This window comes from Rhizophagus irregularis, chromosome 22, assembly GCF_026210795.1.
Source record: "Rhizophagus irregularis chromosome 22, complete sequence".
In the NCBI taxonomy this organism is placed as follows: Eukaryota; Fungi; Glomeromycota; class Glomeromycetes; order Glomerales; family Glomeraceae; genus Rhizophagus; species Rhizophagus irregularis.
In genome coordinates, this window is record NC_089450.1 from 1,168,248 (window position 1) to 1,287,999 (window position 119,752).

Below are 119,752 nucleotides of genomic sequence, written 5' to 3' on the forward strand. Positions count from 1 at the left end.
AAATATTATATGTAAACAAATTTAAAATAACAGTATTTAGAACTTTAGATTGCACTATTAGAAAACTTATCAGTTAAATAGTATTTTGCTATTTGGTTTTTTCATAAAAGAAAAAAACAAAAGAGAATTTTTAAATTAATAGAAATTAAATTAAATATATTTGTTAAATATACTTATATATAATTTAAATAATATTATTAATTAATAATATAAAAGTAATAGCATAAATTATATTATTTAATTTTATGAAAAAATGTATTTGTAACAGCCTGTTACATATCTTATTTGTAACATCCTTTTTTATTTTTTTTTAATAATAAATTTAATATGTGTTTCACAAATAAAATTTTTATATGCAAAATTTAATTTGGAAAACTTTTATTTAATGTATTTAAGACAGTTTCATAGACAAAATTTTAAGTTATAAGCAGTTTCTTGAAATTTTTTAAAAAATTCTTTTGTCTTAGTTACACAACTGATCTTTTGTTTTTGTTTACATTACGCCTAATCTTAAATTTTAATTGGATAAAATTGGGGTTGTTACAAATAAGACGTGTAACAGGCTGTTACAATTAGATTTATCCTAATTTTATTAACTAATACTTTTTATAAAATATTTAATATTAAAATTAATATTATAGTATTAATTTCTATTAATTATTGCAGTATTTTTAATAGTCAAGTTATAACTTAATTATTAGCATATGGGCAGATTTGGCTCAACAAAAAATCACTCTGTGAGACATCACTCCATTGTTGTCATATCACATAACATATGCATTTGATTGGTTACTAAAAAGCTGTTTTATTACTTAAATTAGAAATAGGATTAAAAATACTATTAAAATAGGAAATTCGAAAATTTGTCCAAAAAATGTAAACTGAAACGTGACGCTATGAAGTTTTCTATTTAATACGCGTTTTCACATAATGAAATACATATGTTGCCTTTGTTCTACTAATCCTCCAAGAACTTTTTCATCAAAAAGTTCACTTTCTTTCCATGAAAACAATATCCACCCAAATAATAAAATAATACCTCACTCACGTCGCCTAACTTCTCCATCTTTATATGATATTTGCCAATTTAAAAACTCTTTTATTATGCAGTTAAAAGCACGTTTGCAATTCCATAGAAGTGAACCTAGAGCTAAAACTCTAAAAATGGAACCCTTTTCTGAAGGACTTTTTATTATTTTGTTTTATAATAAATCAACTTTTCAATATTCTCCAGCTCAAAGAAAATATATTTGCAAATTTAAGGGTACTTAAGGTTATGAACAACTGGGAATTCTTTTTGGTAATAAAGACTGGGGTAGTAAAAGGAGACGTACAGGAACATGCGCATATGTATTAATGCAAAATGCGCAATAAACTTATAATGTTACCTTTATTTGGAAGGAACGTATATATAAAGATTCTGACACACAATTGCGTTGTGGTTCAATGCGTTTTGAATTTAATGTTGATGTAAGAGACTATGTAGAAGGTAATATTAAAACTTAATTTTACTTTTATATCCTAATGGTTCAATATATATTTGGTTACATTTTTTTTAAGCATACAAAGCCTAACTAATTATATGAATTTTAACTTAGAATATCCAGAGAAATTGGTGAAAAAGTTTGATAATGCAACGAAAAGTATAGTATAATAAATAGTCAAATGTAAAAATTATCATAATAGAATAATAGAAGTAATAAAAATAAAATTTAAATTTTATATTTATATTTTATTTTTTTACTTTTTTTTGAAGATCAATTCATATAGAAATTTGTGTATTTGAATTACATTTCATATTATATATACAACAAATACATTAATCTAATATACTATCGTCCCTCCACTATAAAGGTTGTGAATATGATCTGTTCGTCCTTCTTATCCCCCTTTCAATTATACATTGTCACCTTTTCCCTCTATATTATACTATTGTTTGCTATAAATCCTATATTATTTCTTCTTGTGTACTATCCAATCTTTCCTGCCGCCCAGCCTGATGTGTTGATTAGGAGTAACAACAATCTTTCTCTATCTAATGCTAAAGAACTTTGTTCTTGTTATGTAAGTATTTTCCATTCGCCTACATTTGTCATTTATCTCACAGTCTATTAACAATATTGGTTCATCATTAGGTTATTGTGAAAACTTCTTTTGGAGATCCCTTTTTGCGCTTCCCATATTTTGATGGTGGAGTATCTATATGACCAAATTGAGACATAAATTTTCAACAAACTTGTAGATGAGGAATGCAGCAATATACTGTATGTTGATAACGAAGTTTTGATGGTGTTTATACTTAAAGTTGTCAAAGTGGGAGTTGCGAAATAGGCTCCTAAATAATTTGGGGGAGGTGTTAAAATTAATATTTTAGTCTTGTATATACAATAGATTAGTGAGTAAATACACTATTTTTTTTGTTTTTGTAAAAATGTCCTGTAATTTTGTAACATTCTTTAGTGTTATTTATAGTGTTATTTTTGTAACCACTCGTATTTGTACATATTATGCTGAATTTTTTTCTTTTGAACAATTATTGTTTAATAATTATTGTTTCAATGATATCAATAAATAAAACAATAAAATATAAAAGTATTACACGTAGTTAAAAAAATCAAAATATTAAGAAAAATGCATTATTTTTTATTAAAAAAATCTGTTTTTGATGATATGCATTTTTATGTTAAAAATACAAACGTAAAAAAATGGATCGGCCAGGTAATTTAATGGATTATTTATCTATTAATCCATTAGATCAACCGGCCGAAAATGATTTGCGAAAATTGATTAAATATTATTTTATCTGGTATTCTCATAACAAAATAAATTTATTTAAAAAATATATACATAAAGCTGTTATCATTAAAAAAAAATAATTAAGTTTTAATTTCAATTGATTTTCTTGTATACCTAATTGGTGTATCTTGCATTTGATAATACAATTGCCGGTTTTCATAATATAAAATATCATGAACTACAGGTTTTTTTGATTTACCCCCACCCATTCTAGTTCCTCCAAAGAATAATCGCACCTAAATGATTATTAAAATTAATTATATATAATTTTTATTAATCATTTGACAAATTTACCTGTTGGTGATTTTTTTTTTCGATACTTGATGTTGAAAAATATCGTAATACCATTCCTTTTTGATTCAAATATCGCATAAATTGGGAAACATGTTGAGCGAACACATGCATGTATGGGGAGACATCTGTGCGCAAATACATTCCCTGTTGCTGATTAGCACTATTCATAGTACCAATAGTAGGACGACAAAAATTATGAATCCACTATTTTGCGTCAGCTTCAAACTGATCAATTTCCAAATCTGTTATTGATTTTTGGCGAATTATTTTGTAAAGCCGATAAAATTCACGCCAAAGCTGTTCAATTTCTTGTCCTCTTGTAGATTGTCGTCCAAAAAGATGTGCCACTTGAAATTCTTTCAGTATTTTTTTCTTGTCAGGACCCATAAGAGATGTCCACTCCCATTTTCCATTTTTTGTAGTAGGCAGATAGAATTCAAAATGAATGTGAAGTCTTTTCATCTCTGTAATTATCATTGGCTGCACATTATTTGCAAAATCTTTATGCTTCATAAGTTCATAAAATAAACATTGAAAGAGTACATCAGAAATTCGTAACATGAGATGCAACTCATCAGGGATCCAATTATTTTGATCAAGTGCTTGAAAAAGCATTGTGTTTTTGCATCCTATAATAATTTTCAATTATTGTTAAAATCATTAAATATATAATGAAAAAAAATCATATAACTATTTATTAAAAAATAACAAAAATACATTTTATATACCACGTGTATTTCTTGAATTTACCCATACTAAATCCATGTTATATCGTTAATCTTTATGGCAATCACAATATAAACAGAAATAATTGGATGTCGGTGCATTAATTCCTAAGGCTAAGGCTACAAATTTCCAATCACCTGAAAAAAAAAATTCAACTGGCCAAATTGTATTATTTGAAGCCTTATATCCATTTGTTTTTAATTGTTCAAGTTCTTGTAAAAATATGGCTGATACTGTAGATAAGGAATCATAAGATTCTTTTCCTATATATAAGCAAATGCTGTAATAAAAAAACTTTAAATTAATAATTAATTTATAAATCATAAATCATAAATTAAAAAATATGTTAATATTACCTGTATTGATGTGTAGGATTCAAAACCATTTCACCTTCATTAAGAATGCACATAGTAAGTATAACATGTTTTTGCTTGCGCCCCACATTTCTTCCATCTCCACTTATTCTTATATTAATTTTATTACCAATTTTTAATACAGGAGATGTTGAAGTGGCCAAGATTGGAACTATAATATCTAATAGAGATGTAATAGAACGGTAAGCACCATTTCCCACTTCTTCATCATCAAATTCTACTTCACTGATATTTTGCTGACTATCATCTCCATAATTATTAATAGCAGTACTACAAATATTAAATGATTTAATGGGGACAAGTATTTTCATTGATTTTGTAATTTCATTTCGGCGTTTTTCAATTACATGTTCTCTTGTTAAATTAGGAATAGCTTGTGCTAATCTGCGATACCCATCACGTGAAATTAATGTTTCATCACATGCACGAACAATTGAATCTAAATGTTTAATGTCATCATCAGCTGCATTATTAAAATCAAAATGTAATTCAACAATTTCACCATTAATCCTAAGTATTATTGATTCAACAGTTGCAATAATTTCTTCAGATGTAGATAGTGTTCCGAACGGATCGAATCAGATCGGATTTGAGATGAATCCGATCTGATCCGAATTCGGATCAAAAAAAGTTGGATTTGATCTGATCCAAATTCGGATCAAAAATAATTGGATCCGATCCGATCTGAATCCGAAATGAGCTTGATTCGATTCGGTCTGAATCCAATTCGGATAAAACCGATCCGGTCCGAATCCGATCTGAATCAGAAGTTAAAAAAACGTTTCGCAACGTTTTTTTAAAGATTTATTTAATAAAAAACGTTGCGAAACGTTTTTTATTTCAATTTAAACGAAAAAAAACCGTTGCGAAACGGTTTTTTAACGAATTTAATAAAAACTGTTGCGAAACGGTTTATTTAATTAAAAAGAACCGTTTTGCAACAGTTTTTTAAATTGTTTTAGTATAAACCGTTGCGAAACGGTTTATTTAATTAAAAAGAACCATTGCGAAATGGTTTATTTAATTAAAAAGAACCGTTTTGCAACGGTTTTTTAAAATATTTTAGTATAAACCGTTGCGAAATGGTTTATTTAATTAAAAAGAACTGTTTCGCAACGGTTTATTTAACTAAAAAGAACCGCTTTTGCAACGGCTTTATTTAACTAAAAAGAACCGTTTTGCAACTGGTTTATTTAACTAAAAAGAACCGTTTGCAACGGTTTATTTAACTAAAAAGAACCGTTTTGCAACGGTTTATTTAACTAAAAAGAACCGTTTTGCAACGGTTTATTTAACTAAAAAGAACCGTTTTGCAACGGTTTATTTAACTAAAAAGAACCATTTTGCAACGGTTTATTTAACTAAAAAGAACCGTTTGCAACGGTTTATTTAACTAAAAAGAACCGTTTCGCAACGGTTTATTTAACTAAAAAGAACCATTTCGCAACGGTTTATTTAACTAAAAAGAACCGTTTCGCAACGGTTTATTTAATTAAAAAGAACCGTTTCGCAATGGTTTTTTAAATTGTTTTAATAAAACCGTTGCAAAACGGTTTATTTAACTAAAAAGAACCATTTCGCAACGGTTTTTTAAAATATTTTAATATAAACCGTTGCGAAACGGTTTATTTAACCAAAAAGAACCGTTTTGCAACGGTTTTTTAGATGATTTTAATAAAAACCGTTGCGAAACGGTTTATTTAATTAAAAAGAACCGTTTCGCAACGGTTTTTTAATGATTTTAATGTAAACCGTTGCGAAACGGTTTATTTAACTAAAAAAAAACCGTTTCGCAACGGTTTTTTTAACAATTTTAATATAAACCGTTGCGAAACGGTTTATTTAATTAAAAAGAACCGTTTCACAACAGTTTTTTTAACAATTTTAATATAAACCGTTGCGAAATGGTTTATTTAATTAAAAAGAACCATTTCGCAACGGTTTATTTAACTAAAAAGAACCATTTCGCAATGGTTTATTTAACTAAAAAGAACTGTTTCGCAACGGTTTATTTAACTAAAAAGAACCATTTCGCAACGGTTTATTTAACTAAAAAGAACCGTTTCGCAACGGTTTATTTAACAAAAGAACCGTTTCGCAAGCGGTTTATTTAACTAAAAGAACCGTTTCGCAACGGTTTATTTAACTTAAAAAGAACCGTTTCGCAACGGTTTATTTAACTAAAAAGAACCGTTTCGCAACGGTTTATTTAATTAAAAAGAACCGTTTCGCAACGGTTTATTTAACTAAAAAGAACCGTTTCGCAACGGTTTATTTAACTAAAAGAACCGTTTCGCAACGGTTTATTTAACTAAAAAGAACCGTTTCGCAACGGTTTATTTAACTAAAAAGAACCATTTCGCAACGGTTTATTTAACTAAAAAGAACCATTTCGCAACGGTTTATTTAACTAAAAAGAACCGTTTCGCAACGGTTTATTTAACTAAAAAGAACCGTTTCGCAACGGTTTATTTAACTAAAAAGAACCGTTTTGCAACGGTTTTTTTAACGATTTTAATATAAACCGTTGCGAAATGGTTTATTTAATTAAAAAGAACCGTTTCGCAACGGTTTTTAAAGTGTTTTAATATAAACCGTTGCGAAACGGTTTATTTAATTAAAAAGAACCATTTTGCAACAGTTTTTTAAATTATTTTAATATAAACTGTTGCAAAACGGTTTATTTAACTAAAAAGAACCGTTTCGCAACGGTTTTTTAAATTATTTTAATATAAACCGTTGCGAAACGGTTTATTTAACTAAAAAGAACCGTTGCGAAATGGTTTATTTAACTAAAAAGAACCGTTGCGAAATGGTTTATTTAACTAAAAAGAACCGTTTCGCAACGGTTTTTTAAATTATTTTAATATAAACTGTTGCGAAACGGTTTATTTAACTAAAAATAACCGTTTCGCAACGGTTTTTAATTGTCTTAATAAAAAACGTTGCGAGAAACGTTTTTTATTTTCTAAGATTCTGTTCCGATCCGGATCTGATCTGAATCCGTTCGTATCTGATTTGATCCGATTCGATTTGAATGAATAACTGATCCGATCCGATTCGATCTGAAACGGATCAAATTTTTTTGATTCAGATCAGATCACGGATCATAAAAAAGCTGATCTGATCTGATCCGTTTCAGATCAGATCTGCGGATACGAATCAGATCGGATTTTTTTCAGAACACTAGATGTAGATGTAAATCTATTTTCTTTAAGAATTTTCATAGCTTGTGCTGCAATATCTTTTCCAACCATTGAAATTCGCTTATTTTTTTGTGATCTTGATGTAAGTTCATTAAAGGGTCGTTTGCGATTAGCTGGTGTAATAGGTGATTGTTGGGCAATTGTTTCACAAAGTTGTTGCAGAAAACTTATGTCAAACCCAAAAAGTATTGTACCAGAAATACGTGAAGTAGGCTTATTGCATATTTCCTATAAATATAAAATAGCGTTACTACTTGGAAAAACATAATTCATATTTTGCGCTCTTGTTAAAAAAAAAAGAAAAATATAATTCTATTGTAAAAATTGTCAAACTTACGTTTAGAAATAAGGAACTTGCAGCCCCAGCTGATGATAAACTGTATCTTGATTCTTTTTGACCATTTTCATCCATCCGTTCAATGGTATATTTAACTAAGGTTGCTTGCCGAAACTAGAGGGTTTCGGCAGAATGGCGTACGTGAAACTGCCGAAACTAGTTTCGCGAAATCATCAAGAAATGCCGAAACTGCGAAACCTATCAAAATCGCGAAACTGCCGTAACTTGCCGAAACTGTTTCGGCGTTTTGGCAATACTTTCTATATGATTTAATTAGAGTTTCGGCATTTAAACAATTTATAAGAATAAAGATTAAAGACAATATGATTTTTTGTATGTAAATATTTATTTTATAATATTTAATATTAAACTAATAAAATACACGATTAAAAATATAATAAAAATTAAAATTTAATAATATCTTTATCTTCTATGTGGGGACCTCCGCTTCTACCTCTTCTTCTATCTCTACTTCTGTCCCGTCTTCTATCTCTACTTCTATCTCGTCTTCTATCTCTACTTCTATCTCGTCTTCTATCTCTACTTCTTGATCTACTTCGATCGGGACCTAGATCGCGACCTTCTTCTTTCCTTTCGCAATCTATATTCATATCGACGTCGATCATGCGCAGCATGCTGCCGTCGATACTCTCGTCTAAACAGATCTAAAATCCAATAAAAATATTAATGAATTGAATGAATTGCCTAAATAAAATTAATTTAAAATAATAATTAATAATAATTACCGGTTTGTAACCAGAATTCATCGTTCATATCAGCAAAACACGCTCTATCGAAACTATTTGGGCTTATAATAGGAATGTCGTCATCATTATTATTTATTATCCTACTGAGGTTTTCATAACCTCGTTTGAGGGCATTCCATTTTGTTTGGCATTGCCTGGGTGTCGCTGCAAATCCCGTTGCAACGAACACCCTATTTGCTATTATTGTCCATGCATTTACATGATGACGGTTTGCAATTCTTTCGAATTGCTGATGTAAGTTTCTCCGCTCTGCGATTAATTGCCTAGCTGCGTTAATCGTCCATTGGAATACTGGTGGTGGCGGTGGGACAAAAGGTACTAATGCTGCCATTTTTTATTTTTATGATTTTTTCGTAACTTGAAATTTGAAAATTAAATACAATTTGAAAATTAAAATACAATTTGGTTTTGAATTGCGAAAAAAAAATTCAAATTTCATAATATTTATAATAATTTTAAAATTCGTTATAATGTTTAAAACATGAACTGATGAACATAATAACATTCTACATAATTAAAGTATTTGTAACAAAATAAACACAGTTTTGATTCTAATGTAATAAATTTAATTAACGCAGTTCTAAATTTTTTTTGTAACGCAGTTCTTAAAATTTATTGATCTAATGTAATAAATTTAATTAACGAAGTCCTTAAAACTTATTGATTCTAATATAATATGCTTATCCTTATTCCTTAATTAAATTGCACTATTTTTAAAATATAATATGCTTATCCTTATTCCTTAATTAAATTGCACTATTTTTAAAATATAATATGCTTATCCTTATTCCTTAATTAAATTGCAATGTTTTAAAATATAATATAAAATTACAATTGCCTGCATTGCCTGCATAATTATATGTTAACTGGACTTTGATCGCGAATATTTTGCCCTGCATAATTACATCATTTATTTCCTAAATAGTATCATTATTTAAATCACATGATATTAGAATTAATTCTCATTGGATTAACTATTGTAATTATTTCTCATTATTATTATTCCTCATTATCATCATAATTATCGTCATTATTATCACCGTCATCCATACCTAATACATCATCTATATCATAATCATAGTCACCTTCTCCGGGTCTCTTGTTATTACCACTATCATCAACTTCATCATCTTCCGCATTATTTTCATCTGAATCATCCAATATATCTCTTGGAATATCGCCGATTTCACTAGTAATTGAATCATGCGATAAATTAACAAATTGATCAATCCATAGACTTTCGATTACTACACGGCAATTGTTTTCGGGTATTGTTTCGCCGCTTGTAGTTAATCTCTGAGTAGAAGCTTGCTCCTCATTATATTCCTCATCGTCATCTTCTGCAAAAGCTTCTGCAATACGTATATTGATCTCATCATCACTAAGACGAGTATTCTTTTTTTGATCAATTCCATAAAATCCAAGTTCAGTTTTTGAATTGGATTTCCAATACAAAATTAATTTGCACATGGATTCTAGTTTATCCACATTAAGATTTAAGCGACGTTTATGAAATAGCCATCCTAAAGTCAAAAATCCACGTTCGCAAGTTGCTGAGTTAGGACATATTGCAAATAGATAACTTGCAATTCTTGGCAGGACATCTGGTTCTGGTTCGGTATTAATATATTTCCACCAATTCACGGGATTATCTTTAGCAAAACCGATATCTAGGTCAAATGGCTCTTGCTCATTAATATATTTCTGTATTTGATCACATAAAGTTTCAGCTTCGTAACGGTCGAAACCTAAATTTTTCCCGATTGAAGCTGCACATTTGATAATTCTCATGAGGGCGCATTTTTTAAGTGGCGCGTTTCTAAATCTAGGATCCATAAAAAAACAAGCAATATACTTATCATCATCGAATTCATCAAATCTTTCATTTATTACTTTGATACAATGACTTCGGAATGCAGGATTTAATGATTTGGGTAACTTTTTTAATGTAGCTGCAAGTCTTGCCAAGCTCAGGAAACAATCTGCAAGTGTAGCTCTTCTCGATTCTAATGAAAGTACTGCTTTTCTTAGAGGATCCAGAACAAAACCCAAGAACTCGTAAATTTGAAAAAAAATTTCTCGATTGAATAATCGGTTTTATTTTATCATTTGTTAGCACTTTATCGTGATCGCTGGCCATTTCTTCTAGTGCTGATTCCAAATTTATTACTGAATTTACGGATTCACTAGCAGTAGTCCAGCGTGTCTTGCAATATAATTTTAATCCTCCTCCACTAATTCCTTTTTCTTTAATTATTTGAGCAAGTTTTGCATTAGCCTGATGAGAACTTCTAAAAAAGGTTGTCAAAATATTAACACGTTTTAATAAACGTTCCCCAAACAGCTTCTTCCTTGACGATGTCGCATGCAATTAAATTGATAGAATGTGCAACGCATCGCACATTCTCAATCTTTGGATGATTCTCATGTATAATTTTTCATGCATTACGAACATTGGCCGCATTATCGGAAACTACAGCACATATTCGATCTTCTCCAATACCTTCTATAACCTTTTCAATTACCGTAACTAGATATTCTGCAGTGTGCGAATTTTCAGACAAATCAGAAAGTTGATAAAGATATTCTTTACGCGACGGAGTCATTACAATGAAGTTCCAAATTGAACGATGTGTACCAGACGTCCAACCATCAAAGGCTAAATTATAAATTAATATTATATAGTAAGTAAGATTAAATAAAAATGACGTATGATAGCCTATTTAATTTAACAAACCTAACGTTAAATTCATTTCCTTTTCAAGCTCAGAATTAACTTTGAAGTTCACTTGAGCTAATTCACGTTCAAGTAGTTGATTTACTAATACTTCCCTTGTTGGTGTATTGTACCCGGCATTAAGCTCTTTTATAAAATTGATGAAAAAGGGATGTTCCACTACTCTAAACGCAATTCCGCACGCAATAAAAAATTTAACTAATGCACGATTAATTCGTGTACATCTTTGTTCGTTAAGCTCTGTTGAATCATGGTAATCATCCATCGTTACTTTCGACCTTCAGAGTATTTTCTTTTTTTGGATGACTTGGACTTATCTTGCCGTTCCATTACTTTAGTCATATACCTTCTAACAACTGCTGCTGGCGCATCTGGACAATGGTTTGAAAGATGCTCTTCGAGCTTTGAAACTTCACCGCGTGACCATGTATTCTTACAGTACTTGCAGGAGGCGGCAAATTTGCCAGAACCAACAGCTTCTCCTTTATTAATATCTTCCCAAATGCTATTAGGTGGCCGACCTCCTCTATTTTTCATTTTAATGGGTGAATCTTCTATGTGATCAGTCATTTGAAACAGTTTATTATTAATATTATTATCAAGAAAACGGAAGAAAGTAAAAGAAACTTTAGTTCAGTGTTAAAGGAGATGACGGAATTGGGTTTATTAAATGCATGTTACGCATTTTCCTTTAATGAATATAAGCCCCTTAAAAAAAAACTGTAAAAACGTGTAATATCATAATATTAATATGGGAGTTAGAAATGAAAATTCTAACACTAGATAAAGCTTAAAAGAACTAAGACGACGGTAAAATATTGAAGTTTAATCTTTTATCTGTAGATTATTTGATCATCTAAATTATATTATTAATTGGTGTAACTTGGCGTAACTATATGCAAATCTTATGATCAACTATGCCGAAACTACGGAGAAACCTATTATAGAGGTTTCGGCATATTTCAGCAGTTTCGCAATTTTGACAGGTTTCGCAGTTTCGGCGTTTCGGCGTTTCGGCACTATATAAGAGGTTTCACCTTTCGGCATTAGGCCAAACAGGTTTCGGCAAGCAACCTTAGTAACATTAATAGTAAGGTTGCTTGTCTAAACCTCTTCAAAATTCTATGATTAGTTTCATCAAAATTTTACTATAGTTTCAGCAGAGTTTTGGCAGTTTCGGCATTTATAATAAGTTTCGGCAGTTTCGCCTTTCTCTAAAGTTTCGCCAGTTTTTTAATATAACTTTAACATATGGGCCGATCCTTGGAATTTAATTTTTTTACACAAAAATAATTTTATTAAAGCAAATATAAATTATCATTTATATAAGAATAATAAATTTATACCAGATAATGCAAAAAAAACTAATTAATTATATAATTTTTAATTTTTTTTTAATATAAGATATCATTAAAATTTAAAAGATTAAATATAACTCTCATGACAAAATCATTGATAATTCTTCGTAGAAATAAGCTATACAAATAAATTTACATTCATTTGAAAGAGAAAATCGAGATCTATCTAATGAATCTAAAATCAAGTGAATTGAATCACTAGTTGTTCAGTAATCACGTTCAGTATATTATTGAATTTTATCTAAATTTGATCATTAATTACTTCACATATAGTGATTCAATTTGAATGATCTTTGCTCCCTAAGGTGTTGCCAACTTTTATCTTTAAAATAAATTTAAAATAATTCGTTTAATATATGTAGATGTTTAGGAATCATCAATTATATTATTAATATAAAATTTTATAAATTTGATAAAATCTGATATAAAAAAATTTATTAAATACCTGTAGATGCAAGCTACACGAATGAAATTATATTCATTTGAAAGAGAAAATTGAGGTCTATCTAATAAGCCTAAAATCGAATGAATTGAATCACTGGATTGTGAATAATTACGTCTAATATATTTATTTTTAATTTTTAAATTTGATTTGACTTTGATCGTTAATTACGCCTCATCCAGTGATCCAATTTTCCTGATCTTTGATTCTTACGATAGAGCAAATTCTCAGCTTTCAAATGAATGTAAAATGATGACGTTAGCATATCTCCAGGAATAATAATGCACGATTTTGTCACCTGCATAAAGTCCGATCTGAAAATTTTATTTCTTACCAAAAAATGCTTTCATAAGAGAATCCCAAATTCTTTTACTTTATTTAAAAGATTTTATTTGCCATTTAAGGATTTTAGTAGAATAAATCTAATAAAATAATTTTAAAAGATAAAAAACAAATATATAATTAGTTATTTTGAAAAAAAAGAATATCTTATTATTCATTTTACAACTATTTTACATCATAATTATTTTTTATTTGCATGTATTTTTTACAAAGAAAAAACAATAAATTAATGCTAAAAATTATGAAAAAATATGTCTTATCTATGTATATAAAATATTAAGTTTTTTCTTTTACTTACCACTTAAAAATAACTGCTATATTTGCTTATAAACTTTTTTGTCATATTTAATAAAAGTGAATAGAAAAATGATGGAAAAGTGATGGGAGTGATGGGGAAAAAGAAGTGGTTATTACCGTTATTTTTGAATAAATCTGAGTTACGTAAATATGTAACACATATTTAATTTAGATTTGTGTAATGTTAATCTTACTAAAATATTAAATTTTTATAAAAATCTTAATTTAGACTAATTCCAAAAATCGGCACATATGATATAGTTTTGGCAGAATTTCGCTTTTCGGCAAAATGCCATTTTGCCTAAACCCCTAGGTTTCGGTAAGTAACTTTAATTAATAGTAAAAAATTAATAAAATTTTCACTGCAAAAACTTTTTCTGAGCAGTCATCAGTGTTCTGAAACAGAACACGCACATGATTTCTTTATATAAATACTTAAATTCATGTAAAATAATTAATATATTAAAACTGCTATTCTGATATAGAAAAACTTTATTAAATATTTTATTAATATATACAGGCATTAAACAATAAATTAAAATTAGTTTTATATAGTGTTCCGCAAACGATTTGGTCAAATCAAATCGATTCAGATTTGATTCGTAATTTGATTTGATTCGATTCGAAAATTTTGATTTGCAAATTGGATTCAAATTTCAAATCCAGATTTGAGCTTCGAATCTGAATTAAAAATATAAGATTCGATTCGATTTCAAATCAAATTCGAATCAGCCTAAACTAATTCGATCAAATCCAAATCAAATTCAAATCAAATTCAAATCAATTTGATTTGACCGAATCAAATAAATTTGACCAGTTTGATTTGACCGAATCAAATAAATTTGACCAATTTGATTTGACTGAATCAAATAAATTTGACTTCAAATGATCGGATTTGGTCAGATGACTCAGATCAAATCACAATAAAATTAGATCATCTAGTGATCTACATCACTATTCACTACATATGATAAATTGATAATCTCTTTTTTTCACTTTCGTTTTGCCGTTTTGCCACTTTGAATTTTTCCGAAATTAGACTTAAAATTAAAATTAATTAATTTACCGAAATTTTACTAATTAAATGATATTTTTAAAAACATGGATTTAGAGGATATGAATATTAATAAAGACATTGAAGTTGATGATGGTGCGTCTAATAAATCAATAATTTCGGAAGAAAGAGAAGGTGTTAGTAAAGTAAAGTGACATATGGAAGTATTTTACGAAGGATGTAAACTATAAACAAAATAAAAAGGTGAAGTGTAATTTATGTGGAGTTACTTATATATGTACTGGAGGCAGTACATCGAATTTGAATAAACATATAAAAAAAAACATTCCAGCTCCGAAAAATTACAAGAAATGTCTATTAAAGATATTCTTAAGGCTATACCAAAGGTAAATATATAGAATTATAATTTATTTAAGTAATTGTTATATTTATTTCTATTACATATAAATGGTTGCTTTTTGGAAAAAAAAAGAATTATATTCTTTTTTCAGTATATAGACGTTTTGAGATAGTTTTCAATTTGTTATCTTTCATTTGTAAAATACGAATAATGTATATATATACAGTCAACTCTCTTTATAGTCACACATTTGGGACAGTCCATATTTGGTGATTATAAAGAGATGTGACTATATAAAAAATTTCTTATATTAGTATATCATAATTCCGGCCAAAAATTAACATAATTTTAGCTAAAATTATACTCAAAACTTTATTGTATCGTAACTCCGCCAATATTAATCGTAGAGAGATGATCTTACCTCCATTCGATTCGTCTTGATGAGACGGTTCTAATGGTATAAAATACATCGAAATCCAATCACTAGATTAATTTCCGAAATTAAAAAAATATTAATGGTTTTTGTGTAATAACTCTGCCAATATTGATCCTAGAGAGACGATCTTACCGCCATTCGATTCGTATTGATGAGACGGTTCTAATGGTATAAAATACATCGAAATCCAATCACTAGATTAATTTCCGAAATTAAAAAATATTAATGGTTTTTGTGTAATAACTCTGCCAATATTGATCCTAGAGAGACAATCTTACTACCATTCGATTCGTCTTAATGCGACGAATCTAATGGTATAAAATACATCGAAATCCAATCACTAGATTAATTTCCGAAATTAAAAAAATATTAATGGTTTTTGTGTAATAACTCTGCCAATATTGATCCTAGAGAGACAATCTTACCACCATTCGATTCGTCTTGATGAGGCGATTCCAACGAGCTATTAATCGTCTTTTTACAATCACTAGGTACTGAGAAATTTAGCAAAATGTTAAATGGCGCAGTAAACGTAAATCAAGAAATATAATAATGCCGATGCTTAACATTTTGTTGAATAACTCATCAGCCAGTGATCGCAAAAGGATAAAACTACCACCATTCGATTCATCTCAGTGAGACGATTCTAACAAGCTATGATACATCTTTGTACGATTATTAGATGCCAAGTTATTTAATATATTCTTTATATAACTGTGATTATAAACGGTTCTTTTTAATATAAGATTTTTGAGGATAGGTGTGATAGTGACTATAGATAGATTGTGACTATATAGGATAGTTTTTAATAATAAAGTGTTTTGAACATTCAACTGGTGTGACTATATAGTAGAATGTGACTATAACGGGAGTGACTATAGAGGGAGTTGACTGTATATTGAAACCACATCTTTCACATTCTGCATATCTCCTGTAAAGTTCTTGAGGTTTACTATGAATCTGATCTAGTGGATAAAATGCCAGCTATTTTCAGTCATTATAATTCCAAAAATTGCCAATGAATTAAAATCTGTTTGATCAAGTTTAAATTTCTGAAAGTATGTGTTAAATGTTAGATTCATTCTAGATATAATAAATATAAATAATTAACAGCATTACCTCTTTTATGCTATATAATTGCATGATGGCTTGGACTATACCCTTAAGTATATTTTCCATCTTGATTTTATTGACCAACACTGCAATATTATTAAATTTCACCAAATAATCTACAGAACCATATCTATGAGTACCATTTAAATTATTTTTACAAATAATTGTACTAATTTATTGGTAGATATTTGAATGTACTTAAACTGCTGTTTTCATAAATATGGAAATGTATTCATATGATGTTGCTTCATTAACATTTATTGCATATTTGAATGCGTTCAAAATTTGTTGGATAGTACCAACAAAAAATTTCTGTTCATCATTAGAAAGTGAAGTTTATCTAAGTTAAACGTTTGCAGTTCATTGAGTTATGCAAATTCTTGATGTAAAACTTTCAAAAATACTTCTTTAATTTCCTAATCACCATAAGGTTTTTTGCCTACCATAAGTTGGAGAAGTTAGAATTAGAAGACATTCATGCCACTTCACATATTATTAAATCAGGATAAAAAATCATACCCTTAACTAAGACTTTAAATTTGAAAAGAACATATTTTTTCCCAACAATTTCTGTAATATCACTATATATAAAGTCGAAATTAAAGCCCAAAAGTAGAAATATTTCGACTTGGAAAGGTCAAAAGTCGAAATTAAAGTCGAAATGGTCGAAATTACATCATAGTCATGTGATTTTTATAATTATAATTTAATATAAAATTTTAAACGTGAATAACTCCGTCAATATTGATGCTACAGATATGAAATACATATCATTGGAATCCTCTCAATGAGCTGAATCCAACCGCGTAAAGATCATAAAAATCGAATCACTGGATGCGGAGTTCGTTAACTTTGAATTTTAAAATTATTGTTTACTATAAAAATTATAAGACTATTTAATACCAAATTTTAAACGTGAATAACTCCGTCAATATTAATGCTGTAAATATGAAATACATATCATTGGAATCCTCTCAGTGAGCTGAATCCAACCGTGTAAAGATCATAAAAATCGAATTACTGGATGCGGAGTTAGTTAACTTTGAATTTTAATATTATTGTTTACTATAAAATCATATGACTATGATGTAATTTCGACTATTTTGACTTTTGGAGGGGCTCAAGTCGAAATCATTTCGACCATTTCGACCATTTCAGAGGTCATAATTAACTAATTTTGGTTTCATATATAAATATCACTGAGTTGAAATTCATTTTCAATTTTCTCACTTTGTTTATTTTCAGAGATTTTGAAATATAGGTCACACGCTTGTAAATCTTCGAATTTAAATAGTTTCTTGAAATTTTTAATAACATCCTTTCATAGTAAACTTCAAATTCTGCTGGAGTGTAGCATTTTGTATTTCACTCTTGTATTTTTAAGTTTATAAGTTGCAACAACTGCAGAAAACGTAACCTCTCTAAAAAATATTTCTTTTTCTAAAACTTCTTTTTTTAAAACATTTCTTTCCCTAAAACTTCTTTTTTTCATTACAGAATTATCTCTAAATGATGATTTCAATAAATTGTTATACTTCTAGGAAACTTATGAAGGAAAAAAAACCTAAGCTGAAGTTGAATTAAAGCTAAAGTCAAAACTAAAGCTCTAATCGGTCTGATCTTAATCCAGCAATCCAAACCACAAATTTGAATTGGTTAGGTCTGATTTAAACTCCAAAAATATTGTTTCAGGATTTAATGATTTGATTTTGATAATATTTTTTTAATTGATAGTTTTCATTATTCTGATTAAAATAAAAAAATCATTAAAATTGAATCACTAAATCAAAAGTTATTTGCAAAAATGTTTTAATTAATCAGAGTTATATTATAATTTGTGTAAAATACTACTAATGCAAACTTTACTAATATAACTACTATAATAAAGTTATATCAATAATATTATCTATTAGAAATTTTAATAAAGTTATATCAATAACATTACTCATATAGAAATTTTATAATTATTTATATAATATTGAATTATGTTATGAGTTATAATCTTTTATTGACTTAATAAATAACATAATTAAAAAAAAAAATCTGCACCTTTATTGAAAACTATATATATTAAACTATTTTTTGATATTTTTTTAAGATTCAAATAACAATTCAATGTAAATTTGAATTTCTTTATTTTCTAGTAGTTCTTTAAGTTTATTGTCAATAATAATTTCTTTATCTAGATAAAGGATTTTTTAAAGGTTAAATTCCATTTTATTTAAAGATACTAATTTTCTTTTTTTATAATTAAAAAAAAAATTTATTTAATTGATTTATACTTTTTGATTAAATTCTAATTATAATTCATGTGATTATTAATATAAAATATAAAATCTTTAAGATAAAAATATTTATTTCTTTTTTTATTTTGTTTTATTTTTTTTATTAATTTATTATAATATAGTCTTGTCATATTATAATTATGATATTAAATTTATAAAAATAAAACAAAATATATATAAGAACTAAGCATTATAAGATATGACTACTTTTCTGAAAAAAAAGTTAACCTGTTATCTAAATGATTATATTATTATTATTACAAAAATGATACAACTACAAATTTTTTTTTTTTATATTTTAAAATATTTTTTTTTATTTAAAATATAAAATCTACAAAAAATTTGAATAATTATATTAGAAATTTAAAAACTTTTATACATTATAAAATATTATTAAGCATTTTTAAAAATCTAGTAATTTATTATAAACTAGTGTATAGTCTTATAATTACCTTGATACTTGATAGTATAAATATATATTATAATAATTATTTGAACAAGTTTCTTAAAGTTACTTATTTTTTTAAACTTCTTTAAATATAATTACTAATAGTATATATATTATTCAATAAAATTTAATAGCATTCTAAAAATATTTTGTAAGTTTAAACAAATTTACATAATAGATAATAGATGAATATTTAGTAATCTAATTTTAATGAATATTTTTTTTATTTGTAATTTTTATTACAATTTAAAAAAATTCATCAAAATTAAATTACTAAATGCCTAAAAAATGGGTTTGAGTTTAGTAAAAAAGGATAATTTTAGCTAAAAATTCATTATAACTTATATATTAGATATTCAGGATTCTATAAATATAGAAATATAATCAATTTTTTTCATATAAGTATATTTATATTAGTTTAAGTAAACTTATTAAAAAAAACTTCATTTTATTTATACTGATTAGTATTTTTTTATACCAATTTTTTTTAATTTTAAAAAGATAAGAAAAAAAAGTCAAATTTATTTAATCACTATACTTTGATATTAATAAATAAAAAAACAAAAAATTTGAAAATTAATTTTTTTTATGAATTTTATTTTAACTTATAAAATTAAGTTAAATAAAAAGGGTTGGTTTAAAAAATTATTTTTATTTTTATTTTTTTTGCTGCAGCACATTCAATAGTTTATTAAAAAAATTATTACATTAACACAACATATATAATGATACAATATAAAACTAATTTAACTTAGTAACTATTAAACCACTTATCATTTTATAAGAGAACTCCTATGTGTGTATTATCAGGTGGATTTGGAATTATGAAAGCAAGTTCAGTGTGAAACTACCCTTTCTTAAAGGAGAACCCCTTCTCTTTGTCTACATTTTAGAAAAATTCAATAAGACTTACTGTAATACAACAAGAAAAAAAAAAGGATTTAAATAAAAAATTTAGGGTAAAAAAAGGGTTAATATATTTATAAACTAGATAGTGAGTATACCAACATTCTAAAAACTCCTATTTAGCCTAGACTTCCATTAGTTGGCCAGTGGTTTAAGTAATACCCTAATTTCAACTAAAATTGTAAATTTGTCATTACTGTCAAAGCCTTTTTTTAATTGAAGTAGATTGCATTATATAAAAATTTTTATTTATATATATAAATTGTAAAATATAATATAAAATAAATTTTTTTAATTTACCAAATTTTTTTAAAAATGTCAAATATTACTTATTAATAATTTTCATTAATCTAATTTTTTAAATTTTTTAAATTTTAGAAATAATTAATTACATATTATTAAACAGTTATTTATATGTAAATTTACAAAAAGAAGAGATTTGTCTAAGGTTGAAAAGGATGTTTTTCAGATAATTTTCTAAGAAAAACACAAAATTTGTTTTTCACTTTATTAAAAAGTTTTTTTTAACAAATATTTCAAAATTTTGTTAAAGTTAACATCAAATTAATATTTGTTAATGTATTTATTATTTAAAATTTTGCAATCAGTATTTTTTTTTTCTGGCCAAAATTATAAACTGGCAATTTAAACTCTGGCCAAATTGTAATTTTTGGCTATTTAATCAATCACCAGTGGTGATATAACCACTGGTGAAATTTCCAATTTTTTTTAATGATAATAAAAAATAGTTTGTACAATAAAATTTGTATATTATTTAAAAAGTATATTATATATTTCTTCCTATAATTCTATAATTATTTTTCTTTAAAAAAAAATAAATAAATTAATAATAGTAATCAAAAATTATTTGATCAGTTTATTTAATAAAACTTTATAAATCATTATGTATTAATATAATGTAAGTGAATACAATAACCAAATTCCAATGTTTTATAATTTTCAGAACTTTTTTACACTTTATTTGATCCTGGATTTTTTTTATAACTAGGGAATGGGAACCATTAAAATGTCCAAAGCATCGCTTCACATATTACAAGGAACTACATCTCGGTAAAATAAATAAAATAAATGACACAATCATGCAAATATTAGAATTAAATATTGTTCTTATTTAACAGATTATGAGATGAAATCCACCGCCATTACCAATGAAGCTACTGTGTGTATTATCACATGTACATGTTGAAATCTTGATCTGATACAATGACATTACTCTTAAAGAAATAGCAGAATCATTAGACACCTTTGTATACATGGCTGTTTTGTGCTATTGCACGTTTGGAACATCTTGAATTTGGCCAATGTATGATTAGAGATTCAACTATCAGGGAAATTACTGTACTTGTTTATGTCTATACCTTCGCTTGTTGAACTGTAGTAAGAAATAGAAAAACTGGGTTGAAGTATTGACAATAAAAGAATTTAACACGTCAATCCAAAAAGACTTATAGAAGGTTCACGAGAATTTTAAGAATATGTGAAAAGTTTGAGAATAAATTATTCTGTGAAATTACTCATACTGATGTCTATACTAAATGGGTTTGATTAATAATTATAATTGTTATAAATTGATAAATTGAACATGCAAATTAACATCCAATTGTCCGTATTGCAAAATGACATGTATCCAATAGAAGGATGCGACATCTTATTAACAGATGTTGAATTCGATAATCATTCATGAAGTTATTTCGGAAAGGTTAAAAATAAAATATCTGTCAGATTCATATCCTACTATAGAGTTGAAGGAAGTGAGTGGTATTATATTTGGACCTTACCACAGAATTTTTGTATCGCTTCCTGTCATTTTATCTGGTGAGAAGGTTTAATGAATCGTTTAAGATGACTGCAATCAACTCAATCTCCAAAGTATTAGTGAACAATAAGCCTGTTAATGTAGCGACTTCTCATTTTAAAAACGGTTGACGCGAAATTAATTTTTGATTTTTATATTAATTACAACATTCTTCTGATTAATTTGATGAAATGATTATGAAACAAAATATATTATAGAAAAATATTTGGATTTATTATTTTTATAGAAGAACTTTTTTTCTTTTCGTTTTGTAATGCATTTACCATTTTTTTTATTACATTAACCCGATTTACCCCATAGTTGAGTCGGAAACATGATTTTCTATAATGTTTATTATTCCATGACCTATCAATTTTTCCTGAAATTTCCACATGCAATCTATTGTTGGGAATTCAGATTATTTTTAGTTTTGTGTGCAACCTCTAATGACATTTTTCGCGTTATTTAATATTTCCTTCCAATCCTTTCAATAGGATTATTCGACACGGTTTTAATCATATGCGATGATGTCACTTTACCGGCAGTGATGTGCAAATAGTATAAAAATTTGGAAGTTTCCAATCCGAATGGTTTATTAGAAAATTATGCTTTCAATCTTTCCGATAGTGCTTCCAATAGTGCTTCCAATCTTCCAATGGTTTACCGGTTATTGATACATACTTAATTAGAATCTATATTCAATTTTTTAATGAGTCTATAAAAAAAGAAATTATAGGACGATCTTCTCGAAAAGCTATTGAATCGATTATTAACGTTAAGAGCACTAATTTCAGGCCAAATTTGGATATCTTGAACTTTTTTTGGAATTGGCTGAGAAAATTTTTTTTAAAGCATTTACAATCAAGGTGGAAGTAATAACTCGAATAGTAACAAGTAAAAAAGGTACGACTTAACGAGTGAGAAACAAGTAATACAAATAGTACACATCGTAATAATAATAGTTTAAGTAATCGTACGATAAGCAATAAACAATATAGAGAAAAACAATGAAATTTTAACTTTGCGTGATTTGATTATGTTAATCTGCAAGATAAATAATATTTGGCTAACGTACTCCTTTTTTTTTTCAAATTACACACAAACTTTATATTAAACTTTGTGTAAGATCCCCTTATTTTACCGAAATTTTCCGATTTCTTTCCCCAAAAGATTGGAAAATAAAAAAGCCAAATTAACAAAATTAATTTACGTAACATATGAGAGACGAAATCTTTTGTATACCATTAAAAAATGAATTTATTAAAAATAGGATAAATAAAATTTTCGAAAAAAAAACATGACAAAATAACGAACCTTATTCGTTATTTACCAATTAATTTTTCTGATGGATGCAAGGATCTTCTTACATGCAGATAAATTTTGAATACTCATTACGTTTGCATTTGTTTAGAAATACAAAAAAATACCATAAAATATAAAATATGAAACACTCTTTTTAATTTAAATCAATGCATTCAATGCATTCAATGAATTCAGTGTATTTATTGTATTCAGTTTGTATTCAAGTGTAATAAATAATAAAAGCCTCAATAAAATAAATAAATAAATAAACAGGTTTTGATGAAATATTTTTTCCATATTTGATAAATGAAAGGCGTTCGTACTTGTAAACTCTAGATCTAAAAATGAGGACTTACAATCATAATCTTCATGTAATTCTATTTACAAAAATTTTTTATTTTTTCCTGAAAAAATATAATAATAATAATAATAATAATAATAATAATAGTAATAATAAATTTATATACAAATATATATAACAAAATGATAAAAAGTAATTAATCATGCAGTTTGTTATATGATTTATTTGGAGCGGTTGGACCAACACTAGTATCACAAGATTTCGGTTTAATTTGTTTCATTACATCCTGAATAGCGCGATAAATTTCTAATTTTAAAAAGTTTTAAATTAAAAATTAAATTTGAAATATTTGAAATGATCATCCTTCCAATTAAAAGTTAAAACTCACTCTGCTTTGATATTTTAGGTTCACTAGCTTTGTTACTCTTATTTTTAAATTCTTCACCATAATCTTCAATATTACTTTGTACTTTGATATTTTTAATATGATTTTTTACATAATCAAAAGTAGATTTGGTCAACAGATTTTTTACTTTTGATTTTGATTTCGAAGAAGATGAGGAGCCGATCAAGACTAAATCCGGTTTAACCGATTCGCATATCTTTAATAATTCTTCACGTACATTTCCTCTAGAAATTATGATATTACTAGTAACCTAATAAAAATATTATAAGATTATAAAGTTATTAAAGTTATTAAAATACGTAATTATCATTGTCTTTTACTTACATTTTTTACTTTTAATTCGGAAGCTACATTTTTTAAAGTATTTTTAGCATGTTCTTGTTCATTTTTAAGATATTCCTGATATTCATCATGATTTGATGTAGTATTATAAGTATTTGCATATCCTACTAAACCAAATGTCCAGACATCAATTACGGGATAATACAATCTTTGTGCGTGTAAAACCGAAAAAATATACACATGATCTAAATTTGGTCTAATAACATTTGTAACGGCCCATTCCAACAATTCTTGTGATTTTGTTATACAATCTGGATCATATGCTAAGAGAATTGTACGACGACGATAATCACATTTGGCGATTTCTTTTTCTAATGATGACATGTTTATTACTTTTTACTAAAAAAGGTATATATATATATTAAAAAAAGAATATTATGTGCAAAATTTTAAAATGAAAAATGTAAATTTTAAACGAAAAATGAAATATATATTTATATATATATTTATATATATATAGATAGAAAGAAAAGAAAGAAAAAAGAAATTAAAAAGAAATTAAGAAAAAAGAAAAAAAAAGAAAAAAAAATTAACCTCTTATATAAATGAAAAAAAAACGTAAATACGCCAGGAAAATGCAATAAAGTTATTGATTTGTTTAAAAGTGGAAATATTCAAATGATCTTGAAACAAAAAAAAAACGTTATTTTTAGAATTCCAGTTATTACAGTTGCAAAAAAATAAACCAATTTCTTTTTTTAACATTTCCATAATCCTAAAAATGTAAACTAATTACCAAAAAGACATTGGAATCATTGTTAAATCACAAGAAAGATTAAAAAAATTTTTTTCAATAAAAATTCTAATGCTCAATGATGTATTTTATATTTGTAATCCAATTAGATATTTATGGGTCTAGACGGTAGATATTTGTACTATTTTTGGTAATCATTAACATGACACCTGATTAATGAACTTACTTATTTGGAATATTTTATTTCGGAAATTTTTTTTCGGTAAAGTTTCACCACTTAACCATTAAAGTTCCAGAATTAAATCTTAATGCTATACGATAACCATTTTTATTCCTTAATTGTACGCCATAATAAAGCACAACACAAATTTGTACATCTTATTGTTTTCCCCAAATTGTCTAATTGTCCTCGTCTTTTTTTTCTTTTTTTTCTTTTTTCTTTTTTCTTTTACTTTCCCTTTTTTCAAAATAAAAAAAAATCATTATATATTATACATATATATATATTATATATATATATTTTTATTTTTTTTTTATATATATTTTCCCTATTATATATACTATTTATTGTATACAATATTATATAAAATGCATATTTATAATCCTTTATCCAATCATTACATTCTTGTTCAAGTTTTTGGATTTATAGAAAATCAACGAGATATTTTTCATTGTACATTAGTTAATACTCAATGGAATCTTTCAGCTACACCTTTCTTATACAGAGCACCAAAATTAACTTTCACTAATATAAATTCATTAACATTCTTACAAACTATAAAGAATGCTAAAGAAAAACAAACATTTTTACCATATAATGAAATGGTACGTGAATGGAATTTTAAGGATCCTAATAGTGTTGATTGTATAGCAGATTGTTGTCCTAATATTGAAAAAATTAGTTGTAATAATGAATCTTTCATTTTATATGATAATAATCATGTAAACTCTACTTTATTAAAGAATTGGATTAAATTAAAATCTATTAAATTATATCGTCGTTGTGGTTCTGATCTAATTTTGGAAGCTATAAAGATTAATTGTAATCGTTTAGAAGAATTAATATTATGGAATTGTACTGTTACTGATATTGGTTTAATACAAATTTTTAAATCTTGTAAAGGTTTAAAATTATTAAAATTAAATCAATGTCATGAAATTACTGATCAATCTTTATTATCAATGTCAGAAATTTGTCATTCTATAATTAATTTGGATTTAAGAGATTGTAATAAATTAAGTGATGATGGTATTTTGGCTTTATCAAATTCTATTTTTTCAAAAAATTTATCTATTCTTCATTTAGAAGCTTTAAATATTAAAGAAGATTCTTTATTAATTTTGGCTGAAAATATTACAAATTTACAAGAATTACATTTAAGAAGATTTGAAACTGTTACTGATGAAATTGTTACTGCTTTTGCTATTGGTAGTAGACATTATTTAAAAAGATTAAATTTACATTTATGTCCAAGAATTAGTTGGAGTATGAAAGAATCAATAGAAATTAGAGAATTATCTTTATTAATGCAAAATATTAGTTTACAATTATTAAATTCTATATGTGAGACTTGCCAATTTTTAGAAAAATTTACTTTAGATATAGCTTCTTATTCTTCTTCTTATTCTAATGAGGTAAGTTTTCCATTTTTTTTTTTTTTTGATATTCTCTCTCTCTCATTTCGCTAATTATTTTTTCTATATTCTCTCTCACATACATGCTCCATACGTGCTCATATATGCTCTCTCACATACGTGCTCCATAAATGCTATCTCACATACATGTTCCATACATGCTCACATACATGCTCTCTCATTTCCTCCCTCATATACATGCTCTTTCTCTCTTTCATACCCTCCCTCTTTTTAGGAAATTATAAGTACTCTTTCACAGCTTAAAAATCTTAAATCATTGGCCATATTTTGTGGTATAAAATTTTCGAAATTTGAAATCTATGAGTTAAAAAGGAGATGTAAAAAATTAGTACAAATCAATTGTTAAAAAAAAAAAGTATATATATAAATATATATATAATTCAATAATCTTTACAAAATATATATATATGAGTATTGTATAATTAGTTATTATAGATAATTTTACAATAACAGGGTATAAATTACAATAAATATAATCAATTACATTAAAATAATACAAATAAAAAATTATAATCAATTGCAATTACAATAAACAGATAAATGTTATAAATATAATAAATGAAATAATGTAACAATTACAATTATATTTATAATTATAAATATAATAAATGTGATAAATGTAATAAATTTTTTTTTTCTAATCCCCCAAACTTTAAAAAAGACGAGTGGGGACTGGGCGAGACAAAAAAAAAAAAAAGGTCACAGGATCCTGAGACAATTTCTATTTTTAAAAATGATTTTTTTGACGTATATTTATTAATCATCTGGTATATCATTTAACTGCATAGATAATCTTTTTGGCTGAAAAAGTGCAGGGTAGCAATGTTACTCCAATATTTTAGTGCAAATTGTTTGTGATAGCTTCAATATCTCAATATCTCATTCTTTCATTCTTACATCGTTCTCTCACGCTTCATTTACCAAATTCGTTAGTATTTGCGTGAGAAACAAATCATTGATTCTCTGCGCCACATCTTCAATTAAATGTAGAGTTTTATTTATCTGTTATTGTTTATTGTGTTTATTGTTAAAATTTAAATTTTTTTTTATTTACCAAAACAAATATTAGATTGATTGAAGTGATTTTTTTTGGAAAAAATAACTGCTTATTGAGGCTGAACATATTTTACTTTATTATTGTATATTTATTATATTTATTATAAAAAAAATAATATAATTTTTTTATAAATTTGATCCAAAAAAAAAAAATGAAAAAAAAAATTTTTTTTTGAAATAAATTTTTTTTCCCGATTTTTAAAATGTCTCCGCCAACAGCTCAAATAAATGCATCTCAACCCGTTAATTCATTTGAAGAAATATGTGAAGAAATAGACACATTATTACTTTCTCGTTACCCTTCTAAAACCGTAGATGATGATTCTTCATCCACGTCTTCCTTCCCTTCTTCTACTCCTTCTGACTCAACAGCCTCATCATTTCGCGATTATACTTCACCAATTACTCCTGAGAGAGTGGTAAAATTTTATAAAGAACAACATGAGAAACAAACCGTAGCATGCGTTATTGAAAAACAAAACCGGTTTTCTTCATTAAATCACGCGAAAATGGGCGTTTGGAATGCCCTAGAATTGTTAAATACTTTGGTCGATAATTCTGATCCTGATACTGAATTATCGCAGATAGAACATTGTTTACAAACCTCCGAAGCTCTAAGAAGAGATGGTCAACCTAGATGGTTCATTTTAACTGGTATGTTGAAACTTGAAGCTTTTTTAATGAATGACGAAATAATTGATTCATGCGCAGTTGTAAAAGTTTTTCTCTCTCTTCTTTTATTATAGAAATTATCACGTGACTTACACGTATTGATTTTTTTTTCTTTTTTTTCTTCCCCTCCCCCTTTCCCTTCTAGGATTAATTCATGATCTAGGTAAACTCTTGTATTTTTATGGAGCGGAAGGTCAATGGGACGTCGTTGGAGGTATTTACGCTTCTCTAGTTAATTTATTATGAGAGATGAAATCTTATAACCTTGTAAACCCCTTCCTTTTTCTGTATTAAAGATACATTTCCCGTTGGATGTGCATTCTCTCAATCCATAATTTTTCCCGAATTTTTTCAAAATAATCCGGATTATAACAATCCTAAATATAATACCTTGTACGGTATTTACGAACCAAACTGTGGATTAGATAATGTATTAATGTCCTACGGTCATGATGAATATATGTATCAAGTTATAAAGGTAAATTTTAATTAATTGCGGGATTTCTTATCATTTTTATTTGTTTCATACTAAAATAATTTTTTTTAATAGGATTATTTACCACCTGAAGCCGGTTATATAATTAGATATCATTCATTTTATGCTCAACATCGTGAAAACGCTTACTGTCATTTAATGAATGATTATGATCACGAAATGATGAAATGGGTTAAAATTTTTAATCCATTCGATTTATATTCCAAAAGTGATCAACCACCAAATATACAAGATTTAAAACCTTATTATATTGAATTAATTAATGAATATTTTCCTGAAGAAATTTGTTGGTGAAGAATAAGAAGGATGATTTTAAAAAAAAGAAGAAAGTGAAAACTTCGAAAACCACTTCCTTTTAATTATTTTAGAATTCTACTTCTTTATAATAATAATAGATTTATTATTATTTATGATTTGTATTATTTGTATTTTTTAAAAAATTTTTTACTTGAAATAGAAATATTTCATTTTATTGATTTTTGTATAATAATAATATTACAATATTAAATAAATGGCGCAATTGCTGTTGTTTGTTTATTGAAAATTAATTACGCAATACTTTTTTTTTGCCAATCTTCATGTGAAATTGTTTACCTAAATTCGTATGCCATTTTCGTCCCGATTCTTCAAAAAATTCTCTCTTAATCCAAATTACTCACATAGTTTAAGTTTTATAAATTATTTGACAACTTATTAATTTAAAAATTTTTAAATTACAAAAAACTAAAAATTCAAAAGTACATTACCTTTTACACACTTGGCTCATTAATTAATTGTCCAAAGATCCCAAAAGAGTACACACATTATAGATATTCGGATTACAATCTAAGTAAGTCTGGATATGTTCGTGGAGGTCCAATGTCGGCAATTCCGTTACGGTAAGGATATGAAGTAGATAATAATTTTTATATAAAAAACTTTTAACAAAGATTTGGCCTTCATTTCAAGGTAATCCACACATTATAGATATCCGGATTGCAATCTAAGAAAGTCTGGATATGACTCCACTTGTACGTAGAGGCCCAGTGCCGGCAATTTCGTTATGGTAAGGATATGAAATGGATAATAATTTTTATATAAAGAAACATTTAACAAGTTTATACTCTTCCTATCTCATCCAAGAGTTATTCCATCTCTTGGAGTCAAGACGGTTATGAAAATAACCGTCAAGTTAATTTAATATCAATAGCAATACTCAACTGGAAACAGTATTATGATCTTGAGATATTTTTAATGCACCTTCTTGACCTGATAGTAGTGAGGTGATCATGTAAAATTATGGAAAGAAATGAATGATGGTATGTACTGGGCTCATGCAAGTACTAATTAAGATTGGTTTTCAACTAACCGACAAGACAATTGGAGATTTAATAAAGATGCTTGAATCACAAATTAAAATCGTTGGAGAGTCATTATTAAATTCTTTTTATAAAGTCGAGATCGATAATCTCCAAGAAAATAATGCTTACTTGCGAGACGTCAGCCAATTGCAGTCATACAATGAAATACTTAGCCAAAGAAAACGACAGCTTACGTCCCAGAGATTGTTGAATCAAAATTAATTGAAATGAGAAAAGTCGAAAAGAAGACAAGAAAAAGACAATGAGGATCATGAAAAATTTCTTATTATTTTTAAAATCACTATCTTGTTTTTTTTTTGTATATATTACAAATTATTTAATAATAATAAATAAATTAAAATTTTTGTATAATTTTTTTTTTGACATTTATATAACTTATTTATAAGGAGATGAATGTGTGAAATCACTTTTACCTATCAAACGTATGATACCTTTAATTAATTTACAAATTAGGATACTATACAATTGATGTTACTATATGGTTACCTTGAAACTAGTTTTATTTGTTTATTCAGAAAAAGTAAGGAGTGAAGTTTATTTTTAAATTGAAATCTGGGATAACTCGTGGAGGTGCAGCCTTTTGTTTTTTTTTCTCTCACGCATTTTTACCTAACACAGCCCCTGATTTGTCATTATCCAGAAAGCGAACAAGTCTTACGCGCTTAAAATTTCTGTAACTTTTTTTGGACTTTTTTTTTCTGTAATGAGACTAAATGATCAATCAAAAATAAAGGGGGGGGAGATTACTAAATAAAGATAGACTCCGTCAAAAATTAATAATTATCACATGATATGTCTTCTTCAAACCGCAGTATTAAATACTAACACTAACACCTGATTTTTATGATTTTGATAGTTACTTTCTTTAAACGAAAGTCTCTTTAGAGAATTACTAATATGTAATTTCTGATTTATTTAAAATATCGAGGAAAACGCAATGTCCAACATTTTCATTTCCTAATCCAGGAAATTGTTGTATTAATGATTATGAATTTTAAAATACTTTAAAATAGTATTGAAACTCAAATATTATATATTATTGGATGATTAAACTAAGCGACACCATAGTACCGCTTCAAAAAAGAACGTCCGCATTATTGTGACCTTGGCCGGCCGGCATTATATACAAAATTGGAAGCATATTTCCTTTATTTTTTATCACGCGTTATAATAACGCGTCTTATGTATATTATTTAATGAACAAAGTTCAATCAATCAATTTTACAAAAAATTTCGGCAGTCCATGTTTGTTTGTGCCAATTACGACATATGGAGCTTATGCCGTAATGCTACAAAATCCATCTTTCTATAATTGTAATTTGGCAATTCCGAAAGCTTCCTGTAACTTTTTACATGTTTTATGATATAAATCGCTTATAATATGATTACATCATATACACGCATATATTTTTGTATTAATGAGAATAATTTTTCTTTATTTCACTTTATTACCTTATTCCCGAACAAGTAATTTATGATAAAGAATAATTATGACGAAAATGATGAAATGTAATACCTTAAAAACAATTACAGTATAAACATAGGCACTATAATAGGAGGTAACTGAGAAGTTCATGTTTCGACTCAATATATAGTATCCGATTATAGTCACATTACTTTATGCTATTTTATATTTCAATATTTCAATGAACTTTAAAGGCCTAAAAAAAAAAAGCTTAATAACCAAATTAATGTTATATAGCGAGAAATCCTTTAAAAAATAATTTTTAAACACATTTGAATATTTTTATTTCAATATGCCATTAAAATTAGTGATTTTCGTCACGTTTAAAAGGCTGAGCAGTGATTTATTTAGATTCATATTAGATTTTCGAAAAAAGAGTTGGTGGCTTTTTTTAAGGGAAAAATCAATTCTTTGTTTTACTAAATATAACGTTTTGTGTAATCCGTGATGGGAACACAATGACTTTTTAATTAAATTAATTTTCCAATTTTTGATATCTCTTCCTTTAATTCTCTTTTTTTTAAAAAAAATTCTTTTGTAATACAAAAATTCATTCTCTTTTAAGTGAATTTAGTAATATTTGATTATGTCAACAAATTGGGAAGATTTATTATGGAGGCCTATTCATAAAGCAAAAGCAAAAATGGATTATCACAGTCAACATCCTATGGATTTACATTTTGATGCTGGTGAAATTATCGAAGTCCTCGGAATTGGTAAATGATATTATTTATTTATTTATATTTTATGATCGTTTAATATCGATTAATTTGAATTTTTTTTTTAAAAAATTTAGAAAATGAAGATTGGTGGAATGGGAGTATACAAAATACACAAAAATTGGGAACTTTTAAATTTGGTTCTTTTCCAAAAATATTTGTGGAGGTTGTGGAAGCTGTGGAATCATCATTTGAATCAAAGAACGATTATCAACAAAAAAAAATTATTAATTCAAAACCAAATTTGCCTCCTAGAAAAAAACCATTAGTAACTTCAAATAATAACAAACCTTCCTATGATGATGATGATAATAAAACAGATGTTTTGAACAAATTATTAAACAAAATCCCAGAATTAACCAAGCCTAAGCTATCTAGTTCAAACAATTCCAATTCTTCACGTGAGAATAGTCTGAAAATTTCTGCTATGTTTGATCTTGAAACTTATGAACAGTTCGAATCTCGACCAGATCCTGTCAGGTATTTAATATTTTTTTAAAAAAAAAAAATTCGCAGAATTTAACAATAGTAATAATAATTTCTTTTGCGGAAAAAGTCGATGTGAACCAGTTGTTGTTGCAAAAGATTTTGAGGGTTTCTTTGACGCATCAGGTATATTCTTTAGCTTCTTTCATTCGTCAATAATAGTTAAATATTTGGTGCTTTTTTTTTAGTTGTCGATTTTACAATTATTGACGAATACGCACGAGAAACTCCAATATCAGAGACAGAAACAATAGGAAAATTATCTTATTATCTTACATCTGTGTGGGATCATCCTTTGTATAAATTACGAGCAATATTTACATGGGTGACAGATAACATATCTTATGACTGTGAATCATTTTTTTCAGGTATCGTATTTCTTAAAATTGAATGAAAATGTTCTTTTCGAACATATTGGCCGAGATTTATATATCTGTATTAGGACAATACCGAAATGCCGCTAATGGAGCAAAGGATGTATTAAAGAAAAGATCGGCTGTATGTGCTGGTTATTCAGAATTATTTTATGAATTATCAAAAGCTGCTAGATTAGATGTATGGAAGATAAATGGAAATGCCAAAGGTACTACAACTATATTCAATCTTATTATACATTTATTTATATAAATAATTTTTTTTTTTTTTAGGTGCTGGATATACAGCAGGGGCTGATATCTCAGGATCAGAATATGGACATGCATGGAATGGTGTATTATATGAAGGAGAATATTTATTGATAGATAGTACGTGGGGTGCCGGACATCTTCATAATGGACAATTTATTAAGTCTTTTAATCCATTTTACTTCATGTGCTCTCCTATGAAAATGATATATCGTCATTTACCTACGGATCCTAAACATCAATATTTAAAACCAATAATTTCATCTGAGGAGTTCTTGAATTTACCTTGTTTTAGAGAACTATGTTTCAAAAATGGAATTAATTTAACAAGATGGTCAGGTCATATAGCTGAAACATCAAAAGATAAAATATCTTTGGAATTTGAACATACAGCACTTGAAGAGACGGGTTATTATGGTGCTAATTTGGATTGGAAAGGACAAAGTAAATTGGCTGTTGTAGTACAAAGATTGACACATCCAGGTCCCAACGGAGGAATATTATATAGAATATTATGTAATATTCCTAGTAATGGAGACGGACATCTCAGCGTTTATTATTATCCTCGAGGAGGAGGGGAGGTATATAATAAAGCCTGTCTTAATTTTATTCCGTATTTTATGTATTTAATATTTCTAATATAAACCTTCTTTATAGGGACCGCAGCTAATAACTCAAAAAATAATAAATCATGGAACAGGTTCAAATTACAAACAATTTGTAAACACATACGGTATCCCATTTATAGTTTCAATTGTAAATCCCTTGGAAGCAACACTTGAACATAATACGAAAGTTAGGTTTGAAATTAATGTATTTGGAGAACATCCTACTCCAAAATTATTAGTATTTGATCAATCATTTAAAAAGAAACAATTTTTGGAAATAGTTGATCGAAATGATGAACAAGATTATGTTACTTTTGTCGGAGATGTTGTATTAAGTTATAAAGGAAAATGGCATTTGGGTTATGAAAGTAAAGATAATTATTTTAGTTATATTGCTGAATATGATGTTGATTAATAATTATAATATTTCATATTAGTTTTTTTTATTACTTGGGAATAATATGAACAAATATTAGAATAATTTTGCATGTATTTTATTAATTCGTTTTCTTTCTTTTTTTTTTATAATATAATTTGTCTTCATAAAGAAAGTAACTTCAATATTTATTTCTGTTTCAAGTTTTGGAATATCTTACCATTAAATATTATGAATAAAAAAAAAGGCTATTGATTAGATTTTTATAATATAAATTTTTTATATATAACTGAAAAAAAACAAGATTTTGGTTATTTTATCTGTTTTACATATGATAAGTAAAATAAAAATTAAAATAAAATTCCAATAAAATTTTAAACCTATTATTATTTATAAATAATACTAATTCATAAAAAGTAATGGAATATATTAATTTAGTGATATACTAATTTTTAATATATTATATTAAAAAGTTTAAACTAGGTAGGGCACTGTCAGATATTACCTAATATCACTTTAATATAAGAACTTACCCCCCCCCAGGTAAGGTATATTATATATATAATTCCTTATATAATATTGTATGTAACCTAAGATCTTTAGTTACCCCCTCCCCCTAAAATATTAGGTAATATCTGACAGCACCCTTATAGTAAATTAGTAATCTAGGTACCACTCTATAATCTGATTACTACTTTATAACTTAGGATCTATAATTACTTACCACTCTTTGTTTACCAATTACCAGTATTATATTTTGTTAATTATCTTATTTGTAATTAAGCCTTTTATACTATTTATATTTTTATATTAATATATTTTTTATTATTACTCTATAATTTAACTACCATCCACTTTTTAATAATCTAATTACCCCTATTTTCTTTTTATTTTCTTTTGGCTTAAATGTTAAATTTGATGTTAAAAATATTGGCTTTTAATACATATTTGAACTTTAATTAAAATACTAATAATAATATTTACCTTCTAGTCATATTTTATTACCACTCATCAGCTTCAGTTTTCAGTTTTAAAATAATTAAAAAAATTGTATCAGATAGTGCAATAAATCTGAAATTAATTTTGGCCAACTCTATAGCATAATTTTTAGAATATATAATTTGAAAATTCAACTTAATATTATAGTAATATTGAAAAAGTATTTAAATACTAATTAGAGACTGAAAAAATTTCTAATTTACCAGTTTTAAATCACTTCTTAAATATTAAGTTATTATATTCCAAATTTAACTAAAAATTATGGAATAATATTAGTCAAAATTATCATTAATTTCTATACTTTAAGTTTTAAATACTTCATTATTTTTTTATAACTTTTGAGAGGTTAATAAAATATCCAAAAAATGTCTTAATAAATAACTGTAAAGCTGTTTCAATTTAATTATTTGTTTAACATATTTCTCTTCCTTCTATTTATTCAAAAATCTGGATTTTATTAAACATATAATAATAAATATGTTAAAATACTCCTTTTAAATTTAAATTACAATTTTTCAGAATTTCCAGAATTTTCCTAAAAGTTATATTATATTTGTTTATTTATTGTAAATTCCTTTTTTCTTTCAAACTCTTTATAAATTCTAAATATTAAATAAACAATCAAATTAAAACAGCCTAAAAATCTTAAAATTAAATGCCAAATCACATTAGATAATAATACTTTTATTAATACAATTTACAAATAAATTTTAAATACTAAAATAAAAATACATTTTATGACATAACTGTTAATATTGAAACTAGAAATATGATTTTACTATCATTAAAATCCTTTTATTGAAATGAATCTAATGATATAAATTTTATTAAAATTAAATCACTGGTTATATTAAAAATAGAGATATATAAAATACAAAATTTTAAAAATACTTTTATAATACATAATTTTTGAAAAATTTTAATATAAATTCTAAGCAAATTTAAATGTAAATAGTAAGTTGTATCAGTATTATTTGGAATTCTTTATTTATAATTTTCATATAGATTTTTTTGAATATTTTTCTTATTTTTCTATTTTTAATATTTAGCTATTTATTTATCAACATAAAATCTTCTACCACTATAAAAAAAAATTATTAATAATATTTTTAAAAGGTTTAAGCTAATTAATTGTATTCCTTTATATTTATTATAATTCTAAAAAAAAATAAAATTTTAGAAAAACTTTCTGATTTTTTTAAGTTTTTTAAGAATCCTAGACATTACATATATAACTCACATTTGAGTTTTAGCAAATTTAATCAAAATTAAGTTAAGTTCATAATTTTAGATAAAGCAAATTAATTGAAAATTAATTAATAGTCATAATTATGAGTTTTAGCCAATTGTGTTGATTTTATAAAGTCATATTTTATATTTGAGCAAATTTGGTACTTTTTTTTAAAATTTAACTTATCCTTTTTTTTTAACTTTTATAGATAGTATTTTTAAAAATAATAGTTTCTATATTTTGGCTAAAATTAAGTATAATTCTGGTTAAAATCAAGCATAATGCAAATCAAAAACTGTTTAATTAGTTTTGAAACATTTTATTTTTTAATAATTATTTATATTTAATTTATTATTTTTATTAATTATTATTTTATCTATAATTTACATATTTTTAATTATAAATTATAAAAATTAACAGTTTAATTTATATTAATTATTTATTTTTTATTGATAATAAAAAAAAGATTGTTAATTTCAGTAAATTGACAATTAAATTTACCGATCTACAAATAATTTTAATAAACTGAAATTATATTTTATTAAGCAAATTTAAACCTAGTATATTATTTAGAATTTACTATTACTCATATTTTGAGTTTTAGCAAATTAGTAATAATTTGATTTTAGCAAATTAGATTTATTTTAGTAGGAGCAAAAAGTGCTAAATTCATGCAAATCAGTTATGAGTTATATATGTGATGTCTGGGATCCTGTTTTTTACTTCAAATAACTAGGGATAATCATTACTGTTAGCCAGAATTATCAATTTTTACTGGTGCTATATTTTTTAATGCTGGTTGATCATCATAATTTTAGTCACCAGTGATCATTACCTCTGGTAATAGTTAGAAAAATTCTTTTTTTAATATTTATTTAATTATTTTATTATTTTATTATCTTATTATTTATATTCATATAGATCAGTTTTACAAAATTATAAAATTTCATTTTTTATATATTTTAAAATTTTACACTTCATTATAAATTACTCTTTTATTTAGTTTTTATTTTTATTTACAAATTTTTTTAATATTTAAGGGGCGTGCCAGAAATTAGCTGATTTGAAAGGGAGTGGGGGAGTCAAGCTTCAGATCAGGTCTATATATATCACGTAACATTTATATATTTAAATATAAACTAGTATAAGTAATTTACCGTATATCGTGGGCCATAAGATACTATGCGTAAGTCTGCCCCTTGAAAAATTTCATAGAATTGTATAGTACCCGGGGGATATTTTACAATTATCTCATGATCTAGTAATCAGATTTGAGCCATCTTTTTTTTGTTTGATAGCTTTCATTAAGCTCTTCAAAATAAAAAAAAATCGTTCAAATTGGACTGGTAGATCATGAGATATTCGCAAAAAATGGAATTTTTAGGCTTTTTTTAGTACCCAGGGGTACAGGGTCAAACCCCCAATTTTTGCAAGATACCCGGTGTAAACGGCCGAATATCAAGCATGAGAAGATGATAAAACGCCACCGCCAAATGTAATTATCAAGTATTAAGAACGAACAAATTAATCGTGGATTGGTGTGGATGGATAAATAATTAGCCGAAAAGGATAAACATTTAAGAAGAGTAATGATCTGCATGATGTAATATTTATTGAATGATTGACAAAGAACCAATAGGATAAATAGAGTCGATCATTTGCGGCTTAGCGATCTTTAACAATGAGAACGATAAGAAAGAATAATTATAAGCCACAAAAGATAGATTATAAGCAAAACACATAAAGTGGATTAAAAGAATATATAAAATAATGTCGGAAAGATTGGAGAACACAAAATAATATAAAGGATAATATGAAAAGATGGCATAAAGATGGAATATAAAAGATAACATATTAAAAAGAATATATATAAAAGATAACACAAAGCCACAAAAGATGAATTATATCTTTACGACATAATATTTGAAAGATTATTTAAAGAAAAGGTAGCACAGCCATAAAAGATGGGTTATAAATTATTTCTTTGCGATGTAATATTTGAATAATAGAAAAGATAACATATAAAATAATATAAAAGATAGCATATTAAAAGATAGCGTATTTAAAATATAGATAGTATATTAGAAAGATAGTTCAAAGATAATATGTAAAGAACATAAAAGATAGTATATAGATAGAATAGAAAATAGCATAAGAATTGTATATATAGAGAACGGAATTCAAAGTAATTCCATAGTTCTCATCCACAGAACTCAATAAAAATATAAGTTTCATTTAAATTATTTGTTAATGAAGTTTAATGTTAATTAAAGGTAATAGGTTCGCCCTAAACTTTAATTAATGTTCGCTTAATTAATTTTAATTGAATAAAATGGAAATTTCAAGATGAATTAAATATATGTTTTTGGAAAGTAATAACTCGTAGTGAGAGCTATCGAAGTTTGAAATTAAAGGTAAAAGTGGATATAATTTGGGGAAAATTTAGAGAAGTTAAATTTTATTTTATATCGTTCGACGTTTTATATTACTAACGCTATTTATGTTGTGAACCAAGAATGTTGTTGTATATTGTTTGTTGAGTTTGTTGTTTGTTAATTATGTTTTGATCACGTGTTTGTTCGTTTGATTGCTCGTTCGTTCGTTCGTTCGTTTGTTTATTCGCTCATTCGTTCATTCGACTACGAACGCTCCCCGTTCGATGCGCAACTCAGAATACGACAGGTGGAATCGGATCTCATATGGTGCATGCCGCAAGAAAGGAAATGATCATCATCACATGATTATTATTATAATGAATATGAAAATTTAATTTCGTTAGTAAGTCACTGATAGGTATTATTAATCAATATTTTATTTTAGAATTTATTTTTAGATTTCAGGTTTTGACGAGTTCAAAAGGAACCAATAAATCAACAAGGATTTAATCGAGTTAAAAACTTGAAAAGGTGAAAGATTGAAGTTTGAAGTTGTGCAAGTAATCACTTAATCGATAGAAAGCACAAGAATATTTCTTTCGGGAATAAAGTACCTGAGAAATTTCATAAGGAGATGTGGAAGTGAAAGATGGATTTTGAAATAAAGATTAATAATGGGAGAACACCAATGTATTATCCGGGGTTCATCTGTGTGGTATGGGTTACCTCTGAGTTTGGATTTTGGATAAATGCTCGAGATTGGAAAATTTTTATTCTTCGACATTAAAGATTATAACGTATGGGTTACGTCAAATCTGGATACCCAGCTCAATAACACGTGAATTGCTTTGGGGACGGGGAATGAAAATTGTAAAGACACCTACTTTATCAAAACATTGGATGGATAAAATGGGACAAACCTGTAAACTATCATGCTTTGACCGAAGGGAAAAAGATAGAGATAAGCCCAGTATAGGTCCACCAATTTAAGAAAGTTGGTTTAGATGAGTTTTATGGATAGCTGATGACTTTTGAAACTGGATTTCAGAAGATTAGATTCACCCGTTAAGAGACGAGTCGGCCAACGAAGGAGGAAAAGACGGATATGTTGTATTGTTACAGGTCCTAGGCTACATTTCAGATGAGGGTTCCTGGTGTAGTGTCCTAGTTCACGCTTTCATTACAATGTTCCGTTAAAAGAAGGAAAAAATAGAAGGATATTTACACGTTAACGAGCCGTATAATGAACATTACGTGCAGTATTTAATAATAGAGTAAAATCCGAAAAGAAGGACATTTATTTAAAAGAAGAACATTTATTTGAAAAAGAATATTTATTTGAAAAAGAACATTTATTTGAAAAGAAAGACATTTATCTGAAAAGAACGACATTTTGTGTGTTATAGATTAATTTATATAATATAGAATATATAGTAAGAAGGATTTATGTGGACGATAAGAAAGATTGGAAATTCGCAAACCTTAAAACTCCAAAATTTTCATAAAGTTTGTGATATGTGAAATTATGGATCTTGGTGACAAAAAGATGTGACAAAAAGATGTGACAAAAAGAGGTGATAAGTGAAACTATGAATCACGGTGACGAAAAGATGTGACATGTGAAATTAGGGAAATCGGTGATAAAAGATAAATTTTATGGCGCAGTAAAAAACCTCCGCAGCCTGAGGAGATCGTGGACTTAGAAAAATTTTTGAAATTTCGAGGCGCAGCAAAAAATTAATAGTAAAATATGACGTAGTAAATATATAGAACCGAAAGATGGAATCTAAGATTGAAAGAAGTAATCTATTTAAAGATGAAAGAATGTTTAGAAGATCAAAAATAGAAATGATAAGAGTGAAATATATATATATAGAGAGAGGAATCCGATTGAGATTCTGGATGGATATTCGTAGTAATTTAACTAAAGCATATAATGGAATGGTACCATCAATGGGAAAGCGAATATGTAACACATAAAGAGGAACACGAATTAGGAACGGAAGAATTGGATGAATGTTTAAATTGTGAATTATGTTATCCAATAGTAAATGAACCAATAGTATTCAAGAAATTTTGGGACGCGTTATTTAAATTTGAAGATGCAATAATAATATACAATGACGTAACGATTAAGGAGTATTAGATTTATTAAGTATGAATAATTCAGAAAGGGAAGATACAATGCATAAAGGGAAATGTAGAGACATAATGGATAGAATAACGGAATCAATAAGATATAGAATACAACCAAAAATGAAAGAAAGGGGATTACGAACAATTATATTAGTAATTGTAAGAGACTGTATTGAAAGAAATCTGGGGAATGAAGTATTTGATAGATTAATTGGAAATCCTGAATTAATAGAACACAAATATATTTTGGAAGATTGGGATGTTGAAAGAAGGTTTGAGAAATTTTGGCAATGGTATAGAATCACATCAAAAGAAATTGGACCATTACGAGTAAAGACAGGAGCAATAGAGACGTTTAGGGAGTTACTATATGAAGAAGAAGGAATAGCTATGAATGAGGAGAAAGTAAAGGAACTAATGTCCAAAATAGAATATGAGAACATACATATAGAAAATGTTCACGAATATCACAAGAATATGATGCAAAAGATAATAAGAATATTTATAGACTTTAGGGGATTTACAAAAGAACCAGAAGATTCAGAAAGTGAAGATAGTCCAGCAAGTTACGAATTGGAAAATGATTCCGAGGAAGAATTAGAGATAATAATAGGAGATAAATCATGGAAATTTAGTGAATTAAGAAGAAGGTCAAATGTTATGGATGAAGATCAACTGAGGTACATTTGGAAAATAGGAATAAAGTTGATGATAGAAATGGATATATTGGTAACGAGAATATTTATGGATAAAATTCAAGAGATAGAGGAATTGGATGAAAGGGAAAAAGAATTGAGGATAAAAGAATGGTTAGAAAAAGAAACAATAAGATGTGAAAAATGTGGTAATAGAAGGTTCGAAATGGACGAAGCGGATAGCGAATGCGGGGAATGTGTTAAAGAAGCGCAGAAGAATGAACAAGATGAGCTAATAGAATTGAGAAACAACTTAGAAAAATTGGGATATGATGAAATAGATGTGTCAGAAATTCAAAGAATGAAGAGTTTTGGGGTAAATAATCGAATAATAGTAACTAAAGAATTTGTGGAAGAATATATGGAAATGATAGATTTGGAAGATAAAGAATTAAGAAAAGAAATTCATAAGTGGTTAAACCAGAATACAACTTGGTGCGAAAGATGCGAAATAAGATGGATGAATGATATGTTTAGATTAGGATGGATGGATGATATGTCTAGAGTAAGAGGAATGGTATGCAAAGATTGTGAAGAAGAAAATATCGATGAAATTGATGATCGGGTAAAAAGATTACAGAAGATTTTTGAAGATATTGGAACAATAATAACTGAAGAAGAATTGTTGAGATTAACTAGTATGGGATATACAGATGGAGAAATTTTAGATAAAGAATTCATTGAAATCTTTCAAGAAAATAAAGATGAGTCGGAAAAAGAATTGAAGAAAAAATTAGATAAGTTGTTGAAAGAACAAGCGGGAATAATAGATAGTGAAGAAAGTGGCGAAAGAAGCGATAATGAAGAATCAGAAGAAGATAATACAGATGATTCAGAAAAGATTGGAGAAATACTAAGTCCGGATGAAAGATGGGATGAAGATATTGAAAATTTTAACGAAGAAGAGTTTGAAGATGAAGTTGAAAATGTTATAAATAGAGGGGATAGCGACTTAAGTCAAAATTCAGATACGAATAGTTCATTAAATATTAAAAATTCTGACAACGAAAGTGAATTATCTGATTACAATTTACAAGATTTATTTCAAGAGAATATATTGAATATGGCAACTGAGAATCAAGTAAAGAGAGTGTTAGAGAACGCTTTAGGCTATCCGGCTAATACTTTGAACGCAAAGCAGTAGGAGCAGGAGGAAGTTTGATAGATAGGATCGAAAATGCAGGAAATGAAGCAGGAGGAACAATTAGTATACCACTCTTTTATGGAAGAGAAGATGAAGATGTTACTGATTGGGTTAGACAATTCGAGGTAGCATTTGCAGCAGTCGGAAAAGCAGCGGGAGCTAATGGCGTAAGACAAGCGGTATACGCAGCAGCACATTTAAGAGGAGCAGCAGCGCAATGGTATAATGAAATGAAAGAAGTAAATGCAGGTCACTTAGTGAATTGGGCAGATGCAGATAATGATAATGATTTAAAGCATAGAATAAAAAGAAGATTTACCAGAGAGGATGTTAGAAGAAAGAAAATGCTAGAATTAAGAAAAAGCTCGACAAGGAACAAATGAAAGTGTTGAAGAATATACAAGAAGATTTAGACAAATATTAAGAATAGCAACTAGAGGACATGCATTAGCAGATGAATATCAAGTAGATTTTTACATCGAAGGATTAGAACCAACAATAGGATATCAAGTTAGAAGACAGAATCCAGCGAACTTAAATGGGGCGATAGAAATAGCAGTAAGAGAAGAAGGTGCAAAAGACGAATTTTTAAGAAAAGCAATAGGAACACCAATTAGTACGAAAATAGATATCGGAAAAGATGACAATAGACAAAATATGTTCGCAAAATCATTGAACGAAAATTATGAGGACGAATTAGCTGAAATGTTTAAAGAGAAGGCGAAAATTAGTAAATTAGAAAGAATGGTAGCAAATATGGAGAGAAGATTAAACAACGATAATAGGGATAGGTATCAACCAAATATGGGAAGGAGATTAAATAATGGTAATAGGAATAGTTATCAATCAAACCAGAATAGGGTACCAACGTGTTTCGGATGTAATAGAATGGGGCATTACAAGAATAATTGTCCCGAAGGAAGGAATGCGAGAGTAAATATGATGGACGAATATGATGATCAAGAAGAATATTATTATGATGAATATGGATACGAGGATCCAGCAATATAAGAAGTATATTATGCCAAGGCTATTACGATGATTATGAAGATAGAGAATTAAATTATCATAATGAGTTATACGCAAAGGATGACGCAGTAAAAGGAAGAAGACAATCAAGAAGGACGAGTCCAATAGTGGGATATAAAAATAATAATGAAGAGGGAAATTTACAGGAAGAATTAAGAGAAGCAGGAAATAGAATGGATGATAGAGAAATACCAACTGGTATGACAGCACCAAATTATATACCTGAACGAACTGAACAAAATGGGGATAGACCAATAGGACCAAAAGGAATGAGATGGAGTAATAAAAGGCAAGCTTATTATGACCCAACGGAAGGACTAAGAAAATGGAGAGAAGCAGGAGGACCAATGAAGCCCAGGGAGTATGGACCAAGATTAACTGACGGAATACCACCTTATGATATTGTAGGGGATGTGAAAAATTGTAGAGCGAATATAACATATGGACAATTAATAAATGGGAATCCTAAGTATCATAAACAATTGAGAGAAGCAACATATAGACCAAGAAGTATAAACGAAAAAAATTGACTACACTCGGTGGGAACTATGAAAAATGAAGAGAAGAAAACTACAGCAATGAGAACAGAATTAGAAGTTGAAGATCAATTAGTGAGCGTAATAATAGATACCGGAGCAGCAGTAAGTGTGATAACAGATAAATTAAGAAGAAGATTGAATATACCTATATTTGGAAAAAGTAAATTTAGATGTACAATAGCAAATGGGCAAAAGATAGCAGCGTTAGGAAAAGCAAATATAACTTTAAGATACAAAGATGAATTAGAGATACTAAAAGAAGTTGAAGTAATAGATTCAGAAGAAGAGGATCTAATTTTGGGAAATGATATATGGAAGCTGTATAATGCAAGAATAAATTTCGAAGATCATAGCCTTAAGGATAGAAAAACAGGGAGAAATAATAACGATCCCAGTAGGATATGAAAGAGAAGCAATATATGAAAGCGAAGAGAGTGAGGACGATGAAGAATATGAAAGTAACGATGAGGGAGAGGTATTCAAAATGCACCAGAATTTTAAATAGAGAGTCTTGGCTCTGAGAGAGAGACGGAAAAGATGCTCGAACCAAGTGAAAAATTTATGCAAAAATTAAGTATAGGGAAAGTAGAAGAACCAATTTGGGAAAATATGGTAAAATTATTATTAGAATACCAAGATATTTTGGAGTATGACAAAGAAATAGAAGGGAGAACAAAAGCGGCGCAACATGAGATAAAAATAAAAGATGGAGTAGAACCGATAAAACAAAGAAGATACAAGGAAACAGACGAAAAGGCAAAATTTATAAGCGAAGAAGTAGATAAATTATTAAGACAAGGAAGGATAAGAAAATCAAAAAGTCCGTGGAGTTCACCGGTTACATTAGCAGGAAAGAAAATGGGAAAATATAGATTCTGTATTGATTACAGAAAGTTAAACAAGATAACTATAATGGATAGTTTTCCTTTACCAAGAATGGATGAATTGTTAGACAAATATAGAAAAGCAAAATGGTTTTCAAGCATAGATTTAGCAGCAGGATTTAATCAAGTAGAAATGAAAGAAGAAGACAAAGAAAAAACAGCATTTGTATGTTCAAAGGGATTATTTGAGTATAATGTAATGCCATTCGGTTTAACGAACGCACCAGCAACATTTCAAAGATTAATGGATGAAATATTAGAAGAATACATAAATGATTTTGTGGTAGTATATATTGACGATATTATGATATATTCAGGAAATTTGAAAGACCATATGGAACATGTGGAAAAAGTATTAAAGAAGTTACAGGAGAATAATTTGATAATAAAATTAAAGAAATGTAGATTTTTGGAAAGAAATATAGAATTTTTAGGACATATAGTAGGAAATGATGGATTAAGGCCAGACGATAAAAAGATAGAAAAGATAAGAGAAATGAAGGCACCAACAACAGTGAAAGAAGTAAGATCATTTTTGGGACTTTGTTCATATTACAGAAAATTTGTGAAAAACTTTTCAAAGATAGCAAGACCAATAAGTGATTTGAGAAAGAAGGAGTACCTTTCATTTGGGGAAGAGAACAACGAGAAGCATTTGAAAGATTGAAAGAAAAATTAATACAATATCCGATATTACGACATCCAGATTGGAAGAAAGAATTTTTATTAATAACAGATGCATCAGGAAAAGGATTAGGTGCAGTATTAAGTCAAAAAGATGAAAAAGGAAAAGAAGTAGTGATAGCATACGCAAGTAGAAGTTTATTGCCAGCAGAAGAAAATTATCCGATAACAGAATTGGAATGTTTAGGAATAGTTTGGGGAATTCAACATTTTCATAAATATTTGATCGATAGAAAGTTTAAAGTAATAACAGATCACAGTGCATTGAAAGGATTAATGAATGCAAAGATACCAAAAGGAAAAAGAGCAAGATGGGTAATGGAATTACAACAATATAATTTTGAAGTAATACATAGATCAGGAAAAGAAAACACGAACGCTGACGCGTTAAGTAGGTTATTAAAGATAGTAGAAGACCAACCAGAAATAGTAATAATTGACGGAGTGGATGGATTAGGAAAAACAAGTATAGTACAAAATTTAATTAAAGAATGGGAAAAACAAGGATTGAAAGTAAGATTCAACACTTATAAAAGAAGGAGAAAAGATAAAGATGAATTTCACGAATCAAAGATGGAGACGGAATGGAAATTTAGAAAAGAAGTAGTGGAACAAATAAACAGAAGAATGTTAGAATATGATGAAGATACAGATATAATAATTTTAGACAAATCACCATATTGTGAATATTATTATCAAAAGACGAAAAGTTTTGACAGAGGATTAATTACTCCACATGGAAATCACGAGATGGAAAAAGAAATATTCAGATTGAAAGAAACAATAGATAAATCAATAGCGATATTTTTAGAAAAAGATGGCAATGTATGTTGGGAAAATTACATTGGAAGAGAAACAAAGAAAACGGAAAAATCATCATATCCAACATTAAAGAAGGATGAATATTTGGACATGGTTAAAATGTTTGAAGAAAATCAGAGTGTGTACAAAGATACCAAAAGATACAGTCGAGTAAAAGTTAAAAATGACAATAGTAGTTGGAGAAAAGTATTTAAAGAGGTGGAGAAATGGAGAAGAACACAGAACTAAAAATACAGAACACATAACGAAAATAACGAATTTAAGAAGCAAAATCAATTAAAGAGATATTATGGAAGAAGATAATTACAAGAGAATAATTGACAATATCGAAAAGGAGAATAAATATGAATTGAAAGAGGGAATTCTATATAGAGTAAAAGGACAAAACAAATTTAGAGTAATCAGGGATTATGAATATGAAGGATTGATGTACGTGATGCATGATAATGAATTATCAGGGACATTTTGGGATAGAAGCAACATTAGATAGAATAAAAGAAAATTATTGGTGGAAAAATATGAAAGAAGATGTAGAAGAATATGTAAGAACGTGCTGGAATTGTCAAATGAGAGGAAAACCAAGAGGAAAGAACGAATTAACGCCAATAAAAATAAATGAACCATTTGAGATGATTGGGATAGATATAGTTGGACCATTAAAAGAGACAGAAAAGGGAAATAAGTACATTGTAGTAGCAATGGATTATTTTACAAAATGGCCCGAAGCCGCACCACTAAAAGAAGCTACAGCAAAAGAAGTAGTAGAATTTATTTGGAGGGACATAATTTGTAGACATGGATGTCAAAGAAAATAATTAGCGATAGAGGGCTCACTTTAACAATAAAATGATGGAAGAATTAGTAGAAAGGTGTGGAATAAACCATAGATTAAGTACACCATATAGGCCACAAACAAATGGTCTGGTCGAAAGATTCAATAAAACTTTATGCGAAGGATTAGCCAAATTAGGAGAAGAAAATTGGGATAAACATATACCATCTGTATTATTTGCATATAGGACAAAGAAGCAATCATCAACAAGAATTAAACCTTTTTATGCAACATACGGAAGAAGAGCAAAACTACCATTAGATAAAGACGAAAATAAAATAACATTAACTGATAGAATAAAAATATTAATTGAAGAGCTACCGGTAATAAGAAGGAAAATAAAAGAAAATGTGAAAGAAGCTCAAGAGAAACAAAAACAACAACATGACAAAAGAGGAATTAGAAAACCTAAATTTGAAATAGGAGAAAAAGTATTATTATATGAAGCATGGAGAGAGAAACAATGGTCTGGAAAATTACAGAGCAAATGGAAAGGACCATATTTAATTCACGAAGAATTTGGAAATGGAGCATACAAACTTAAAGAATTGGATGGAAGAATACTAAAAACACCACAAAATGGAGAATGGTTAAAGAAATTTTATGATCGAAGGGGATTTACACCAAAAATAGTAATTAAAGGAAAAGAGGTATTCGATAAGACCCGAGTTCGATTCGATTAAAATTATTATAAATGAGACCCGAGTTCGATTCTTTTAAAGTTATTTGTGAGGTCACAAATAGCGAAGAGGGGGATAATGTAAACGGCCGAATATCAAGCATGAGAAGATGATAAAACGCCACCGCCAAATGTAATTATCAAGTATTAAGAACGAACAAATTAATCGTGGATTGGTGTGGATGGATAAATAATTAGCCGAAAAGGATAAACATTTAAGAAGAGTAATGATCTGCATGATGTAATATTTATTGAATGATTGACAAAGAACCAATAGGATAAATAGAGTCGATCATTTGCGGCTTAGCGATCTTTAACAATGAGAACGATAAGAAAGAATAATTATAAGCCACAAAAGATAGATTATAAGCAAAACACATAAAGTGGATTAAAAGAATATATAAAATAATGTCGGAAAGATTGGAGAACACAAAATAATATAAAGGATAATATGAAAAGATGGCATAAAGATGGAATATAAAAGATAACATATTAAAAAGAATATATATAAAAGATAACACAGCCACAAAAGATGAATTATATCTTTACGACATAATATTTGAAAAATTATTTAAAGAAAAGGTAGCACAGCCATAAAAGATGGGTTATAAATTATTTCTTTGCGATGTAATATTTGAATAATAGAAAAGATAACATATAAAATAATATAAAAGATAGCATATTAAAAGATAGCGTATTTAAAATATAGATAGTATATTAGAAAGATAGTTCAAAGATAATATGTAAAGAACATAAAAGATAGTATATAGATAGAATAGAAAATAGCATAAGAATTGTATATATAGAGAACGGAATTGAAAGTAATTGTAGTTATATCATGAAGCTCAATAAAAATATAAGTTTCATTTAAATTATTTGTTAATGAAGTTTAATGTTAATTAAAGGTAATAGGTTCGCCCTAAACTTTAATTAATGTTCGCTTAATTAATTTTAATTGAATAAAATGGAAATTTCAAGATGAATTAAATATATGTTTTTGGAAAGTAATAACTCGTAGCGAGAGCTATCGAAGTTTGAAATTAAAGGTAAAAGTGGATATAATTTGGGGAAAATTTAGAGAAGTTAAATTTTATTTTATATCGTTCGACGTTTTATATTACTAACGCTATTTATGTTGTGAACCAAGAATGTTGTTGTATATTGTTTGTTGAGTTTGTTGTTTGTTAATTATGTTTTGATCACGTGTTTGTTCGTTTGATTGCTCGTTCGTTCGTTCGTTCGTTTGTTTGTTCGCTCATTCGTTCATTCGACCATGAGAATGCCCGTTCGATGTGGCAACCTTGTAAATTGATGACAGGGGGAATCGGGGATCTCAGGTACTATAGTCCGCTATATACGGTAATTATTTTATATATAATTACTATAATGCAATTATCTTGACTTCTAGTGATTTAAACTTTTTTTTAATTTATAGCTCTCATTTAGCTCTACAAACTACAAATCTAGCTTTAAAAAAACAAAAAAAAGTTTGTTTAAATTAAATCACTAGAAGCCAAGATAATTGTATTTATATTATATATAATAATTATTATAATGCAATTATCTTGACTTCTAGTGATCCAATTTTAATAAACTTTTTTTTGTTTCATAGCTCTCATTTAATTCTACAAATATAGCTTTACAAAACAAAAAAAAGTTTGTTCAAATTGAATCACTAGAAGCCAAGATAATTGTATTTATAATTTATATTATAATATAATTATTATAATGCAATTATTTTAACTTCTAGTGATCTAATTTTAATAAACTTTTTTTTAATTTATAGCACTCATTTAGCTTTAAAAGTCTAGCTTTACAAAAAAAAAAAAGTTTGTTCAAATTGAATTACTAGAAGCTAAAATAATTATATAATACTAATTATTATATATAATATTTAATATTTTTAAAATAGTAATTCCCGTGATCACCAGACATTAAAGATAGGGCCTTTATGGCTAAGATGACCTGTTACTAAACAAAGTCTACCTACAGAGTCAAACGATCACTCGACAGTGCACACGTGAAGTACTACCGATATGATGAGTGGTTTGTAGTTTAATTATATTAGAGTAGTTATTAGGAAATTTTACTTTGTATATATTTTTTATTTTTTTTACTTTAATAAAACTGCAAATGCGCTGTGGAAAAAAAAAAAAAAATATTTAATAGTAATAATTTTTTTAGCCAATCAGATTCCAATCAGGTGGGGTAAGGGTTAAGGCTACTAATTGAGAGAAATCAGCTGATTTCTGGCATGCCCCTAATTAATAATTTTTATTATAGTGAATTCTGTAATCACTGGATATTGAATATAGAACCTTTATGATTAAAACAAACTATTACTAAATAAAGTTTACCTATAGAGTTAAATAATTACTTAACAGTGCACATGTGAGGTAGAGATTAGAATTGATTATCATTACTAGAATCAATTTTAAGATTGATTAATTGTTGATTAATTGTTAATTAAAATTATATTATCGTTAATACGTTGACCTATTAAAATTTATTAAGATCAATATAAAAATTTTCTTTTTAAAAATTTTGTACAATATAACTTGAATTTCATTAGATATCAAAATTTTTTTTTTGGATTTTTGTTAATATCACATGACAACAACCTAACTTTTTATTAACAGACTTTACAAAAATATCATAAAATGGCCGGTATTAAGAAATTAAGAAATTAACTATATGACAAATAATATGTAACAAATAGGTTTTCGTCAACTGAAATAAACTAATACTTGCAGAATAAATCTTATTAGCAATACTACACCACAATAAGTAAATTCAATTTTTATTTAATAATCAATTTAAAATCAATTCTTATCGATTTTGATAAATTCGATTATTATAAAATCGATTTTAATCCCTAATGTTAATATAATGAGTAGTTTGTAATTTAATTATATTAGAGTAGTTATTAGGAAATTTTATTTAGTATATATTTTCTTAATTTTTTTTTACTTTAATAAACTGCAAATGTGCTGCAGAAAAAAAAAAAATAATTTTTATTATATATTTTTAAATGAATTTTATAGTTATCACCTATTGAGTTAAATGATTATTTGACAATATATATGTATAATATGTAATATAACTTAATATTAAAATAGTTTCATAGATAATTATTTTCATCAATTATTTTTATTTTTATAAAATTACAAATGCACTATAAAAGAAAAAAAAATTATATATTTTAATTATTATTTTAAATTCTTGTTAATATTTTAAAATTTCATATATTACTTTATTATTTATTAATTTCTTTTATATTTGAAATTTTATTTCTTCTTTTACTTTTATAATATAATTTTTTTTTAAACTATTATTTTTTAAACTTTTCAAATTCTTCAATTCTCTATTTATTAATGATTTTTTTATTACTATCTTTTAAACTATATTATAGGCAAATTTGCTTACAATTTTTTAAATTAAGATAAATAATACTATAAAAATTCTTTAATTTTAACTAAATAGTAATACAATTTTGCAGCCAAATTAATTTACATTTTGGCTATAAATTGTATAAGTTAGATATATATGTGACTGATTATTAAAATTGGATAAAAAATTAATTGCAAAAAAATAAGATTAGAATTTTTATATTTTATATAATAAAATCTAAACTTTTCTTATCATATTTTTTCTTTATTTTAAATATTTATTATAACTTTATTTTTATTATAAAAATACATTACAATAATATAAAATCAAAATCTTACTTTTAAATATTAAAAATCATATTAATAAAAGTTCAAATTCTATATATTTTATTTAGCTGCAATTAATTATTAATAAAATCATCAAAATTAAGTGCAAAGTATTTTAAAATTTGTGATTATCTTAAAATACAACTTTTGACCAATGGATAATTTTTGTTCTAATATACAATTAATAAATAATAATAATTACTGCACAATTTATTAATGAATTTTATAAGATTATTTGGCAACTATGTTGCAATTTAGTTGCAGAATGAAAACATACAAAAGGAATTAAAAAGCAAGACTTAAAGAAAAAAATATTAGTATAACAATGTATTGTATATAAGAGAATTTCAATTTAGTGAGTAGAAGGTGATATATATGATCTGAAAGAAAGAAAAATTTTCAAGCATAATGAATAGTGGTCAGTTGCTTTAGAAAAAATAAGACAATATATAAATCAATTTGTTAAAAAAAGAAATAGAATAATTTGGAAGGTATATAATAATATAAATACAAATATAATACTTTCTTTTATTTAGAGGATAGTGAAAGCATTTACTAAAACTATGTGATTATAATAATCCTATATAATCTGATAGCTCTATGGGAAGATATAGGTGAATTTCATAGAATGATGGTAAAACATGGGAGCAATCTTATGAATGGGAAACCAGTTTGAAGTTTTAAACAAATTAATTATACATATAACAGAATTTTCTGTATTTTATATAATTAATAAACTCACAAATTGCACTACCTTGCAAAAAAAAAAAATAATTACTGCACAATATATAATTTAAACTATTTTAAAAAAAATTTATTAAAATTGCTTTATTTTTTATAAAATTAGATGAAAGCTAAATTTTTAGTAAAATTGCAAGCAAATTTGCCTGCAATTGCTTACGATTTAAGGAATTATATATTTTTTTCATTAACTTATTTATTCAGTAAATTTTACATTCTATTATTCTTTAATATTTTATTTAATTATTTCAAAAATTAGAAAAGTTTTTTGATAAAAAGCCTTAGAACAAGTTAAATTAAATATAAAAATAATTTTTATATTAAAATATTTTTACAGAATATATATAGAGATAATTGAAAAAAATATAAAAAATACTGAATTTCTCTCTCTTACTGATGCAGTTTCATAAAAAATAAGGCAGAATTTTAAACATCTTTCATATAATTTACATTAGAATTTGCATAAAATTTATATATTAATTTTAGCCAAGAGTATTTTTAAAATTTCTTATTTCATATACCCTATTTTTAAACAATTCACAGTAATTGGATTTAAATGAATTTAGATTCATTGAATTTATTTAATAAAATGAATCCAATGGTAGTAAAATCACATTTTAGTATTAATTATTACTAAAAATGCATTTTATTATACATTATCTTTGAGTTATTTAAGAGATATTCAGGATCCTGATAGGATTATTTAATAATAAAAAGCCAGTATATCTATAATTAGCCTATAAGAAATGATTATTTTTGATTTTTGAAATGTTTGTAAAATTCTTAAATAATAATATTAAAATTTGTGCTTCTTTCTTTAAACAGTATATTACAGAATATGATACAGTCAACTCTCTTTATAGTCACACATTTGGGACAGTCCATATTTGGTGATTATAAAGAGATGTGACTATATAAAAAATTTCTTATATTTGTATATCATAATTCCGGCCAAAAATTAACATAATTTCAGCCAGAATTATACTTAAAACTTTATTGTATTGTAACTTCGCCAATATTAATCGTATAGAGATGATCTTACCGCCATTCGATTCGTCTTGATGAGATGGTTCTAATGGTATAAAATACGTCGAAATCTAATTACTAGATTAATTTCCAAAATTAAAAAAATATTAATGGTTTTTGTGTAATAACTCTGTCAATATTGATCCTAGAAAGACGATCTTACTACCATTCGATTCATCTTGATGAGACGAATCTAATGGTATAAGATACATCGAAATCCAATCACTAGATCAATTTCTGAAATTAAAAAATATCAAATGGTTTTTAAGTAATAACTCCGTCAATATTGATCACAGAGAGATGAGCTTACCACCATTCGATTCGTCTCGATGAGGCGATTCCAACGAGCTATAAATCGTCTTTTTACAATCACTAGGTACTGAGAAGAGAAATCTAGCAAAATGTTAAATGGCGCAGTAAACGTAAATCAAGAAATATTATAATGCCGATGTTTAACATTTTGTTGAATAACTCGTCAGCCAGTGATCAGAAAAGGATAAAACACTCCTTCTTCATCCTGTCTTTGGCTCACTCGAGGATTGTTGCCTGCGCATTTAACGGCATTTTTGAATCAACACTTTCCTCTCTCTGTTATTTACAAGATTATTTCTCCCCTTCTTAATGATTTCCAAGTCGAATTATATGGTGAAATTTGGCTGTGTCGGAATGTTCTTTTCCATGCTTGGGAGGAGTCGCAGGGTATCTCGGCTGCTTCCAAATTACGTGGCCCATCTACAAATTCCTTCCCTAATTATACTTCTCCACAACAACTTCTAACTTTTCGCGTCGTTCTCGGGATTCCTGGATTTCTTGGATATCCTCTTCTATCAAGTCGGGGTGGATCTGGATCTCGCACTTGGATTTTCTGCGCCGCTTAACAGTTCAACCTCTTAGGATTTCTTTCTGGTAACGGACTGGATTTTTGGATGTTGGATAGTCGACTCACACCGTCTTCGGTAAAGTTGTTGGGGTGATGCGATTCTGTAATAGTTCAGTTTTTCTTTGCTTTAATTTTATTTTAGTTTAGATTTCTTTACTTGTATGAGTCGTGAAGCTACTCTTTTTATTTTTTATTAGTTTATTTTCTTATTTTTGTAATATTGTTCGATCACTTTTCGAAGTCCAAAGTCTAAATAAAAGATAAAGTCATAAGACTGTTTGCACAGAAAAGGATAAAACAGGGGTTGGTCACCCTATCTTGGTGGTTAGTCACTGAGACCCTCATTAAGCCTGAGTATGGTGAGGTCGCAGGTTCGATTCCCATGACCACGGAAATAAAAAAGCAAAATTTTACTGCGGACGGCTACAACCAATAGCGTGAAGTACAGGATTAGTGTAGTTGAATTTGCGTCATAGTGAATTAGTGTGTACGGTTAGGCCGCGCATTTCCTAAATTCGGGTATGTGTCCTTCTAACGTTCCTATGAAGCCATTGGCATGTGCGCAGTCTTAATACGAAAGCCACTACTATACCTCTTGGGACTTCCTGTCGGAGGTGGTCATTCTACGATACCATTCAGTCGATGGTGGCTAGATGGTCGTCCTAGATGGTAAAGCTGAGGGTGCAATGTCTTAGTGGTAGTTAGACCTTCTGTTAGGTCTTAGACCAACCAAGGTGTTCGTGCGCGAACAGGTAGCATAGGTATGGGGTTCGGATTCCCTCTCTTGGGTCCCTGGTTGGTGATCCCCGCTGGTGGTTGATACGTATAAGGGGGTGATCGGACGAATCTGACTTACTTCCTTGTCTGAGTGGTCACTACAAAGTATACCACTTGGGGTAAACAACTGTACTATCGGTCGCTAGGTAATCGCGGGAAATGTAGTGGCGTTTGGTGAGCTTAGTACATAAAATGGTAGTATGGAAGGAAGTCTTAGATGGTTGATGTTACCTGTCGAAAGTCTCATGAAAGTAGATGCTCTCTAAAGGTCGTTAAATAAATTGAGTATCGTATCGATGCAATGGGTATAGGATGAGTAGGCGGCGTGTCACCTGCAATCGATCGGCTAAAATGGCCCAGATGGGGGATGTATAGTGGTGCTGTTACTGAGGAATTAAGTGCGGTATAATGGTTGCATTGAAGATGATAGGGACACGACCGAGATTAGTCTCATAAGAGGCAATGGGTGGTCAGCCGTAAACACTTGCAAAGAAAAGGATAAAACATAGGGTTGGTCACTATCTCGGTTATTAGTCGCAGACGCCATTTTAGCAGTATGGTGAGGTCGCAGGTTCGATTCCATGTACGGGAAATAAAAAGAATTTTACTGCGGACGTTACAACCAATAGCGCTGAAGTACAGGATTAGCGTAATGATCGGACTGCATCGGTGAATTACGCGTACAAGTTAGGCTGCACATTTCAACTAAGTCGCACGTGCCCTTCTAACGTTCCCTACGGTGCCATTGGCACGCGCGCAGTTCTGTCCTTGAGGTCACTACTATACTGGGGGGACTTCCTGTCTGGGTGGTCACTCCACGATACCACTTCGGGGATCGCAACGGCTGGATGGTCGTCCTAGATGGTAAAAAGCCTGAGGGCAGCAATGTCTAGCAGAGGGCAGACCTTCGTGTGCCAGTCCAAGTGTTCATGCACGGGGAACAGGTAGCATGGTTATGGGGTTCGATTCCCCACTTCGGTCCCTAGTTATGATCTCTCTGGTTGATACCTACCATAATGCGATCCCTGACAGAAGCCTGCTACTTCCTGTCCGAAAGTGGTCACTACGTAAGTATACCATCAGCAAACAACTGTACTTATCGGTGCCTAGTAATCGCGGATGTAAAAAGGGGCCTTTGAGTGAGACTCCGTACCTACGCGGTATGGCAAGATCAGATGGTTGACGTTACCTGTCGAAAGTCCTCCATTTGAAAGTAGGTCTCTCTAAAGGTCGTAAAATAAATTGAGTACCAGTATCGTACAATGGATTAAGGATGAGTAGGCGGTGTGCATGCAGATCAGCGCTAAAATGGCTCGATGGGGGATATGTACATGGTGCTGTTACCGAGGAATTAAGTACTCGGTTTAATGGTTGCCTATTGAAGATGATAGGACACAGACCCGAGATTAGTCTTATAAGAGGCAATGGGTGGTCTGGCCGTAAACAATAGCAAAAGAAAAGGATAAAACTGTACCTAGCTTCAGATCAGCCTAAATGGCCCGATGGGGGATGTCTTCTATAATGGTGCTGTTACCTGAGGGAATTAAGTACTCGGTTTAATGGTTGTCCATTGAAGATGATAGGACGCAGACCCGAGATTAGTCTCATAAGAGGCAATGGGTGGTCTGGCCGTAAACACTTGCAAAAGAAAAGGATAAAACTACCACCATTCGATTCGTCTCAGTGAGACGATTCTAACAAGCTATGATACATCTTTGTACGATTATTAGATGCCAAGTTATTTAATATATTCTTTATATAACTGTGATTATAAACAGTTCTTTTTAATATAAGATTTTTGAGGATAGATGTGATAGTGACTATAGATAGATTGTGACTATATAGGATAGATTTTAATAATAAAGTGTTTTGAACATTCAACTAGTGTGACTATATAGTAGAATGTGACTATAACGGGAGTGACTATAGAGGGAGTTAACTGTATTTTAAAACTAATAAAAAAAATAAAACTCATAAAAGGAATTAGTAATAGAAAATACAGCTGATATAAGTTTCATACTAAATTAGAAAATTGCTAATCTATTAAATGATAATTTTAATTCACTAGATATAGTAATTTTTGATATCACATTGTACTAATCACAATTAGTAAAAGTATAAAACTTTTCACAAAGAATAAATCTACTTTTATTAATACCAAATCAATAAATAAGTATATATAAGAAGAATATAAATGCCATATTTTATTACATTAATATTAATAGTTCAATGCAACAGAAACTTGTAAATAAATGTACTGAAATTAAGATTTAAAAATATCAGGTGGGTCTGCTATGTTAAATAGTACTGACTGAGATTAAGTTAATTCTGGAATTAGAATTGTATCAGTTTGTGAATAAATAAGTATGACTGGTTTATGATTAATTTCATTATATATAATATTATGAAATTTATAATAAAGTTAGTATATAATGATAAAATTAATTATAGATGGTTTTGATTTAAGTAAAAAGTTCATTATGAGCCAAAATCAGGTTATCCTAAATCATTATATCAAGTTATAACTGTAATCATAATTATTTATAGAAATTACTATAATATCAATAATTTTTATAATGCAGCTATGAAATTGATTTATATTATGATTCTATGCCATAAAGCTTTTTAATATACTTATTTTGACTAATAATGACAGTAATAAAATTATACAAATTCATAGTAAAATAAAATCATATATACATTAAAAAAAAAATTAATTATTATAAATATTATATTATTTGAAATTACATTAATATTTGCTAAAATTGCAAAATTGTACAATATATTGTTTCGCATCATTCCTAATGGCTGAACTGTGGATGGTTGTACAAAATATTAAAAATTATTATGGAATTAAAAACTGCTATCATATTATTACACAAAAAAAAAATTAGGATATCTTGGAATTGCAAATCCTACACGGTTTTGTTCTTGATCAAACACGGCCTAAATAAAAAATATAAATATTATTATTAATATGCTAATTATTGATTAAATAATTTTAAAAACAACTTACATAAACGTTTTTTAGAAAGACGCCACCAAGTATCCATACCTATAAAATCAAAGATTTAATTTAGTAATAAGTAAAAAATAATTTTTTTAGTGATTATTTTTATATTTACATTCTCATCAGTTGAGGCTATTCCAGAATAACACCAGTCATTTGACTTGGGGTTAACACGTTCTCTTATCAAGTCTGCAGTATCAACAAAGAAGGGAACTTTATTAACTCTAATGGATAATTTGTTACTTTTAGATAAATTACAAGGAACTTGCCAAGTCTTTGTTTTAGAATCAAGTTTTCCTTTTAATTTATCATGAATGCTCTTTACGACTTTAGTACCCAGCACCATTAATGTAGATCCAGTATCAACTATAACGTCGTTTTTGCTTGCTAATACACTATTATTTAATTCTACTGAATCAATTGAAATTTGCCAAAATAGTTTTTTGGTCACAGGCGTATAAGTAATTGCTCCTGTAAATAATGACGGATCAATTCCACCAAATAAATACTCGCCACCAAAGAGGGATGAACCTAAACGAGCTGGTCTTAATAGTACCGAAAATATTTTTTTTGGTATCAATTTTTGGTTTACCATATTCGTAAATGGTGTTGTACTTCCCGGAACTGTTGATAAACCATCATAACCTAGGCCAAGTATTCCGTCAATAACATCAGCGGCTAAAGTTGCACTTTGTTCGTTTATAGTAGCAAATCTTTGATTTTTTATAATCATATTCCCAATTTGAAGTATATCTTCATTTACAAAGCCTTTGGCTCTTGTATTATCACCATATGCGATGTCAAATTTTGTTCCAACGGATTTAAATGTTTTACTTTTAGATGGAACAAATTTTCTATCATTCGCACATTGTTTACTACAATCTATTGATGGTATCCATAAATCTGCCGATCCTGTATCTAAGTTTATCAGAAATGATTGAGGCGGAGTTCCAATCGATATTTGTCCAATCCACTAACAATTTAATAATTTGAGTTAAGAAAATAAAAAAAAATAAAATAGAATAGAATAAATACTTATTATTAAATACTTACTTCGATATCATTTAAGAAATCAATAACTCCAATTGACTGCGGACTTGGATTTTCAACTTTTCCCATGTCAATAGTGGTAATTTTAGAAGTTGCTCTCTTTATATTCTTCTTTTTAGAACATTTTTTCTTTTTTCTCTTCTTTTTCTTATTTCTACAGCGTCTTTTTTTTTAATTTCATTTTCATATTTTAAAAGTTTTTTTATTCTACGTTGATGTCTAAGTGATGTTAATTGACTTAATTCATCAGTGGAATATTTAATCTCTTTCGGAATCAATCCAATTTTGAATAATTTATGTCTTTTTTCAAGTAAATTATATGTTGTCGAGTTGTTAGAGGAGGGAGAAGGATAAGATTGTTGGATTGGTGTGGGATAAACGAAGGATATTGTTTGTAAGGATAAAAATATCAATGATATTATATATATGCCTTTCATTTTTGTTGATGAAATTGAATGAATGATGAAAAGGTCATATTTAAAAGATGATTTTAAAGGGAATGAGAATTAATTTAATTTATAAAAAAAAACACATATATATATAAGGAAGAATGTTTGTTATTTCTTTTCGTTAACGTGTTACAATTTGATAACACCAATTTAGATAAATACTAATTTTGGATCTAACCGATTCATCTATGTAACATCCTAAATCGTAACAAACATTTGTGATTTATGAATGATAGATGCACTGCATTTAATATTTTTTTTATTTGTTTGTACTTAACTTTATATTAAAGAGCCAGATGATGGTTTGATTATTGGTTTTTTGAATATAAGTACAACTGGCCATCCAATCATTATGAACGAACGAGGAAAAGTTTGAACCGGTAACAAATCGTCCAAAATGGTGTAATACACTTTATTTTTAAATGGAAGAATTATTTCTTCTATAGTCCAATTATTTTCTTATTTGGATTTGATTTACAGTGCCAAGATTCTTTATATGCGAACATTTACATTGTACCAATGCATTTTGCTAACAAATCTGTCCATTATAGTGCAACCAATAAATTAAATTCAAAACAATAGAATTAGGACTCGTATGAAAGTATGTTTAACAGGCAATAGAACAGATATAATCGATTCAAAAAAAAAATGGAAAATTTGGTAGAATCACATTGAACCATTTTGCTGTGCCACTAACTTCTAGTCTAAAAAAAATCGAGAAATTGAGTTCGTCAAATTCCTTTTACAGATTGCCGTAATTCTGTAATTTTTGAAGTCTTTATAATATTAACAATGTGTTTAATGTTAAATACTGTATAATGCTTTTATGAAACTCATTTGTATGACGCGTGATGAATTTATTTTACATTATGATACTTTCCGATTTTACAGTAATAGGGTAAAATTTCTGGATCTCGTAGAGTAATCATTATGTATTAAAGCGACCTAATTATTATCTAGATATAAAATTTATTAGTGAGAGAAAATTATTTAAAGCTTGAAAATAGAATTGAAGAAGCTATAGTAGACCAGATTATTAAAAACTTTCTCAGTTATATTTTTGACTAGATTCAAACAATAAAAATTTTTATTTCATTTTTTTATAATACATCTTATTTATTAAATATTTCAGAAAGTTAAAACTTACTCCTGTGACAATAAGATAAGTTTTCCATATATATTTTTAAGAAATTTTATTTTTTCATCTTTTTTTTTCTTTTATCTTTTGTAATTTATTTTTGGACAATAAATAATTGATTGCTTATATAGTATAAAGAAAAAACTTACATTACTTTGTAAAGAATATAACTTTTTACTTTAATGAACTTTTGCTTTTGATGTTTTATTATATTTTAATACTTAAATAAAAATTAAACCAGTTTATAGCAATTTTTATTTTTTTGTTTAAAAAAAATATTATTTAAAAGAAAAAATGTTTTAATAGTTTATCATCTAGATCATTTTTCTTTTCTTTTTTACTTCAGTTTGACTTCTTTCATTCTTTAATTCTAATAAACAACTAAATCATTCCTTCCTTTGATATTTCTCTAATAAATAACCAATACTTTTTTTTCTTTGATACTTCTGGAAAACTAGGTTTAGCAGAAAGGGATTTTTTTTTTTGATAATCCAAGTATAAGTTCTTTAAGAAAAATTCAACTATATTGTTCTATTAAATAATAGAATATACATGCATTTGTACATGTATTTTATAACAATAGGCTTATATTGCCAATACTTCTTTTAGATAGGTTTTCTTTTTGCAGGAATATTTGTGATTATAATAGTAGTTCTTAATAATTTTAATGTTTTAAATAAGTTATGTTGTATTAAACTTATTCCTATTTATTAGTTCAAAGATAAGTATTTGCAATAAATCTTTTATAATAGTTTAAGAAGATTGTATAAGATTAAAATATTTTTTATAACCTTTTTTGTCTTATAATACCCTTTCTTTTTATTAGTATTAGTAATTTTTTATTTTTTGAGTTTGAGCAAAAATTCTCAATGTGGAGGTAGGATGACAAAAAATTGGACTGAAAGTACATTAAAACGAGAACTAAAAGACAGAATGTATAAAAGAGAACCTAATATAAGCGGTAATAATATAAAGATTAATACTGGACTTTAAAATTATTAAGCTATAACTTTAACTATAAAAAGAGTTTACAATAAAAGTCTTATTATCAAAAACTTTGTTATTTCATTATATATTTACAATAAAATAACCTTTATACTAATGAACCAATAATTTTTAATATTTTAAATAAAGTTATTAAAAAATATATGATAGTTCTATAACAATTTAAGTACTTATACAAAGATTATTTTTGAAAGACTTTTACTAATCTACTAGAACTATAGAATGCTTTGAACACAACTCTTCTTTACTTTTTTCTTTACCTATTATTTACTTTTTATTGCCAGCTTTTTCTATTTGTCAAATCACAAGACTTCCAATTAGGAAACCTTTTAATAACTTTTGAATTGCATCACGTTTTAAACTAGACATATTTTTAAATACTTTTCACAATTTACTAGCCTAATAACAAATCATTCTAAATTTAAAAGATAACTTCCATTTTGAATATAATTACGAAACAGACAACTATTTTTGAAAATTTAATGGCATTTTTGATGTAATATTTAACTCAACTTTTATTCATTATTGTAAAAATAATTGATATTGATTTCTCTTTAAATAACCTTTGATAAAGACTTTAGGCTTCATTTTTGATTGTTCTTATACATTTCAAAAGAAGAAGGATAGAGATAAAGATTACTTTTATGGAACTTATTTCTATTTTTTTATATTTCATTTGTTATCTGTTTTATTTTAGTATATTTATTAAATTTCTTTTCATTACTTTTTTGAATAGAACTTATATATATAAAGGATTTAAAAATTGTTTATATTTTAAAAAGGTTACTAGTGTTTTGTAATTATTTTTATGTGTCTGAATATCTGATGGTAAATAACAAGATATATTATAATATACAGTTCTCTTATTGTAAATGAAGCTTTTCATGATTATATTATTAAAGATTATTTGTATATATAAAATTTTTTTTTTCTGTGATTAATTAGTCTTAATTTTATTGTGTATCATTCAAATCCTACAATTTGATTAGAGAAAGTTGCCTGGTTTCTATTCTTTTTAGATATTTATGAAAGGGGTGATTTGAGAAGTATTTGTCATAATTGCTTTACAGGAATTTAATTCTTTTTTTCTTTTTTGAATATGATGTAGTGAGCTGTGATAACCTTGTGAAGAAAGAGAATATTATATATTAAGAACAGGACATTTTAAATGAATTCTACCCTTTGAGCAAAATTGCCATCTAATAATACATATATAGGATGCTTCTATGCTAAAGTTCTGAACAGTTCAGTTCGATTTTATTTTTCAGTTTTTTTCTAATTGATCAGTATCCAGTAATTGTAGAAAGCTGCTGATCAATAGTTCATTGAAATCATCTCATCGAGACGATTTGAATAGTACCAAAATTATCTTTCTAGTGTCAATAGATGGTAAGTTAATTTTACCAATTTTTTAAAAAATAATTTGCTATCTATTGATGCTAAAAAGATGATTTTGGTACCATTTGAACCATCTTAACTGAATGAAATGATTCTAATAAACTATTGAATTAGATTTCTATAACTACTAAATGGCGAGTTATTATACAAAACAGATTCTGATTAATCAGAAAAGAACTGAAAAATGGAATTGAACTGAATTGTTCAGAACTTTATTCAATACATAATAAATAATTTAATTATTAATGATGTTAGATTTTTAATTTAGGGTTTTTTTATTTTATTTATGTAATTAATTTAGCTTTAACATAGTATTTAATAAACTTTTAAATGCATTGTGGTTAAAAAAAAAAAAAGATTATATAATAAAAAATAATTTTGTAATAAATGATATAGTATTTCAAATTCATGGTGATTTTAATAATGAAGAAAAGGTAAAGATAAAAGCAATATGGAAAAATCTTTGGAATTTTTAAAAAAAAGCTAATAGATGATGAGAATTTTAGTTTTTATAATACTATAAATCAATGGATTATTAATAAATAATTTACTTAATAAAAAGAAAATAAAGTTTTATTTTAATTCTATAGCAATAATAATTTGAATTATACTGAAAATATTGATTAAAGTATGGTAAATATTATTAATTTCATTAATTAAATATATATTTTAGTTTATAAATACTATTAGCATATTTTGAAAAATTTTATTTGAATTAATAACTAAAATCTGTTAATTATCTTTTAATTAATAATAATTGTATGTTTTTGTTATTTAAAAAAAAAATTAATTATATATTTTTTGATTATTATGATAATTATTATAATGATTTTAGATGAATTATTTTTTATATTTTTGATACTAATTATTTTACTTAATTGATTTTATTTTTGGTATTTACAAAGAATATTAGATAAATATTATTAGGAAATTGTAAATTTATCTTATAGTATAAGATAAGTTTGGGTTTAGTTTTTTAATAAAATTGGAAAATATTAAACAAGTTTATTATTAAATATTTTGTTGATTAGTCTAATATTTTATTTATTTGTATTATAATCTTTTTTTTTATTTTTTTTATTTATAGAGTTATAATAAATTTTTTTTTAATTTAACGTTATTATTATCAACTCTTCTTATAACAAATTTTAATATACAATATAACAGATCTTTAGTGTAAAACAGATTTTAACATATAAAAAAAATCTTATTATATTAAATTTTACTAATTAAATACTGTATACTATTTAATGAAGTAAATTTTATAAATCATATATGAAAAATGCCTCTTTTAATAATGAATTTTTTTTTATAATAAATTTTTTTCAATATAACAAAGATATTTTGTGTAATTTGTATTTTTGCATTATAAAATATAATTATTATTAAGGTTGCTTGCCGAAACCTAGAGGTTTAGGCAAGATGGCGTTTCGCCGAAAAGCGAAATTCTGCCGAAACTATATTAAAGTTATATTAAAAAACTGGCGAAACTTTGGAGAAAGGCGAAACTGCCGAAACTTATTATAAATGCCGAAACTGCCGAAACTCTGCCGAAACTATAATAAATCTATAGTAAAATTTTGACAAAACTAATCGTAGGATTTTGAAGAGGTTTAGACAAGCAACCTTAATTATTATATATATAATATACAAAAATTTTCTGGATTATACCAGATTTCCAATTATATTAACTATAATGAAAACCTGATCAGCCCAGATGTCCACTTCGTTATATTAAAAATTAATTATATAAGAAGACTTTAAAATTTCTTTGAAAAATATTAATTAGTAAAATTTTATATATAAAGTAAGGTTGTGGGCGAAACTCTATAGTAAACGTGAAACTTGACAAAATTATATTAAAATATTAATAAAAATTTGGTGAAACTTGATTATAAAAATCATATGAAATGACAAAACTATAATAAACTCTTATAAAAAAATTGACGAAACTGAGGTTTAGACATTTTGCTAAATTCAAAAACCAGTTTAGCCTGCAACCTTAATATAAGGTATAACAATTAGTAATGAAATATTGTAAAATAAAAAAGTTATAAAATATGAATTTTAAAATTAAAGATTAGACAATCTAGATAAAATTGATTTTAAAAAAAGTATTATATATTTTAAAAAATAGATGTTAGATTGAAAGTAGTAATTTAATAGTATAATTTACTAAAAGTTATCTTTCATTTAGAATTTATTTGATTTAATAAAAAATATTATAAATCAATAAAAAATTCTTTTTATTTATAATTTTACTTATACTTTTTATATATTATATTAAAATCATTTATAATAATTGTATAGTAATTATAATTTCTGGTAAATTCTAAAAAGGTGAAATATATTGATATATACTTTCTATTTTAATTATGAATAGTAAATATAAAGATAAATTTGTATAATCCTTAAAATCTATTTTATATAGTCACAATCTATTTATAATTAAAAAACTTATATTAAAAAGCACTATTTATAGTTTATTAAAAAACTTATATTAAAAAGAATTATTTATAGTTATAGTTATATAAAGAATACATTAAATTATTTGGTATCTAATAATTGTAAAAGATGTATCACAACTTATTAGAATCATCTTACTAAGATGAATTAAATAGTAGTAGTTTTATTTTTTTACAGTTATAGGCTAAGTTATTTAACAAAATATAAAAAATTGGCATTATGATAGATTATGATATTTTTTGATTTATATTTACTGCATCATTTAACATTTTACTAAATTGTTTAATACCTAATAATTATAAAAAATTAATTAATAAGTAATAACTTGTTAAAATTATCTCATTATAACAAATTAAATGATAGTAAATTTATTTTTTTATAGTCAATATTAACAGAGTTATTACTTAAAAATTATTTAATATTTTTAATTTTAAAAATTGATCTAGTAATTAGATTTTAATGAATTTTTATATCATTAAATTCATCTCATTGAAATAAATTAAATGGTAGTAAGATTATTACTCTACAATTAATATTAGTATAATTACTACCTAAAAACTATTTAATATTTTAATTTTAAAAATTGATCTAGTTATTGGATTTTAATGTATTTTATATTATTAGAATTATTTCATTAAGATGAATAAAATAGTAATAAAATTTTCTTTTTATAATTAATATTAATGGAATTATAATATAATAAAGTTTTTAAGTATAATTTTAGTTAATTTTTAGCTATATATAAAAAATTTTTTATGTAATCATATTTCTTTATAATCATTTAATATAAACTGTTCTAAATGTATAATTATAAAGAGAATTGTTTTATTTTAAAATTAACATAAGTTATTTTGGTATTAAGATTTTTTTTAATTATATCTATATAAAAATATAACAGTTTTTGTATTAATTTTTATTTAAATTTTTTATATTGTATTAAACAAAATTTCTGATAAAGTTTATTTAGTTGTAATTTTTTTGGATTATATGATTGATATCTTTTTAGATATATTTTAATAAAGTGATTGGATGATTTATAAATAAAGTAAATTTTATTTATTTGATAGCATTATAACACTAATATAATTGTGAGTTTTGATATAAATAAAATTTTCTTATAAGACAAAATTAATAAAGATGAAAATAAACCAAATTTTAGTATTAATAAATTTAAAAAATCAAAAAGATTTTTTGTAAAATAATAAAATAATTGCAAGATATTTCTGCTGATTTTTCTTTATATGTATATATTCTTTTTTTATTACATTAATTAATTTTTGTTTAGATCTAATTAGAGGTTTTCTTTTTTGAATCTGACAATCCAAATGATCTCACAGATTCTTAATTAAATTTGGATCTGAATTTTACAACACAATTGAAAGAAAATAAATATAATATTTTTTGTTAAAATTTTTAAAATATTTTTTTGTTAATTAAAATTTAAGTTATTTATATTATATAAATATATTATTATTACATTTATTTTAATTTGATACTATACTTTCAATTGTGCCTTTAGTAATATTTGATATTTCAGAAACTTATTATAAGTTTAAAATAGCTTTTTTCTATAGAATTAGGTTTAAAAAGATAATTATGTATATTTTTTTATTAGTAATATATTATTATAGTAATATAGTATAATAAATAAATATTATATTATAATAAATATATAAATTTTAATTATTTTAGTGAGGTACTTTTTCTAAAAGTTTTTTAAGTAAAAAAAAACTTTACCTTACTTTTTGTTAAAGAAATAAATTTGTAAATCTTTTATTTATAAATAAAGTAAATAGATGGATAAGAAAATAATGGAAATTTTTTTTAAATTTTCAAAAAATATAATGCTTTTATTTTCTGATTTGTAAATAACTAAAAGTTAAAGATTAATTTATAATTTAAAAAAAATCAAAGATTTGATATTATATATAATAAGTATAAATTATATACATATATACTTTTTTAGTATATTTATTAGAATTTGTAATAAAAATTGCTTGTTGTAAAAAATTTATGGAAATGCAAAACTATTACACTTAATATAAACTTACGCTAGGATTTTATATATACTGTATTATCAATTTTTTATATTTTAAAGCTTATACGGGGTAATACACCTACAATCTTGATAAAAAAATCAAATAATGTTTAGTGAATTATGTATAACATAATTAGATTAACAATTACAAATGTGATTTAGAAACATACCTTAATTTATTAATTAAATAAAGGGCAAATCAACACAATTTAAAATTCTAAGATAAATGGGTCGCACAAGTTAATTTTACTTGGATCTAGTTTTTTTATTGACCAATAGCCAATTTTCAGGGTGAGCCAATGTATTTTGGATCAACATCCATTTCATCTGCAGAAGATTGTTGTTGCTCATCCTCCTCCTCATCTTTCTCATCTACTTCGTCTTCATCATCCTCATCATCCTCATCACTTTCATCATCATCATCATCATTATCTTCTTTTTCATCTACTTCATCATCATCATCACCTTCCTCGTCACTTTCATCCTCATCATCATCTTCTTCCTCATCTTTACTTTCCGATATAGTACGACCACTCGTAGCTAACCTATGAGCTTCTTTTTCGGCTTTCTTTCTCTCAACATTTTTTTCTTGTTCTTTTCGTCTTAAAGCAGTTTCTTGCTTCTTTTTTTGTCTTTCGCGCTCAATACTTTTTATTTCTGCGGGTGTTTTCTTAACTAAAAAATATGTAAAAAAATTAAATAGAAAGAAAAAAAAAAATTTATTAAATAACAAAATTTCAATTATTTAATTACTTACTGAATTCATGAAATAAAATTTCTCCATCACATAAACCACTTTGAATTTTAACTAATTGTAATTCCATTCTTGGACCAATTTCAGTTAATTTAATAGCACGTTGATCAGACTTTTTGTTGATTTTACCAACAAAATCTTGTGCCAACGTTACTGTAGCTTCAACTCCACTTTCAGCTTCACTTTCTGATATATGACCTTCTCTAAAAAAAAAATCATTTTAATTATTATTTTTTTTTAAAAAAAAAAGTAATATTATTTAATTACCTTAATACAAATTCACTAATATCACGATATTCATGTAAATCTGGTACATTAGAATTTATTACTTTTCGTACACTTTTACTAATTCCTATTGGTTTTACTCCTATACTATAATGTCTAAAATCTATTATTTTCGTATCAGGATTATAGTTAAATAATACAACTCTACGAGCATCTGATAATTGAATCTTATTTTATAGTAAGAATCAAAAAAAGGTAAATTTTAATATAAATTTGTAAAGTTAAGATTTAACTTTAAATAAATTACCTTGTTAACATTTATAGAAGGAAACATGGATTGAAACATAGTTATCATTAATTTCAAATGATTTTCATCACCATCAAAATTATTTAATACAAGCTAAAAACAAAGAAAGAAAATAAAATTATTAAAACTATAAAGAAAAATAGTTAACAATAATAAAATTTTTTTACCAATGGAGGAGTATGAAATTCGGAAATAAAACTTTTTGGATCAATTTGAGAAGCTAAAACATCTCTAATTAAAGAATATTTTAACACTCTAAAACATAAAGTTGGACCTCTTGGAGTTCTCGTTAATCTAAAATTAGTTCCATTATCCGTTCGTGTAAATATTAAAAATTGAGTTACACCAAATTGACCTGCTATGGCTACAAAATCTTTTAATCGATTTGATTTTCTTTCCTTATAAATAATATGATTTAAATAAATTAGGAAATGTAAGAAAAATGTAGAAAATATAAAAAATTTTTTTTAATACTTTTAATTTTGTTGCAGTATGAGGTTCCATAACTCTTCTCATGTCTCTAACTAAAGCTTCAACAGATTTTCCTACATGACCAGATTTGAATACAAAACTTTTTGGTAATTTTGGAGAGTCAGGACTATTTGTGACAGTTTCATCAACCTTAACATGAGTTCTTCTCTTTTTCTAATAAAATGAATAATAAGATAAATAAAAATAATTTCATTAAAAAAAAAGTAGATATTATACAAAAATGATATAATACTCTCGCCATTTTTAGGTAAAAAAGAGAGAAAAAAAAAAATTTCAGATAATCTTAAATCAGCGCAGTAAAACGTTCATTGTAAATAATTAAATGATTTTAAAAAAGGAATTGAATTATTGAATTATATATGACGATATGACGATCATTATAAATTGAACGTGTAACGACTGTAACGTGTACCGATTAACAATGAACTGGACCTTTGCGAATACAATTTACAATATTTTATATAAATTGGGAAATTCAAAAAAAAAAAAATAAAATAAAATAAAATATTTTATTGATAGAAATTTCTTAATTTTCTTTTTTTTAAAAAAAAAGAAAAAAGAAAAAACCTTTACTTTCTTTTTAATATAATTCGTAAAGAAGATGAAATGTGTTTTATAGGTAAAAACAATGATTTGGATATGTTTAACGATATGGAAGAAAAATGTCCAACACTTCGTATATTTTTAAGAAAAGATAAAATTATCAAGCCAATTGGACTTATTTGTCGTAAAGGAATACAAAATATAAAAAATGGGGATTCAACATTTCATTTCTCATTTATTCATCCTGACTATGGTATTATTAAAGTAACAAAAGATGTTTTATCAACCAAATCAAAATTTGCTCAAGAGATTAAATTATTATCAGATATGTTTTATAGTGATATAGAAATTTCTCAACCAAAATTTCCGATTAATTTTCAAATAAATTTTGAAATTTTAATTTTTGATAATTTATATTATTTAGAATCATTAAATAATTATATAAAAGATCAATTTAATCAATCTCATTAATTATATTATGTATATATATATATATCAGATATATGTAAATTTATGTAAAAAATTTTTTATTTTATTTTATTTTATTTTATTATTTTTATGTAATTTATTATTATATAGTAACTATATTATTATTATTGTATATTTCATATCCGTTAAACGGTTTTTACCGATTTGGTAAAAACATTTTATCAACATTTAACTCTGAAACAAAGGATTGTTCAAAATTTTTCTTTACGTAAATAGATTTATTACTTACTGGAATAGTTAATTTTTAAATAAATGAAAATTTTATAATTAAACCAATGGATTTTGCCACGTTCAAAATTGGTTAATTCGAGAAAGTTGATTATTATTAAGTTTCAGTACTACGAATTTTTTTTCACGAACATTCCGAATTTTACTTACATAATAAGAAAACTTTAGAACGCCAAAATCAATAAAGAACGAATATTTCTTGCAGGAAAAGTGAACCTTAACTTTAACAATAAAAAGGAAGATTCCGAATTTTTCTGTAGTGGGAAAACACGGGAAACTTCGGAACTTTATAATGAAATCAAGTTAAAATATAGAAACTGTCGAATTAAAATTATTCCCACCCCACGAATAAATTATAAACTGGGGATATTGTAATTTATTGTACAATGAATTATGTAATATCAATTTTTTTTTTTTATTATAATAAAGTACAGTACATAACATACATACATTGCCGATAAATGACATACGCGATTTACGTACATATCGTTATTTTTTTTTTCATATCGGTAAAACCATATAAAGTAGATATGGTTACAATAGAAATATTGTCAATGAAATATTTATGATTTACCGATTTAAGTGGTATGCATCAATTAAAGTCATGCGATCCTCAACTGGCGTAAAAGTGATAGAGGGGAATTACAATTTTTAAAGATAAGGCGTACAGCAAACTGACAAGAATTGCAGAAATTTCGAATTAAATAAAGTTTTAATTAAATTATTTGAGGAATTAAACCGCCCTTGGTTAAGGGACCATCATCCTTTTATATAATTATAATATTGTATGAAATCTTAACTTTATTATTAACTGAACCTAAAAAAGATAAGATTGATATTTTTTGAATTAATTAGATAATGAATAACAAACAACAATAAATTCGGAGAATTATCTTATATTTTTTCAAATCTCTGTAAACCTCTCACAATTCGTCGTTTGACACACAATGAGATGTGAAGTTATTGCATTAGAGAATCAAAACAAATAACAAGAGTAGTTATAGAACAATATGAGTACAATATATCATTATTATAATTTCTAACAATAAAATAATAAGGATTTTTGAAAAAAAAAAAAAAAAAAAAATTTTTTCTTCCAATCAAATAAGAGACCTGCATTAAATGTGAGCATATATAATAAATTAACGCGTAGAAAAAAAAACAAAACTTGTCAGATTTAAATTTTTATCGCATTATTTGTATTACGAGTTAATATAATCGTATTAAAGTTTTTATTTATAATCGCCGTTTTTATTATGATATTGTAGCACAATTAATTATATATTTTTTTATTTGGAACTCATTTTGTTTTAAAAGAAAGTGGTAATTGGGATTTTTCTTTTTTTTTTGGGTCAAATAAAGAAGCTTTTGATCTCATTTTTTTATCAAATTCATATGGAATCATGACTACACTCATTTAGTTTAATAGTAATAATAGTCTGGAACTATTATTAAATTTTTTTTTTTTTCGCTTTCGACATTTTAATCAAATCGCGTGATTTCCATTGAATTTTCGTATTATTCATTCCCTTTAACCCATTAAAAGTCCGCATCATGAAATCCTCTTACATCTTATATATCCGCATACGTATTTTTAATGTATATAAATGAATTAAAAAAAAAGGTTATCTTTTTCCGTGAAAATTTATTTTAAAGTTAGGTTTTAGATATTATAATACTATTCTGTTCCCTTTATTTTATTTATATTACCTTCGATCAAAATTCTCTTTTAAGGAAAAGAAAAGATTTATATGTGGTGTTGCTATTATTTTGTTCCTTCGTAATTCAAAATACTTTTTTTCTTTTTTCTTTAAAGCGAATTTCTTTTTTCGATCATGATTGTTTATTCGCAAACCTTGCGGTTATTGCTTCTCTTTTCTTATTTTTCTTTTTTTTTTCCCATTTTTTTTTATCCGATGATGTTCGCACGTAAAAAACTTCAAAAAAAAAATAGACTTTTTTTTCGTATTGTTCACATATATATATATACAGCTGTATAACCGAAGATAAATCATGATTTATTATTAGAATTCGTTTCGTTTTACAAAGAAAGAGTTAGAAAAAAAAAGAACTTATTTTTTCTAGAATTGGTCCTTTTTTTTATGTATTTTTAGTATGTAATTTTTTTTTTCGTTAAACCACCATCTAAGATTATTATTATATTATGATGTTACTTTTCTTATATATATGCCCGATCGGATCAACAATCATAAACAAAAAAAATGTATCGAGTTTTGGAAAATTTTATTCCTTTTTATTATTATTATTATTATTATTAATTCTTTTAATTCATAATTAATAATATTTTGTAAAAAACGGTATGTTAATTTATCATTTTCACGTGATTTGTGTTTTTTTTTTCTAATTCATGTAATTCATTAATTCATTTGATAATTATCGGAAAATTTTCTTCCCTAGTACTACGTAGATCCGATTTACAAATCTTAGATCTACGAGAGAAACCTGGAACCTGGATCTTGATTTCTTAAAGACTGGAAATACAAACCACACTTTAGATTGTCGGTTTTAGTTTTAGCGCAGTAATATAATAAAAGAAATTATATATATATTCATTTAATTAACATTTGCATTTTCAACTATTTACTAACCTTGAATGTCCAATTTCAGCTCCGGTCTATTATAATACTTGTTATTCCATGGATATCAATGAATAACTAAAATATTCACCCATGTCCTGCTTCCCTCGAAGGGAGGGGAGCTTCGGTGTATATGTAGTTTATTAGATATTCATGGAATAACAAGCTATAATTCTGGCTATCTTTGCCCGTATACATCGATGGATTTTGTAGATTATACCGGTGGAGTAATTCCATCGATGTATACATAATACCGATGGGTTAAAATTTAGCGAGAACAAATATTATCTCATGATGTGATATTACCTAGTGTTTCGTCAGTTATTTATTCCGTTATAATCGTCATATCTGATATAATTTTATACAAGTTAACTAAAAGAACTAACTTTACTTTTTTGATGAATATAGAAATTTATCAGGAAAATTTTGTGTAGCTACAGTAACAAGCCACTGTTGTAGATACTATTAAGTACCGTAATAATATTACTGATATACCGGGAGTCAAAAAAAATTTTATATTTTATTTGTATTGGTATAAACCTATAATAAATGTCGTATAGGCACTGTTTAATATTTGATTTAAAAATTACCTAGTACCTCACGGTTACTGCACAATACTACAAGGATTTAATAATGATACTGCTGTTTGTACCGAAACTTTTGTTAATACCGAACCGGAATAATTTCATTGGATATAACAAACTTTTATATAATAAAACACTATATAACGCATCCCGAACCGAACTTAACCAGCCCATATATATCAGTTATATAATAGCATTCATGTGACTATATAGTAATCCAGGCCAAATTTATAGTGCTGGCCAGAATCCTACCTGTTTTTTTTTATACATTTATTTTAGCAAATGTACGAGTTTACGAAGTACATTTGTAAATCAATGAGTAACGTAGGGACAAATAAATATAATAAAAGCCAATAACCATGAATCTTTTAATTCTTATATATATGTATTTTATATATAATTTTTTATTTTAATAAGAAATAATAATCAATTCTTATATTATATAACTGAATTTATTAGTTATTAATAAAAAAATTTAATTAATTGATTTATTATAATAAAAATATTTGATTGATTAATACATATATGTTAAAAAGTAATTCATAAAGCAATTAATTTTACTTTTATAGGGAATTATAAAAAATTAAATATAAAATATTTCTAAGAAAAACATCCTATTAGATCTGCAAATATTTCCAATAAATATATATTAAAAGTTATTATATTTTATTAATTTATTTATAAAAGTTTACAATTTTTTATAAATTATTTATATTTTAAATTTTACAGTAAGGTTTTTATATAATTATCTAGCATTTACTTATTTTTATTATTTTATATATTATTTTTAGAATATTATTAAAGTTAATTTTTTTTTTTTACTGCAGCATATTTAATACTTTATTAATTCAATTAATATATAATAATTAAATATAATAAAATTAACATTATTAAATACTAAACTACTAGGTAAATTTTAAAACTATGAAAATAAATGCTATTTATAACATTATTTTCTTAAAGGAAAACCCCTTCTTTCAATCTTTGTTTTTTTGGTAATCTACAAGATCAATTATGTGCAATAAAAACTATAAGGATTAACAAAATAAATTTAAGGTAAAAAAGAGTTAGTGAATAAACTTTTTTCATTAATCATTATATCTATTTTTTAGCAGAAAAAAAATTTATTACTTTAAAATGGTTTTTAATAATGAAGCAACACTCTGATCTCATTTAAATAAGACTTTCAACAGAATTCCACTTACTTATAATAAAGGTTACCATAGAAAATTGATCCCTTACTAATGATTTTTACTTTACTTTTTTCTTAAATTCTATTGATTAATTAGCTAAAAAGAAAAAAAATTATAATAATGTAATATAAAATTTCCTGTCTAGGTTTTGTATAATTATGTGTTTTATCATTATAGCTAATTGCAAAATTGTAAGACCACCCTATGATTTTTTAATTTGAAAATTTGATATTTTGAATTTTTTAAAAACCAGTAAAAAATTAAGTTAAAAACCTGTTTATTCAACTCCTTAAATAAAAATAGAAATATATCATATGATTCAATATAAATAAATTACTTTAAAATCTTTATTAATTTTAATAAGTTAAAGTTATTACCAAAATAGGTATTTAAACTTGCTTTTTTACTAATTTTTGAAAAATTCAAAATGTCAAATTTTCAAATTAAAAAATCATAGAGTGGTCTTACAATTTTGCAATCGCGTAACATAATTAATAAATGCGTTACTAATTTAAAAAAAAAGTATTAAAAATTTATGTAAAATTATGAAGCCAAAATGTAGGATTGATGTTGATCTTCACTTTGATTATACAAATCTAAGATTGCAATCTGCACTAAATTAGTCAAAGACTGATCATGAAACAAATAGAATTGAGAGGAATTATTAGTATCTTTATTTTACGTGCTAATCACTGCCTTTAAGCCCGCATTAACCAGCCTTATAGATTTTAGTCTTTTTGATATACAGAATAGTTTTTTAAGTTAGTTCCGTTCTATTCTCTCTTTACGATTTGTAGGCATCCTAATATTACATCGCGTAATTGTTCTTCTTTTCGCCATAGTTACTGAGCTTACTTAAAACAGTTAAACTTGATATAGCGTAACAATAACAATATTTGGCTGCTTGCAATAATGTGAAAAACCAGTAATTGATTTATTACCTTATTTACTACTACCTTTTTATTATGGTGCAATAATAATAGGACAACAAAAAACATAATTTTACTCATTTCTTCTCTTTTTAATTTTGGACGATTGAATGTTAATGGTTTATATTCCCTGTTTGACAACTGCATTTATTGAATTTTTTTCTTACTTTTCTTTTGGCATTTTAAAATTCTTCAGTGTTAAATTTATTTTTAAAAATGAATATTTTCAATATAATTTTCAGTTCTATTAGGTTTGTTCTACTTCTTCTCGACCTCACGATGGCATTGGTATTTTACTTCGCCATCCTTTATGGTCGTTTATTAAAATTGGACCTTTTTTTCTATTAAACAAAATTTTCTGTCATTTCTTTATATAATGATTTTGCCTAATCCAATAATTATCATGTTGTAATTTTAGGAGACTTTAATATTGACAAAATTGCCCATTCCTCTTATCCTTCAAGATATTTTAAACTTCTTCATCTTCTTTCTTCTCGTTATTTATTGATCATCAAGCTCATTCCTCTTCTTTTAATAATCACAACTGTACTTACTTTCATGATAATAGATCTTCTTGACTTGACTACATTTGGTCTTTTCCTGGTTTTTCTGAATCAGCCACCAAACTTTGATTACTACTTTTGACTTTAGCTCTTGCTTAACCACTTTTGCAAAATCTCGATGTACTATTTTTACCTACAATTCCATTTCTGACGCACAATGGACTGAATATTTCTCAGATATTAATGCCCATTTTTAGGAATTTTTCATTATAAATCACTCATATGTTAATAATGATTTCTCCAGACACAGGTCGAAAAGTGAAAAATCAGGCATCAATCAGTCACCAATCGGTGACAGATTAGCATTTTCGCCAAATACCATCACCAATCAGGCAGTTTGCTAACTTTTGATCCAGTAATTAGAAAAGAATGAAATATAGTTCATTGCCTCATTGGAATTGTCTTAACAAGACGAATCTAATGGTAGTAAAATCGCATTTCTAGAATTAATACTTGATGAGATATTAAGTAAAATATAAAAATAAAAATATATCATTTATATTTTATTTAATTTTTTATTAACTATTAATCCTAAAAAATGCGATTTTACTACCATTAGATTCATCTTGTTGAGACGATTCCAATGAGCTATATTTTATTCTTTTCTGATCACTGGATCAAAAGTTAGTAAACTGCCTGATTGGTGACGTTATTTGTAAAAATGTTAATCAGTCACCATCGGTCACCAATCAGCTACCTGATTGGTAACCTATTGGCGATCGATTACGCCTAATTTTTCACTTTTCGACCTGTAAGAACGAATTGTTTTTGGCATCGCTATTCGAACATTTACCCAAGAAAAATGTCTCAAATACCTATTCGATACTCTTATTCTTCTGATCTTGCTAAACTTATCGCTATCAACAAATTTTTGGATAGGTTTTTGTTTAGACTTATTATATCTAGACCTAGTTGCCCTACTCAAATTTCACAAATGATGTCAGCTTTACCTGTTTAATTAAAAAATCTTTCCACTTTGCTTTCTGATTATACGGTTCCAGTTTATACTACTTCATCAGGATCCCGGATAATTATAATTGAGGTCATATCTTACTATGTTTTAAACTTTATTTTTCTTTTAATATGTAATTTTATTAAGTTAATATTACTTTTTACTATAGAAAAAAATGTTTCTTTTGAAGAGAAGAATCTTTTGATACCAAAATCTTATAAATTTACTGATTAGAATTTGAGATAAGTATCGTTACATAGGCAAAATTTGGCAAAAAAATATACGCTTTTTCACCATCGGTATACATAGAAATATACAAAAAAATAAAAATTACTATTATTAAATATTACTTTTTAAGTAACAAAATTATAGATAATAGAGGGTAAATTTTTAGCATAGAAGATATGACCTTAATTATAATTGTCCGGATTCTACTTCACCACTATCAGGTTTTAAATCCTTCCTACGTTCTCAGAAAATCTGGTTTCAGCCTACCTTTTTACCAAACTTGCACAACATATTTTGAATTGAATACTACTATACCACTTTATGTGATGAACATTTTTCCTTCTTTCTTGGCAAATTCATTAATTTTGCCCTTTCTGTTGAACACCATTCTATTATTCTTGATCGAGTATTAGTTGTTTTGGACTCAAAACCTACTTTTCTTATGGATCCAACAGATATTAAACAAGTTGCTATTGCCATTTTACCTCCACTTCTTTTTCTTCTCGTTGACAAAAAGCTTACACTTCATTATCTGATGTATCAGCTTCCCTTTATGACCCTATTTTAGCACCTATTTCTTTATAAGAATGGTCTGACATTATTTATTCCATGCCCAACAACAAAGCCTCTGATCTTTCCAAAATATCTTATGAAATGTTAAAATATTTATTTAGTGATGCTTTAAAATTGAAGCTGTGGTTTATCATATTCTTAAACTTCATGATTTTGATGCTCAACTCAAAAATACTCGACCTATTACTTTATTGGAAACTGTTTGCAAATGTGTAGTTAAGGTCGTTACGATTCATCTTTCTCAAATCCTTGCTAATCATAAAGTTTTACAAGGAGGTAACTTTGCTGGATTACTTGGTGGCTTTACTAATGTTCCTATCAAAATACTTGATGCTGTTATCCATCAATATAAATATGATCCTTCTGATGATCAAGAACTTTGAATCGTTTCTCAAGACATCTCTAAAGCTTTTAATTCTATAAATCTTAAGATGCTTAAATTAGCTACTTTTAGTGCAATTCATTCTTAACCTGTTTGCTAGACATAATAACAAAATCATTACTTGTCATGGCAATTCTCCTCATTACTAAGTGCGACTAAGGAGAAATCATTTTCCCGCTCTTATGAGTCATTTATTTAGATCCTTTACTTACTGTGTACATCTGATCCCTTTTTATTAAAGTCTTCTGCTCTTTTGGATTATTCTCCTATTACATTTGAACAACATTCTTTACCTATTTTTCATCTTACATTCATGGATGATTCCACCTTGATCTATATATGAAGTTGAAATTAAAGCCCAAAAGTAGAAATATTTCAACTTGGGAAGGTCAAAAGTCAAAATAAAAATTGAAATAGTCAAAATTATATCATAGTCATGTGATTTTTAAACGTGAATAACTCCATCAATATTAATGCTACAGATATAAAATACATATCATTGGAATCCTCTCGATGTGCTGAATCCAACTGCATAAATATCATAAAAATCGAATTACTGAATGCGGAGTTCGTTAACTTTGAATTTTAATATTATTGTTTACTATAAAAATTATAAGCCAAATTTTAAATGTGAGTAACTCTGTCAATATTGATGCTACAAATATGAAATACATATCATTGGAAATCCTCTCGATGAGCTGAATCCAACCGTGTAAAGATCATAAAAATTGAATCACTGGATGCGGCGGAGTTCATTAACTTTGAATTTTAATATTATTGTTTATTATAAAATCAAATGACTATGACGTAATTTTGACCATTTCAACTTTTGGAGGGGCCATTTCAGAGGTCAAAATTAACCAATTTTAGTTTTATGTATACCTTGATCGCTTCTTTGAAATCTGGCATTAAAGATTATTTATCTATAATTGCTAAATTTTATACTTTAAATAATATCCAAGTGAATTCAGCCAAATATATTTTGCTTTCTTTTTCAAAGCCATCTTCTCTGGTTACTTTTGAACTTTTTCTCTTTCCTTTAATTTCCAATAAATCTCTTACCCTTACTTCTTTGGCTATTCCGTTTTCTTGAAGTTTGGTTTTCTCTTTCAGCTATACATACCATTCAAATTATTTTGGGCTGCCGTAATTATAAGTAAAATCCCAAATTCAATTATGACATCCCAAATTATTTTGGCACTTTACATAGTAAATTATATATAAATTGAATGAATTACGACATCCCAAATTATAATTATAGCATCCCAAATAATTTGGGCAGCATGTATACTTTCAGCCTCTTTCCAATTTGTTCTTAAACAAGTCCATTCTATAGTCAAAAATATGGCTGCTCTTTTTGGACCTAAGAAATTAGTTGCTCAACATATTACCTATCTTTTCACTTTTAATAGTTTTTCCTATACTTTTAGTCATTAGACAGAAAGCAGGCCTAGTTTCTACTACTCCTTTGACATTACTATTTTTGAAATTGCCTTTTTCTATTCAACAAGCTATACATGCCATCCAAATTATTTTGGGCTGCCGTAATTATAAGTAAAATCCCAAATTCAATTATGACATCCCAAATTATTTTGGCACTTTACATAGTAAATTATATATAAATTGAATGAATTATGACATCCCAAATTATAATTATAGCATCCCAAATAATTTGGGCAGCATGTATACAACAAGCATTTTGTTGCTTCCTTTCTTCGCATGTCGCTTCTTGGCAAAAAATATTTACTCATTCCAATTTTAGGAATTTTGCCAAATATGCTATATCTTACCTTCAAAGATACTTGGGTACTGAAAATTGTTCTACTACTATTGATTTGAAGCCTTACCATTCGCTTTGTTCCCATTCTTTGTTCAATTCATTATTTTTCTTTTTACAATTGGGTATCACGTGATCTCTCTCTTTCCAATCTCCAAGGCATGATCTGCATCCAACTATACATGTATTCAAATGAGCTGGAAACTTTGGAAAAACCTCAATTTTTTTGTACTAACTCAGTTTTCTTTACCTTGTGGAACCTTTTTATGACCTCTGTTATCTACACTGGTTAGCATATGGGCTGATCCTTGGAATCTAATTTTTTTACACAAAAATAATTTTATTAAAGCAAATATAAATTATCATTTATATAAGAATAATAAATTTATACTAGATAATGCAAAAAAAACCAATTAATTATATAATTTTTAATTTTTTTTTAATATAAGATATCATTAAAATTTAAAAGATCAAATATAACTCTCATGACAAAATCATTGATAATTCTTCGTAGAAATAAGCTATACAAATAAATTTACATTCATTTGAAAGAGAAAATCGAGATCTATCTAATGAATCTAAAATCAAGTGAATTGAATCACTAGTTGTTCAGTAATTACGTTCAGTATATTTATTGAATTTTATCTAAATTTGATCATTAATTACTTTACATGTAGTGATTCAATTTGAATGATCTTTGCTCCCTAAGGTGATGCCAACTTTTATCTTTAAAATAAATTTAAAATAATTCGTTTAATATATGTAGATGTTTAGGAATCATCAATTATATTATTAATATAAAATTTTATAAGTTTGATAAAATCTGATATAAAAAAATTTATTAAATACCTGTAGATGCAAGCTACACGAATGAAATTATATTCATTTGAAAGAGAAAATTGAGGTCTATCTAATAAGCCTAAAATTGAATGAATTGAATCACTGGATTGTGAATAATTACGTCTAATATATTTATTTTTAATTTTTAAATTTGATTTGACTTTGATCGTTAATTACGCCTCATCCAGTGATCCAATTTTCCTGATCTTTGATTCTTACGATAGAGCAAATTCTCAGCTTTCAAATGAATGTAAAATGATGACGTTAGCATATCTCCAGGAATAATAATGCACGATTTTGTCACCTGCATAAAGTCCGATCTGAAAATTTTATTTCTTACCAAAAAATGCTTTCATAAGAGAATCCCAAATTCTTTTACTTTATTTAAAAGATTTTATTTGCCATTTAAGGATTTTAGTAGAATAAATCTAATAAAATAATTTTAAAAGATAAAAAACAAATATATAATTAGTTATTTTGAAAAAAAAGAATATCTTATTATTCATTTTACAACTATTTTACATCATAATTATTTTTTATTTGCATGTATTTTTTACAAAGAAAAAACAATAAATTAAAGCTAAAAATTATGAAAAAATATGTCTTATCTATGTATATAAAATATTAAGTTTTTTCTTTTACTTACCACTTAAAAATAACTGCTATATTTGCTTATAAACTTTTTTGTCATATTTAATAAAAGTGAATAGAAAAATGATGGAAAAGTAATGGGCAGTGATGGGGAAAAAGAAGTGGTTATTACCGTTATTTTTGAATATTGATTAAAAAAATTTTTTTTATTTTTTATTAAATCTGAGTTACGTAAATATGTAACACATATTTAATTTAGATTTGTGTAATGTTAATCTTACTAAAATATTAAATTTTTATAAAAATCTTAATTTAGACTAATTCCAAAAATCGGCACATATGGAATAGTCCATTTCGTCTAAATTTCAAATTGACGAATATTGGATGAAAGTTGGTCTAAATTCAGCCGATTATTGCCAAAAAAATCGTTAAAATTAGGGTTTCGATCCTAAATCTACTTAATCCAGATTAATCCGTCAATCCAAATAATTTCAGATATCCTGATCCGTAGAAATTTGAACGGATGAATCCGATTGTACTGCGGATTTAAGATAATAGATGATCCGGATTTTAATCCTTATAAATAGGATGGATTATCGCTAAATTTTAATTTATTAAACCTTCGTAAGAACATGATGATGATGAAATTTAATAAATCTTTAAAAGGCAATCAAATTTGTTAAAACTCATTCACATTTGTATATTTTACACGTTAATGATGTTATAATTGAATAAATTGGTTAAAAATGCCTTATATTCGAAGATTTTTTTTTAAAAAAAATAGAGTTTCGTACTTTAGAAAAATTGTATTGATGGCAGACAGTTCTAACGAAACAGAATTTAATAATAATCATAACCAAAATGATGCTGAAGTTGAAGTTAATGAAAAGACTGCAACCAAGTGGAAAAAAAGGAAAAACCCCAGTTTTACTAATGAATATTTTGAAAAAATAATTGATCCAAAAACTGGTAATGAATTACATATTTGCAAAATCTTAGATGATGATGGCAACTAGTGCAAAAAAACATATCGAAATACAGGAAGTTCAACAGGAAATCTAATTCAGCATCTGGATTTAGTGCACAAAATCGTTTCTCAAGAAAATGAAAAGAAAAAGGTAGATATTTTTTGCTTTAATTACTATTTACTTAAAAAATAAAATTTTTAAATTCTAATGTCAATAATCTAATATTTAGCCGCGTACGACAAAAATTACAGATTATGTAAAAAGTACTCAGCCCCACCCTCCACATATTCAAAAACAACGGGAAGAAGGTTTGCTTAAGTGGATGCTAAGAACAAATCAGCCGCTCTCTGCTGTTACAAATGAAGCATACAAAGAAATGATAAATATTTTCGATTCATCATTTATTACTATACCAGAAGAAAAAAAAATTCGAACAACGATTGGAAAAAGTTATAATCACAATCAAAGAAATTGCCATAACCTTCTTGATGAAACAGCACGGAATATTTCATTAACAATTGATTTTTGGTCTAGCTACTTGATCACACCAGATCTCAAAATTAAAGATGCATGCTGTGATCAACTATATTCCTTCTCCTCATACAGCAGTTCGTTATTGCCGATTCCCTACATAAGATTATTTCAGATTGGAAATTAGAAGATTGTATCTCTTCAATCATTACTGATCAACGGAGCTAACATGGTAGCATTCAATTCCTTTCTTGAAAATTAAGCCTGGGTGTTCTGATATTTTACGCTTACCATGTACAGCCCACACATTACAGCTTGCAATTATAAAAGGATTAACTCCAGTAGAAGTTCTGGTGGCACGTGTAAGGAGATTAGTAAGATTTTTTGTAACTCAAAAGCAAGTAGAACGATTAACAGCAGTTCAAAAAAAACTTGGCTACAATGAAGTTTTACACCTTATATAAGATGTTCCAACCCGTTGGAATTCTACATACTATGCTTGGGATCGTATTTATTTTTTTAAAGACGCTACTATTCAACTTCAAACAGATTTAATTACTTCATCCATTAGAGAAGAAAAGAATAATGGTGCAAAGCTCAAAAAAATTATGCTATCAGATTCTGAGTGGGAATTAATAGATCAATTAGTATCTTTATTAATGCCATTTGAAGAAGAAACATGTAAATTTTCTGGTAGAACTTACGTGACTTTAAGTAGGATGATATCAACTATTAAAGAGTTAATTTTTGATCTAGCTGGAGATTTTCCATCCGATAATACAACTAATCTTTCATATGAAGATAATGAAGAAGTTAATACATTTCCAATTGAAACTAATGATGAAGAAGTTATCAGTGATTTCACCAATAAGAAAATATCAATTAAAGAACCTTTGAATACAACTGGAGTTTTGAATAAAGTTCAAAATAATATTTATAACGCATTGATTTTTTATTGGAATATTCCTAATGAACTTGGTTTAATGGCGGCACTTCTGGATCCCATTATAAAAATTTAGACTTTGTGGAGGATGAAGATGAAAGACAACAAATTATTCAAAAGCTTCGTGATGAATATAATAAAATCAATAATAAAACTGCAAATTTCCAAGAAGAAATTCAATTAGAACCAGTTTCTCCAGAAGAAGGTTCTTCCCATTCATATAAAAAATATCAACAATTACGTTTAATGAAATATAAGAATAAACAACAAGTATTAAATGATGAATCCACTGCTAAAATAGATAAAATTGCAGAATATTTGGCAATGCCATTAGCGATGGAAACTGAAGATCCACTGGAATGGTAGAAGGCTCGTGTACAAAATTTTCCAAATCTTTCCAAACTTTCTCGTAAGTATTTAGCAATACCTGCGACTTCTGTATCTAGCGAATGTTTATTTTCAGATGCTCCGGCAACCTAATAAATGCATGCAGAGACACGATTAAATACAAATCTAGTTGGAAAAAATGCTTTTTTTGAAACGAAATATGAATGTTATGAATGTTTTCGCACTCAACTGGAATGAGGAATAAACAGTAATACTGTAATAGTAAGTAGTAACTTACAAATCATAACTCAAATGGTCAAATTACAATATCAGTTTTAATAAATATTAAATAAACGTGCATAAAGCATAATTGTCAATTTATAATTGTCAATTGTTAAATGGTGTTGACGTTTTTAATTTTTTTATTTGTAAAATGTAAATTGTAATTTGTTTTAATTGTAAATTGTTATTACTTTATAAAGTTGTACAGTATATCTAAATCCGGATGAAAATCTGAATGCAATCCTATTATTAACCCAGATTAAATCTGAAATTACGGATGATCCTAAAAATTTCGGATTATACTAAACCCGAATTATAAACCGAATATGATGATGGGAATTAGGATTCTATCCGAATAGCTTTAAAAAATAGGATCGAACCCCTAATTAAAATTATTATGGACGATTTGCACAGTTTGCCTACTACTTGGCAATCACAAATTGGCAAAAATTCATTAAAAAATCAGAAATAAACGATTCATCAACCTTTTGTTAGTCATTTATCCAAATTTTAAATTGCCGAATGTTGGTGAAATTGAGTCTAATTTTGTCTAATTGTTAATGATTTTTATGTATTTGGTTTATTTTAATTTTGCAATAACAATCAATTAATTATATTTTATTTTTTCGCTTTATTAAAATTACACATTAAAAATTATCATATTAAATATCAAATATTTACAGTATCTGTCTATTTACACCTACCATCCACCATCCACCATCCACCATTTACCATTTACCATTCACCATTTATTGTCAACTATTGTCAACCATCATCAACCATCATCTACATCCATCATTTACTACCCATCATCTACCATCATTTACTCATCCAAAATTATCTATGACTTACAAAAAAATAAAGAAACGGTTAGTAAACCATTATTATTTCAATAAAAAAAGGTTAAAGTTTTGAAGATTCAAAACCTACCTATTCAATAGAATTCCAAAAGAAAATCTACAAAAAAAAATAAAGAAACAGTTAGTAAACCGATTTTTTAATAAAAAAAATTTTAGTTTCAAAATATTTTGAAATTTACCTAGCCAAAAATTCAAAGTGGAAACCTACAAAAAAAAGAAGAAACGATTAGTTAAAGTTTCTTTGAAAAAAAAAATAATTTTGAAATATGAAACTTACCTGATCTGTTCAATATAAGTTTGAAGTGGAAACCTACAAAAAAAGGAAAGAAATGATTAGTTTTTTATTAAAAAAGTTTTCAAAGTCTAAGGATATTACAACTATACATGAAATTGAAATTGGTTAATTTTGATCTCCGAAATAGTCGAAATGGTCGAAATGATTTTGACTTGAGCCCCTCCAAAAGTCGAAATGACGTCATAGTCATATGATTTTATAGTAAACAATAATATTAAAATTCAAAGTTAACGAACTCCGCATCCAGTGATTCAATTTTTATGATTTTTACACGTAAGGTTGCTTGCCAAAATTAGGTAATTTAGGCCAAGGCCAAAACTTTTTTGTAGCCGAAAGTTTAGGCAATCAAAAATAAATTTGCTGAAATTTATAATGCCGAAATTATTGCCGAAAGTTTGAAATTTGACCGAAATTATTGGTATAATTCTGGCCATTTTTAGGACGTAATTCTGGCCAGAAAATGATCAACATTACAAATTTCCTTTTTTGGAAATTCGTGTACCCTTTGTGAAACTGATTTCACCAATTTTACTGGAAAACAAAATTTCCTTTTTTTGGAAATTGGTGTAATGTCACGTGACACAATGTCATAATTTCGGCTGAATTTTAATTTTGGCCAAAATTAAGACTGAGTTTCGGCCTAATTTCGGCATTTTCGGCATTTAATTTGATTGGCCAAAACCTTTCGGAATTTCCTTTTTAGTTTTGGCAGGCAATCTTATTTACACGATTGGATTCAGCTCATCATCGAGAGGATTCCAATGATATGTATTTCATATTTATAGCATCAATATTGACAGAGTTATTTACATTTAAAATTTGGTATTAAATAGTCTTATAATTTTTATAGTAAACAATAATTTTAAAATTCAAAGTTAACGAACTTCGCATCCAGTGATTCGATTTTTATGATCTTTACACGGTTGGATTCAGCTCATTGAGGATTCTAATGATATGTATTTCATATATGTAGCATCAATATTGACGGAGTTATTTATGTTTAAAATTTTATATTAAATTATAATTATAAAAAATCACATGACTATAATGTAATTTCGACCATTTCAACTTTAATTTCGACTTTTGACCTTCCCAAGTTGAAATATTTCTACTTTTGGGTTTTAATTTTGACTTCATATATAATTACAACTAATACTTATAAAATAAAAAAATAAATAAAAAAAATTAAAAATTTATTTTAAAGTTTTGAAAAGAAAATAAAGCTTCGAAACTCACCTATCCAAAATCCAAGAATTGAAAGTTGAAACCTACAAAATAAAAGAAAAAAAATTTAAAAACAAATTAAAAAAGTAATTTTTTTTAAAAAAAAGGTTCAATTCTTTCACTTCAAAACTTACCTATATATCCAAGTGCCTTAGAACTGAAAGAAATCTATAAAAAAAAATTAAAATAAAATTAAAAAAATATTTCTTTTAAAATAAGTTTCGAAGTTTTACTTCAAAACCCACCTACAGTGATAATGTGGTGGGATAACGTCCAGCTTAAATGATTTGGACTGGGACTTTCTGGGACATTGTCCAATAGTCCGTATCCCACTATGTCCCAATCAGTTAGTTGTCCATTGGACAAGTCCCACTTAAAAAATTTCTTGTCCGGCTGTCCAGCGTCTGAATATCCAATTGTCTCACGTGTAAAAATGGTCATCGGTCCTAAAAGACCGCAGTTCTACAGTTTTACACCATAAAAAGACAAACTGGTCCGTCTTAGTGTAGGACCACGGTCTTTCAGTCCTGTATCACATATAATAAGACCGTCAGTTTTTTTAAAAACTGTAGTCTTTTTAAGACTGATCAGTTTTTTTTCTTTTTTTTTTACAAATAAAAAAAATTTTTTCCTTAACTTTATTAGGAATAGCCTTGTTTTATAAATATGAACACTAATCAGGATGTTTTTAAATATACAAATTTTTTTTTTACAAATGATCATCACATGCATCATGCACTTACTATTATTGTATTAGTGATAATAATTGTGATATCTCGTCATCCAGTGATTATAAAAATATGAAACTATCACCATTCGAATCATCTCAATGAGTCGCGTCAAATGGTATCAAAATCATTATTTTATAATCGATAAAAAAAAAATTACATCGGCAAAACTATTTGATAACAAATTCAATAATTGCTAGCTATCTATCGATCCTGGAAATATGATTTAGCCACCATTCGACACATCTCGTTGAGACAATTCGAATGGTAGTGGTTTTATCATTTTATGATCACTGGATGACGAGATATTCTGCTTAAACACTTTTTTGGAGTTCATTGATGCATGGTAAAGGATATTCATCCCGTTTGGGGCGTTTTGACAGGCAACTCTACAAGTAGGGAGAAGTAATTTTCATTGTTTTGAATTGGTTGGTCTTTATATTATTTTATAAAGACCTTCATTAGATTAATAGATTTATTCAATATAAAAATCATTATTATATGAAGACTGATATGAGAACTGGTCAGTCCTCGGGACTGGTCCTACTGCACTATAAAAAAATGCAAGACCGCAGTCCGGTCCTACAAGTTCCAGAACTGACGAGTAGGACCAGTAGGACCGATGACCATTCTTACTCGCGTGGCTGAAGATCAAACTTTTTTTACCGATTATTTTTTTTTTAAAAAAAAAATCTTTTTTACGATAAACAGTTCAGCATTTTATTTTTTTATTAAAAACATTTTATAATTTATTCATAGCTTTTAAAAAATCATTTTTTTACACTACAATACAACTTTTCGTCTTTTACAATGCCACCAATATCAGAATTATTAAATGATTATATTATTAAAACTAAAGAAAAACTCAATCAGAGTAACCTTAAAACGTATTGCAAATTGCAAATGTTGTATTGATGTATTAGGAGAAGAGGAAGGAAAACAAATTTGTTTTCCAAATAAAACAGATAGAATAGTACAACATTTGAAAAAGTGCACTCATTTTCTCGCAGCAATAACACCTGAAAAAAGAAACGTTATTTTTTCATTATTAAAAAATAATGAAAAAGAATTAGAAAATAAACGACTATATAACATCAGCAAGTTTGAAAAGTGTTGATTCATACCAGTATACGTGTTGATCAACACCAGCTAGTTGTTCAAAGTGTTTACAATATTAATCAACACCCATATACTGGAATATACTAACGCATAATGTTAATATATGTGTCATTCAACTCTAATTGTGTAGTTTAACACATTATACAATTGTTGTTCAACGCACTGTATATTTACGCATATATATGATTACATATGTATATTTTAATTAAATTATATTTATTGATTTATTTTTACTCACCTTAGGAACTAAACTGGTTACCTCAACTTACAATATCATATCTCACAATCTAACCAATGTACTATTTAATTTAAGTATAATATACATTTATTAAAATTAGCATTTAAAAAAAAAATCATTTCGGCAATACTATAATGGCCGTAATGTACTCTATATCATGTGTATTACGTAATACTAGATTACTGCTGTGATAGCAAAAAAAGAAATTAAGCTTTTTTTAGCAAAGCTTAATTTTTTTTGCTTTTCCTCTTCGTTCTTCCCTTCCCTTTTGTTTTCCTATTACCCCTTCGTTCTTCCCTTCGTTCTTCCTTTTCCTTTCATTTTCCCATTACTCTTTATTTCTCCTCTTCCCTTTCGTTTCATTCTTTTCCCTTTTGTTCTTCCCTTTCTCCCCTTTCCTTTATAAAAGTTTTATCCGTTATTTCTGTAAAAACTCTGTAAAAATGAGCCTTCACTGATCCATTTACAGAAAATGTAATAAGTTGATAAATTCCATAATATAAGGTCATTAATTCCGGAGATATGAGCCTTTTACAGAAAAAAGTTTGGTGAGTTTTGCAATAAAATGTTGTGAAACTATTTTTCATTTTTTAACGAAACGTTAAAAAATATTTTGAAATAATTTTTTTTTAAATTTTTCATTAAAATTATTAACAAAACGTTTTTAATGTTTCAAAATATATTTTTTTTATTTTTTCTTTAATCGGAATATTGGTTCTAATTTTTTTATTTTTTCTTTTAACGAAACATTTTTAACGTTTCGTAATATAATTTTTTCATTTCTTTTAATCAGAACGTTGGCTAACGTTCTGATTATTTTTATTTCATTTTTTTAACGAAACGTTTTTAACGTTTCGAAATAATTTTTTTTAAATTTATTTAATCGGAACATTGGCTAACGTTCTGATTATTTTTTTTATTCATTTTTTTAATTAGAACATTGAAAAACGTTCCAAATTATTATTTTTTTTCATTTCTTTTAATCGGAATGTTGGCTAATGTTTTGATTAATTTTTTATTTCATTTTTTTAACAAAACGGTTTTAACATTTTGTTAATAATTTTTTTTTTCTTTTTTAATCAGAATGTTGGCTAACGTTCCGATTTACATTTATTTTTTCTTTTTTTAACAAAACATTTTTAACGTTTCGTTAATAATTTTTTTTCTTTCATTTTTTTTAATCAGAATGTTAGCTAACGTTCTGATTATTTTATTTTTTACGAAACGTTTTTTAACATTTTGTAATATTTTTTCATTTTTTTTTAATCAGAATGTTGGTTAACGTTCTGATTTACGTTTTTATTTCTTTTTTTAACGAAACATTTTTTACGTTTCGTAATGCTATTTTTTTTTCTTTTTTTTAAAATTTTTTTAATTGTTTGTTTTTTTACAAAACGTATCTAACGTTTCAATTTTTTATTTTTTTTAGGACCGCAGTTTTCTGGATGGCTCACAGATAGGAATTTTGAAGGTAAACCTTCAAATTTTTTTTGATTTTGTTTATTTTTAACGAAATGTATCTAATGTTTCGATTTTTTATTTTTTTTTAGGACCGTGGCTTCCTGAATGATTCATGGACAGGTAAAATTAATTTTTTTTTTAATTTATTTTAATGAAACATGACTAATGTTTCATTTTTCTTTCTTTTTTAGGTTCACGGATTTCTTTTTCTAAATGGGATTTCAAATATTATGGTAAGTTTCACAACAAACGTTGTGAAACTTCATTTATTTTTTAATTTTTTTTTTAGAAACGTTTCTAACGTTTCTTTAAATTCTTTTTGTAAGTCTTTTTTTTGGAAAACGGAGGAAAGGGTAAGTTTCAAAGCATTTTGCTTCGAAACTTTTAAAAAAAATTTTTTTTTTTAATTTCTTTTATAAGGAAACGTTTTTAACGTTTTCTTTATATTGTTTTTTTTTGTAGGTATTTCTTTGGGAATTGGGAAATGCAAAGGGTAAATTTCGAAACTTATAAAAATATTTTTTTTATTTTTTTTATAAGGAAACGATTCTAACGTTTCCTTTATAATTTTTGTAGGTCTTTCGGAAAAGTGCAAAAGTGCAAAGGGTAAGTTTTGAAGCGTTTTGCTTTGAAACTTTCTAAGAAAAAGTTTTATTATTTTTTTTATTATAAAGGAAACGGTTTAACGTTTCCTTTATATTTTTTGTAGATATTTCTTTGGGAAACGGGAAATGCAAATGGTAAGTTTTGCTTTAAAATTTATAAAAATATTTTTTTCATTTTTTTTTATAAGGAATGTTTTTAATGTTTCCTTTATAATTTTGTAGGTTTTTCGGGAAATGCAAATGGTAAGTTTCGAAGCGTAATTTTACACTTCGAAACTTTTTAAAAAATTTCTTTTTTTAAAAACATTAGAAAACATTTCTAACGTTTCTATATGATATTTTTTTGTAGGAATTTTCGACTTCAAATCTTGGATAGTATAGTAAGTTTTGAAGATTTGAATCATAAAATTAATTTTTTTTAATTTTTATTAGGAAATGTTTATTAACGTTCCTTTATTTTTTTTTTGTAGGTTCAGAAGTTGAGTTTGAGAGTTTAAACTGGTAAGTTTTGTTAAAAACAAAACTTATATTTTTTTTAATTTTTTTATTAGGAAACTTTCTAACTGAAGTACTGAACGTTTCCTTTCTTTTTTGTAGTTTGGGAATATCCAGTATTAGATACGTGGTAATTTTGCATGAAACTTTTTTTAAAAATGTTTTTTATTAGGAAACACTTACTAATGTTTCCTTTGTTCTTTATTTTTAGGTTTCGGAATATCTGGATAAGGGTAACGTAAAGTTAAGTTTCATTTCGTCACAAAATAATATCTTTAAGAAACGTTCTAACTGAACGTTTCCTTTTTCTTTTTGTAGGTTCAAGAGTATGGAATTGGATACGGGCTATAAAATGGGAAGTTTTGTACATTTTGTTATGAAACTTCCATTTTTTTTTGTTTTTTTTTTTTAAGAAACGTTCTAACTAAATGTTTCTTTTTTTTGTAGGTTCTTTTCAGCTCTGGATTTTCTTTCGTAGGTCAGTTTGGTACTTGGATTTTTTTTTATAGGGAAATGAATAAGTTTCATAATATAACATGAAACTTTTCTTTAATTTTTTTTTTAGGAAATGTTAATTAATGTTTCCTTTTTCTTTTCTGTAAGTTTTGGATTTCAGTTTGGGTCAACGGTGAGTTTCGCAGATTTGTGAAATTTATTTTTATTTGTATTTTCTTTTTTTGAAAATGTATTGTTGACACCTATATTTCTTTTATTTATAAGCTTCAGGATTCCGAGCTAAAGATTGGTGAGTTTAGTAACATTTTGTTACAAAACTTTTCTAATTTTTAATTGATATTGGATCGATCGGATCATAAGTTTCATAATTATGAAACTTCTATTGTCATTTTTTTAATATAAACCATTTTCTAATATTTCTTTTATTTTTGTAGGTTTCGGTCAGCTTTTGGAATATTGGATAAGATTGTGTAAGTTTTGTTAACGAAACTTTTAATTTTGTTTTTTTTATTTGAAACCCATCTTGTTATGGTTGTATCACCAGGGGCACTTTGTTAACGGAAATTTAGTACATTAATCGCTTAAAAATCTGCAACAATCCAATTATAATAAGAGGTTGTATTATTTGCATTGTACTGTATTTTATAAATAAATATACAATATTTTACAATTAAATTTTATATGTTAATAATATACAATAATATATATGTTAATAAATTACTAATTTTACAATTAAAGTTAATTAACTAACATATGATGACTAAAAAATACCGTTGCTATACGCGTTTTTAATATCAATATACGCGTTTTTATACATTTTTAAACTATCATTGTTTTACTATGTGTAGCTTTACATTTAAATTAGTGTTGTTTTACGCGTTTTTAAACATTTTTAAGTAGCGTTGATTGATAAAGGGTTCGTTTCTTTACATTTTTTAGTGTTGAGTAACACATGGCGTTTTTCAATACTTTATACGCCTGTTTAAAACTTGCTGATGAAGTATTAAATATTTTACTGTATATGTTTTTTTTTTTAAATTAATACTGATTTCAATTTCTTTATAGCTTCACATTTCAGTGATACAACTTTCACTTTTTCTGATTCTTCTAGAAAAGTTATTATTCGTTCTTCTTATGGATCACTTGATAATTTTATTGTTAGATCATTGTCAAAGGAAGATAGAAAAAAATTTAATACATTATTAATTTGATTAACAGTTTCTTGTAGATGGGCATTGCATTGGGTTAATAATCCTAAAGCAAAAGAACTATTTGAGTTTCTTAGTCTTTTCCTTAAACTTCCTGATCGTAAAACTCTTGGGAAAACAATTTTGAATGATGTTATTTCTTAAGCAGATGATGCAATGGAAATTGCATTGAGAGAAGATCCTGTAAATATTATACTTACGTTTGATGGCTGGATGAATGTGAAGAGTGAACAGTTATTAGGTGTAGTTTTAATGACGTCAGAGGGAAGGCCTTTTGTATGGAAAGCAGCTGATATTAGTTCAGAAAGGGAAACACATCTTGAAGTGATGGAAAAAACAGAAGCTATGATTGCTGATTTAGAAAAAAAAGTATTAATGTTTGTGCTGTTGTAACAAATAGTGCGGGTACATATGCTACATCCAGGTAATTTAATTATAATAACATTGTTTTTATTAAATATAAGTATATTTTTTAATAAATTATTATACTCTTAAACGAAAATTAAGGTTTTCAAATAGAAAAATAACTTTTTTGCCCTGTTTTGCGCACTAACTCAATCTTTGCATAGGCGAAGTATTTAAGGAGTCAACTGATTTAAAAGTATCAATGAATCATGCAATCAAGCTCGCAACTTACTTTAGAAACGCTAATAATAAGTTATTTATAGCAAAATTACATGATTAACAAAAAATTACTTATGGAAAATATTATACATCAGCAGTTTCAGGCGAAACTCATTGGAACAGTTATTAGAGAATTCAACAAGCTTTACAGGTAAATTTACACTATTAATTAATAATGCAATTAATTAATTAAATTTATTAATTTATTTTTTTTTATTGTACTTTTAAGATATTTGCAATAAATTACAAACCATCTCTTAATCAAACTCGAAGAAAGACAGAAGAAACTCCAACTATTTCACACAAAATTTTTGAAATTATTGATTCAACTACATTTTGGACTAATATAAATACAATTGTAGAAATATTATATCCTTATTGTAAGTTTCTTAACATTCTTCAACAAGATAAAGCACGCTTATTTCAGGTTATTCATAGTCTTGCATATCTTGCACAATTTTGGAATAATTATGAAGATACTCAGCTTTCTGCAAAAATATTATTTCAATTAGAAAAAAAGTGGAATGACTGGGAACAGCCACTTCTTTTGTTATCATGTTTATTACATCCCGAATATCGTATGAGACAATTTAAAGATAATGTGAATATTAATTATACCACTTTTGGTAGATGGCTTGTTTATTATTATTAAGCATGGTCTGGAAAAGAATCAACTTGTATTTTACGTGAATTTGATGATTTTTGTTTGGAAAAATATCCTTTTGATAATAATACATATAAGCAATTTAATAGTGATATTTGGAGATACTGGTGTTATGCAAAGGATTCCACTAATGAATTAGGTTTTGTTGCTTGTAGATTATTTGGAATTTGCATAAATGCAGCTTTTGTTGAGCGTCTTTGGAGTTGTATGGGGTTTTTGCAATCAAATTGGAGAAATCGCTTAATGTTAGTAAGTATTATTTTTGTGAAATTATACATATATTATATATACATATTTTAATATTAATAAATTTTTAGTCATCAAAGGCCCTTAATATAAGCAAATTAAGAGCAGATATTACATGGAAATATCATGTCAAGTCTAATTCTTCTATTCCAACTCCACTTAGTATGTTGAAATGAATAATGACGAAAATTCCAATGAAAATTCTAATGAAAATTCGCATGAAAGTCCTAATGAAAATCCTAATGAAAATTCCAATGATTTAGAAGAATCTGATAATGAGGAGATAGATTTAAGTCATTTAACTGATTTAGAAAAGGAATTTGGTAATTATTTACAGGGATGGGCAGAAATGTTAGAAGAAGAAACTCTCAAATTTCAAAATGAAGAAAATGAAATTAATGAAGTAAATGAAATAACAGTTAGTGATGTTACTCATCCTGCAGTTGATACAAATGCCAAATGGGATTTAAATTCTCTTTTTAAAGAATTAGAATTACCATTTTAATAATAAAGTTTTGCTATTAATTGAATTATAAAATACTTTTAAATTAAATAATATTGTTATTTGTTTAATTGTCATAAATTTTAATATTTATTTTTTAATAAAATATATATCAAATATATATCAATATCTCAGACATTACCAAGTCTTTGTCCAAGGACGTGGATTGTCCGGACTGTCACATCTATGGACATGTTCCGTTCCAATCACAATACTGTCTACCTATATATCTAACGTCTAAGAACTGAAAGAAACCTACAAAATAGAAGAAAAAAAAATTGAAATAATTTTTTCTAAAAAAAGTTTCAAAGTTTAACTTCAAAATTTACCCATATATTCAACACCCAAGAACCAAAGGCCAAAACCTATAAAATAGAAAAAAAAAATTTAAAAAAAATATTTTCAAAGAGTTTCGATTCCTTCGCTCTGAAATTCACTCATATATCTAATGTGAAGCTGAAACCTAAAAAAACCAAGATTTGTATTTGTACTTATGAATCTTAGTTCATTTATTTGTCAGAAATCCACTCAAACCTATAAAAAAAAATAGAGAAACGGTTATTAGTAACCATTTGTAATTTTAAAAATAAAAAAAAATAAAACCAAGATTCATATATACTTATAAATTTTGGTTGGAAACCCACTGAACCTATAAAAATAAAGAAAAGAACGGTTAATAACCATTTTTCTTAATATTAAAAAAAATAAAACCAAATTCGTATATACTTACAAATCTTGGTTTTTTCCGTACCTACAAAAAAAAAAGAAACGATTAGTAAATCTGAAACTTACCTTTGGGATTTTGGTATTCACGCCAGAACTGATATCCCTACAAAAAAATAAAAAAAAAACATTAATTTTTAACATTTTTTTATTATAGTTTTAAAATTTTTTAAAACTTATTTTTGGAATTCGGTATTTACACTGGAACCAATAGCCCTACAATTAAGTATAAAAAAAACATTAAAAATGTTTTTTTTAAAGAAGTTTTGAAAATAGTTCAAAACTTATCTGGAATATCAGCGTCCATGTTGGAGCTAATTTCCTATACAAAAAAATAAAAAAATAACATTTTTTAATATAAAAAAACGTTTTTATAGCTAATTGCAAAATTGTAAGACCACTCTATGATTTTTTAATTTGAAAATTTAATATTTTGAATTTTTCAAAAATCAGTAAAAAATCAAGTTAAAAACCTGTTTATTCAACTCCTTAAATAAAAATAGAAACATGTCATATGATTCAATATAAATAAATTACTTTAAAATCTTTATTAATTTTAAGGAGTTAAAGTTATTACCAAAATAGGTATTTAAACTTGCTTTTTTACTAATTCTTAAAAAATTCAAAATATTAAATTTTCAAATTGAAAATCATAGGGTGGTCTTACAATTTTGCAATCAGCTGTAGAAACTTTAGTTTTGAAACTTACCTGGAATATTGGTATCCACGTCAGAACTGAATTTCTAAAATAAATATAATAAAAAAAAACGTTTTTAATATTAAAAATGTTTTATTAAAGAAAGTTTTGAAAGTTTTTTTCAAAACTTTACCTAGAATATTGGTGTTCACATTGGAGCCAATTTCCTGCAAAAAAAAATTAAAAAAACGTTTTTTAGTTAAAAATGTTTTATTAAAGAAGTTTTAAAACTTTAGTTTTGAAACTTAACTGGAATATTAGCGTCCATGCTGAAACCGATTTCCTAAATAAAAATAAAAAAAACGTTTTATTAAAGTTTCAAAACTTTAGTTTCAAAACTTACCTGGAATATCAGCGTCCATGTTGGAGCCAATTTTCTATACAAAAATAAAAAAAAATTAACATTTTTTAATATAAAAAAACGTTTTATTAAAGAAGTTTTGAAACTTTAGTTTCAAAACTTAACTGGAATATCAGTGTTTACGCTAAGGTTGGCAAATTGGCAAAATGCTGAAATGGTAAACTTTGCCGAAACTATATGAAAGTCTTATTAAAAAGTTGGCAAAACTTTGGAGAAAAGCAAAACCTGACGAAACCTATTATAAATGCCAAAACTGCCAAAACTGCCAAAACCTTGCCAAAACTATAATAAAACTATAGTAAAATTTTGGAGAAACTAATCATAGAATTTTGGAAAGGTTTAGGCAGGCAACCTTAGACTATACTGGAGCTAATTTCCTATAAAAACATAAAAAAAAACATTTTATTAAAAACGTTTTATTAAAGAAAGTTTTGAAAATTTTTTTCAAAACTTTACCTGAAATATTGGTATCTACGCCAAAACTGATTTTCTACAAAATAAATAAAAAAGCGTTTTTTATTGTTAAAATCCAAAACTTATCTGGAGAAACGGTATCTATGCTGGAACTGATTTCCTAAATAAAAATAAAAAAAACGTTTTTTTCATTAAAAAACGTTTTATTAAAGTTTCAGAACTTTTTGTTCTAAAACTTATTTGGGGAAATGGATTCATATTAGAACCGATTTCCTACACAAAAAATATAATAAAAAAACATTTTTTAGTATAAAAACGTTTTTTTTAAAAAATCTTTCAAAACTTTACCTGGAAAATAGTAATCACGCTAGAACTGATTTCCTATATAAAAGTATAAAAAAAAACATTAGAAAACATTTTCTTTAAAGTAACAGTTTTGTAAAAAAAATTAAAAAATCAGAATGTTAACTAACATTCTGATTGAAAATATAAAAAAAAATTAAATAAAACGTTAAAGAACATTTTGCAAAAAAATGAAAAAAAAATTTAACAAAATATTAAGAAATGTTTTGTAAAAAAATAAAAATATTAAAAATCAGAACATTAAACTAACTAATGGTTTAATGATCCGATAAAAAATTGAACAAAAAAAAATTTCAAAACATTTAAAACCGTTTCATTTAGAAAAAGAAATTTTTTTTTTTGAAATAGTTTAAACTATTATTTAATAGTCTAAATTCGGTAATAGATCAACTAATTACTGTGGCTGTGGTTTAGTACATTGTCACTGATCTGCCGTTATTGATATGAATTAATTAAAAAATCAGTTAAAAATTGTCAAAAAAGTTTTTAAGTTGATTGTTGTTATTAATAAAAATCAATAAAAAAAATAGTATTGGTCAATTTATGGATTTTTTTATGTTACAACTCAACCAAAAATCGACCAAAAATTGACTAGTTGATTTATGCTAAATTTTTTTTCAATTTTTGTAATTAGCCGAATGTTTGACGAATCACGTGATGATGATGATAAACTTTTGACAAAAGGTATTAATGCCAAAAGAATGATTTTGACCAGTGCTAAGGATTGTTGGCAGAAAAGGACAAATTCCTATTTGGTTTACTTATTTAAAAAATAATATTTTAACTTCCTTTCACCCTTGTCCTGGCTGTTCTCGTAATGTTTCTAAATATGCCATCCATTCTGTTATCAAAAGCCATTGTACTAGTGAATGTTATTTCTTTCATACCTTATTATCAGACATTGTAGTAGGGAATAACGTAAAGTTGACAAAGTTCATCTTACGTTCCGTGCCTTACATGTTTATGATATTCACTTTATTTATAGATTCCTTTATTCTATTCCAAGTAGTACTGTAGCCTATCCTACCAAGAATGCTAAAGTCTTTGCCACTGGATGGCCTATTACACTACCTCTCTAGCCATGTCCTCTCTTAGCCTCAACAAGTTAATGATAACATTATATCTGTCTTACCTACTTCTGCTTGTACTTTATACACTGATAGGTCCTTTCTTAAAGCAACTCCTATGACTTAACCTTTCATGTCTACAGTTTGGATAGCCCTTGATGATGATGGTCTTATTTTGGAATCTTCATCTACAAATATTCCTAATACTTATTCTTCTGCCCTCAGATCTGAAGTGGCTGCTCTTTTAGTGCATTGTCTCCAGGCTTTTTTGTCATTGTACACACTGATTGCACTTCTATAATTTCCTTTTGGCAACAGTTTGTTGATAAACCTTTTCTGCCTAAGCTTTTGTGTCAATCTAATCATTTACTTTGGCTGTTCATCTGGAATCTTTTACACACTAATAATTTATCAGTTGTTTTTAGCAAAGTTTCCGCTCATAAAGAAGATCTCCTTAATAACCATGTACAAGTCAAAATCAAGGCAAACATAGCATGAGCTTGAATTTTATTAATTAATGCTGAAGTAACTTTAGAGAATACAGAGTATTCTAATCTGATAAAAAACTCTTTTCCAAATACACATTTTTATGAAAAATTTTTGCAAAAATTTTTTTTAAAATTTGTTCTTTTATTATAAAATTTTTATGAAAATGTCTGGAAAGACTGAACCTTCACTTTTTATCAAGGGAGTTCACTGAATTTTTTTTAACGGTGCTGAACTGGCTTTAGCAACCTTTATTCCTACCTACAACAAATGTTTTTAAGTACTTTAAATAAAGTTACTTTCCTAATGACCTAAAATATTTTGCAGAACAGTCCAAGGTCACAAATATACAACCTATGATTTTTTCGTTAATAATGTCTATAGTCTCTCATGCTGTGGCTACAGGGTGGGATGCCTATAAACAGGCGCTTTATGATAACAAACAAGAAGCAATAGGAATATCTGATTTGGATGATTCAGATAATTCAGCCAAGGATTGTGACACAGATGATATAATAGAAAATATGCCAATAACGTCTATATCAAATCCAGTTCCGATATTACAGCCTGAATTACCTGATGTGGTAATGATTTCTATTGATCAGTCAATAATTTATCCACACCCGCTATAACTGAAGTACTGACAGGATATGAAGTATCAAGTCCAGAAGAACGTGAGCACATCTGTGACATAATAGTATATGACATTCCATTTACCTGGTCTGCTGAAAAGACAGTACAAATATCAAACCCTTAGGGTAAAAATAGCGTTGTTCTCATTTTCCTTGCTGCAGTTTAATAATAATTGGGCTACGAATTTAGGAGGTATACCAGTGCGATGGTTTCCTGCAAATTGGAGTCTCTGCGAACAAAAACAAAGAGAAAAATTCCAGGCTGTAGTTTACAACATTCTGGAAGAAGTCACTACGAGCACCTTGTGGAATGACTGAAAACCCACTACTTACTTATGTGAACTTGGGGTTAAGTCATTTAAGATTATACAAACAGGTAAAGGCAAGAGGAAACTGCAAGGTCTTAGATTACCATCAAGTTTTGAGCTCAGAAAAGATCAGGTTGCCATGGTGTTAACACTCTATGCCTAACCTAAAGAAAATGCCCTCAACTAAAGACCATTCTGGAGGAAAAAAAACCTGTTCCAGTAATGCGAAATCAAAGAAGAAGGATGATAAATTCTCACCTAAAGCTCCTGATACAAGTAATAAGTTGAAGAAACCCCTGGGCCAGAAAACGAAAGCAATAGTTCGAACAAGGAGGTTTTAGCAAAAATTTTAGAATTATTACGAAAATTAGTTTAGTCCTAATAGAATTTAGTTATTTCTACTAATTTCTTGATATTAGCATAGCTGAATAATTTATGTGTTGTACCACAATTTCTTGTGTACTTATAGATAGGTTTTTCTTTTCAAAAAGTTAGGGTTAAATAATAAGAATACAGAGTATTCTAAAAAGAACCATAACAAAGTACAGAACTAATAGAAAAATAAAGAACAAATAATCTTCTGAAAATTACAAATAAAGAAAAGCTAAGATTATTAAACTCCACCCTCTCTATACAAATAACTATGGCTACTCCCCCGCAATCTATTTTAAAATTGGTAAAGTTGACTATATTATACGTAATCCAGCATACAAGAACCCATGTTAAGCATCATCAGTCAAGTACTTCTGAGCCACCATTAGTACTCAAAAATGTATAAAATTCAATTTCCCCTATTTGACTATATACTATGGATAACAAACTACTTCACAAAGGCCTCTGAGACAGCCGATAGGAAACTTTTTAGTGTCATGTAATCCCCAAAGGGACACCCACCTCATTGCAAAAATCCTAAACAGAGGATACCCACCTTATTGCAAATGATCCATCGACCTAAGATTTACCTAGATAAGTCAATCCAATGATAATCCAACATGTGACCACCTTAATCGGCATACTACAAAAACTGCCTGAACAATGATTAATTTTCAAAATGTAACACCAAGTCACCATGACGATCAAATCTCTACTAAAACCGCCTTGTTATCTTTATTACCACCCTTAATCTTCGAGGTATTCTTTGCCTTCTTCTGATTCTTCGGGTGTTTCTCCTCCTGGTTATTATTTTTCGGGACTTTCTTCGAGGATGTAGGTTTATCCTTCTTCTTAGGCTGATTACGATCCAAATTCTTATCAGACTTACCTGATTTTTTCGGATTCGGTGTATTTTTAGCTTTCGGTTTGTTTTGTGCTTTCTTCAAGGTAGGAATGGAGTGTCGACACCATTTCAACTCCTTACCATCAGGTACGAAAAACTGTGCGTATCTAAGGCCCTTAGTGTGGTCTCCCAATTCTCGAAATAGGCCACAAGTTTCCTCCGTCCTTTGCTTGTTTGAATTACTTTAAATGAGCTAGCACCGCACTTCATTAAAAATTCACATGGTTTACGGTCCATCCATAAGGTAGCCATCGTCATATCTTCCGGAATGTCATGAATAATGGCTTGGAATTTTTCACGTTGCTTTCTTTCTCGTAAAGTCCAACTTGCAGGGAACCATCTAACGGGTATACCTCCCAGGTCTGTCGTCCAATATTTGTTAAACTGGGGAAGGGCAAATGAGGAAAGTGCTATTTTGACTCGAAGAGTCTGATACTTATGTTGCCGTTTAACGGAACATTTAATAGCGTTCCCCCAAAATTTTAACTCTGCTATTATTTTCTGCAGGTTCCAGGTATACGGGATATCGTAAACTATTATGTCTCGGATTCGCTCTTGCTCCTCTCCGACAGCTTCGTATCCTGTCAGTATCTGCGTAGCCTCCGGTTCGGATGATTTCTTTCCCTTTTGGAAATTTTTGGCTGATGTTTTCACATTAGGTTTTGCCTTTGTTGATTGGTTCGCGACTTGTTTATTATCTGTAACACGCGCCTTTTGTTTATCTTTCTTCCGAGAATTTTCGGGTATCACAGTTTGATCAACAGGGGTCATTACTATATCAGGCATTGATGGAAGCTTGATAGGTACTGGATTTGGTGGTTTTATAAATCCTTGGCGTAAAAGATCATCTTCATCAGGTCCAAGCGGAAATGACTCATCCATCAGATAATCATCAGTATTCTGAGATCCATCATCGTCGTCGTCATCATCATCACCTATATCGCCAAAATTGCAATAGAATTGGGTAGAAAAATTATCCCAAGACTTGGACGCAGCATAGAGCGCTATAGAAAATATTAGCGAAAGGGTGGTGGGTTGTATATTCGTAGCTTGAGCTTGTGTAGTGAAGTTCGCAGGGTTGGCTGTTTCGCCAAACTCCTGTATCAGTAACTGAGCTTTATCCTTAAGTACTGAGGGGTTTTTTTTCAAATAAGTCTTTGAGGAAACCGTCCTGTACAAAAGAACTTAAGTGATGTGTAAAAGTTTGAAAATAAATTTCGTTAAACTTAGAAACGAAGTCTAAAGCTTCTTCGTTTGGTGTTCGGCTCTTATCCATAGACATTTTTATATTTATGTAATAAAATTTAATAAAGGGGATTATTTTTTAAAAAAAATTATTACGCAGAAATTTTTGTAAAAAATGTATTCGGAAAAGAGTCATCAATCACACAATTGTAAATGGTTATTTATATGGGTAGTCTAAACATAACGCCCACGTGATTGCAGTGTTTTTTAAATATTAGATTAAATGTATCACATAAATTTATATATAATTTTCGCGTTCTAATAGAGTGTACAGACAAAGTTAAATTAAAAGCAAATACGATGTATGACAAAAGTTTATTGATAAATCATATGTACACTAAAGGTTATAGAAGGAAAAAAAACTATTTTAAAACTATTCATCATTAGAATTACAGCTGATTGCAAAATTGTAAGACGGTCCCTATGATTTTCAATTTGAAAATTTGATATTTTGAATTTTTCAAGAATTAGTAAAAAAGCAAGTTTAAATACCTATTTTGATAATAACTATAACTCCTTAAAATTAATAAAGATTTTAAAGTAATTTATTTATATTAAATCATATGATATATTTCTATTTTTATTTAAAGAGTTGGATAAACAGTTTTTAACTTGATTTTTTACTAATTTTTAAAAAATTCAAAATATCATCAAAATATCAAATTAAAAAATTAAAAAATCATAGGGTGGTCTTACAATTTTGCAATCATCTATAACATTATTTTTTCTCATCCGCATTATTTTTTCTGCTTTTTAATGGATTGTTCAAGTTTGCAGGACTTTTCAACAAAATGGAAATATGTTGCATATTGAAGATCTTCTAATTTTAGTATTTTTCCTAACCAGTGAGAAGTACCATGATATTCTTCTAATACAGAACCCAAATGTGCAATGAAACGAAATGGATTAGACTCACATGTAAATTGTGTACGGTCTTTGCTTATAATTGGAATAAATTTACATGCTGAATCCGGCTTGAGATCATACAAGTGTGCATGAATTTTTCCTTCGTTTAAACCAGATAATAAATTTACACGAACATAGCTTGATTTACGTTTCTTAGATTTGTAAAAAAACCATAAATTTTGAAGAATAATAAAAAAATTCAGTAAAAATAATAAAAATTAATAATAAAAATCTCCTCTTTTGAATTTAGATGATTGTGGATTTATTTTTGTGGAATGAAAGACCTTTTTGCATGCAGTTTTCCATTGTGTAATTCGTCCTTTTGTTCTTGCTTGATGTTCAGTATTACTTAATCAATCCTGATGAATAGCAGCCATAATATTCATTGTGCCTAGTTCAGTGACTACTGTGAGATTATTTTTATTGAGTGTAGCTTTATTTCCAACTTTTTTCTTTTCTTTTTGAGTAAAGTAATCATATTTTTCTAAAGTATCAAATAATTTATTAAAACATTAAAAATAAAGAATAATAAAAAATTAAATTCAAATTATCTCGATAATATGACATTGTTTGCATTATTGCTAATGGACTCAATTCATGAGTTTTTCCAAATGCCTTATTTATCTTTTCAAAAAAATTATCCTCAAAATCCAGTTCCAAAGTTGATTGAATATTTTTATTATCCATTTCATCTAAATCATTATTAGGAACGTTAAGATGTTCAGGAAATTTGGATCTATTCAATATGCGTTGTTGATGTTGTGTGAGCAATTTGCCAATATCACATTCATTATCCAATTCATCTTCTGATTCACCCTCAAGTTCATCAGTTTCACTTGTGTTCTCCATAGGTATATTATGATTATTTATTTTTTTAAGTGAATGTAAGAATTGTTGAATTAATTCTGAAAAAATTTCCTTATTTACTACTATGCCAAGACTGCAAAGTATAATTTTCATAGCATACAAAGTCTAAAATTTCAGTAACATACAATTAATAACAATAAATGATGGATAAATATAAGATAATAATGTAATATATATCTTTTGTATCATATTATCAATATCAAAAATTGATGGAAAATCTGTCAAATTTTTTGGCAATTTTTCTTTAACTGTGAATAATTTGATATTATAACCATCATTATTATCTGGTCTGATCAAATAACCTAAGATTATATATATAATTAATTTAATTATTTTTAAAATAACTAATAAGTTTTAGTTAAATTACTAATCTTTTATTTCAATCATAATATTTTTTAAAATTTTTTCATTCATTGATAAGAAATCTAGTACAGTAATATCTTCAATAAACCGTTATGCACAGCCAAATATATGCTCAAGAAAGGCAGTAGAAGGACATAAAGGATAATTTGAATAAAAATTTGGCCATTGTTGAATTAATAATATCAAGGTTAATCCCAGATAGATAAAATCATCGCATGATTGCCAAGATATTCCAAATTTATTTCCATTACATGTGGCTTGATTTGCTTTTAAAAATGTTGTACTCCTGCAAAAAAAATGCATGCGCCCCAAGCAAATCCTACACGATATATATGGGCCATGCTATGTGATTTCCATGATTTGAACAAAATTCCACAAAAAAAATAGTAACAAGTGTTAGTGGTCCGAACTGGTGATCCTCATTTCTAATTTTTCTTATTTCGCTCATATTATTTGTGATAAAATGTCTTCAACTATATCCAAATAACTAATAACTGGTTGAAAATCAAGTGAAAAGTTATCACTAAAAAAGGAAGCAACATGCTGAAAAGGTACTTCAATTACTAAAGGTACTACCTTTGAACCTACTAAATATTTAGAATTATTTGTTGAAACAGAAGAAAAAGAGAGTAGCACTGGACCTTTACAAAACGAAGATAAAAAGGAGGTTCGTTGTAGTTGGACTAATTATTATTAAAATCCTTCTTTATTAAATAAAATGAAACAAAAGGATTACACTACATGCTGATGACTGTGCAATAAAATATAAATAAAAAAATTATATTTGTCAATTTATCATCAAAAAAAATGTTAAAATTTAAGCTTTTAAATTAATTATACTATCCGTTTCTAACCACAATTGCATATCCGGTTATGTTACAGGTGGATATGGATTTCAAACAGATATGACCCATACAGATCAACAGATCACTGGTTTGGACCACTAACAAACGTTTCATCATCATTATTTTTTACAGAATAATCTGTAAAGCCTATGAATAATAAATAAATTATTAATTGTATTTTTTAACTAAAATTACTTCACATTTTACTTGCCTTTTAAAACAGATGATGAAAAAAATCTCTCAGCTGATTCATCTACCTGCTTATCTTTAGGATTAAGAATATTACTTGTTAAACCTGAATAAATTTCAGAATTTTCTTTTAAAATCCACAAATATTCAGTAGACATAATGTAATATCACTATTATGCATATTTCGTCCTTAATAATCAAATAAAAATTTATTTATATAAAATCAAAATATAATTTCAGCATATATTTACCCTTTTTCACACAATGATAAATATCTGTTCCACAAATAGAATAAGATTCTTTACTTTATTCTTTGAACATTATTAAATAATAGGCGTTCCAGTATCACAATAATGACAATAAACTTGATTATTACTAAGTTTTTCTAATTTTAGATCTTTTAAGAATTCACCAAGTATTGGTATCTTTTGATTACTTTGAGTTTTAGTTTGGACTTTTGGTTTTATTGCCTGTTTAGCATTTATAAATAAAGAGTGTAGAATTGTCTTTTTGTATCTTCTCTCTGTGGAAGGACTATCATTTACTTTTACAGGAAAATTCAATTTTGTCTGTACTAAGCTTTACGTTTCACTGTTGCTGTTTTTCTTCTATTTAAAACATTTAAAACAAAGAACGTTGAAAAAAAAATTTTAATTGCTAACCATAAAAATATTATATAACGCGTACATTATATGTACTACAAATCTATATTCAATTGTACATCATACACTTATGTCATATACTATGAATTGATCTTAGATTAATATAAACCGTACAACAAAAAATTTTTGATAATCATATTAAAAAAAGGCAAATTGTGTAACTGTATGATGAACACACAAAAAAATCTAGCTTAAGTGTACAACAAGGTCATTATATATGTATTCAGAGGCCCTCTGCTAGCTTTACACGTTTTCATTTTTGCTGCCTGCTTCCACATTGCTTTGCAAGGCGTATTTCACGTTGGTTAGGTATTTCATTCTCTCTAAACTTTACGTTTTTGAAGAGTGTCACAACTTATAAATTTATTTTCCATTATGTATACTAAAGAAGTGGCTAGTATTTTACTTTGTTCACATATCATAATCATCACTTCAAATTACTATATTTAGAATAAAATTACATTAATGTAATAAAAAAAATAATTATGCGATTTTTATTAATTTTTTAATTTTAATAATTGTTAATGAAATGATCATATGATACAAGTTTTACATTTTATTTTAACACATTTACACATTTAATATATTGTTCTATTTATTAGTGCATTTACTCAATTATTTATCATGTTTTGTTTTCTAATTCTAAGTTTGCAATTCTACAAGTGAAATTTGATAAATAAGGTAATACAAATTTTTCCACTCTGGACTCTCAACGGTTTCCATTTTCTAGTTATTAATAAAAGCTGTTAAATAAACGTATTTTTACCAGAAATTTTTATTAATTGTCATGGTGGTAGTCGCGGTGATATGTAAGGTGGGGAGGCGAAAATACTGAAAACATAAAAAGTCTTATTAATTACATGATATTTTCGAGCCCACATTGCTAATACATTATTAATATTGCTTGAAAATTGAGCAGGGCTAGAAAAAGTTAGTGTATTAGCCTATTAGGATTTAAATAGTAAAATTAATCTTAAAAAATTATAATGAAAAAAAAATGTTTTACGTTTCAGGTACACCAAGAAAATTCACTGCAGTTTTATAAATTTCTATAAGCCCGTCAATTGTGATTTTATAGATTTCTTTATAAGCAGATAACTTTTTATCTTCTATTATTAGAAAAAAAAATGACAAGAGAAAACGACCAGAAAAAAACTGAGAAAAAAGTGACAAAAAAAAATGGGGATATTTATTTGGTTTTTTTTTGAGCGAGTTCCTTAAAAAGATTTTTTTTTATATGACAGATATAAAGTGTTCTTTCTCTTGCAAAAGACAGTTGCAAAAGACAGTCTTTTTATTCATTTTCTTTTTTTACTAAGCCTCTTTAGAAATTATTCACGAGAAAAAAAATTTTCTCATGACCACTCTCTATATAAATAACTACAACTACCCCTCCCCAAGTTATATTTCAAACAAGGTAGAATCGACTATGTGGTATGTACAAAATAGGGAAAGGTGGTATGTAAAAAATGGGGTTTTAAAAAAATGTGGGGTAAAATGGGTGAATAACACAAGTCTAAGCTAGAAATAGTGGCTTGAGAATCCGTATATATTTAATTAAACCTTTGCACCATTGGGAACGGATGAAAGGGCTGCATAAATTGCAGCAGCTTCAGCATGTGAAGAGGAAGGCCAATGTTTAACAGTACCATGAGCATACGTGGCAACAGAGTTCAGATGCAAATCATGAATCTGAACCCAACTCCATCCTATAGAGACCTCAGGAGTACCTAAGTGTATAAGGGAGCCATCAGTGTAAAAAACATAATGTGCATCAACAGGGTGTGTCAGTATGGTATTGGCATAAACTTGTTCAGCCAAAGAAGCAGGAGTAGAACAACTTGAAGGTCAATCAATGAAAATTGGGAGAGATTGATAATCGATTTTTAAAATCATGGATGGGCTTGTTGATCATCGACCATGAAACAGGAGAAGATATTTGTATCACAGAGGTGGCAACATGTTTTGCGCAGTTGGGAAGACCATAGCCGAGAGAAGAGAAATATTAACGGTACAAATTTGAGGATTAGAAGTGGAATTATTGTAATACGTCCTCTTAATATTTATTTATTTATTTATTCCACCAAGAGTAGTAAAACCTATCTAGTACAAATAATAGCAATCAATATATCGACCATGTCTAGCATAGGAAATTCATCCAGCGCTGGGAACTAAATTCCCATACCACCAGACCTCATCCTTTGATAAAGAGAAAGGCTTGACCTAGGTGAAACTTTGCCGCCTAAACAAACCCATACGAACTGGGTGAAAATAAGGAAGAACCAGGGCAAGCCCCTCTAAAGCTAATGAATGTGACCAATATTGGAAGCTACACTAATTTAATTTACGTAATAAGCTCAAAATCTATGCTAAAATCTCATTGTTAGCTATATTACGCCCCTTACTCTTTGAGGATTTCTGAGTTCTTCAACTGGTTATCATCATTAGCAGTCTTGGTCGAGGACTTCTTGTCCTTCTTCATAGGCTGATTACTATTCGAACTTTGCCTTATCATTAAGAAAAACTTGAGGAGTATCTAAAGCCTTGAGTGTGGTCTCCCAATTCTCAAAATAGCCTACAAGTTTCCTCTTTCCTTGACTTGTTTGTATAATTTTAAAGGCGCTAGCACCGCATGTCTGTAAAAATAATTGTGGTTTACAGTCATTCCAAAAGGTAGCCATCATCATATCTTCCGGAATATCATGAATGACAGCTTGGAACTTTTCGTGTTGTTTTCATTCTCGTAAAGTCCAACTTGCGGGAAACCATCTCACCGGTATACCTTCCAGGTCAGTCGTCCAAAACTTATTAAATTGGGGAAGGGTAAATGAGTTCAAACTATTTTGACTCTAAGAGTCTGATATTTGTGCTGCCGTTTTACTGACAACTTGATAGTATGACCCCATAATGTTAATTCTCCTAAGATTTTCTCAACGTCCCAGGTATATGGAATATCATATACAATAATGTCTCTGACTTGCTCTTGCTGGTCATCGGCTTCTTTGTATCCTGTCAGTATTTGAGTGGCCTCGGGTATGGGTAAATTCTTCCCCTTATAGGGTTTTTTGGCTGATGTTTGTGCACCAGGATTTGCCGTTGTTGATTGGTTCTTGACTTGTTTATCATCTGTAACATGCGCCTTGCACAGTTTGATCAGGCATTTCAAGTACTAGATTTGGTGTAGTTATCGTATTTGATGAGCTAGTAGATGTAAACAATTCTTCATCAGCGGAGGAACATTCCGATTCTGTGTCATCACCCATATCACTGTATAGAGTATAGGCGCGGGTAGCAAATTTATCCCATGACTTGGACGAAGCGTAAAGCACTATAGAAAATATCAGTGAGGTTGTATATTCGTCGCCTATGCCTGTATAGAAAGTTATTTAGGTTGGCACTTTCTCCAAAAGTCACTACTAGAAGCTGAGCTTTGTCGAACTGAGCTCTGCAGTAACTTCATGTAGATATTGGTATCCATTATATGAGATAAACTTTAAAAAGTCTTCTGTGTTATTTTTATTTCTAATTAAGTCTCCTATGTCTGACATTTTTATTTTATGTAAAAAATTTTAAATAAAGTTAAAAAATTTTTGCAGGAGAAAGAGTTTTCCCTCATAATATTTATTTATTTTTATTTATTTTATGTGAAGCCGGCAGAGAAACAAAGCAAAGGATGGACTTCCCTCATAATATTTAGATTACATCCTCCACAACGAAGTAAGCAAATTGGAGTGTCAGGTGACAAAGAAACGTCCATGAGCCAATGTGATACCACACAAGTTTGTCTTTTAGGTTGGATTGCAAGTTGTTTTCCAAAAATTGGGAAACTATCATTAATAGAAACAATCCAACATCTCTTACTGACATCAAATTGATCACAAGGAGAGAGGGAAGTAGTGTTGGAGAACGAAGTAAAGTTGGTGGGATGAAATTCGTGTTTGAGCACACTGTCAGAATTATGAATCGTGACCTGAGCTGCTAAATCAATATACCACTTTGAGGGCTTGCCTAATCCACATTTATCATAAAGCGCAAAATATATGATGACCATGGGAGAAGGTGAGAACCATCATCAGAAAGATTTCTAAGTGAAATGAAAACTCTTTCCCGAATACATTTTTTACGAAAATTTCTGCGTAATATTTTTTTTTAAAAATTAATTCCCTTTATTAAAAAAATGTCTATGGATAAGAGCCGAACACCAAATGAAGAAGCTTTAGACTTCATTTCCAAGTTTAATGAAATTTATTTTCAAACTGTTACATACCACTTAAGTTCTTTTATACAGGACGGTTTCCTCAAAGACTTATTTGAAAAAAACCCCTCAGTACTTAAGGATAAAGCTCAGTTACTGATACAGAAGTTTGGCGAGTCAGCCAACCCTGCGAACTTCACTGCACAAGCTCAAGCTATGAATATACAACCCACCACCCTTTCGCTAATATTTTCTATAGCACTATATTCTGCGTTCAGGTTTTGGGATAATTTTTCTACCCAATACTATTACAAATTTGGTGATACGGGTGATGATGATGATGATGACGAAGACGATAATTCTCAGGATACTGATGATTATCTAATGGATAGATGTAGATGATCTTATACGCCAAGGATTCCAAAAACCACCAAATCCAGTACCTATCAAGCTTCCATCAATGCTCGATATAGTAACGCCCCCTGTTGATCAAACTGTAATACCTGAAAATTCCCGGAAGAAAGATAAACAAAAGGTGCATGTTACAGATGATAAACAAGTCGCGAACCAATCAACAAAGGCAAAACCTGATGTGAAAACATCAGCCAAAAATTTCCATAAGGGAAAGAAATCATCCGAACCAGAGGCTACACAGATACTGACAGGATACAAAGCTGTCGGAGAGGAGCAAAAGTGAATCCAAGACATAATAGTTTACGATATCCGTATACCTGGGACCTGCAAAAATTATAGCAGAGTTAAAACTATGGGGAATACTATCAAGTGTTTGGTTAAACGCTAGCACAAGTATCAGACTCTTCGAGTCAAGATAGCACTATCCTCCTTTGCCCTTCCCCAGTTTAATAAATATTGGACGACAGACCTGGGAGGTATACCCGTTAGATGGTTCCTGCAAGTTGGACTTTACAAGAAAGAAAATAACGTGAAAAGTTCCAAGCCGTTATTCATGACATTCTGAAGGATATGACGATGGCTACCTTGTGGATGGACCGTAAACCATGTGAATTTTTAATGAAGTGCGGTGCTAGTTCATTTAAAATTATTCAAACAAGCAAAGGAAGGAGGAAACTTGTGGCCTATTTCGAGAATTGGGAGACCACACTAAGGGCCTTAGATACGCCACAGTTTTTCGTACCTGATGGTAAGGAGTTGAAATGGTGTCAACACTCCATTCCTACCTTGAAGAAAGCACAAAGTAAACCGAAGGCTAAAAATACACCGAATACGAAAAAGTCAGGTAAGTCTGACAAGAATTTGGATCGTAATCAGCCTAAGAAGAAGGATAAACCTACATCCTCGAAGAAAGTCCTGAAAAATAATAACCAGGAGGAGAAACACCTGAAGAATCAGAAGAAGGCAAAGAATACCTCGAATATTAAGGGTGGTAATAAGATAACAAGGCGGTTTTAGCAGATATTTTAACTTTATTACAGAAACTAGTTTAGCCTATGCTTTAATTAGCGGTTTTACAAATTTCAGAATTGTATTATTTTTTAGGATAGAATAGGTTTATGTGTATGCTCCACAATTTCTTGGAAAGGGGACTTGTCCTCTCCACTTTTTTCCCCCCTATTTTTACCCAGTGCGTTCTCCTGGATTATTATCGGTAGTGGTATTTTTTTTTCAAGAAGTTTGGGTTGTATTACTTCGGAATCATGCTCAGTTTTGTATCCCCTGCCAGCTTCACATAAAATAAATAAATAAATAAATAAAAACCATCATCAGAGACAAGATCCTAAAGGTAAAAAATCAACCGTTTTTGCAATAATGATAGGTGTGAAGTAAACAATTTACGTACAAGCAATATAATCTTTTTTGAAAGAAAAAAGAGAGGTCTAAGGGGACCAATCTGTTACCAATAAAGGAGAAATTGTAATCAAAAATCTATATTGAATAGTAAGTAATCTAATAAGAAACAATGTTTAATAAAAGAAAAGAGAGAATTAGCCAATAATAACAAATTAATTAGATGGGATTGTTGTTGATAAACAAATAAATTAATAAGACCCAAGGTGTTGCATAAATACAAGGAAAGGCTCTGGATAAGTGAGCTTTGTGTTTCACCAAAGATCATATAGATACAGTAGTAGAAAAACATTCAGCCTCAGATAGGTGTGTAACTTGCATACGGTATTCTAACTTCGGAATAAGGACTGTATTGTGTAAATAAACCACTTGTTTGGCTGATAGTTTGGCTGGTCGTGTAATGGCAGCGAAAGCAGCACATTCTTTTTTGATTTGGGATTTAACGAAGTTGTGAGAAGCGTTGACGTTAAACTATACCCCAAAAATCTGAAAGAAATAGTTGCAGAAACTGGCGTAATGGTAATTTTATCAAGAAATTTAATGATGATGTCTTTAAATTAAATTTAGATAGTAAAATTCCTCGGTAATAGAGAGCATGTGCTCAAGCCCAGCCTTAGATGAAGCAATTAAGGTGGAATCATCTATGAAAACAAGATTATTAACTTGGAGAGGTTGAGCTGAAGCCAGAGTAGGTGAAAATGATGTAGTGAGATCCAGAATGTTAAGAGAATAAAGATCAACTATGGAGGACTTGAGAACAGTGAGTAATGGATTAATATATATAACCCAGAGCAAGGGTGAAATAATCTCCCTTGATCGATACCAATTTGCACTCTATAATCACTAGTTCTCAAAATAGCAAACTTAAACTAAAAAGTTAATATAATTTTACATTTGAAAACAAAATTTATTATAGGTTATATAAAATTAGGACTGAATTTTTTTAGTATTATTCAGGGTCTCAGCCAAAGGCACTGGTTAGAATAGTCCATTTCGTCCAAATTTTAAATTGATGAATGTTGGACGAAAGTTGGTCAAAATTCGGCCGATCATTGCCAAAAAAATCGTCAAAATTATTATGGACGATTTGCACAGTTCGCCTGCCACTTAATAATTACAAATCGGCAAAAATTCGTTATTATCGGTAAAATTTGGAAACAAAACTATTTGTCAAACTTTTAGTTATAAAATAAACACAAATCGATCTCAAAACACATTTACGAAAGATTACCAATTTATTTCTTTTAAAATGACAGATTCTGTTTATTCATAATAATAATAACCGATTTTATTCAATAATAAGTCAAAACAATTAATTATATATTATTTTAATAAAATTTATTAAATTTACTAAAAAGCAGTCAATAGTGCTCCTAACAGATCAGATCAGATCAGATTTTACTTAAATTCAATCTGATCTGAAATTAATTAAATCTGATCTGATCTGATCTGATCTGAATCAGATCGGTTTTAAATTTAATCTGAATCTGATCAGATCTGATCTGGTCTGAATCTGATCTGATCTGATTTGAATCTGACCAAATCTGATCTGATCTGAATCCGATCTGATCTGATCTGAATCTGATCTGAATCTGAAATAAATATAAGACCCCAGATAACTTTTTGCAAATTGACTCTAAATTTCAAAAAAAAATCAGTTTTTTGCGATTATCTTGGTATCTAGTGATCCGATTTATGCGAACTTTTTTTTATTTTGTAGCTCTCATCGAGCTCTACAAAATAAAAAAAAATCCGCATGAATTGGATCACTGGATACCAAGATAATCGCAAAAAACCGAAAATAAAAAAAGAGCAAATTGGGTCTTTTTTGGCAAAAAGTTAGTTAGTTATGAATTATATAAGAGATGTCCAGGGTCCTATGAATATATTATAAAATTAAAAAAAAAATACATTTTATTAAATATCTTACTATTTAGTAATTTTAAAAAGTTGAAATACAGTCCATTTAAATCTTAATAAAATGAGTCAAATGGTAATAGTTTTGTATTTTTAAATGTAATAAATAGTGAGTTATTTAATAACTATTATTTTACAATTAATTAAACTAAAAATTACTTAATTTATTTAACTTTAATTTTGAAGTTAAAGTTTATTTTATTTAAAATTTTAAAATTTTAAAAAAGTAATAATATATATGTTATTCACTTAAGAAAGTAGTTCACCAAGACTGTAAACACATACAAATTCTTATTGTTTTACCTGCTAAACAATTTCGTTTATCTGTAATTAAATTTTTTCCTACTGAAAAACTTTGTTCAGAAGGAACACTAGTAGCAGGTATTGGTAAGTAATCTCGAGCCATTTGTGAAAGATGAGGAAATTGTGATTCATTAACTTTCCACCATTCTAATGGATCTGTTTCTTTATTCATTAAAGATAAGGAAAGGTATGTTTGAATTTCATCAATATATTCTATATTACGCTGTTTAAATACACGTGACATAACTGATTTTCCTTTAATTTCAGAAGTATTATTAAGAACTTCAGGTTTAGTAGAAGCATAAAATTTGTTGTAAATATTAACAAATCTAAAAAAAATAATAATAAAATTAATATATTATATTAAAAAAAAAAAAATATTAAATTTATATTTACTTTTGATAAATAGTATTAACTAATGTTTCTTCCCAATTATGATCTTTGTAATATTTTAATTTCAATCTTGGATCCAAAATTGTTGAAATTAAATATGTATCATTGGTTTTATTATAATACTCAAGTAATTTTACTTTACACTTTTTTGCTGCTTTTTTTACTATTTGATTCCATTTTTCATCATCATCATTTTCTCCATTATTTTCTTCATTATTTTCTTCATTTTCTTCATCATCATCTTCATCATCATCATCTTCTTTATCATTACCGATAACATCTTCAACATGATCAATAAGTATATTATATAAAGGTACAGTTAATGAAAGAGTTGGATAATGACTTCCTGACATAATTACAGTAACTTCTTTAAAAATTTCAAGAAAATTTTTGATTTGTTCAAATATAGCCCATTTTTCTTCTGAAAATGTATATTTTTTAAGATCTTTATCATGAAATACAATATATTCAAGTGCCTATTAAATTTAAATTTATAATAATTAATAATTAAAATTATTTAAAATATTAAAAATACAATAAAACTTAAAACTTTTAATTGTAAAGCTCTCTTTATCATGTCAAAAGTTGAGTTCCATCTTGTAGGAACATCCAAGATGGGCTTTAAATCATTAATATCATTATTTTTGCAGGCATTACTTAATTTTTCTCTTCTTAAAGAAGAAGCACGAATTTTAACAATTAGTTCTCTAAGCTAAATAACATGAATGAAATTTTATTTTAATTATTAAAAAAATTCAATAAAAAAACAAATTAATAAAAATAATTAATAAATTTACCAAAGAAATTTCACCATCCAAACAACTTAATGCTTCTTTTACACTTAAATTGATTGAGTGAGCAAAACACCTAATATGCTGTTCTTTTTTATTAAAATTAACAACATTTTCTGCTGCCCAAAATGATAAAAAAGTCATAAATGTTGAATTATTAGAAGCATTATCTGTTGTTATTCCCATAATCTAAATAAAATAAAATAAATAAATATTAATATAATTAATTAATCTATTTTTAATAAAAAAATAAATAAAATAAACATTAATTTACCTTACTTTCAAGTAAGGATGGTGCCGCAAATATGTAATTGCGGAATAATTGCGATTTACGGTATTGCGGAACATTGCAGATTTTTAAATCTAAAAATCCGCAAATCCGCAAATCCGCAATTATCCGCAATCCCGCAAATATTCCGCAAAAGAAACTTTCTTTTTTTTAATAAAATATAATTACTACTAAAAAAAAAAATATTTCTATTTATTATTAATAATAAAAGAAATTATTTTACATAAAAAAAAATTAAAAAAAACGCTGGAACCTATAGTTCTGGCGTTTTAATTAAAAAAAATTTAAAAGAAACTGCCAGAACCTATAGTTCCGGCGTTTTTACATAAAAAAAAATTAAAAGAAACCGCCGGAACTTATAGTTCCAGCGTTTTAATTAAAAAAATTTAAAGAAAACGCCGGAACCCATAGTTCTGGCGTTTTTATTAAAAAAATTTAAAAGCGCTGGAACTCATAGTTCCAGGCGTTTTTATAATAAAATTAAAAGCGCTAGAACAGTTCCGGCGTTTTTAATTAAAAAATTAAAAGAAAACGCTAGAAAACCTTAGTTCCGGCGTTTTTTATTAAAAAAAATTAAAAGAAAACGCCGGAACGCTTAGTTCCGGCGTTTTTATTAAAAAAAAAATTAAAAGAAAACGCCGGAACTTATGGTTCCGGCGTTTTTATTAAAAAAAAAATTAAAAAAGAAAAGCTTAGGAATTCAGTTCGGCGTTTTTTATTAAAAAAAAATTAAAGAAAACGCGGAACCTTAGTTCCGGCGTTTTTATTAAAAAAAAATTGAAAAAGCCAATTGGACCGGCGTTTTTATTCAAAAAAAAATTAAAAAGAAAACGCGGAACCTTCCAGCGTTTTTCTTAAAAAAACTAAAAAGCAAAACGCCGAACCTTAGTTCCGGCGTTTTATTTTATAAAAAAATTAAAAAAAACGCCAGAGCATATAGTTCCGGCGTTTTTACATAAAAAAATTCAAAGAAAACGCCGGAACCTATAGTTCCGGCGTTTTTACATAAAAAAAATTCAAAAGAAAACGCCAGAACTTATAGTTCCGGTGTTTTTACATAAAAAAAATTCAAAAGAAAACGCCGGAACCTATAGTTCCGGCATTTTTACATAAAAAAATTAAAGAAAATGCCAGAACCCATAGTTCTGGCGTTTTTATATAAATAAATTAAAAGAAAACGCCGAACCTTGGGTTCCCGGCGTTTTTTACATAAAAAATCAAAAGAAAAACGCCGGAGCACATATTCCGGCGTTTTTATATAAAATAATTAAAAGAAAACGCCGAAACCTTAGTTCCGGCGTTTTTATTAAAAAAAAATTTAAAGAAAATGCCGGAACCTTAGTTCCAGCGTTTTTACATAAAAAAATCAAAAGAAAACGCCGGAACCTATAGTTCCAACGTTTTTACATAAAAAAAATTCAAAAGAAAATGCCGGAACCTATAGTTCCGGCGTTTTTACATAAAAAAAATTCAAAAGAAAATGCCGGAACTTATAGTTCCGGCGTTTTTACATAAAAAAATCAAAGAAAACGCCGGAACCCATAGTTCCGGCGTTTTATATAAATAAATTAAAAGAAAACGCCGGAACCTATAGTTCCGGCGTTTTTATATAAAATAATTAAAAGAAAACGCCAGAACCCATAGTTCCGGCGTTTTTATTAAAAAAAATTAAAAAATATACCGGAAGCAATAGTTCCAGCATTTTTGTATAAAAAACCTATTAGTTCTGGTGTTTTTTGTATGTAAGAAAACACCAAAACCGAATTGCGGAATTACGGGCTACTAACCGCAATTCAACTTCAAAATCCGCAATATTGCGGAATTTGAAAATCATTTGCGGACCCATCCTTACTTTCAAGTGACATATTACTTATACCTAATAAAAATGCATCCTTTATATTACTTTCCGTATGTGAATCTTGTGTTTGAATAAAATCAATTATAATATTTTGTAAGTTCCATTCTTTATTGATAAAATGTGCAGTTATTGATAAAAATGATTTGGTTGAAGGGCTGGTCCAACAATCCATGGTAAAAGAAACTTTACCAGGAAGATCTTTAAGAAGTGCTTTCATTTTTACTTTATCTTCCTCATAATAAGTCATAATTTTATTTTTTATTGTATCAGCACTAGGAATTTTTACTGATGGATGAAGGGAATGTACAAAATTAATAAAATAATTTTCTTCAACAATCGTGAATGAATGCTGATGAATAACAATCCATCTAATAAGAATCTTCATCATTATATCTTTATCATATAACCACTAGTTACAATATAAATTTGTTATTAAAATTATTAAAATAATTTTTTTATAAAATAAAAAAA

At 27.2% G+C, this 119,752-nt stretch overlaps 16 protein-coding genes across 16 annotated transcripts; 8 read left to right on the plus strand and 8 right to left on the minus strand.

Annotated features, from left to right (window-relative positions):
• Nucleotides 1–7,333: 7,333 nt before the first annotated feature.
• On the minus strand, nt 7,334–7,808 carry OCT59_014524 (uncharacterized protein; the record flags this gene model as incomplete). Its single annotated transcript, XM_066150085.1, has 2 exons — nt 7,334–7,624; nt 7,734–7,808. The coding sequence occupies 2 exons, from the start codon at nt 7,806–7,808 to the stop codon at nt 7,334–7,336; spliced, it is 366 nt and encodes a 121-aa protein (XP_066002292.1).
• Nucleotides 7,809–23,493: 15,685 nt separating this feature from the next.
• Nucleotides 23,494–24,886, minus strand: OCT59_014525 (uncharacterized protein). The gene is made up of 3 exons (XM_025330993.2): nt 24,369–24,886; nt 24,027–24,294; nt 23,494–23,944 (listed from the first exon to the last, which is right to left on the minus strand). The coding sequence occupies exons 1-3, from the start codon at nt 24,708–24,710 to the stop codon at nt 23,835–23,837; spliced, it is 720 nt and encodes a 239-aa protein (XP_025164534.1). The 5' UTR covers nt 24,711–24,886; the 3' UTR covers nt 23,494–23,834.
• Nucleotides 24,887–25,668: 782 nt separating this feature from the next.
• OCT59_014526 (uncharacterized protein) lies at nt 25,669–27,263 on the plus strand (the record flags this gene model as incomplete). The annotated part of the gene is made up of 2 exons (XM_025312171.2): nt 25,669–26,715; nt 26,951–27,263. The coding sequence occupies 2 exons, from the start codon at nt 25,669–25,671 to the stop codon at nt 27,080–27,082; spliced, it is 1,179 nt and encodes a 392-aa protein (XP_025164535.1). The 3' UTR covers nt 27,083–27,263.
• A 732-nt stretch (nt 27,264–27,995) lies between these two features.
• OCT59_014527 (uncharacterized protein) lies at nt 27,996–29,254 on the plus strand (the record flags this gene model as incomplete). Its single annotated transcript, XM_025328958.1, has 4 exons — nt 27,996–28,446; nt 28,610–28,678; nt 28,761–28,942; nt 29,015–29,254. The coding sequence occupies 4 exons, from the start codon at nt 27,996–27,998 to the stop codon at nt 29,252–29,254; spliced, it is 942 nt and encodes a 313-aa protein (XP_025164536.1).
• Nucleotides 29,255–32,372: 3,118 nt separating this feature from the next.
• Nucleotides 32,373–34,863, plus strand: OCT59_014528 (uncharacterized protein; the record flags this gene model as incomplete). Its single annotated transcript, XM_025323085.2, has 7 exons — nt 32,373–32,502; nt 32,583–32,985; nt 33,062–33,117; nt 33,180–33,359; nt 33,434–33,574; nt 33,639–34,195; nt 34,272–34,863. The coding sequence occupies 7 exons, from the start codon at nt 32,373–32,375 to the stop codon at nt 34,635–34,637; spliced, it is 1,833 nt and encodes a 610-aa protein (XP_025164537.1). The 3' UTR covers nt 34,638–34,863.
• A 23,798-nt stretch (nt 34,864–58,661) lies between these two features.
• On the minus strand, nt 58,662–59,916 carry OCT59_014529 (uncharacterized protein; the record flags this gene model as incomplete). Its single annotated transcript, XM_025331262.2, has 4 exons — nt 58,662–58,733; nt 58,804–58,842; nt 58,913–59,770; nt 59,851–59,916. 4 exons carry the CDS (start codon nt 59,914–59,916, stop codon nt 58,662–58,664), a joined length of 1,035 nt encoding a protein of 344 aa, XP_025164455.1.
• A 32-nt stretch (nt 59,917–59,948) lies between these two features.
• OCT59_014530 (uncharacterized protein) lies at nt 59,949–60,284 on the minus strand (the record flags this gene model as incomplete). The annotated part of the gene is made up of 1 exon (XM_066150086.1): nt 59,949–60,284. One exon carries the CDS (start codon nt 60,282–60,284, stop codon nt 59,949–59,951), a length of 336 nt encoding a protein of 111 aa, XP_066002293.1.
• Nucleotides 60,285–68,221: 7,937 nt separating this feature from the next.
• OCT59_014531 (uncharacterized protein) lies at nt 68,222–70,442 on the minus strand. Its single transcript, XM_025323112.2, has 8 exons — nt 70,352–70,442; nt 70,102–70,272; nt 69,795–70,025; nt 69,628–69,720; nt 69,363–69,547; nt 69,099–69,298; nt 68,512–69,016; nt 68,222–68,427 (listed from the first exon to the last, which is right to left on the minus strand). Exons 1-7 carry the CDS (start codon nt 70,358–70,360, stop codon nt 68,628–68,630), a joined length of 1,278 nt encoding a protein of 425 aa, XP_025164456.1. The 5' UTR covers nt 70,361–70,442; the 3' UTR covers nt 68,222–68,427; nt 68,512–68,627.
• Nucleotides 70,443–70,725: 283 nt separating this feature from the next.
• On the plus strand, nt 70,726–71,133 carry OCT59_014532 (uncharacterized protein; the record flags this gene model as incomplete). The annotated part of the gene is made up of 1 exon (XM_025328976.1): nt 70,726–71,133. The coding sequence occupies one exon, from the start codon at nt 70,726–70,728 to the stop codon at nt 71,131–71,133; it is 408 nt and encodes a 135-aa protein (XP_025164457.1).
• A 16,837-nt stretch (nt 71,134–87,970) lies between these two features.
• On the minus strand, nt 87,971–88,399 carry OCT59_014533 (uncharacterized protein; the record flags this gene model as incomplete). Its single annotated transcript, XM_066150088.1, has 3 exons — nt 87,971–88,002; nt 88,093–88,126; nt 88,208–88,399. The coding sequence occupies 3 exons, from the start codon at nt 88,397–88,399 to the stop codon at nt 87,971–87,973; spliced, it is 258 nt and encodes an 85-aa protein (XP_066002294.1).
• Nucleotides 88,400–91,717: 3,318 nt separating this feature from the next.
• OCT59_014534 (uncharacterized protein) lies at nt 91,718–92,955 on the plus strand (the record flags this gene model as incomplete). Its single annotated transcript, XM_066150089.1, has 9 exons — nt 91,718–91,737; nt 91,967–91,997; nt 92,081–92,110; nt 92,214–92,244; nt 92,332–92,352; nt 92,580–92,610; nt 92,707–92,734; nt 92,816–92,842; nt 92,923–92,955. The coding sequence occupies 9 exons, from the start codon at nt 91,718–91,720 to the stop codon at nt 92,953–92,955; spliced, it is 252 nt and encodes an 83-aa protein (XP_066002295.1).
• Nucleotides 92,956–94,424: 1,469 nt separating this feature from the next.
• On the plus strand, nt 94,425–94,661 carry OCT59_014535 (uncharacterized protein; the record flags this gene model as incomplete). The annotated part of the gene is made up of 1 exon (XM_066150090.1): nt 94,425–94,661. One exon carries the CDS (start codon nt 94,425–94,427, stop codon nt 94,659–94,661), a length of 237 nt encoding a protein of 78 aa, XP_066002296.1.
• Nucleotides 94,662–95,974: 1,313 nt separating this feature from the next.
• Nucleotides 95,975–96,307, plus strand: OCT59_014536 (uncharacterized protein; the record flags this gene model as incomplete). Its single annotated transcript, XM_066150091.1, has 1 exon — nt 95,975–96,307. The coding sequence occupies one exon, from the start codon at nt 95,975–95,977 to the stop codon at nt 96,305–96,307; it is 333 nt and encodes a 110-aa protein (XP_066002297.1).
• Nucleotides 96,308–100,789: 4,482 nt separating this feature from the next.
• Nucleotides 100,790–101,047, plus strand: OCT59_014537 (uncharacterized protein; the record flags this gene model as incomplete). Its single annotated transcript, XM_066150092.1, has 1 exon — nt 100,790–101,047. The coding sequence occupies one exon, from the start codon at nt 100,790–100,792 to the stop codon at nt 101,045–101,047; it is 258 nt and encodes an 85-aa protein (XP_066002298.1).
• Nucleotides 101,048–105,135: 4,088 nt separating this feature from the next.
• On the minus strand, nt 105,136–105,742 carry OCT59_014538 (uncharacterized protein; the record flags this gene model as incomplete). The annotated part of the gene is made up of 2 exons (XM_025332907.2): nt 105,136–105,266; nt 105,373–105,742. 2 exons carry the CDS (start codon nt 105,740–105,742, stop codon nt 105,136–105,138), a joined length of 501 nt encoding a protein of 166 aa, XP_025165536.2.
• A 5,606-nt stretch (nt 105,743–111,348) lies between these two features.
• Nucleotides 111,349–111,759, minus strand: OCT59_014539 (uncharacterized protein; the record flags this gene model as incomplete). The annotated part of the gene is made up of 1 exon (XM_025328676.2): nt 111,349–111,759. One exon carries the CDS (start codon nt 111,757–111,759, stop codon nt 111,349–111,351), a length of 411 nt encoding a protein of 136 aa, XP_025165537.2.
• Nucleotides 111,760–119,752: the final 7,993 nt, after the last annotated feature.

Bases quoted from the DNA above. Each gene is read 5' to 3' on its own strand.
- OCT59_014531 (XM_025323112.2), bottom strand. The intron at 69,721-69,794 runs GTAAAAAAATTT...CTTTGTTTTTAG, and splicing joins AATTTCATACTCCTCCATTG to CTTGTATTAAATAATTTTGA. The intron at 69,548-69,627 runs GTAATTTATTTA...CTATAAAATAAG, and splicing joins CTTCTATAAATGTTAACAAG to ATTCAATTATCAGATGCTCG.
- OCT59_014525 (XM_025330993.2), bottom strand. From the start codon at position 24,710: ATGTCATCATTAGAAAAAGAAATCGCCAAATGTGATTATCGTCGTCGT. The intron at 24,295-24,368 runs GTAAGTAAAAGA...TATTTTTATTAG, and splicing joins CCGAATTAAAAGTAAAAAAT to GTTACTAGTAATATCATAAT. The intron at 23,945-24,026 runs GTGAGTTTTAAC...TTTTAAAATTAG, and splicing joins ACCTAAAATATCAAAGCAGA to AAATTTATCGCGCTATTCAG.